We start from the raw sequence: 144,179 nt of genomic DNA, 5'->3' as shown, positions 1-144,179 counted from the left end.
GTAATCCATGGCTTCTGGTTGGGATATGTACGTACGTTCACTGTGGGGACGACATCTTCGATGCTCTGAGGTGGTATACTCCTGAATGCCATTGGATGAATCCCGGAACATATTCCAGTCTGTGCTATCAAAACAGTCCTGTAGCGTAGCGTCCGTGTCATCTGATCAGTTTCTTATTGACCGAGTCACTGGTACCTCCTGATTTAGGTTTTGCTAGTAAGCAGGAATCAAGAGGATAGAATTATGGTCAGATTTTCCAAATGGAGGGCTAGGGAGAGCTTTGTACGTGTCTCCTTGTGTGGAGTAAAGGTGGTCGAGAGATTTTTTTTACTCTGGTTGCACATGTGACATGCTGATAAAAATGTGGAAAAACTGATTTATGTTTGCCTGCATTAACGTCCCCGGCCACTAGGAGCACCGCTTCTGGATGAGCATGTTCTTGTTTGCTTATGGCCTTACAGAGTTGGTTGAGTGCGGTCTTAGTGCCAGCATCGGTCTGTGGTGGTAAATAGACGGCTACGAATAATATAGATGAGAACTCTTTTGGTAGATAGTGTGGTCTACAGCTTATCATAAGGTACTCTACCTCAGGTGAGCAATACCTTGAGACTTCTTTAATTTTAGACATCGCGCACCAGCTGTTATTAACAAAAAGACACACACCCCCACCCCTCGTCTTACCAGACGTAGCTTCTCTGTTCTGCCGGTGCATGGAAAATCCCTCCAGCTCTATATTATCCGTGTCGTCGTTCAGCCACGACTCGGTGAAACATAAGAAATTACAGTTCTTAATGTCCCGTTCCTAGGATAATCGCAATCGTAGGTCATCGATTTTTATTTTCAATGATTGCATGTTAGCAAGTAGAACGGAAGGCAGTGGGAGTTTACCTCGCTCATCTACGGATTCTCAGAAGGCTGATCTTCATCCTCTTTTCCTCTGTCTTTTCTTCACCCAAATAACGGGGATTTGGGCCTGTTCCCGGGAGATATATATATATATCCTTCTAATCGGACACGTAAAAGGAAAAAGCTTCTTCCAGTTCATGGTGAGTAATCGCTGTTCTGATGTCCAGAAGTTATTTTCAGGCATTAGAGACGGTAGCAGCAACATTATGTACAAAATAAGTTTGTAAAAATTACTAAATTTGTCAGGAGCATGTAAAACGTCAGACTTCCTTTTCGGCGCCATCTTACTGTGTGGAAGGCATGTGTTTGACCATGGTTTACTTCTGTGGCTAGTCAGAGCAGAGGGATGCTGGGATGGGTAGTCTAAGAGAAAATATTGTGTAGGCAACTGCAATGTTACTTATCACTTATGGTCCCTGTTAGATAGGACAGAATTTTACTCTGCTTAACACAGAAGTACAAAAAGGTGGATGAACTAATATCACTCGCTACATACTACACACTGACACTCAATATCTGAACTTTGAAAGCAAGCTAGCTAATTAAAACACCATTAACTTTACCTGAACTGTAGTTTGCATGTTTTGATTTTACATTGCAGCATTTTCTGTCACATTGGCTAGCACATTCCCGCTGACAGCTAGCTATGTTTATTGCTGTTTCTATTACATTGGCTAGCACATTCCCTCTGACAGCTAGCTATGTTTATTACTGTTTCTATCATATTGGCTAGTATAGTCCCTCTGACAGCTAGCTATGTTTATTACTGTTTCTATCACATTGGCTAGCATATTCCCTCTGACAGCTAGCTATGTTTATTACTGTTTCTGTCACATTGGCTAGCACATTCCCTCTGACAGCTAGCTATGTTTATTACTGTTTCTGTCACATTGGCTAGCATATTCCCTCTGACAGCTAGCTATGCTTATTACTGTTTCTATCACATTGGCTAGCACATTCCCTCTGACAGCTAGCTATGTTTATTACTCTTTCTATCACATTGGCTAGCACATTCCCTCTGACAGCTAGCTATGTTTATTACTGTTTCTGTCACATTGGCTAGCATATTCCCTCTGACAGCTAGCTATGCTTATTACTGTTTCTATCACATTGGCTAGCACATTCCCTCTGACAGCTAGCTATGTTTATTACTCTTTCTATCACATTGGCTAGCACATTCCCTCTGACAGCTAGCTATGTTTATTACTGTTTCTGTCACATTGGCTAGCATATTCCCTCTGACAGCTAGTTATGTTTATTACTGTTTCTATCACATTGGCTAGCACATTCCCTCTGACAGCTAGCTATGTTTATTACTGTACCTATTTATTACTGTAGAGATGCTTGCAGTTTTGGAGACAAAAGGCGGTGCGGTAGTGTCAGTACCGGTAAAGCAGTGATTTATGTTAACTTATTTATTTCTATTTACTTCACAGCACAGTTAGCTATGCTATCGCTTGCTAGCTAGCCTGCCAAACGTGTATAGTTAGTGACCCACTACTACTTGCTAGCTAGCTACACTCTTGCTGGTACTGTAGCACCACCTTTCATTACCTGTCTCCAAAAACAACGAGGTGTCCGTGCTGTGTTGACATTTCACATGTCCACTTCATCCACTCATCAAAATAATATAGCAATTTTCTTACTCAACGTTTCATCGTCAGCCCATCCAACAGCTCCCAACAGGTCGAAGTAGCAACAGGTTGTAAACAGGAAGTAAGGAGCCCACACGTGTTAGCTCTAACATGTTTGCAGGTGGTTACAAATTAACTTAAACCAGCCCCATAACTGACATATGGTCAGATATAGCTTACACTTAATTTTGTCGGGGAAACACACGGTATTGACGTGGAAATTTCAGAAAGTTCCAAATTCGAATTTCCCACTTCAAGCCCAAATTCATCAAACTTTGACAAAAACAATGACTTATTGACTTAAATCGTTGTGCATGGGTAAACTCTGAGCATAGTCCTTCAGCTGATAAAAAGTGGACATTTGTTGGTGTGGTACTTTAACATTCCAGGCTGTCATTCTTTATGGGCAAAATATTTTCACGACAGCTCGTATCCTATTGTTTTTTTTGTTTGTTTTGTTGCTGCTGGAACAAAGAAGCACAGCAGCCATGATGGAAAAGCAATGAAAATGTCCAGTCAGCCCCATCTGACTTGTTTAATCACTAAGAGTGGTGGGGAAGACAGACTTTGATTTCGACCGTCTCGCCGATCAATAAAGTCCTTGAACTTGCGTAAGTTACTGCCGCCCGGGACATTCTCCGCATCTCAAATGACTCCCTATTTCCTACAGAGGCTAGTTCACTACTTTAGATCAGAGGCCTGTGGGTCGTGGTCAAAAGTAGTGCACTGTAAAAGGAATAGGGTGCATTTTGTGAGTCAGGTGTTTTATTCACGGGGTCTGAGAGAACCATGTAACCCCCCCCCCCCCCCCGGTTACAGGCCAGGCACAGTTACCTGTCTGAGCTGAGTGATGGAAGTCGGAGAAATCTTATAAAGCTGACTTTGTAGCATTTTAAAAATGGCCAATCCTCTTTTCCCCACCTCCCCCCAGTACTGCCACCTCCCCCTGGTACTGCCACCTCCCCCCGGTACTGCCACCTCCCCCCGGTACTGCCACCTCCCCCCAGTACTGCCACCTCCCCCTGGTACTGCCACCTCCCCCCAGTACTGCCACCTTCCCCCGGTACTGCCACCTCCCCCCAGTACTGCCACCTCCCGCCAGTACTGCCACCTCCCCCCAGTACTGCCACCTCCCCCCAGTACTGCCACCTCCCGCCGGTACTGCCACCTCCCCCTGGTACTGCCACCTCCCCCCGGTACTGCCACCTCCCCCTGGTACTGCCACCTCCCCCCGGTACTGCCACCTCCCCCCAGTACTGCCATCCTCCCTGGTACTGCCACCTCCCCCTGGTACTGCCACCTCCCCCTGGTACTGCCACCTCCCCCCGGTACTGCCACCTCCCCCCGGTACTGCCATCCTCCCTGGTACTGCCACCTCCCCCCGGTACTGCCACCTCCCCCCGGTACTGCCACCTCCACCCAGTACTGCCACCTCCCCCCAGTACTGCCACCTCCCCCCAGTACTGCCACCTCCCGCCAGTACTGCCACCTCCCCCTGGTATCTCAGGCAATGTCACGGACAGACTTAACAAATTAACTATTTGTTAATGCAGCTTTCCAATATACATACATCCGCCCACCAAACAATGAAACCACTGCTGGCCTCGACATTGACACTCAGAGGGAGTTTATTTCCCCCTCCATTAGCCATCCTGGTCGCAGTACCGCACTGAGCGAGGGGTAGCATGATGGAGACGGCGGGCTGACACAGAAAGGGTCATGTGGCACTGTTTTAAAAAATCAGTCCTAACTCATATCCCACCACCACCCCCACGTCTCCCCTCAACCCTAGATAAGTGTCTTTAAACAAACCAGAAATTAATTTTATTGATTACATGTATATTGAATGAGCCCCCACAAAGCAATGACATGTCCTGTTTGTGATGGGGGGCTTCTCTCTATCGTGATTTAGTTTAGAACGGCCTGGTAGATTCAATCTGAAGAAAGGCCACTCATGTCCACCAACGCAAGGCTGCGTCTCAAAGGATGCATTCCCTATATTGTGCACTACTTTTGAAGAAGACCCACGCTCTGCTCAAAAGTAGTGCCTTACAGTGCATTCGGAAAGTATTCAGACCCCTTGACTTTTCCCCCATTTGGTTAAGTTACAACCTTATTCTAAAATGGATTAAATAGATTTTGTTCCTCTTCAATCTACACACAATACCCCATAATGACATCACAATACCCCAAAATGACATCACAATACCCCATAATGACATCACAGTACCCCATAATGACATCACAATACCCCATATTGACAAAGTGAGAACAGGTTATTAGAAGAAATAGAAACAGATATACCTTATTTACATAAGTATTCAGACCCTTTGCTATGAGACTCGAAAATTGAGCTCAGGCGCATCCTGTTTCCATTGATCATCCTTGAGATTTTTGTACAACTTCATTGGAGTCCACCTGTGGTAAATTTAAATGATTGGACATGATTTGGAAAGGCGCACACCTCTCTGTATAAAGCCAGAGCAAAAGGCAAGCCATGAGGTCGAGGGAATTGTCCGTAGAGCTCAGAGATAGGATTGTGTCGATGCACAGATCTGGAGAAGGGTACCAAAACGTTTCTGCAGCACTGAAGATCCCCAAGAACACAGTGGCCTCCATCATTCATAAATGGAAGAAGTTTGGACCCACCAGAAGGACAATTATCTCTGCAGCATTCCACCAATCAGGGCTTGATGGTAAAGTGGCCAGATAGAAGAAGCCTCTCAGTAAAAGACACATGACAGCCCACTTGGAGTTTGCCAAAAGGCACCTAAAGGACACACAGACCATGAAAAACAAAATTCTCTGGTCTGATGAAACCAAGATTGAACTATTTGGCTTGAATGCCTAGCGTCACGTCTGGAGGAAACCTGACACCATCCCTACGGTGAAGCATGGTGGTGGCAGCATCATGCTGTGCTGATGTTTTTCAGCGACGGGGACTGGGAGACTAGTCAGGATCGAGGGAAAGATGAACAGAGCAAAGTACAGAGAGATCCTTGATGGAAACCTGCTCCAGAGCACTCAGGACCTTAGACTAGGGTGAAGGTTCACCTTCCAACAGGACAAGGACCCTAAGCACACAGCCAAGACAATGTAGGAGTGGCTTCGAAACAAGTCTCTGAATATCTTTGAGTGGCCCAGCCAGAGCCCGGACTTGAACCTGGTCGGACATCTCTGGAGAGACCTGAAAAATAGCTGTGCAGCGATGCACAATATATTTTTTCTTTCCCCTTTATTTTACCAGGCTCGTTGAGAACACCTTTATTTAACCAGGCTCGTTGAGAACACCTTTATTTAACCAGGCTCGTTGAGAACAAGTTCTCATTTACAACTGCGACCTGGCCAAGATAAAGCAAAGCAGTGCGACACAAACAACAACACAGAGTTACACATGGAATAAACAAACATACAGTCAATAATACAGTAGAAAAATAAGTGGGATAAACAATAAACAAGTCAATGACACAGTGGAAAAAAAGAAAGTATATATACAGTGTGTGCAAATGGCATGAGGAGGTAGGCAATAAATAGGCCTTAGGAGCGAATAATTAGAATTTAGCAGATTAACACGAGTGATAAATGAGCAGATGATGATGTGCAAGTAGAGATACAAAAGAGCAGAAAAGTAAATCAAATAAAAACAGTTTGGTGATGAGGTAGGTAGATTGGGTGGGCTATTTACAGATGGACTATGTACAGCTGCAGCGATCGGTTAGCTGCTCAGATAGTTGATGTTTAAAGTTCGCGAGGGAAATAAAAGTCTCCAACTTCAGCGATTTTTGCAATTCGTTCCAGTCACTCGCAGCAGAGAACTGGAAGGAAAGGCAGCCAAATGAGGTGTTGGCTTTGGGAATGATCAGTGAGATACACCTGCTGGAGCGCGTGCTACGCGGGTGCGCGGGTGTTGTTATGGTGACCAGTGAGCTGAGATAAGGCGGAGCTTTACCTAGCATAGACTTATAGATGACCTGGAGCCAGTGGGTTTGGTGACGAATATGTAGTGAGGGCTAGCCGACTAGAGCATACAGGTCGCAGTGGTGGGTGGTATAAGGTGCTTTAGTAACAAAACGGAAGGCATTGTGATAGACTGCATCCAATTTGCTGAGTAGAGTGTTGGAAGCTATTTTGTAGATGACATCGCCGATGCCGAGGATCGGTAGGATAGTCAGTTTTACTAGGGTAAGTTTGGCGGCGTGAGTGAAGGAGGCTTTGTTGTGAAATAGAAAGCTGATTCTAGATTTGATTTTGGATTGGAGATGTTTCATATGAGTCTGGAAGGAGAGTTTACAGTCTAACCAGACACCTAGGTATTTGTAGTTGTCCACATATTCTCGGTCGGAACCGTCCAGGCTGGTGATGCTAGTCGGGCGGGCGCGTGCAGGCAGCGAACGGTTGAAAAACATGCATTTGGTTTTACTAGCGTTTAAGAGCAGTTGGAGGCCATGGAAGGAGAGTTGTATGGCATTGAAGCTCGTTTGGAGGTTAGTTAGCACAGTGTCTAAGGAAGGGACAGAAGTATACAGAATGGTGTCGTCTGCGTAGAGGTGGATCAGGGAATTACCCGCAGCAAGAGCGACATCATTGATATATACAGAGAAAAGAGTCGGCCCGAGAATTGAACCCTGTGGTACCCCCATATAGACTGCCAGAGGTCCGGACAACATGCCCTCAGATTTGACACACTGAACTCTGTCTGCAAAGTAGTTGGTGAACCAGGCGAGGCAGTCATTAGAAAAACCAAGGCTGTTGAGTCTGCCGATAAGAATACGGTGATTGACAGAGTCGAAAGCCTTGGCCAGGTCGATGAAGACGGCTGCACAGTACTTTTTTTATCGATTGCGGTTATGATATCGTTTAGTACCTTGAGCGTGGCTGAGGTGCACCCGTGACCTGCTCGGAAACAGGATTGCACAGAAGATACGGTGGGATTCGAGATGGTCGGTGAACTGTTTATTAATTTGGCTGTCGAAAACTTTAGATAGGCAGGGTAGGATGGATACAGGTCTATAACAGTTTGGTTCTAGAGTGTCTCCCCCTTTGAAGAGGGTGATGACCGCAGCAGCTTTCCAATCTTTAGGGATCTCAGACGATTCAAAAGAGAGGTTGAACAGGCTGGCAATTGTGGTTGCAACAATGGCGGTGGATAGTTTTAGAAAGAGAGGGTCCAGATTGTCTAGCCCAGCTGATTTGTACAGGTCCAGATTTTGCAGCTCTTTCAGAACATCTGCTATCTGGATTTGGGTGAAGGAGAAGCTGGGGAGGCTTGGGCGAGTAGCTGCGAGGGGTGAGAGACCCCCTGCGGGGGAGAGATCTCTGGAGAGACTGAAAATAGCTGTGCAGCGACGCTCCCCAACATGACAGAGCTTGAAGAGAAGAATGGGAGAAACTCCCCAAATAGAGGTGTGCCAAGCTTGTAGTGTCATACCCCAAGAAGACACGAGGCTGTAGTCAATGCCAAAAGTGCTTCAACAAAGTACTGAGTAAAGGGTCTGAATACTTATGTGAATGTGATATGACAAAATAAATAAAAAAAAACAACTAAAAAACTAAAAATATCACATGTCTAAAAACCTGTATTTTGCTTTGTAGATTAATCCATTTAGAATAAGGCTGTAAAATATTTTGGGGAAAACGTCAAATGGTCTGAATATTTTCCCAATGAGTTCTATATAGGGAAAATAATGCCATTTGGGATACATCCCAAGGCTTTACCCTTTACCCTTTATACTGCAGGTTATGGAGGACTCTGGTCTGATCAACAGAGAAGTTGCAGGTTACCATCAAGTCCTAGCCTGCAGCCTAAATTCCCTCTCTCCCACTCTCTCTCACCCTCTCTCTCAACCCTCTCTCTCACACTCTCTCGCTCCCTCTCTCTCACCCTCTCTCTCAACCCTCTCTCTCACACTCTCTTGCTCCCTCTCTTTTTCTCTCCTCTCTCTCCCCTTCGCTCCCTCTCTTTTTCTCCCCTTTCTCTCTCCCCCTTCTCTCTCCCTCTCTGTTTCTTCCCCTCTCTCTCACCCCCTCTCTCACCCCCTCTCTCTCCCTCACTCTTCCCCTCTTTTTCTCTCATCTCTCTCACCCTCTCTCCCCTCTCTTTTTCTCCCCTCTCTCTCTCCCACTCTCTTCCCCCCTCTTTTTCTCTCCCTCTTTCCCATTATGTTTCTCCTCTCTCTCTTGCTCTCTCCCCCCTCTCTCCCCCCCTCCCCCTCCCTCTCTCTCTCCCTCTCTCACCCCTATCTCTCTTCCCCTCGCTTCCCTGTCTCTCCCCTCTCTTTCTTCTCTCTCATCATGGAAAGGGTTGGAGGAAGACAATGTCCCCTCGGCTAACAAAAAAAGGGTTGTGAATGGAGGGGGAGGGGGGGGGGGGTCGTAGGACAGGAGGGGAGGGGTAATCATTGCATCACACCACCACTGAGGCTATTGTTAAAACTCACCAGTCAGCCAGTCAGTCCATCATAATCCATCTAGTTCAGTGTGAACCAGCAGCTGAGATGAGGGCCATCTCTCTCTCTCTCTCTCTCTCTCTCTCTCTCTCTCTCTCTCTCTCTCTCTCTCTCTCTCTCTCTCTCTCTCTCTCTCTCTCTCTCTCTCTCTCTCTCTCTCTCTCTCTCTCTCTCTCTCTCTCTCTCCTTTCATCTCAGGGATGAAGACAGAAAAGAAAAAAAGAGAAGGAGAAAAATAACGAGAGCCACATCTTAGAGGATGAAGCACCTTGATTGGTTGGCAGGATCAGAGGTTTGTATTTTGTATTTATTATGGATCCCCATTAGACAACTGACAAGGCAGCAGCTACTCTTCCTGGGGTCCAAACAAGATTAAGGCACACTACTACACAATACTACACAATCCTACGCAATACTACACAATACTACACAATGCTACACAATACCACAGCACAATACTACACAACACTACACAATATTACACGCCACTACACGATACCACACAATACCACATAATACTATACAATAATACACAATACTACAACCCACTACACAATACTATGCGATATTACACAATACCACACAATACTACACAATAATACATAATACTACACAATACAACACAATACTACACAATAATAAATAATACTACACAATGCTACACAATACCACAGCACAATACTACACAATACTACACAGTATTACACACCACTACACGATACCACACAATACTACATAATACTATACAATAATACACAATACTACAACCCACTACACAATACTATGCGATACTACACAATACCACACAATACTACACAATAATACATAATACTACACAATACCACACAGTACTACACACTACTACACACTACTCTACCACAACATACTGTATATATAATACTACACACTACTCTACCACAGTATACTGTATCTACAATACTACACACTACACTACCACAACATACTGTATCTACAATACTACACAATACTACACACTACTCTACCACAACATACTGTATCTACAATACTACACACTACTAAACCACAACATACTGTATCTATAATACTACACACTACTACACACTACTCTACCACAACATACTGCATCTACAATACTACACACTACACTACCACAACATACTGTATCTACAATACTACACACTGCTATACCACAACATACTGTATCTACAATACTACACACTACTCTACCACAACATACTGTATCTACAATACTACACACTACTCTACCACAACATACTGTATCTATAATACTACACACTACTCTACCACAACATACTGCATCTACAATGCTACACACTACTACACACTACTCTACCACAACATACTGTATCTACAATACTACACACTACTCTACCACAACATACTGTATCTACAATACTACACACTACTCTACCAAAACATACTGTATCTACAGTACTACACACTACTCTACCACAACATACTGTATCTACAATACTACACAATACTACACACTACTCTACCACACCATACTGTATCTACAATACTACACACTACTACACACTACTCTACCACAACATACTATATCTACAATACTACACAATACTACACACTGCTCTACCACAACATACTGTATCTATAATACTACACACTACTCTACCACAACATATTGTATCTACAATACAACACACTACTCTACCACAACATACTGTATCTACAATACTACACACTACTCTACCACAACATACTGTATCTACAATACTACACACTACTCTACCAAAACATACTGTATCTACAATACTAGACACTACTCTACCACAACATACTGTATCTACAATACTACACACTACTCTACCACAACATACTGTATCTACAATACAACACAATACTACACACTACTCTACCACAACATACCGTATCTATAATACTACACACTACTCTACCACAACATACTGTATCTACAATACTACACAATACTACACACTACTCTACCACAACATACTGTATCTACGATACTACACACTACTCTACCACAACATACTGTATCTACAATACTACACACTACTCTACCACAACATACTGTATCTACAATACTACACACTACTCTACCACAACATACTGTATCTACAATACAACACACTACTCTACCACAACATACTGTATCTACAATGCTACACAATACTACACACTACTCTACCACAACATACTGTATCTATAATACTACACACTACTCTACCACAACATACTGTATCTACAATACTAGACACTACTATACAACAACATACTGTATATATAATACTACACACTACTACACACTACTCTACCACAACATACTGTATCTACAATACTACACACTACTCTACCACAACATACTGTATCTACAATACTACACACTACTCTACCACAACATACTGTATCTATAATACTACACACTACTACACACTACTCTACCACAACATACTATATCTACAATACAACACAATACTACACACTACTCTACCACAACATACTGTATCTATAATACTACACACTACTCTACCACAACATACTGTATCTACAATACTACACAATACTACACACTACTCTACCACAACATACTGTATCTACAATACTACACACTACTCTAACACAACATACTGCATCTACAATACTACACACTACTCTACCACAACATACTGTATCTATAATACTACACACTACTCTACCACAACATACTGTATCTACAATACAACACAATACACTACCACAACATACTGTATCTACAATACTACACAATACTACACACTACTCTACCACAACATACTGTATCTACAATACTACACAATACTACACACTACTCTACCACAACATACTGTATCTACAATACTACACAATACTACACACTACTCTACCACAACATACTGTATCTACAATACTACACACTACTCTACCACAACATACTGTTTCTACAATACTACACACTACTCTACCACAACATACTGTATCTATAATACTACACACTACTCTACCACAACATACTGTATCTACAATACTACATAATACTACACACTACTCTACCACAACATACTGTATCTACAATACTACACAATACTACACACTACTCTACCACAACATACTGTATCTACAATACTACACAATACCACACACTACTCTACCACAACATACTGTATCTATAATACTACACACTACTCTACCACAACATACTGTATCTACAATACTAGACACTACTATACAACAACATACTGTATATATAATACTACACGCTACTACACACTACTCTACCACAACATACTGTATCTACAATACTACACACTACTCTACAACAACATACTGTATCTACAATACTACACACTACTCTACCACAACATACTGTATCTATAATACTACACACTACTCTACCACAACATACTGTATCTATAATACTACACACTTCTACACACTACTCTACCACAACATACTATATCTACAATACAACACAATACTACACACTACTTTACCACAACATACTGTATCTATAATACTACTCACTACTCTACCACAACATACTGTATCTACAATACTACACAATACTACACACTACTCTACCACAACATACTGTATATACAATACTACACACTACTCTACCACAACATACTGCATCTACAATACTACACACTACTCTACCACAACATACTGTATCTATAATACTACACACTACTCTACCACAACATACTGTATCTACAATACTACACAATACTCTACCACAACATACTGTATCTACAATACTACACGCTACTACACACTACTCTACCACAACATACTGTATCTGCAATACTACACACTACTCTACAACAACATACTGTATCTACAATACTACACACTACTCTACCACAACATACTGTATCTATAATACTACACACTACTCTACCACAACATACTGTATCTATAATACTACACACTTCTACACACTACTCTACCACAACATACTATATCTACAATACAACACAATACTACACACTACTCTACCACAACATACTGTATCTATAATACTACACAATACTACACACTACTCTACCACAACATACTGTATATACAATACTACACACTACTCTACCACAACATACTGCATCTACAATACTACACACTACTCTACCACAACATACTGTATCTATAATACTACACACTACTCTACCACAACATACTGTATCTACAATACTACACAATACTCTACCACAACATACTGTATCTACAATACTACACAATACTACACACTACTCTACCACAACATACTGTATCTGCAATACTACACAATACTACACACTACTCTACCACAACATACTGTATCTACAATACTACACACTACTCTACCACAACATACTGTATCTATAATACTACACACTACTCTACCACAACATACTGTATCGACAATACTACACAATACTACACACTACTCTACCACAACATACTGTATCTACAATACTACACACTACTCTACCACAACATACTGCATCTAAAATACTACACACTACTCTACCACAACAAACTGTATCTATAATACTACACACTACTCTACCACAACATACTGTATCTACAATACTACACAATACACTACCACAACATACTGTATCTACAATACTACACACTACTCTACCACAACATACTGTATCTACAATACTACACAATACTACACACTACTCTACCACAACATACTGTATCTACAATACTACACACTACTCTACCAAAACAGACTGCATCTACAATACTACACACTACTCTACCACAACATACTGTATCTATAATACTACACAATACTACACAATACTACACACTACTCTACCACAACATACTGTATCTACAATACTACACACTACTCTACCACAACATACTGTATCTACACTACTACACAATACTACGCACTACTCTACCACAACATAATGTATCTACAATACTACACAATACTAGACACTACTCTACCACAACATACTGTATCTACAATACTACAAACTACTACACACTACTCTACCACAACATACTGTATCTACAATAATACACACTAATCTACCACAACATACTGTATCTACAATACTACACAATACTCTACCACAACACACTGTATCTACAATACAACACACTACTCTACCACAACATACTGTATCTACACTACTACACACTACTCTACCACAACATACTGTATCTACAATACTACACACTACTCTACCACAACATACTGTATCCATAATACTACACAATACTACACACTACTCTACCACAACATACTGTATCTACAATACTACACAATACTACACGCTACTGTACCACAACATACTGTATCCACAATACTACACACTACACTACCACAACATACTGTATCTATAATACTACACAATACTACACACTACTCTACCACAACATACTGTATCTACAATAATACACACTACTCTACCACAACATACTGTATCTACAATACAACACAATACTACACACTACTCTACCACAACATACCGTATCTATAATACTACACACTACTCTACCACAACATACTGTATCTACAATACTACACAATACTACACACTACTCTACCACAACATACTGTATCTACGATACTACACACTACTCTACCACAACATACTGTATCTACAATACTACACACTACTCTACCACAACATACTGTATCTACAATACTACACACTACTCTACCACAACATACTGTATCTACAATACAACACACTACTCTACCACAACATACTGTATCTACAATACTACACAATACTACACACTACTCTACCACAACATACTGTATCTATAATACTACACACTACTCTACCACAACATACTGTATCTACAATACTAGACACTACTATACAACAACATACTGTATATATAATACTACACACTACTACACACTACTCTACCACAACATACTGTATCTACAATACTACACACTACTCTACCACAACATACTGTATCTACAATACTACACACTACTCTACCACAACATACTGTATCTATAATACTACACACTACTACACACTACTCTACCACAACATACTATATCTACAATACAACACAATACTACACACTACTCTACCACAACATACTGTATCTATAATACTACACACTACTCTACCACAACATACTGTATCTACAATACTACACAATACTACACACTACTCTACCACAACATACTGTATCTACAATACTACACACTACTCTAACACAACATACTGCATCTACAATACTACACACTACTCTACCACAACATACTGTATCTATAATACTACACACTACTCTACCACAACATACTGTATCTACAATACAACACAATACACTACCACAACATACTGTATCTACAATACTACACAATACTACACACTACTCTACCACAACATACTGTATCTACAATACTACACAATACTACACACTACTCTACCACAACATACTGTATCTACAATACTACACAATACTACACACTACTCTACCACAACATACTGTATCTACAATACTACACACTACTCTACCACAACATACTGTTTCTACAATACTACACACTACTCTACCACAACATACTGTATCTATAATACTACACACTACTCTACCACAACATACTGTATCTACAATACTACATAATACTACACACTACTCTACCACAACATACTGTATCTACAATACTACACAATACTACACACTACTCTACCACAACATACTGTATCTACAATACTACACAATACCACACACTACTCTACCACAACATACTGTATCTATAATACTACACACTACTCTACCACAACATACTGTATCTACAATACTAGACACTACTATACAACAACATACTGTATATATAATACTACACGCTACTACACACTACTCTACCACAACATTCTGTATCTACAATACTACACACTACTCTACAACAACATACTGTATCTACAATACTACACACTACTCTACCACAACAAACTGTATCTATAATACTACACACTACTCTACCACAACATACTGTATCTATAATACTACACACTTCTACACACTACTCTACCACAACATACTATATCTACAATACAACACAATACTACACACTACTTTACCACAACATACTGTATCTATAATACTACTCACTACTCTACCACAACATACTGTATCTACAATACTACACAATACTACACACTACTCTACCACAACATACTGTATATACAATACTACACACTACTCTACCACAACATACTGCATCTACAATACTACACACTACTCTACCACAACATACTGTATCTATAATACTACACACTACTCTACCACAACATACTGTATCTACAATACTACACAATACTCTACCACAACATACTGTATCTACAATACTACACGCTACTACACACTACTCTACCACAACATACTGTATCTGCAATACTACACACTACTCTACAACAACATACTGTATCTACAATACTACACACTACTCTACCACAACATACTGTATCTATATTACTACACACTACTCTACCACAACATACTGTATCTACAATACTACACAATACTACACACTACTCTACCACAACATACTGTATCTATAATACTACTCACTACTCTACCACAACATACTGTATCTACAATACTACACAATACTACACACTACTCTACCACAACATACTGTATATACAATACTACACACTACTCTACCACAACATACTGCATCTACAATACTACACACTACTCTACCACAACATACTGTATCTATAATACTACACACTACTCTACCACAACATACTGTATCTACAATACTACACAATACTCTACCACAACATACTGTATCTACAATACTACACGCTACTACACACTACTCTACCACAACATACTGTATCTGCAATACTACACACTACTCTACAACAACATACTGTATCTACAATACTACACACTACTCTACCACAACATACTGTATCTATATTACTACACACTACTCTACCACAACATACTATATCTACAATACAACACAATACTACACACTACTCTACCACAACATACTGTATCTATAATACTACACAATACTACACACTACTCTACCACAACATACTGTATATACAATACTACACACTACTCTACCACAACATACTGCATCTACAATACTACACACTACTCTACCACAACATACTGTATCTATAATACTACACACTACTCTACCACAACATACTGTATCTACAATACTACACAATACTCTACCACAACATACTGTATCTACAATACTACACAATACTACACACTACTCTACCACAACATACTGTATCTGCAATACTACACAATACTACACACTACTCTACCACAACATACTGTATCTACAATACTACACACTACTCTACCACAACATACTGTATCTATAATACTACACACTACTCTACCACAACATACTGTATCGACAATACTACACAATACTACACACTACTCTACCACAACATACTGTATCTACAATACTACACACTACTCTACCACAACATACTGCATCTAAAATACTACACACTACTCTACCACAACAAACTGTATCTATAATACTACACACTACTCTACCACAACATACTGTATCTACAATACTACACAATACACTACCACAACATACTGTATCTACAATACTACACACTACTCTACCACAACATACTGTATCTACAATACTACACAATACTACACACTACTCTACCACAACATACTGTATCTACAATACTACACACTACTCTACCAAAACAGACTGCATCTACAATACTACACACTACTCTACCACAACATACTGTATCTATAATACTACACAATACTACACAATACTACACACTACTCTACCACAACATACTGTATCTACAATACTACACACTACTCTACCACAACATACTGTATCTACACTACTACACAATACTACGCACTACTCTACCACAACATAATGTATCTACAATACTACACAATACTAGACACTACTCTACCACAACATACTGTATCTACAATACTACAAACTACTACACACTACTCTACCACAACATACTGTATCTACAATAATACACACTAATCTACCACAACATACTGTATCTACAATACTACACAATACTCTACCACAACACACTGTATCTACAATACAACACACTACTCTACCACAACATACTGTATCTACACTACTACACACTACTCTACCACAACATACTGTATCTACAATACTACACACTACTCTACCACAACATACTGTATCCATAATACTACACAATACTACACACTACTCTACCACAACATACTGTATCTACAATACTACACAATACTACACGCTACTGTACCACAACATACTGTATCCACAATACTACACACTACACTACCACAACATACTGTATCTATAATACTACACAATACTACACACTACTCTACCACAACATACTGTATCTACAATAATACACACTACTCTACCACAACATACTGTATCTACAATACTACACACTACTCTACCACAACATACTGTATCTACAATACTACACACTACTATACCACAACATACTGTATCTACAATACAACACACTACTCTACCACAACATACTGTATCTACACTACTACACACTACTCTACCACAACATACTGTATCTACAATACTACACAATACTACACACTACTCTACCACAACATACTGTATGTACAATACTACACAATACTACACACTACTCTACCACAACATACTGTATCTACAATACTACACAATACTACACACTACTCTACCACAACATACTGCATCTACAATACTACACACTACTCTACCACACCATACTACATCTACAATACTACATACTACTCTACCACAACATACTGCATCTACAATACTACACACTACTCTACCACACCATACTGTATCTACAATACTACACACTACTCTACCACAACATACTGTATCTACAATACTACACACTACTCTACCACACCATACTGTATCTATAATACTACACACTACTCTACCACAACATACTGTATCTACAATACTACACAATACAGTATTCTACCACAACATACTGTATCTACAATACTACACACTACTACACACTACTCTACCATAACATACTGTATATATAATACTACACACTACTCTATCACAACATACTGTATCTACAATACTACACAATACTACACACTACTCTACCACAACATACTGTATATATAATACTACACACTACTATACCACAACATACTGTATCTACAATACTACACACTACTCTACCACAACATACTGTATCCACAATACTACACACTACAACACACTAATCTACCACAACATACTGTATCTGCAATACTAACCACTACTCTACCACAACATACTGTATATATAATGCTACACACTACTCTAACACAACATACTGTATCTACAATAGTAAACACTACTATACCACAACATACTGTATCTACAATACTACACACTACTCTACCACAACATACTGTATCTACAATACTACACACTACTATACCACAACATACTGTATCTACAATACTACACAATACTACACACTACTCTACCACAACATACTGTATCTACAATACTACACACTACTACACACTACTCTACCACAACATACTGTATCTACAATACTACACACTACTACACAATTCTACACACTACTCTACCACAACATACTGTATCTACAATACTACACACTACTACACACTACTCTACCACAACATACTGTATCTACAATACAACACAATACTACACACTACTCTACCACACCATACTGTATCTACAATACTACACACTACTACACAATACTACACACTACTCTACCACAACATACTGTATCTACAATACTACACAATACTACACACTACTCTACCACAACATACTATATCTACAATACTACACAATACTACACACTACTCTACCACAACATACTGTATCTACAATACTACACACTACTACACACTACTCTACCACAACATACTGTATCTACAATACTACACACTACTCTACCACAACATACTGTATCTACAATACTACACACTACTCTACCACAACATACTGTATCTACAATACTACACACTACTCTACCACAACATACTGTATCTACAATACTACACACTACTACACACTACTCTACCACAACATACTGTATCTATAATACTACACACTACTCTACCACAACATACTGTATCTATAATACTACACACTACTACACACTACTCTACCACAACATACTGTATCTACACTACTACACACTACTACACACTACTCTACCACAGTATACTGTATCTATAATACTACACACTACTCTACCACAACATACTGTATCTATAATACTACACACTACTCTACCACAACATACTGTATCTACAATACTACACACTACTCTACCACAACATACTGTATCTACAATACTACACACTACTCTACCACAACATACTGTATCTATAATACTACACACTACTCTACCACAACATACTGTATCTACAATACTACACAATACTACACACTACTCTACCACAACATACTGTATCTACAATAGTACACACTACTACACACTACTCTACCACAACATACTGTATCTATAATACTACACACTACTCTACCACAGTATACTGTATCTATAATACAACAATATTACAATATTCTAATGCTGTTTGTACATGTGTGCATAGATGCATATGTGTGTGGATCTCAACACAGTCCATGCTCTTTCATAAGGTGTATCTTTGTGTTTTATACAGGGGTGCAACTTTCACTGAGGACGGGGGGGGGGCGGGGGGGGACGGGGGATCAACATTCTGAAATTGCATTATTGTCAGTTATATCATGTGACACAAAATGAGGCAACGGTGTGTTTTTAGGTCCATGTGGACGTCTCCGGGAGACTAAAAAAGAATTAGAACCCCACAACTTCTAAAACCAAAGTTTAGTCTTATTCTACTGCTTGCATCCGTTACCTGATGTGGAATAGAGTTTCATGTAGTCATGGCTCTATGTAGCATTGTGCGCCTCCCATAGTCTGTTCTGAATTGTGAAGGGAATTGGGAATTGTGGGAATTGTGGGAATTGTGAAGAGACCTCTGGTGGCATTTCTTGTGTGGTATGCATGGGTGTCTGAGCTGTGTGCTAGTCATTCGGACAGACAGCTTGGTACGTTTAACATGTCAATACCGCTCACAAATACAAGAGGTGATGCAGTCCATCTCTCCTCCGCTGAACCAGGAGAGATTGACATGCATGTTATTGAAGTTAGCTCTCTGTGTACATTTAAGGGCCAGCAGTGCTGCTCTGTTCTGGGGCAACTGTAATGTGCCCATGTCCCTCTTTGTGGCACTTGACCACATGACTGGGCAGTAGTGCAGGTGGGATAAAACTAGGGCCTGTAGGATTTGTTCTGTTGATAGCGATGTCAAGAAATCAGTGCTTTATTATGGACAGACTTCTCCCCATCATAGCTACTGTTATATCAATATGTTTTGACCGTTACAGTTTACAAGCAAAGGTTACACCAGTAAGTTTAGTCTCCTCAAATTGCTCAAGTTCCACATTATTCATTACAAGATTTAGTTGAGGTATAGGGTTTAGTGAGTGACTTGTACCAAATTTGTACCAAATACAATGCCTTAAGTTTTATAAGTATACTGAACACAAATATAAATTCAACATGTAAAGTGTTTAATGATCTGAATAAAAAAATTATACACTATTGTCTCAAAGGTTTTTGTTGTGACACCCTGGGCCCAAACTGTTTTTGTTGTTTACGTCGCTGTTAGTGAGCGTTTCTCCTTTGTCAAAATATTCCATCCACCTGACAGGTGTGGCAAATCAAGAAGCTTATTAAACAGCATGCACATTACACATGTGAACCTTGTGCTGGGGACAATTAAAAGGCTACTCTAAAATGTGCAGTTTTGTCACACAACACAACGCCACAGATGTCTCAAGTACTGAGGAAGTGTGCATTTGGCATGCTGACTGCAGGAATGTTCACCAGCGCTGTTGCCAGAGAATTTGGCAGTAAGTTCAACCGTCCTCACAACCACAGACCACGTGTCATGCGGGCGAGCGGTTTGCAGATGCCAACGTTGTGATCAGAGGCGGTGGGGTTATGATATGGGCATGCATATGCTATGGACAACAAACACAATTGTATTTTATCTATGTCAATTTGAATGCACAGAGATACCGTGACGAGATCCTGAGGTCCATTGTCGTGCCATTCATCTGCCTCCATCACCTCATGTTTCAGCATGATAATATACAACCCCACGTCACAAAGATCTGAACACAATTCCTGAAGGCTGAAAATGTCCCAGTTTTTCCATGGACTGCATACTCACCAGACATGTCACCCATTGAGCATGTTTGGGATGCTCTGGAATGACGTGTACGACAGCGTGTTCCAGTTCCCGCCAATATCCACTAACTTTACGCAAAAAAACCTTATCAACTATACGAAGGAGATGTGTCGCGTGGCATGAGGAAAGTAGTGTTCACACCAGACACTGACTGGTTTTCTGATCCACACCTCTCTAAAGGAAGAAACCTAGAGAGGAACCAGGCTATACCTTTTTTGTTTAAAGTAGTTATGAACAACAGATGCTTCTCTGTTTTCTGTATGTCTTGTCATGAAATCCATAGATTAGGACCTAATTTATTCATTTCAATTGACTGATTTTCTTATATAGGATCTGTTTGTTGTTGCGTTAATTTTTTGTGTATATTCATATATAGTCAGTGTATATTATAATGCTGACTACTAGGATACTACTAGGATACTACTAGGATACTACTAGGATATCAATCAATCAATCAAGTTTATTTTATATAGCCCTTCGTACATCAGCTAATATCTCGAAGTGCTGTAACAGAAACCCAGCCTAAAACCTCCAAACAGCAAGCAATGCAGGTGTAGAAGCACGGTGGCTAGGGAAAAACTCCCTAGAAAGGCCAAAACCTAGGAAGAAACCTAGAGAGGAACCAGGCTATGAGGGGTGGCCAGTCCTCTTCTGGCTGTGCCGGGTGGAGATTAGTAACTATACATGAACACTCCTACAAGGATGTCTGTAGTGAACTACTACCAGCTCAGGTTATGACATAGCCTTGTATTGACCCTGGGTATTGCTGGCCTGAACAGCATTTTGGTTACGCAGCTATGGCAAGGCTTTTAAGTAGGGAACATTCAACACTTCACGCTGGTTGAGAGAATGCCAAGAGCGTGCAAAGCTGTCGTCGAGGCAAAGGGTGGCTACTTTGAAGAATCTAACACTTTTTTTTGGTTACTACATGACTCCATATGTGTTATTTCATAGTTTTGACGTATTCACTATTATTCTACAATGTAGGAAATAGTCAAAATAAAGAAAAACCCTGGAATGAGTAGGTGTGTCCAAACTTTTGACTGGTACTGTGTGTCAGAGAGACTGAGGGGAAAGAGACACGGCAAACTTTGGACTGGTACTGTATGTCAGAGAGAGAGAGATAGACACGGCAGTGTGTGTTGGCAGGGGGATCTGCACGAGATTAAAATATCTCAGCTAAAACATACATATTGTTCCTTCACATTCCTGTCCGTAATTCAGGGCCTGAGGCAGGTGGGTCCCACTTGTTCCTGTGAATAAACCACAAGCGATAGACAAGGGATAGCCTTCAGGAAGCTCCAGTATACAGTATTATTCATGTTTCTTGTTCATGTATTTTTATTGACTGGAGGAAAAGGAACGTCAACACAATGTTTCCAGGGACAACGTTCAGGAGGTGGAAAGCTGCAGAATATATTTGCCAAATACAACCATTACTTCGCCACCATGGCCTATTTATTGCCTTTACCTCCCTTATCTTTCCTCATTTGCACTCCCTGTATATAGACTTTTTGTTTTCTTTGTTCTATTGTGTTACTGACTGTACGTTTGTTTATTCCATGTGTAACTCTGTGTTGTTGTTTCTGTCGCACTGCTATGCTTTATCTTGGCCAGTAAGGGAAAGGGGGATACCTAGTCAGTTGGAAAGGGAAAGGGGGATACCTAGTCAGTTGGAAAGGGAAAGGGGGATACCTAGTCAGTTGGAAAGGGGGGATACCTAGTCAGTTGGAAAGGGGGATACCTAGTCAGTTGGAAAGGGGGGATACCTAGTCAGTTGGAAAGGGGGGGATACCTAGTCAGTTGGAAAGGGGGATACCTAGTCAGTTGGAAAGGGAAAGGGGGATACCTAGTCAGTTGGAAAGGGGGATACCTAGTCAGTTGGAAAGGGAAAGGGGGATACCTAGTCAGTTGGAAAGGGAAAGGGGGATACCTAGTCAGTTGGAAAGGGAAAGGGGGATACCTAGTCAGTTGGAAAGGGGGATACCTAGTCAGTTGGAAAGGGAAAGGGGGATACCTAGTCAGTTGGAAAGGGAAAGGGGGATACCTAGTCAGTTGGAAAGGGGGGATACCTAGTCAGTTGGAAAGGGGGATACCTAGTCAGTTGGAAAGGGGGGATACCTAGTCAGTTGGAAAGGGGGGGATACCTAGTCAGTTGGAAAGGGGGATACCTAGTCAGTTGGAAAGGGAAAGGGGGATACCTAGTCAGTTGGAAAGGGGGATACCTAGTCAGTTGGAAAGGGAAAGGGGGATACCTAGTCAGTTGGAAAGGGAAAGGGGGATACCTAGTCAGTTGGAAAGGGAAAGGGGGATACCTAGTCAGTTGGAAAGGGAAAGGGGGATACCTAGTGAGTTGGAAAGGGGAAAGGGGGATACCTAGTCAGTTGGAAAGGGGGATACCTAGTCAGTTGGAAAGGGAAAGGGGGATACCTAGTCAGTTGTAAAGGGGGATACCTAGTCAGTTGGAAAGGGAAAGGGGGATACCTAGTCAGTTGTAAAGGGGAAAGGGGGATACCTAGTCAGTTGGAAAGGGGGATACCTAGTCAGTTGGAAAGGGAAAGGGGGATACCTAGTCAGTTGTAAAGGGGGATACCTAGTCAGTTGGAAAGGGGGATACCTAGTCAGTTGGAAAGGGAAAGGGGGATACCTAGTCAGTTGGAAAGGGAAAGGGGGATACCTAGTCAGTTGGAAAGGGGGATACCTAGTCAGTTGGAAAGGGGGATACCTAGTCAGTTGTAAAGGGAAAGGGGGGGATACCTAGTCAGTTGGAAAGGGGGATACCTAGTCAGTTGGAAAGGGGGATACCTAGTCAGTTGGAAAGGGGGATACCTAGTCAGTTGGAAAGGGGGATACCTAGTCAGTTGGAAAGGGGGATACCTAGTCAGTTGGAAAGGGGGATACCTAGTCAGTTGGAAAGGGAAAGGGGGGGATACCTAGTCAGTTGGAAAGGGAAAGGGGGATACCTAGTCAGTTGTAAAGGGAAAGGGGGGATACCTAGTCAGTTGGAAAGGGGGATACCTAGTCAGTTGGAAAGGGGGATACCTAGTCAGTTGGAAAGGGAAAGGGGGATACCTAGTCAGTTGGAAAGGGAAAGGGGGGATACCTAGTCAGTTGGAAAGGGGGATACCTAGTCAGTTGGAAAGGGGGATACCTAGTCAGTTGTAAAGGGAAAGGGGGATACCTAGTCAGTTGGAAAGGGAAAGGGGGATACCTAGTCAGTTGGAAAGGGAAAGGGGGGGTTACCTAGTGAGTTGGAAAGGGAAAGGGGGATACCTAGTCAGTTGGAAAGGGAAAGGGGGATACCTAGTCAGTTGGAAAGGGAAAGGGGAATACCTAGTCAGTTGGAAAGGGAAAGGGGGATACCTAGTCAGTTGGAAAGGGAAAGGGGAATACCTAGTCAGTTGGAAAGGGAAAGGGGGATACCTAGTCAGTTGGAAAAGGAAAGGGGGATACATAGTCAGTTGGAAAGGGAAAGGGGGATACCTAGTCAGTTGGAAAGGGAAAGGGGGATACCTAGTCAGTTGGAAAGGGGGGATACCTAGTCAGTTGGAAAGGGAAAGGGGGATACATAGTCAGTTGGAAAGGGAAAGGGGGATACCTAGTCAGTTGGAAAGGGAAAGGGGGTTACATAGTCAGTTGGAAAGGGAAAGGGGGGGATACATAGTCAGTTGGAAAGGGAAAGGGGGATACCTAGTCAGTTGGAAAGGGAAAGGGGGATACCTAGTCAGTTGTAAAGGGGGATACCTAGTCAGTTGGAAAGGGGGATACCTAGTCAGTTGTAAAGGGAAAGGGGGATACCTAGTCAGTTGGAAAGGGAAAGGGGGATACCTAGTCAGTTGGAAAGGGAAAGGGGGGGTACCTAGTCAGTTGTAAAGGGGGATACCTAGTCAGTTGGAAAGGGGGATACCTAGTCAGTTGTAAAGGGGGATACCTAGTCAGTTGTAAAGGGGGATACCTAGTCAGTTGGAAAGGGGGATACCTAGTCAGTTGTAAAGGGGGATACCTAGTCAGTTGGAAAGGGGGATACCTAGTCAGTTGGAAAGGGAAAGGGGGATACCTAGTCAGTTGGAAAGGGGGATACCTAGTCAGTTGGAAAGGGAAAGGGGGATACCTAGTCAGTTGTAAAGGGAAAGGGGGATACCTAGTCAGTTGGAAAGGGAAAGGGGGATACCTAGTCAGTTGGAAAGGGAAAGGGGAATACCTAGTCAGTTGGAAAGGGAAAGGGGGATACCTAGTCAGTTGGAAAGGGAAAGGGGGATACCTAGTCAGTTGGAAAGGGAAAGGGGGGGTACCTAGTCAGTTGGAAAGGGAAAGGGGGATACCTAGTCAGTTGGAAAGGGGGATACCTAGTCAGTTGGAAAGGGAAAGGGGGATACCTAGTCAGTTGGAAAGGGAAAGGGGGATACCTAGTCAGTTGGAAAGGGGGATACCTAGTCAGTTGGAAAGGGAAAGGGGGATACCTAGTCAGTTGGAAAAGGAAAGGGGGATACATAGTCAGTTGGAAAGGGAAAGGGGGTTACATAGTCAGTTGGAAAGGGAAAGGGGGATACCTAGTCAGTTGGAAAGGGAAAGGGGGATACCTAGTCAGTTGGAAAGGGAAAGGGGGATACCTAGTCAGTTGGAAAGGGAAAGGGGGGGATACCTAGTCAGTTGGAAAGGGAAAGGGGGATACCTAGTCAGTTGGAAAGGGAAAGGGGGTTACATAGTCAGTTGGAAAGGGAAAGGGGGGGATACATAGTCAGTTGGAAAGGGAAAGGGGGATACCTAGTCAGTTGGAAAGGGAAAGGGGGATACCTAGTCAGTTGGAAAGGGGGATACCTAGTCAGTTGTAAAGGGAAAGGGGGATACCTAGTCAGTTGGAAAGGGAAAGGGGGATACCTAGTCAGTTGTAAAGGGGGATACCTAGTCAGTTGGAAAGGGGGATACCTAGTCAGTTGTAAAGGGAAAGGGGGATACCTAGTCAGTTGGAAAGGGAAAGGGGGATACCTAGTCAGTTGGAAAGGGAAAGGGGGGGTACCTAGTCAGTTGTAAAGGGGGATACCTAGTCAGTTGGAAAGGGGGATACCTAGTCAGTTGTAAAGGGGGATACCTAGTCAGTTGTAAAGGGGGATACCTAGTCAGTTGGAAAGGGGGATACCTAGTCAGTTGTAAAGGGGGATACCTAGTCAGTTGGAAAGGGGGATACCTAGTCAGTTGGAAAGGGAAAGGGGGATACCTAGTCAGTTGGAAAGGGGGATACCTAGTCAGTTGTAAAGGGAAAGGGGGATACCTAGTCAGTTGGAAAGGGAAAGGGGGATACCTAGTCAGTTGGAAAGGGAAAGGGGGATACCTAGTCAGTTGGAAAGGGAAAGGGGGATACCTAGTGAGTTGGAAAGGGGGATACCTAGTCAGTTGGAAAGGGGGATACCTAGTCAGTTGGAAAGGGGGATACCTAGTCAGTTGTAAAGGGAAAGGGGGATACCTAGTCAGTTGGAAAGGGAAAGGGGGATACCTAGTCAGTTGGAAAGGGAAAGGGGGATACCTAGTCAGTTGGAAAGGGAAAGGGGGATACCTAGTGAGTTGGAAAGGGGGATACCTAGTCAGTTGGAAAGGGGGATACCTAGTCAGTTGGAAAGGGGGATACCTAGTCAGTTGGAAAGGGAAAGGGGGATACCTAGTCAGTTGGAAAGGGGGATACCTAGTCAGTTGGAAAGGGGGATACCTAGTCAGTTGGAAAGGGAAAGGGGGATACCTAGTCAGTTGGAAAGGGAAAGGGGGATACCTAGTCAGTTGGAAAGGGGGATACCTAGTCAGTTGGAAAGGGGGGGATACCTAGTCAGTTGTAAAGGGAAAGGGGGATATCTAGACAGTTGGAAAGGGGGATATCTAGACAGTTGGAAAGGGGGATATCTAGACAGTTGGAAAGGGAAAGGGGGATACCTAGTCAGTTGGAAAGGGGGATACCTAGTCAGTTGGAAAGGGAAACGGGGATACCTAGTCAGTTGGAAAGGGAAAGGGGGATACCTAGTCAGTTGGAAAGGGAAAGGGGGATACCTAGTCAGTTGGATGGGAAAGGGGAATACCTAGTCAGTTGGAAAGGGGGGATACCTAGTCAGTTGGAAAGGGGGGATACCTAGTCAGTTGGAAAGGGGGATACCTAGTCAGTTGGAAAGGGAAAGGGGGATACCTAGTCAGTTGGAAAGGGGGGATACCTAGTCAGTTGGAAAGGGGGGATACCTAGTCAGTTGGAAAGGGAAAGGGGGATACCTAGTCAGTTGGAAAGGGAAAGGGGGATACCTAGTCAGTTGGATGGGAAAGGGGGATATCTAGTCAGTTGTAAAGGGAAAGGGGGATACCTAGTCAGTTGGAAAGGGGGATACCTAGTCAGTTGGAAAGGGAAAGGGGGATACCTAGTCAGTTGTAAAGGGGGGATACCTAGTCAGTTGGAAAGGGGGATACCTAGTCAGTTGGAAAGGGGGATACCTAGTCAGTTGGAAAGGGAAAGGGGGATACCTAGTCAGTTGGAAAGGGGGATACCTAGTCAGTTGGAAAGGGGGGATACCTAGTCAGTTGGAAAGGGGGATACCTAGTCAGTTGGAAAGGGAAAGGGGAATACCTAGTCAGTTGGAAAGGGGGATACCTAGTCAGTTGGAAAGGGGGATACCTAGTCAGTTGGAAAGGGGGATACCTAGTCAGTTGGAAAGGGAAAGGGGAATACCTAGTCAGTTGGAAAGGGAAAGGGGGATACCTAGTCAGTTGGAAAGGGGGATACCTAGTCAGTTGGAAAGGGGGATACCTAGTCAGTTGGAAAGGGGGGGATACCTAGTCAGTTGGAAAGGGAAAGGGGAATACCTAGTCAGTTGGAAAGGGGGGATACCTAGTCAGTTGGAAAGGGAAAGGGGAATACCTAGTCAGTTGGAAAGGGAAAGGGGGATACCTAGTCAGTTGGAAAGGGGGATACCTAGTCAGTTGGAAAGGGGGATACCTAGTCAGTTGGAAAGGGGGATACCTAGTCAGTTGGAAAGGGAAAGGGGGATACCTAGTCAGTTGGAAAGGGAAAGGGGGATACCTAGTCAGTTGGAAAGGGAAAGGGGAATACCTAGTCAGTTGGAAAGGGAAAGGGGAATACCTAGTCAGTTGGAAAGGGAAAGGGGGATACCTAGTCAGTTGGAAAGGGGGATACCTAGTCAGTTGGAAAGGGGGATACCTAGTCAGTTGGAAAGGGAAAGGGGGATACCTAGTCAGTTGGAAAGGGGGATACCTAGTCAGTTGGAAAGGGGGATACCTAGTCAGTTGGAAAGGGAAAGGGGGATACCTAGTCAGTTGGAAAGGGGGATACCTAGTCAGTTGGAAAGGGGGATACCTAGTCAGTTGGAAAGGGGGATACCTAGTCAGTTGGAAAGGGAAAGGGGGATACCTAGTCAGTTGGAAAGGGAAAGGGGGATACCTAGTCAGTTGGAAAGGGAAAGGGGAATACCTAGTCAGTTGGAAAGGGAAAGGGGGATACCTAGTCAGTTGGAAAGGGGGATACCTAGTCAGTTGGAAAGGGGGATACCTAGTCAGTTGGAAAGGGGGATACCTAGTCAGTTGGAAAGGGAAAGGGGGATACCTAGTCAGTTGGAAAGGGAAAGGGGAATACCTAGTCAGTTGGAAAGGGAAAGGGGGATACCTAGTCAGTTGGAAAGGGGGGATACCTAGTCAGTTGGAAAGGGGGATACCTAGTCAGTTGGAAAGGGGGATACCTAGTCAGTTGGAAAGGGAAAGGGGGATACCTAGTCAGTTGGAAAGGGAAAGGGGAATACCTAGTCAGTTGGAAAGGGAAAGGGGGATACCTAGTCAGTTGGAAAGGGAAAGGGGAATATCTAGTCAGTTGGAAAGGGAAAGGGGGATACCTAGTCAGTTGGAAAGGGGGGATACCTAGTCAGTTGGAAAGGGGGATACCTAGTCAGTTGGAAAGGGAAAGGGGGATACCTAGTCAGTTGGAAAGGGGGATACCTAGTCAGTTGGAAAGGGGGGATACCTAGTCAGTTGGAAAGGGAAAGGGGGATACCTAGTCAGTTGGAAAGGGAAAGGGGGATACCTAGTCAGTTGGAAAGGGGGGATACCTAGTCAGTTGGAAAGGGGGATACCTAGTCAGTTGGAAAGGGAAAGGGGGATACCTAGTCAGTTGGAAAGGGAAAGGGGAATACCTAGTCAGTTGGAAAGGGAAAGGGGGATACCTAGTCAGTTGGAAAGGGAAAGGGGGATACCTAGTCAGTTGGAAAGGGAAAGGGGAATACCTAGTCAGTTGGAAAGGGGGGATACCTAGTCAGTTGGAAAGGGGGATACCTAGTCAGTTGGAAAGGGAAAGGGGGATACCTAGTCAGTTGGAAAGGGAAAGGGGAATACCTAGTCAGTTGGAAAGGGAAAGGGGGATACCTAGTCAGTTGGAAAGGGGGATACCTAGTCAGTTGGAAAGGGGGGATACCTAGTCAGTTGGAAAGGGGGATACCTAGTCAGTTGGAAAGGGAAAGGGGGATACCTAGTCAGTTGGAAAGGGAAAGGGGAATACCTAGTCAGTTGGAAAGGGAAAGGGGGATACCTAGTCAGTTGGAAAGGGAAAGGGGGATACCTAGTCAGTTGGAAAGGGAAAGGGGGATACCTAGTCAGTTGGAAAGGGAAAGGGGGATACCTAGTCAGTTGGAAAGGGAAAGGGGGATACCTAGTCAGTTGGAAAGGGAAAGGGGAATACCTAGTCAGTTGGAAAGGGAAAGGGGGATACCTAGTCAGTTGGAAAGGGAAAGGGGGATACCTAGTCAGTTGGAAAGGGGGATACCTAGTCAGTTGGAAAGGGAAAGGGGGATATCTAGTCAGTTGGAAAGGGAAAGGGGAATACCTAGTCAGTTGTAAAGGGAAAGGGGGATACCTAGTCAGTTGTAAAGGGAAAGGGGGATACCTAGTCAGTTGTAAAGGGAAAGGGGGATATCTAGTCAGTTGTAAAGGGAAAGGGGGATATCTAGTCAGTTGTAAAGGGAAAGGGGGATACCTAGTCAGTTGGAAAGGGGGATACCTAGTCAGTTGGAAAGGGAAAGGGGGATACCTAGTCAGTTGGAAAGGGAAAGGGGGATACCTAGTCAGTTGGAAAGGGAAAGGGGGATACCTAGTCAGTTGGAAAGGGAAAGGGGGATACCTAGTCAGTTGGAAAGGGAAAGGGGGATATCTAGTCAGTTGGAAAGGGAAAGGGGGATACCTAGTCAGTTGGAAAGGGAAAGGGGGATACCTAGTCAGTTGGAAAGGGAAAGGGGGATACCTAGTCAGTTGGATGGGAAAGGGGAATACCTAGTCAGTTGGAAAGGGAAAGGGGGGGTACCTAGTCAGTTGGAAAGGGGGGATACCTAGTCAGTTGGAAAGGGAAAGGGGGATACCTAGTCAGTTGGAAAGGGGGGATACCTAGTCAGTTGGAAAGGGAAAGGGGGATACCTAGTCAGTTGGAAAGGGGGGATACCTAGTCAGTTGGAAAGGGAAAGGGGGATACCTAGTCAGTTGGAAAGGGGGGATACCTAGTCAGTTGGAAAGGGAAAGGGGGATACCTAGTCAGTTGGAAAGGGAAAGGGGGGGTACCTAGTCAGTTGGAAAGGGGGGATACCTAGTCAGTTGGAAAGGGGGATACCTAGTCAGTTGGAAAGGGGGATACCTAGTCAGTTGTAAAGGGAAAAGGGGATACCTAGTCAGTTGGAAAGAGAAAGGGGGATACCTAGTCAGTTGGAAAGGGAAAGGGGGATACCTAGTCAGTTGGAAAGGGGGATACCTAGTCAGTTGGAAAGGGGGATACCTAGTCAGTTGGAAAGGGGGATACCTAGTCAGTTGGAAAGGGAAAGGGGGATACCTAGTCAGTTGGAAAGGGAAAGGGGGATACCTAGTCAGTTGTAAAGGGAAAAGGGGATACCTAGTCAGTTGGAAAGGGAAAGGGGGATACCTAGTCAGTTGGAAAGGGAAAGGGGGATACCTAGTCAGTTGGAAAGGGAAAGGGGGATACCTAGTCAGTTGGAAAGGGAAAGGGGGGTACCTAGTCAGTTGGAAAGGGAAAGGGGAATACCTAGTCAGTTGGAAAGGGGGATACCTAGTCAGTTGGAAAGGGAAAGGGGGATACCTAGTCAGTTGGAAAGGGAAAGGGGGTTACATAGTCAGTTGGAAAGGGAAAGGGGGATACCTAGTCAGTTGGAAAGGGGGATACCTAGTCAGTTGGAAAGGGGGATACCTAGTCAGTTGGAAAGGGAAAGGGGGATACCTAGTCAGTTGGAAAGGGAAAGGGGGATACCTAGTCAGTTGGAAAGGGAAAGGGGGATACCTAGTCAGTTGGAAAGGGAAAGGGGGATACCTAGTCAGTTGGAAAGGGAAAGGGGGATACCTAGTCAGTTTTACAGGGAAAGGGGGATACCTAGTCATTTGGAAAGGGAAAGGGGGGGTACCTAGTGAGTTGGAAAGGGAAAGGGGGATACCTAGTCAGTTGGAAAGGGAAAGGGGGATACCTAGTCAGTTGGAAAGGGAAAGGGGGATACCTAGTCAGTTGGAAAGGGGAAGGGGGGTACCTAGTCAGTTGGAAAGGGGGATACCTAGTCAGTTGGAAAGGGAAAGGGGGATACCTAGTCAGTTGGAAAGGGAAAGGGGGATACCTAGTCAGTTGGAAAGGGGGATACCTAGTCAGTTGGAAAGGGGGATACCTAGTCAGTTGGAAAGGGAAAGGGGGATACCTAGTCAGTTGGAAAGGGAAAGGGGGACATCAAGTCAATTGGAAAGGGGGATACCTAGTCAGTTGGAAAGGGAAAGGGGGATACCTAGTCAGTTGGAAAGGGAAAGGGGGATACCTAGTCAGTTGGAAAGGGAAAGGGGGATACCTAGTCAGTTGGAAAGGGAAAGGGGGATACCTAGTCAGTTGGAAAGGGAAAGGGGGATACCTAGTCAGTTGGAAAGGGGGATACCTAGTCAGTTGGAAAGGGGGATACCTAGTCAGTTGGAAAGGGAAAGGGGGATACCTAGTCAGTTGGAAAGGGAAAGGGGGACATCAAGTCAATTGGAAAGGGGGATACCTAGTCAGTTGTAAAGGGAAAGGGGGATACCAAGTCAGTTGTAAAGGGAAAGGGGGGGTACCTAGTGAGTTGGAAAGGGAAAGGGGGATACCTAGTCAGTTGGAAAGGGAAAGGGGGGTACCTAGTCAGTTGGAAAGGGAAAGGGGGATACCTAGTCAGTTGGAAAGGGGGGTAACTAGTCAGTTGGAAAGGGAAAGGGGGGGATACCTAGTCAGTTGGAAAGGTAAAGGGGGGCACCTAGTCAGTTGGAAAGGGAAAGGGGGATACCTAGTCAGTTGGAAAGGGAAAGGGGGATACCTAGTCAGTTGGAAAGGGGGGTAACTAGTCAGTTGGAAAGGGAAAGGGGGGGATACCTAGTCAGTTGGAAAGGGGGATACCTAGTCAGTTGGAAAGGGGGATACCTAGTCAGTTGGAAAGGGGGATACCTAGTCAGTTGGAAAGGGGATACCTAGTCAGTTGTAAAGGGAAAGGGGGATACCTAGTCAGTTGGAAAGGGGGGATACCTAGTCATTTGGAAAGGGAGGGGGATACCTAGTCAGTTGGAAAGGGGATACCTAGTCAGTTGTAAAGGGAAAGGGGGATACCTAGTCAGTTGTAAAGGGAAAGGGGGATACCTAGTCAGTTGTAAGGGGGGATACCTAGTCAGTTGGATGGGAAAGGGGGATACCTAGTCAGTTGGAAAGGGAAAGGGGGATACCTAGTCAGTTGGATGGGAAAGGGGGATACCTAGTCAGTTGGAAAGGGAAAGGGGGATACCTAGTCAGTTGGATGGGAAAGGGGGATACCTAGTCAGTTGGAAAGGGAAAGGGGAATACCTAGTCAGTTGGATGGGAAAGGGGGATACCTAGTCAGTTGTAAAGGGAAAGGGGGATACCTAGTCAGTTGGAAAGGGGAATACCTAGTCAGTTGGAAAGGGGAATACCTAGTCAGTTGGAAAGGGAAAGGGGGATACCTAGTCAGTTGGAAAGGGGGATACCTAGTCAGTTGGAAAGGGAAAGGGGGATACCTAGTCAGTTGGAAAGGGGGATACCTAGTCAGTTGGAAAGGGGGATACCTAGTCAGTTGGAAAGGGAAAGGGGGATACCTAGTCAGTTGGAAAGGGGGATACCTAGTCAGTTGGAAAGGGAAAGGGGGGGGATACCTAGTCAGTTGGAAAGGGAAAGGGGGGGGTACCTAGTCAGTTGGAAAGGGAAAGGGGGATACCTAGTCAGTTGGAAAGGGGGATACCTAGTCAGTTGGAAAGGGAAAGGGGGATACCTAGTCAGTTGGAAAGGGGGATACCTAGTCAGTTGGAAAGGGAAAGGGGGGGATACCTAGTCAGTTGGAAAGGGGGATACCTAGTCAGTTGGAAAGGGAAAGGGGGGGATACCTAGTCAGTTGGAAAGGGGGATACCTAGTCAGTTGGAAAGGGGGATACCTAGTCAGTTGGAAAGGGAAAGGGGGATACCAAGTCAATTGGAAAGGGGGAATACCTAGTCAGTTGGAAAGGGGGATACCTAGTCAGTTGGAAAGGGAAAGGGGGGGATACCTAGTCAGTTGGAAAGGGGGATACCTAGTCAGTTGGAAAGGGAAAGGGGGATACCAAGTCAATTGGAAAGGGGGATACCTAGTCAGTTGGAAAGGGGGATACCTAGTCAGTTGGAAAGGGAAAGGGGGATACCAAGTCAATTGGAAAGGGGGATACCTAGTCAGTTGGAAAGGGGGATACCTAGTCAGTTGGAAAGGGAAAGGGGGGGATACCTAGTCAGTTGTAAAGGGGGATACCTAGTCAGTTGGAAAGGGGGATACCAAGTCAATTGGAAAGGGGGATACCTAGTCAGTTGGAAAGGGGGATACCTAGTCAGTTGGAAAGGGAAAGGGGGATACCTAGTCAGTTGGAAAGGGAAAGGGGGTTACATAGTCAGTTGGAAAGGGAAAGGGGGATACCTAGTCAGTTGGAAAGGGAAAGGGGGATACCTAGTCAGTTGGAAAGGGAAAGGGGGTTACATAGTCAGTTGGAAAGGGAAAGGGGGATACCTAGTCAGTTGGAAAGGGAAAGGGGGATACCTAGTCAGTTGTAAAGGGAAAGGGGGGTACCTAGTCAGTTGGAAAAGGGGATACCTAGTCAGTTGTAAAGGGGGGGATACCTAGTCAGTTGGAAAGAGAAAGGGGGGGTACCTAGTCAGTTGGAAAGGGAAAGGGGGGTACCTAGTCAGTTGGAAAGGGAAAGGGGGGTACCTAGTCAGTTGGAAAGGGAAAGGGGGGTACCTAGTCAGTTGGAAAGGGAAAGGGGGATACCTAGTCAGTTGGAAAGGGAAAGGGGGGTACCTAGTCAGTTGGAAAGGGAAAGGGGGATACCTAGTCAGTTGGAAAGGGAAAGGGGGGTACCTAGTCAGTTGGAAAAGGGGATACCTAGTCAGTTGTAAAGGGGGGGATACCTAGTCAGTTGGAAAGAGAAAGGGGGGGTACCTAGTCAGTTGGAAAGGGGGATACCTAGTCAGTTGGAAAGGGAAAGGGGGATACCTAGTCAGTTGGAAAGGGGGATACCTAGTCAGTTGGAAAGGGGGATACCTAGTCAGTTGGAAAGGGGGATACCTAGTCAGTTGGAAAGGGAAAGGGGGATACCTAGTCAGTTGGAAAGGGAAAGGGGGATACCTAGTCAGTTGGAAAGGGGGATATCTAGTCAGTTGGAAAGGGAAAGGGGGATACCTAGTCAGTTGGAAAGGGAAAGGGGGGGGTACCTAGTCAGTTGGAAAGGGAAAGGGAGATACCTAGTCAGTTGGAAAGGGAAAGGGGGGATACCTAGTCAGTTGGACAACTGAATGCCTTCAACTGAAATGTGTCTTCCACATTTAACCCAAGCCCTCTGAATCAGAGAGGTGCGGGGGAAGGGGGGGGGGTGGGGGGGGCTGCCTTAATCAACATCCACATATTCAGCACCCGGGAAACAATGGGTTAACTGCCTTGCTTAGGGGCAGAACGACAGATTTTTACCTTGTCAGCTCGGGGATTCGATCCTGCGACCTTTACAGCGAGGTAAAGCTAAACTAGCTTTGCTATGGAGAGAAATTTTAAAGTTGAGGACTTCCTCCCTTTCCTGAAGCTGACCTTGTGTTTAGCCAAGCTGACAGAAGCCAGCTAGCTAACATAGCTTGGGGGATAGCTGCAGCTGGCTAGCCTATCTAGCTGATATTTCTGTCAAATCAGTTATGGCAGCATAGCAAGAGTTAGTGTCTGTAATGTGTTTCATGAGACATTCGGTACAAAAGTAGCTTGCAACTTGGTTTCAAAGTTTCATCACGTCAGGTAAATACATTTTACCATGGAGAAAAGGTATAAACTGTGAGTCCTAACGCCTTACGTTCAACTCAATATTCTATAACTGACTAGTTTTGTCTCGTCTCTCCTTATGTTCGCTGTTAGCGCTGTCCCGGGAGAGATATACCATGACTAAGGGCTGTTCTTAAGCACGACGCAACGCAGAGTGCCTGGATACAGCTTTTCGCCCTGGTAAATTGGCCATAAACCACAAACCCCCGAGGTGCCTTTATTGATATTATAAACTGGTTACCAACGTAATTAGAGCAGTAAAAATAAATGTTTTGTCATACCCGTGGTACACGGTCTGATATACCACGGCTGTCAGCCAATCAGCATTGAGGGCTTGAACCGCCCAGATTATGAATGTGGACATCGCACAAGCTCCGCCCAGCTTGAGTGGAGATACATTTATCAACAACGAATCGATGGGGGTGTGTTCGTGTTACAAAAGACAAAACATGTTCTGCTATAAATATCATTAGGCGAAACAAACATATTTTCATGATTTCAGTTATAACCAAAGATACCAAAGTCAATAAATCATCAAATCAAATCAAATCAAATGTATTTACATAGCCCCTTCTTACATCAGCTGATGTCTCAAAGTGCTGGTCAGAAACCCAGCCTAAAACCCCAAACAGCAAGCGATGCAGGTGTAGAAGTGAATCAAATCATGTTTTTCGACTCATTCAGTAGTTGTTTACGTGATTAAGTAGAATCCTGTTGAAAATGAATGTTAAAAGTATATTTTACATTCCTAAAACATAAATGATACTGTTGCTGTTTTCTGTGGTGATCGATTTTTGATTTATAACCCAGTGTCAAAACCGGTTTTAAATGTCCAAATTCATAATCAATATGCTGAAATAGGTTGTGACACTTGTACTCAAATGACTTATATATTGCTAAATTTGTACCTACATTTGCACACACACACCAACATTTGACAAGCGGCCGCTCTAAACTGTAATTGATTAGCTTGTTCTACTGTAATCAATAAGCGCACGCAAATGAATCGCTCACATCGATATTGTATAGAAATCAATTGAACTGGGACGATAACCGTGGCGACGTACCGTTGGAACTCTTCTATAAAAACCTTACCACAATGAACATATATATAATATAATATACACTATATATCTGTCAATAGATGTATAAAAACCTTACCACAATGAACATATATATAATATAATATACACTATATATCTGTCAATAGATGTATAAAAACCTTACCACAATGAACATATATATAATATAATATACACTATATATCTGTCAATAGATGTATAAAAACCTTACCACATTGAACATATATATAATATAATATACACTATATATCTGTCAATAGATGTATAAAAACCTTACCACATTGAACATATATATAAAATAATATACACTATATATCTGTCAATAGATGTATAAAAACCTTACCACAATGAACATATATATAATATAATATACACTATATATCTGTCAATAGATGTATAAAAACCTTACCACAATGAACATATATATAATATAATATACACTATATATCTGTCAATAGATGTATAAAAACCTTACCACAATGAACATATATATAATATAATATACACTATATATCTGTCAATAGATGTATAAAAACCTTACCACAATGAACATATATATAATATAATATACACTATATAGCTGTCAATAGATGACAACCTGTCGAAGCCATTTATCAACTCATCTCCTTGTGTCACAGTGTTTTAAGGTAGGTGGCCAATACGAAAAGGGAAAAAAATATCTATATATTTTACCTTTATTTAACTAGGCAAGTCACCTTCTTATTTTCAGTGACGGCCTGGGAACCGGCTTCTTTGACAGGATCGTTTCTACCAATCATAACGTCACAGGTAGTGACTATGTTTGTATTTCATTTCATTCGGGGGGTTGTCTTTCAGTGATAGTTTAACTGTCAAATCTGTTTATTTGATTGTGGCTTGTGACTTTTTTTTTTTATACAGAGAGTGCGCCAAATTATAATTTCAGTTTGAAAATGCGTTCTATAGTCCTGCGATGGACAGGCGGGGTATGATAAATGCAACGATACCAAACCAAACATATTAATCTGTTTAAAGCAATCGATTTGTATTTATCTTGATGAATATAAACTTGTGTTTAAAGATTTATATTAAATATGACCTTTAATTACTTACAATATTAGTGAAATTGTTTTCTTTGCAAATAATGGTAATTAAGTATGTGAAAAAGCAGGTTTTCTGCGTTTGAATGGTGTGGGCGTATCCCAACAACAGAATGGTGTGGGCGTATCCCAACAACAGAATGATGTGGGCGTATCCCAACAACAGAATGATGTGGGCGTAAACCGTTCATAAACAATATTCATGATTATAGAACGGGTGGTATTCCACAAGTTACCACAGGCAAAATGTATGATGTTAAAATGGCTATTTACTCTGTTCCATCTGACTGCTGCAATCCACTGTCTCATCAGCCCAGCCAGGCAATTTATAAACTTGATCTCGACTAATAAAAGCATATAGACTTTACTATATCTTGTGGTAGCAACACTAGAGTTGTGTCAGGACTATATCTTGTGGTAGCGACACTAGAGTTGTGTCGGGACTATATCTTGTGGTAGCAACACTAGAGTTGTGTCAGGACTATATCTTGTGGTAGCAACACTAGAGTTGTGTCAGGACTATATCTTGTGGTAGCAACACTAGAGTTGTGTCAGGACTATATCTTGTGGTAGCAACACTAGAGTTGTGTCAGGACTATATCTTGTGGTAGCAGCACTAGAGTTGTGTCAGGACTATATCTTGTGGTAGCAACACTAGAGTTGTGTCGGGACTATATCTTGTGGTAGCAACACTAGAGTTGTGTCAGGACTATATCTTGTGGTAGCAACACTAGAGTTGTGTCAGGACTATATCTTGTGGTAGCAACACTAGAGTTGTGTCAGGTCTATATCTTGTGGTAGCAACACTAGAGTTGTGTCAGGACTATATCTTGTGGTAGCAACACTAGAGTTGTGTCAGGACTATATCTTGTGGTAGCGAAACTAGAGTTGTGTCGGGACTATATCTTCTGGTAGCAACACTAGAGTTGTGTCAGGACTATATCTTGTGGTAGCAACACTAGAGTTGTGTCAGGACTATATCTTGTGGTAGCAACACTAGAGTTGTGTCGGGACTATATCTTGTGGTAGCAACACTAGAGTTGTGTCGGGACTATATCTTGTGGTAGCAACACTAGAGTTGTGTCAGGTCTATATCTTGTGGTAGCAACACTAGAGTTGTGTCAGGACTATATCTTGTGGTAGCAACACTAGAGTTGTGTCAGGACTATATCTTGTGGTAGCAACACTAGAGTTGTGTCAGGACTATATCTTGTGGTAGCAACACTAGATTAGTGTCAGGACTATATCTTGTGGTAGCAACACTAGAGTTGTGTCAGGACTATATCTTGTGGTAGCGACACTAGATTAGTGTCAGGACTATATCTTGTGGTAGCAACACTAGAGTTGTGTCGGGACTATATCTTGTGGTAGCGACACTAGAGTTGTGTCAGGACTATGTCTTGTGGTAGCAACACTAGAGTTGTGTCAGGACTATATCTTGTGGTAGCAACACTAGAGTTGTGTCAGGACTATATCTTGTGGTAGCGACACTAGAGTTGTGTCAGGACTATATCTTGTGGTAGCAACACTAGAGTTGTGTCGGGACTATATCTTGTGGTAGCAACACTAGAGTTGTGTCAGGACTTTATCTTGTGGTAGCAGCACTAGAGTTGTGTCGGGACTATATCTTGTGGTAGCAACACTAGAGTTGTGTCAGGACTATATCTTGAGGACGGATTAAATAGTATGAATACATTCAACAAAATAAAGTTTTTAATGAAAATATGTCAATCATTATTTGAATATGTTGTTAATCCGTTGTATTAAAGTGATAATGCCCTCGAAGCCGGTTTTTGGATGATATTTTGGCACAACCACCTATGAGTAGACTGCTGATATGACATCATACTCTGTGATGAAATTGAAAAAGTATTTTTGAAACGGTCTGTTTGAGAGATAAGTTTGAGGTGGGGTGTTTGAAGTGGGGTTTTTTTCTACTTCAAATGTTTGCTTTGGCCACAAATACCCGTATAGGGTGAGCCAAGAACGTTATTTTGGTAGCCCCTGTCATCCCGGATACGAGTTGATAATGACACATTTTGTTATTGATAAGCTCCTAAAGAGTATCAACGTTATTTTTGATCCACAGTTACAAGGTTTGACATGGCATCATTGTCCTGAACAGAATGAGTTTTTCATATTGTGAAGAAAATTTGCCGCGGAAAAAAGCACTTGAATCCCTTCTATGGACACTGAAATTACAATCTGTTTCTCTAAAGTGTGTTTTGAAAGACTAACATGGTAAATTCGTATTTTATAATTTAGCTAGTCATGTTGGCAATAGAATGAGCTTTTCAAATGATGCCCACTTGACCCATATTACATAAAGAAACGTTTTTGGATTGCTTTTAAACAACAACAGTAATTCTGTGATGGTGGGGACGCAGGGCTGTGTTCCAAAACTAAAAACTACAAGTGTGCTTGCTTCAGTTCCTCAATATCACAGCTAGGAGAGTCCATAAAAGCACCTAATAGTTTGAAGGCTATTTCCTTGATTCATAAAAAATAATTGAAATGACTTAAAAACTGTGCAGACATTGGAGAGGTTTGTCCAATTGGAGACCACCAGTTAGTCCTCTCACTCAAACCCTTGTAATCATTGTTTCTTATCTTGCACCTACTCCAACATGTCAATGAATATTCTCCTTATGTTACTGAATGTATCTAGATTATTATCAGATTTCATTATTGACAAAATGATGTAAGAAAGTACAGTAAATGTAAAATGCACATAAAATCAACAGTGTATAATGTTTTGGATTCAGTCTTGTGTCAGGTGAACTGTTGCGCACTAACCTTTTGGTCTGATCATTTCCTATAATCTCTAAACATGTTCTCTTTCAGTTGCTACCATGGTTACGCTTTTTTTTATAGTTCTTCTGCTAGAAACATTTACATTTGGTCCAATTCATGTAGGCCAATTTCCACAAGGGTAAGAGGTTAACAGAATATTAACTTTTAAAATGTGATATTTTCACTGGGCAGTTACTTTAACATCACCAATCCGGGGTTAAAAGGATGTGTAATGCAACTCAATTCATGTGATGAAAATGCAAGCTTGTGTAAGGTAGTACCAGAACCTGTCCACATTAGGACCATATATCAAATAAATGTCAAACAGCTAAATAATTCACCATGTCAATTTAGGATGATGGTATATGTTGCCCCCAATTACATATATTTCTCACTCATTTTAACCATTTAGTGAGTAAAAAAAAGAAGCTTTTAAACACAATTTAACCAGGCGCTCTAGATTAGAGCCTCTGTAGTGTCTGTACAACTGCCTGAACATTCGATGTCGCTATGCGATGTCCCCGCTAATTCTCCCTAGTAAGTGGTTCCTTCCATGGGGTTCTATGGCAGCAGGGTTGGGGGTTGTATGGTGGTGGGGTTGGGGGTTGTATGATAGTGGGGGGGTTATATGGTGGTGGGGTTGGGGTGGTGGGGTTCTGGGTTCTACGGCAGCAGGGTTGGGGGTTGTATGGTGGTGGGGTTGGGGGTTGTATGGTGGTGGGGTTGGGGGTTGTATGGTGGTGGGGTTGGGGGTTGTATGGTGGTGGGGTTGGGGTTGGGGTTGGGGGTTGTATGGTGGTGGGGTTGGGGGTTAAATGGTGGTGGGGTTGGGGGTTCTATGGTGGTGGGGTTGGGGGTTGTATGGTGGTGGGGTTGGGGGGTTATGTGGTGGTGGGGTTGGAGGTTCTATGGCAGCAGGGTTGGGGGTTGTATGGTGGTGGGGTTGGGGGTTATATGTTGGTGGGGTTGGGGGTTGTATGGTGGTGGGGTTGGGGGCTGTATGGTGGAGGGGTTTGGGGTTAAATGGTGGAGGGGTTGGAGGTTCTATGGCAGCAGGGTTGGGGGTTGTATGGTGGTGGGGTTGGGGGTTGTATGGTGGAGGGGTTGGGGGCTGTATGGTGGAGGGGTTGGGGGTTGTATGGTGGAGGGGTTGGGGGTTGTATGGTGTACCACAGAGCAAATATATACTCGGCAGGACATTAAATACTCTAGTATTTGCCAACAGTATCGTCAGTGGAGGAGAGAGAGTGCAGAGTTGATTAGATTTTAGCTGCCAGTGATGGTGAGGACTCACAGGAGGTAATGTTTGTCAATTCATTTGATCAAGCTGTGTAGCCTATTGATTCCTTCTTGATGAATAAATACAACTTAATGGGGGGTAGAATGGGGGGTAGACCATGGGGGGGGGTAGAGCATGGGGGGTAGACATGGGGGGTAGAGCATGGGGGGGTAGAGAATGGGGGTAGAGAATGGGGGTAGAGCATGGGGGGTAGAGCATGGGGGGTAGAGAATGGAGGTAGAGCGTGGGGGTTTGAGCATTGGAGTTAGATCATGGGGGTTAGAGCATGGGGGTAGAGCATGGGGGTAGAGCATGGGGGGTAGAACATGGGGGGAAGAGATTGGAGGTAGAGAATTGGGGGGTTGAGAATGGGGGGGAGTAGAGAATTGTGGTTAGATCTTGTATTTCCTTTGTGAAAGCGTGGCATGATATTATATTGTTCTATTTTAAACCAATACGACACCACGATATATTAGTGCTGAGTACATTCAGATCGTAGTGCAATGTTGCCCTTTTACCTATTCACATTGAAATAATTAGCATCATTTTAAAATAAACTATGTTTTTAAATGTACTTCTTTTGCCACTGATCAGTCATACAGAGCCACTGGACAGTAAAGTATAGCATAGTAGTCAATGGCAACACAAATAAACCAGTCGAAACCTCCCTCCTTGCTCTGAGGGAAAACACTCACGGATAAAAGAAGAATGAACCAGAAGTGTTTTGGATAACAGTGAAGTTTACCCACAGCTCTATTCTTGTCTCTGAGAGGAAGTGTCCGTCACCATTCATTGGTCAGCTTGTCAATCGAGCCCCCAGCACCTGACAAAGACACTATGACAACAGCGTGGGACAGCAAAGAAAAGGCACGTTTGTTCATCCTCAGACAGGATATGACCAAACATGGGCCCCACCCTCGACGCCCTGCCGCGTCCTTCGTCCCGATGACTGAAGAGGAAGGAGTCATGACGGAGAGGAAGTCAGCGGAGGGACAGGAGGAATTTGGTCTCCATCTGACAAGCAGGCCAGGCATGCTGTCTCCTGAACCACCTAGGATCCCCGTGAGAGGTATCCAGTAACCAGACCACACGGGGATGTCCATGCCGATAAGGACTAGGAGACGGCTGTGGAAGACGTTCAAATTAATAGAAGATACGGGGTGTTTTGTATTTAGTTGGCAGGTATTACGGTACGTACTCGTGGATGTAAATGTATGATCTCATCTTTACAATTCCAAACAGGGCCCTCGTCTATCAACGTTGTACTACAGTACTGATGTTTGTCCACTTCACACACTAGGGTTAAATATTTTCTACAGTATTTTACAAATAATGAATCACCTTTCTCCCGGAAACTTGGTAAAACGGGAAGTGTCATTCTAAAGCATATAAAACATAAATATGTCTGGATTTGATTAGAGCTTTGATCAGTACGATGCTACCTGATGAGCTCTACATTATATACACCTGATGAGCCCTACATTATATACACCTGATGAGCCCTACATTAAATACACCTGATGAGCCCTACATTAAATACACCTGATGAGCTCTACATTATATACACCTGATGAGCCCTACATTAAATACACCTGATGAGCCCTACATTAAATACACCTGATGAGCCCTACATTATATACACCTGATGAGCCCTACATTAAATACACCTGATGAGCTCTACATTATATACACCTGATGAGCCCTACATTATATACACCTGATGAGCCCTACATTATATACACCTGATGAGCCCTACATTATATACACCTGATGAGCCCTACATTATATACACCTGATGAGCCCTACATTATATACACCTGATGAGCCCTACATTACATACACCTGATGAGCCCTACATTATATACACCTGATGAGCCCTACATTATATACACCTGATGAGCCCTACATTATATACACCTGATGAGCCCTACATTAAATACATCTGATGAGCCCTACATTATATACACCTGATGAGCCCTACATTATATACACCTGATGAGCCCTACATTATATACACCTGATGAGCCCTACATTATATACATCTGATGAGCCCTACATTATATACACCTGATGAGCCCTACATTATATACACCTGATGAGCCCTACATTATATACACCTGATGAGCCCTACATTATATACATCTGATGAGCCCTACATTATATACACCTGATGAGCCCTACATTATATACACCTGATGAGCCCTACATTATATACACCTGATGAGCCCTACATTAAATACATCTGATGAGCCCTACATTATATACACCTGATGAGCCCTACATTATATACATCTGATGAGCCCTACATTATATACACCTGATGAGCCCTACATTATATACACCTGATGAGCCCTACATGATATACACCTGATGAGCCCTACATGATATACACCTGATGAGCCCTACATTATATACGTCCTACGTTAAAGGGCTCTGATAATAACCTAACGAAATTAGCATCGAATTTTAACGTGAAGATAACGGTCAACACGACGAAGGGAAGAATTTCGACTTTACCAGCCAGAATATAGCATGAGCTTAAAAGTATGGCAACTTGGTATGAACTTTGAACTCTTATTCAGTAAAGAAGTGATACCCTCTCTGCCCGCTAAACGTGGGCTAGGAGAGGACGGACAGAGTATCCATTCTACCACGCTCCAGTTCACCACTAGACATTCTTCAGAGGACCAGAGATCCATGCTGGACCACCCCGCCTTCTATCTAAGAACAATCTACCGAAGCGCAGCTCAGAGTAAATATTTATTGCATTTTCCTTTTTCAAATGGCCGGTTATTTAGAATGCATAAGATACTGTATTCACGATAGCATAGCTGGCTACGGCCCAATGGAGACACAAAACCTTTTTGCTCCTCAGTCTTCCCGCTCTTTCACTCAAACCCAAACACCTTTCGTTGTGTAACCAGCTGTCATATCTGTTCCGTCCGCTAGGGACGTTTTCCTTTATGACATAATTTGTAATCAACGTATGATACATTGTGTGTATATGTAATTCTGTGTGATAATTTAGGTATTTAGTAAATAAATAATTAAACCAAAATTTGTATTGCTGATTCAACTTGTTAGCCAGGGTTCGTGAAGATAACCAAGAATTTATCACTTTCAGATGAGACTAAATAGGTGATGATTAAATATTGACTGCTACTTTGTAAAAGATTACTAGGTCTTTAAGAGTTTATTCGGAAGATAACAGCTCTATAAACATTATTTTGTCGTGCCCCGGTATTCTAGTTAATTACATTTACATGATTAGCTTAGTCAGGTAATATTAATTACAGAGAAATTATTTTATAGAATAGGATGTCATATCACTTAATCTGGCATAGCCAAAGACACGACAACACCATGCAACCACGCAGCCGTCATACCGCTCAGGAAGGAGAAGTGTTCTGTCTCCTAGAGATGAACGTACATTGGTGCTAAAAGTGCAAATCAATCCCAGAACAACAGCAAAGGACCTTGTGAAGATGCTGGACGAAACAGGTACAAAAGTATCTATATCCACAGTAAAACGAGTCCTATGTCGACTTAACCTGAAAGGCAGATCAGAAAGGAAGAAGCCACTGATCCAAAACCGCCATAAAAAAGCCAGACTTCGGTTTGCAACTGCACATGGGGACAAAGAATGTACTTTTTGGAGAAATGTCCTCTGGTCTGATGAAACAAAAATAGAACTGTTTGGCCATAATGACCATCGTTATGTTTGGAGGATAAAGGGGGAGGCTTGCAAGCCGAAGAACACCATCCCAACAATGAAGCACGGGGGTGGCAGCATCATGTTGTGGGGGTGCTTTGCTGCAGGAGGGACTGGTGTACTTCACAAAATAGATGGCGTCATGAGGAAGGAAAATTATGTGGATATATTGAAGCAACATCTCAAAACATCAGTCAGGAAGTTAAAGCTTGGTCGCAAATGGGTCTTCCAAATGGACAATGACCCCAAGCACACTTCCAAAGTCGTGGCAAAATGGCTTAAGGACAACAAATTCAAGGTATTGGAGTGGCCATCACATTGCCCTGACCTCAATGCTATAGAAAATGTGTGGGAAGAACTGAAAAAGCGTGTGCGAGCAAGGAGGCCTACAAACCTGACTCAGTTACACCAGTTCTGTCAGGAGGAATGGGTCAAAATTCACCCAACTTATTGTGTGAAGCTTTTGGAAGGCTTCCCGAAACGTTTGACCCAAGTTAATCTATTTAAATGCAATGCTACCAAATACTAATTGAGTGCATGTAAACTTCTGACCCACTGGGAATGTGATGAAAGAAGTAAAAGCTGAAATAAATCATTCTCTCTACTATTATTCTGACATTTCACATTCTTAAAATAAAGTGGAGATCCTCACTGACCTAAAAGAGGGAATTTTAACTAGGATAAAATGTCAGGAATTGAGAAAAACTGAGTTTAAATGTATTTGGCTAAGGTGTATGTAAACTTCCGACTTCATCTGTACATGTGTTTAGCAGATGTTATTGCGGGTGTGATTCTAGCTCTGACAGTGCAGTAATATTTAACAGTAAACACAATCTTAAGAAAATAAATTGAATTAAGAATATACAGTTGAATTCGGAAGTACATTTATAAATACATTTAAACTCAGTTTCACAATTCCTGACATTTAATCCCAGTAAAATGTCCCTCTCTTAGGTCATTTAGGATCATACCACTAGTCCAACGCTCTAACCACTAGGCTACCTTGTGACTACCTAGTGACTACCTGGTGACTACCTGGTGACTACCTAGTGACTACCTGGTGACTACCTGGTGACTACCTGGTGACTACCTGGTGACTACCTGGTGACTACCTAGTGACTACCTAGTGACTACCTGGTGACTACCTAGTGACTACCTAGTGACTACCTGGTGACTACCTAGTGACTACCTGGTGACTACCTAGTGACTACCTGGTGACTACCTGGTGACTACCTAGTGACTACCTGGTGACTAACTGGTGACTACCTAGTGACTACCTGGTGACTACCTAGTGACTACCTGGTGACTACCTGGTGACTACCTGGTGACTACCTAGTGACTACCTGGTGACTACCTAGTGACTACCTGGTGACTACCTGGTGACTACCTAGTGACTACCTGGTGACTACCTAGTGACTACCTGGTGACTACCTGGTGACTACCTGGTGACTACCTAGTGACTAGCTGGTGACTACCTAGTGACTACCTGGTGACTACCTAGTGACTACCTGGTGACTACCTGGTGACTACCTGGTGACTACCTAGTGACTACCTGGTGACTACCTAGTGACTACCTGGTGACTACCTGGTGACTACCTAGTGACTACCTAGTGACTACCTGGTGACTACCTGGTGACTACCTAGTGACTACCTGGTGACTACCTGGTGACTACCTGGTGACTACCTGGTGACTACCTAGTGACTACCTAGTGACTACCTGGTGACTACCTGGTGACTACCTAGTGACTACCTAGTGACTACCTGGTGACTACCTAGTGACTACCTGGTGACTACCTAGTGACTACCTGGTGACTACCTGGTGACTACCTAGTGACTACCTGGTGACTACCTAGTGACTACCTGGTGACTACCTAGTGACTACCTAGTGGCTACCTGGTGACTACCTGGTGACTACCTGGTGACTACCTAGTGACTACCTAGTGACTACCTGGTGACTACCTGGTGACTACCTAGTGACTACCTAGTGACTACCTGGTGACTACCTAGTGACTACCTGGTGACTACCTAGTGACTACCTGGTGACTACCTGGTGACTACCTGGTGACTACCTAGTGACTACCTGGTGACTATCTAGTGACTACCTAGTGACTACCTGGTGACTACCTAGTGACTACCTAGTGACTAGTGTTCCATTATCAACGTATGCAGTGATTGCAAGTCTATCTCTGTAGGGCAGCAGCCTCTAATGTGCTAGTGATGGCTATTTAAGAATGTGTTCTTAACTGACGTGCCTAGTTAAATTTAGCCAAAAAAGATATAAACAGTCTGATGGCCTTGAGATAGAGGCTGTTTTTCAGTCTCTCCGTCCCAGCTCTGATGCACCTGTACTGACCTCGCCTTCTGGATGATAGCGGGGTGAACAGGCAGTGGCTCGGGTGGTTCTTGTCCTTGATGATCTTTATGGCCTTCCTGTGACATCGGGTGGTGTAGGTGTCCTGGAGGGCAGGTAGTTTGCCCCCGGTGATGCGTTCTGCAGACCTCACTACCCTCTGGAGAGCCTTACGGTTGTTGGTGGTGCAGTTGCCGTACCAGGCGGTGATACAGCCCGACAGGATGCTCTCAATTGTTCATTTCTAAAAGTTTGTGATAGTGTTCGGTGACAAGCCACATTTCTTCAGTCTCCTGAGGTTGAAGAGGCGCTGTTGCGCCTTCACCACACTGTCTGTGTGGGTGGACCGTTTCAGTTTGTCAGTGATGTTTGTTGGGGGACAACCTGAGGATGAGGGTCAGAGAATACAGACCTGGAATAAACATAGTTCACAATAAGACCAACACCAGGTAAACTCTCACAGACTGGAATAAAACAATGAGACCAACACCAGGTGAACTGACTGGAATAAAACAATGAGACCAACACCAGGTGAACTGTCACAGACTGGAATAAAACAATGAGACCAACACCAGGTGAACTCTCACAGACTGGAATAAAACAATGAGACTAACACCAGGTGAACTCTCACAGACTGGAATAAAACAATGAGACCAACACCAGGTGAACTCTCACAGACTGGAATAAAACAATGAGACCAACACCAGGTGAACTGTCAAAGACTGGAATAAAACAATGAGACTAACACCAGGTAAACTCTCACAGACTGGAATAGAACAATGAGACCAACACCAGGTGAACTGACTGGAATAGAACAATGAGACCAACACCAGGTGAACTGTCACAGACTGGAATAAAACAATGAGACCAACACCAGGTGAACTCTCACAGACTGGAATAAAACAATGAGACTAACACCAGGTGAACTCTCACAGACTGGAATAAAACAATGAGACCAACACCAGGTGAACTCTCACAGACTGGAATTAAACAATGAGACCAACACCAGGTGAACTGTCAAAGACTGGAATAAAACAATGAGACTAACACCAGGTAAACTCTCACAGACTGGAATAGAACAATGAGACCAACACCAGGTGAACTGACTGGAATAGAACAATGAGACTAACACCAGGTGAACTGACTGGAATAAAACAATGAGACCAACACCAGGTGAACTGACTGGAATAAAACAATGAGACTAACACCAGGTGAACTGACTGGAATAGAACAATGAGACCAACACCAGGTGAACTGACTGGAAGAAAACAATGAGACCAACACCAGGTGAACTCTCACAGACTGGAATTAAACAATGAGACCAACACCAGGTGAACTGACTGGAATAAAACAATGAGACCAACACCAGGTGAACTGACTGGAATAAAACAATGAGACCAACACCAGGTGAACTGACTGGAATAAAACAATGAGACCAACACCAGGTGAACTCTCACAGACTGGAATAAAACAATGAGACTAACACCAGGTGAACTGACTGGAATAAAACAATGAGACCAACACCAGGTGAACTCTCACAGACTGGAATAAAACAATGAGACCAACACCAGGTGAACTGACTGGAATAAAACAATGAGACCAACACCAGGTGAACTCTCACAGACTGGAATAAAACAATGAGACCAACACCAGGTGAACTCTCACAGACTGGAATAAAACAATGAGACTAACACCAGGTGAACTCTCACAGACTGGAATAAAACAATGAGACCAACACCAGGTGAACTCTCACAGACTGGAATAAAACAATGAGACCAACACCAGGTGAACCGACTGGAATAAAACAATGAGACCAACACCAGGTGAACTGTCACTGACTTGAATAGAACGGATAGTGGCCAAAGACTCTAGCTAGTGGGTCACTAACACGATATAAATCAATAAGATTCACCCCCCTCTCGTGAGATTGTGCACCTGTGATTCGGGGTAAATATTTTACTTATATCAAAAAAGGAAGATTGACAATTTTGAAATAACACATTCAGTGTGTCCTCCCAAACCAGGACATGACCACAATAACATGGCTGTGCATATATAGTCATTCATATAACATAAAGATTTATGGATAATATATTATTTAAATTATATTTTGTTATAGGGATCGCTATTTCATAAAGATATATTCAGGCGTGTATTATAAATGTTTCCTCTATATTAAGTTTATGGCTGTCAAACTGTAAGCATAGTTGGTTCTCTTCTTATGTACATAGTGAAAGTGTATACTGTTTCTCCACGTTAACTTTTTTAACAAGGGTGTGTAGAACCCGCGTGTTGTTCCTGGAACAATGGACGTATTAGGCTGCCAGCTGTCCTTTATGACATCAGCTGTGACATCAGACCTGATGCTCATTCTGTTGGAGGTGTAAATAGCTGATTCCTTTTTTATAGGCTGTTAGGTAATGAAGTCATTTGATGTGACCCTCTCCGTCCTATAGATATGCTTATTGGGGAGCAGGTCTCTGAGTGTTTGTGTGTGTGCATCGTGCATGCTTGCGTTTTAAGACCCCCTGTTTCCTATAGATATGTAAAATAGCATCAGAAACTTTTAGAAACGGAGAGAACCACAACATAACAAGCCTACTCATCAGATGGAATGGCTTGTAATTAGTTATTTAAAGGCCACTCTGTGGCAGTTAAGCTGCTGATGATTGCTCTACGTAGTAGAGAGAGACAGGGAAAATACGACCTGAAGTGTGTCTTCAATTTAGAGAAGTGGTGTGTGGTTGTGGAACGTTTGTTGGACTGTACTTCCACAATTGGAAACAAGAAAACAACAGAAATGTGACAGCTGGATCGTAAGACACAGAAACAATTCCTTCGAGTTTTATTTTCATTAGAAAAGTGTTCTGAGAATGTCACCGTAAATACATAGTCACCAATCGACATGCCTTGTTTAACTATTGAGTTGCTATTTGTTGTTACTGACTTTGTGTTGGATAAAGACCCATTTAAAATGTGTAATTGAATTAAACATGTGTGTCTGCCCAATGGTTGGTTATCAGATATCATTTATGAAGTTCCGTTTTTTCCAATTATTTTATGTAATATTAAAAATGTTCATATTTTCCCAATTGAAATGTTATTAAATCAGACATGGAAGTTTTAAACCACAGAATGTTCATCAGGTATTTAGCTCCAGGAACCACAGAATGTTCATCAGGTATTTAGCTCCAGGAACCACAGAATGTTCATCAGGTATTTAGCTCCAGGAACCACAGAATGTTCATCAGGTAATTTAGCTCCAGGAACCACAGAATGTTCATCATGTATTTAGCTCCAGGAACCACAGAATGTTCATCAGGTATTTAGCTCCAGGAACCACAGAATGTTCATCATGTATTTAGCTCCAGGAACCACAGAATGTTCATCAGGTATTTAGCTCCAGGAACCACAGAATGTTCATCAGGTATTTAGCTCCAGGAACCACAGAATGTTCATCAGGTATTTAGCTCCAGGAACCACAGAATGTTCATCAGGTAATTTAGCTCCAGGAACCACAGAATGTTCATCATGTATTTAGCTCCAGGAACCACAGAATGTTCATCAGGTATTTAGCTCCAGGAACCACAGAATGTTCATCATGTATTTAGCTCCAGGAACCACAGAATGTTCATCAGGTATTTAGCTCCAGGAACCACAGAATGTTCATCAGGTATTTAGCTCCAGGAACCACAGAATGTTCATCAGGTATTTAGCTCCAGGAACCACAGAATGTTCATCAGGTAATTTAGCTCCAGGAACCACAGAATGTTCATCATGTATTTAGCTCCAGGAACCACAGAATGTTCATCAGGTATTTAGCTCCAGGAACCACAGAATGTTCATCATGTATTTAGCTCCAGGAACCACAGAATGTTCATCAGGTATTTAACTCCAGGAACCACAGAATGTTCATCAGGTATTTAGCTCCAGGAACCACAGAATGTTCATCAGGTATTTAGCTCCAGGAACCACAGAATGTTCATCAGGTATTTAGCTCCAGGAACCACAGAATGTTCATCATGTATTTAGCTCCAGGAACCACAGAATGTTCATCATGTATTTAGCTCCAGGAACCACAGAATGTTCATCAGGTAATTTAGCTCCAGGAACCACAGAATGTTCATCATGTATTTAGCTCCAGGAACCACAGAATGTTCATCATGTATTTAGCTCCAGGAACCACAGAATGTTCATCATGTATTTAGCTCCAGGAACCACAGAATGTTCATCAGGTATTTAGCTCCAGGAACCACAGAATGTTCATCATGTATTTAGCTCCAGGAACCACAGAATGTTCATCAGGTATTTAGCTCCAGGAACCACAGAATGTTCATCATGTATTTAGCTCCAGGAACCACAGAATGTTCATCAGGTATTTAGCTCCAGGAACCACAGAATGTTCATCATGTATTTAGCTCCAGGAACCACAGAATGTTCATCATGTATTTAACTCCAGGGACTAAGGTCAAACGATAGCATCACATTCAGTGTAATTCAGTGGAACTCGTCATTATGCCTGTGTTACAATGGGAAGATGGGAAAAGCCAATGATTGGTTATCTTAGAACGGTCAGGTATGTCAGAAGGGATGTTACAATGATTGGAGGAAAGCACGGTCGATTTACATTTTGCCATTTAAATTTTCATTGGCTTGTGCATACTAAACTATCCCTAGCGTGACTCCAAAAGGAGACTCTATTCCCTATTTAGAGAACTACGTTTGACCGAAGACATTTGGAATGTCGACATAAATCCTTCTATAGATTATCATGGAGGAATTGATTGACATGCCAATGACCTCTGCCTATTTAGACATTATTTGAATAATTTTATTCCTCTTTTCAAAAAACAATTTCAAACATTATGCAGATGAGCGGCAGAGTGAACTTTAGTGTATAAAGTAATTCAGTAGAACCATTAGAGCAGGTTAATGAAACGCTGAATATATGAGGTGTAGTTAAACATGTAGCATTGTAAATTGTGTTTTTGTCCTTTTTATTTATTTTAATATTAATTTTGAATATTGTTTGATTTGATATTTTCAACTTAAACTGGTTTACACTGACTTGAAGTTCTGAATCATTAACACATTTACACTATATTAAAACATCCTGTATGTGGCATGTGAAAATATCAGTGTAGTCAGTTAAGAACAAATTCTTATTTTACAACGATGGCCTACCCCTGCCAAACCCTCCCCTAACCCGGACAACGCTGGGCGCCGCCCTACAGGACTCCCGATCACGGGCCGGTTGTGATACTGCCCGGGATCAAACCAGGGTCTGTATTGACACCTCTAGCATTGAGATGCAGTGCCTTAGACCGCTGCGCCACTCAGGATACACACATACAGTATATATATATATATATATGTTTAATATTTATTATTAGTTATCATTTATTTATTTAATAGTTTTGTTATATATATTTATATAACAAAAATATTAAATGAAATATATGCATAAATTGCATATAGTTTGGTGCCTGAAATGATTGGATACCTTGATAAAGATTAGCAAAAAAAAAAAACTGTTTAAAATAAAATAAGAAAAATACATAAGAGATAATCAGAGGGGCAATGCATTCTGGGTAAAATAATGAAAGACACTCATAGAGCCTCAAGTGAATTATCCCTTTTAAACCATGGCTATAATTGAACACATTTTTAATTTGCAGGTAGCAAAGTGGTCAACATCCGCTGTAGTAGATTGCAAGTAGATAAGCTACTAGTAGTTGCCTTGGTAACCAAACAAACAGACTTGCTAGTTTAGCAAACCATACTGTCATCCTAACTTGATTTTTATGAAAATCGAAATCAACAATGCCAATAATGTTTTCAATTCGACTTTTGCCTTCAAAGCAGCTCAAAAATGTAACGGAAAATCAACCAGGGTCTATACATTCTCTGGAAAATAATGAATGACGTGTGTTCATTGACGCGCTGACAGAGTGGAACTAACCGTCCACGGAGTTGCAATGTTTTTATGTGTGTTTTTTTCCCCATAGTTTGATATATACGGTATCAGTCAAAAGTTTGAACACACCTGCTCATTCAAGGTTTTTTCTATATTTTTCTATTTTCTACATTGTAGAATAATAGTGAAGACATTAAAACGATGAAATAACACATATGGAATCAAGTAGTAACCAATAAGTGTTAAACAAATCAAAAGATATATTTTATATTTCAGATTTTTCAAAGTAGCCACCCTTTGCCTTGATGACAGCTTTGCACACTCTGGGCATTCTCTCAAGCAGCTTCATGAGGAATGTTTTTCCAAAAGTCTTGAAGGAGTTCCCACATATGCTGAGCACTTGTTGGTTGCTTTTCCTTCACTCTGCGGTCCAACTCATCCGCGGAGGCCTGGTCATATGATGAAGCACTCCATCACTCTCCTTCTTGATCAAATAGCCCTTACACAGCCTGTAGGTGTGTTGGGTCATTGTCCTGTTGAAAAACAAATGATCATCCCACTAAGCACAAACCAGATGGGAAGGCGAATGACTGCAGAATGATGTGGTAGCCATGCTGGTTAAGTGTTCCTTGAATTCTGAAGCACCCCCACACCATCACACCTCCTCCTCACAGTGGGAACCACACATACCTACTCTGCGTCTCACAAAGATCCACAATCTAAAATTTAGGCTCATCAGACCAAAGGACAGATTTTCACCGGTCTAATGTCCATTGCTCATGTTTCTTGGCCCAAGCAAGTCTCTTCTTCGTATTGGTGTCCTTTAGTAGTGGTTTATTTGCAGTAATTCGGCCATGAAGGCCTGATTCACACAGTCTCCTCTGAACAGTTGATGTTGAGATGTGTCTGTTACTTGAACTCTGTGAAGCATTTATTTGGGCTGTAATCTGAGGCTGGTAACTCTAATGAACGTATCCTCTGCAGTAGAGGTAACTCTGGGTCTTCCTGCAGCAGAGGTAACTCTGGGTCTTCCTGCAGCAGAGGTATCTCTGGGTCTTCCTGCAGCAGAGGTAACTCTGGGTCTTCCTGCAGCAGAGGTAACTCTGGGTCTTCCTGCAGCAGAGGTATCTCTGTGTCTTTCCTGCAGCAGAGTTATCTCTGGGTCTTCCTGCAGCAGAGGTAACTCTGGGTCTTCCTGCAGCAGAGGTAACTCTGGGTCTTCCTGCAGCAGAGGTAACTCTGGGTCTTCCTGCAGCAGAGGTAACTCTGGGTCTTCCTGCAGCAGAGGTATCTCTGGGTCTTCCTGCAGCAGAGGTAACTCAGGGTATTCCTGCAGCAGAGGTATCTCTGGGTCTTCCTGCAGCAGAGGTAACTCTGGGTCTTCCTGCAGCAGAGGTATCTCTGGGTCTTTCCTGCAGCAGAGGTAACTCTGGGTCTTCCTGCAGCAGAGGTATCTCTGGGTCTTCCTGCAGCAGAGGTAACTCAGGGTCTTCCTGCAGCAGAGGTATCTCTGGGTCTTCCTGCAGCAGAGGTAACTCTGGGTCTTCCTGCAGCAGAGGTATCTCTGGGTCTTTCCTGCAGCAGAGTTATCTCTGGGTCTTCCTGCAGCAGAGGTAACTCTGGGTCTTCCTGCAGCAGAGGTAACTCTGGGTCTTCCTGCAGCAGAGGTAACTCTGGGTCTTCCTTTCGTGTGGCGGTCCTCATGAGAGCCAGTTTCATCACAGCGAATTTGATTGGAGTAAACAACAACACTTAGGTTTCTACTATATACATTTTACGGACACAGTACAGTATATTTTACAATAGTTATCTTTTGTTTGTTTTTTAATCCCATCCTTCAGATCCACTCAACCCCTTCCATCTATCTCTGAACACCATCTAGTTTTGATTTCAATTTGCCATACATGTTTCAGCTGTGCTGTGATCTTTCACAAAAGTTCTGAACCTTTCCTGTCCAATCTACATAATTATTATTTAAAGACTTTTTTTTAAATTGCTAAGAGTATTATTATATTATTGATTGATTGACTATGACTTTTTAAATCACCCAGCAGTGCTATTTGCAGAGTTAGTTTCAGGTAAATGAGTTGGGAAGATTGCATCCCCCATATAGATAACATTCTATTGTTTGCAAGAATTTTGTAAAGTAATTTAAATTTAAAAAACTCTTGTGCTAGAAATGTGTTAATTTTCAGGCAGTGTTTTACTTGGAGTGAAATAGCTTCTGGGCCACATTTTGGATGCTAGTACTGTTTTATATTTAGCTGCAGGAGCTCCACAATACTGTTGAGATAATATTCTATAACAGAAACAGCAGCAGTAGAACATATGAGGTGCTGGACCTCTGCTCCGGTGAGCTCCTGCCCAAGTCGAGCAGTGTTTGCTGGTTGAAATGTGGTCAACATATGAGGTGCTGGACCTCTCCTCCGGTGAGCTCCTGCCCAAGTCCAGCAGGCCAGGGAGGAGTTATTGTGACAGGGTAGGAACCAGTGTTCGCTGAAGTAGCTCACAAGTTTACTAGATAAGCTACAGTAGTTGCCTGGGTAAACAAACAAGCATACCCTGCTAGTTTAGCAAAGTAAACCCATGGCTTGCTATTCACTTTGTCAAAAGTGAATCTTCCAACAATACAATAACCCCCCCCCCCCAAAAAAAATATATAATTTACCACAAAATCAACCTTTTGCAATGGCCAATGGCCATTCATACTTGAACTCCATTGAAACAATGTGGCTTGAATTGAAGAGGGCATTGCATAAGGACCAATGTGTTCTAGAATCTCATAAAACATTCTAGAATAAGGCTCAGTGTTGTTATCCTGGCAAGGGGAGGGTTAGGGTTTATTGAAAACAGGGATGCCAAAACAACCAAAAAATGTTTTATTGCTTGTTGAAACAAATCTCTTTCTATGAGCAACTGTATCAGTATTAAATAATATCTTAAAAAAAAACAACATAGCTCAGTATTTGTATAATTTATTTTGTACAGTCATTCCAGATCCCACTGTACATTGGTATGAAGGGCATCAGATGGCCTTGAGCTTAGAGTGTTGGGCCAGTAATCAAAACCCATTTTTTTTATTTATATCTATCGCTGTACCCTTGAGCAAGGCACTTAGTCCTAATTCCTCCAGGGACGCTGTACAACGGTGACCCCTCACCCTGTGGGTGTCTCAGGGAGAGTTGGGATATACCCCAAAAACACATGTACACACTGTGTGTAACAGGACAAATATAAACACCCCCCAAAATAATAATTATTCTAATGCAAATAATTTGGAAAAACTGTCATGTTTTATTCCTATGGAATGTCTTAATTAACATTTTAAATTCCCATGAAAAAATTCCAATCAAGCGACCGGATGATCAGAATAAAGAAAAACATTTTTCTATTAAATCACGCGTTTAATTTCCAACTGTAATTATAACAGAGATAGTGGGATGGTGATGCCAGTTTTTGATTTGCCTGGGTCAGGAGAAAAAGGGAGCGCTTTTAATCGTGACCGATTTCTGTTGTTATTTGTTCCCTTTTATCATTCTCTTCGCACATTAATTCTGATTTTAATTTAATCTGTGAATGGGCATTTTGATGATATTGAGCTGTAGCAATTCTGGTCCTTTCTCATGTAACCAATCAACCAATTCAGAAATATACAGTGTTATAATGATGTGGAAATAGTTCAAAGTACACAAGTAGTAAAAAATAAATAAATATTAAATAATAGCTTCATTTGCAATAGCATTTCAAACATATTATTTAAAAGTCAAATTTGATATAGATCATACAGGTGGCTAAGAGATGTAACTATTACTTATAAAATAACTTTAGAATGGATATTTATGTATTGTTGAGGATTAAACTCTCCCTTTATGGTTGTGAATTTCCTCTAACACAGAGTGCTTCATTAAGAGACAAGTAAGGCGAGAAAACACACATTTCAGTATGTCACCAAAGTAAAGCCCCTGAAACAAAAGACTTCTAATGACCGCACTCTCCCTCGTGTTGTCATTTCCAACATAACAATAAGAATGATCCATTCAAAACAGCCTAATCCCATCAAATCCTATTCAATCTGCAAGATCAGGAATTCCGCTCGGAATGAGGCGAGGGGGGGGGGGGGGGGAATAAAAGATACATCTGCCACTAGGGACTGGGGGGGGGGGTAGAGAGGCTGGAGAAAGGGACAGCTATTTAAACAAGGTTCATATGGTGAGGACGCATGTCATTCTGAGAGGGACAATGAGCCCCCAGTGGCCCATATCCAGACCTCTGTCATGTGGCACTGGAAAGAGGGAATTACGCTCCACCTCTTTATCCTCTTTCTATTTATCTCACTCCTTTATCTTTCTCTCTCCCTCTCTTTCTCTCTCCCTCTCTTTCTCTCTCCCTCTCTCCCTCTCTCTCTCCCTCTCTTTCTCTCTCCCTCTCTTTCTTTCTCCCTCTCTTTCTCTTTCATTTTCAATTCAGGGGGTTTATTGGCATGGGAAACATATGTTTACATTGCCAAAGCAAGTGAAATAAACAATGTAAAAAATGACCAGTACTTTTTACACTCTCAAAAGTTCCTAAAATTAAAAAAATACATTTAAAAATGTCATATTATGTCTATATACAATCTTTCGCTTTCTCTCTCCCTCTCTCTCTCTCTCTCCACTCTACCCACTCCTTCTCGGCCCTCTCCCCTCCCCCTCTCTCAGCAGTGTATTGTTAGCTCCCAGTCGGGTACTAGCCTGACTTTGTGACCTCCTCCATGGAGGTAAAGTCCTTATTAGCATCACTAAGCCTACGTCCTAAATGGCACCCTATACCCTATATAATGCACTACCTTTGACAGGAGCCCCATTGGCCGTGGTCAAAATTAGTGCACTATATAGAGAATAGGCTTCCGTTTGGGACGCAGACTAACCCTTCAGGGGTCCATGTCCCAGGGAGAGGGCCCTGCCGACCCCTGTAATGCTCAGCAGATGGACACACTTTAATCAGATTGGATCAAGGAGTCTCTAAGGGGAAATTGTTGCATTTTGTCAGCCTGCTGGCCAAGTCTGTAATCTCTATCCCACCGTTCACTGACTGTGGCGTGAAGTGACGAAGGGAAGAACCGGTCCCCACGACAACACCGGTCCCCACGACAACACCGGTCCCCACGACAACACCGGTCCCCACGGCAGCTTTGCAAGTCTATTGTAAAAAATAATATTGTATGTGCTGTTGCCTTCTCAAGACGAGGACTCTGAAATCAGTTTGATAATCCTTGAGACCGATGAAATGACACATATAAAGGCCTGTCATATAAAGGCCTGTCATATAAAGGCCTGTCATATAAAGGCCTGTCAATCTGAAAATGGATAGGATAGAGTGGATTGACGAGTAAAGTAGAGTTGTTTTATCATGTAGGTTCAAGGGCACAGATTAAAGGGAAACTTCGCCGCTTCTCTCATTCACTTTATACCGTAAGGTTATTAACATGTCATATGTGTCATAAAATAGATAATTTCCTCACTACAAGCGAATACAAGTGCTTCCGCATTGAAACGGGCCAGCTACATTTCCTGCTTGTAAGAAAAACCACAATATCCAGAATTCATAACTATTTCAGGACGCCGTGGAGTTTGTATCCTGTCTGTGTCTGTAGCTCTGTAGCGCTTTCAGCCGGAGGGTTTCGAAACAGAACTGATGTCTCAACTGATGGGGTTGCCATGACGTCAAATTGTCAAAGTGACGATAGTCCATCCATTTGTCCCCTTTCTCTTCAAAGAGGAAAGCTGAGGTAAGGTAACTAACGTTACCTAGCTTAATAGCTAACTATATTTGTTTATCTAAACCAAAATCTAGCTAGCTTTCATAATACACCGGCTAGACATTCCCGAAGCATATCAGTGTAGTTAGCCAGCTGCTATCTGGCGATATGATTTGTATCTTTGCAAGCTAACATTTCGCTTTGTCAGTTAGCTGTGAAGCGGGGATGGTGTGGGTATTGTGAGGAGGGGATGGTGTGGGTGTTGTGAGGGGATGGTGTTGTGAGGAGGGGATGGTGTTGTGAGGAGGGGATGGTGTTGTGAGGAGGGGGTGGTGTTGTGAGGAGGGGGTGGTGTGGGTGTTGTGAGGAGGGGATGGTGTGGGTGTTGTGAGGAGGGGGTGGTGTGGGTGTTGTGAGGAGGGGATGGTGTGGGTGTTGTGAGGAGGGGATGGTGTTGTGAGGAGGGGATGGTGTGGGTGTTGTGAGGAGGGGATGGTGTGGGTGTTGTGAGGAGGGGGTGGTGTTGTGAGGAGGGGATGGTGTGGGTGTTGTGAGGAGGGGATGGTGTCGGTGTTGTGAGGAGGGGATGGTGTTGTGAGGAGGGGATGGTGTTGTGAGGAGGGGATGGTGTGGGTGTTGTGAGGAGGGGATGGTGTTGTGAGGAGGGGATGGTGTGGGTGTTGTGAGGAGGGGGTGGTGTTGTGAGGAGGGGATGGTGTGGGTGTTGTGAGGAGGGGATGGTGTGGGTGTTGTGAGGAGGGGATGTTGTGGGTGTTGTGAGGAGGGGATGGTGTGGGTGTTGTGAGGAGGGGATGGTGTGGGTGTTGTGAGGAGGGGATGGTGTTGTGTGGAGGGGATGGTGTGGGTGTTGTGAGGAGGGGGTGGTGTGGGTGTTGTGAGGAGGGGATGGTGTGGGTGTTGTGAGGAGGGGATGGTGTTGTGAGGAGGGGATGGTGTGGGTGTTGTGAGGAGGGGATGGTGTTGTGAGGAGGGGATGGTGTGGGTGTTGTGAGGAGGGGGTGGTGTTGTGAGGAGGGGATGGTGTTGTGAGGAGGGGATGGTGTTGTGAGGAGGGGATGGTGTGGGTGTTGTGAGGAGGGGATGGTGTTGTGAGGAGGGGATGGTGTGGGTGTTGTGAGGAGGGGATGGTGTTGTGAGGAGGGGGTGGTGTGGGTGTTGTGAGGAGGGGGTGGTGTGGGTGTTGTGAGGAGGGGATGGTGTTGTGAGGAGGGGATGGTGTGGGTGTTGTGAGGAGGGGATGGTGTTGTGAGGAGGGGATGGTGTGGGTGTTGTGAGGAGGGGATGGTGTTGTGAGGAGGGGATGGTGTTGTGAGGAGGGGATGGTGTTGTGAGGAGGGGGTGGTGTGGGTGTTGTGAGGAGGGGATGGTGTTGTGAGGAGGGGATGGTGTTGTGAGGAGGGGATGGTGTTGTGAGGAGGGGGTGGTGTTGTGAGGAGGGGATGGTGTGGGTGTTGTGAGGAGGGGATGGTGTTGTGAGGAGGGGGTGGTGTGGGTGTTGTGAGGAGGGGATGGTGTGGGTGTTGTGAGGAGGGGGTGGTGTGGGTGTTGTGAGGAGGGGGTGGTGTGGGTGTTGTGAGGAGGGGATGGTGTTGTGAGGAGGGGATGGTGTGGGTGTTGTGAGGAGGGGATGGTGTTGTGAGGAGGGGGTGGTGTGGGTGTTGTGAGGAGGGGGTGGTGTGGGTGTTGTGAGGAGGGGATGGTGTTGTGAGGAGGGGATGGTGTGGGTGTTGTGAGGAGGGGGTGGTGTGGGTATTGTGAGGAGGGGGTGGTGTGGGTGTTGTGAGGAGGGGATGGTGTGGGTGTTGTGAGGAGGGGATGGTGTGGGTGTTGTGATGGGATGGTGTGGGTGTTGTGATGGGATGGTGTGGGTGTTGTGAGGAGGGGATGGTGTGGGTGTTGTGATGGGATGGTGTGGGTGTTGTGAGGAGGGGATGGTGTGAGTATTGTGAGGAGGGGATGGTGTGGGTGTTGTGAGGGGATGGTGTTGTGAGGAGGGGATGGTGTGGGTGTTGTGAGGAAGGGATGGTGTGGGTGTTGTGAGGAGGGGATGGTGTGGGTGACTAGTGTCTGTTGGGTGGGTATTGTGAGGAGGGGGTGGTGTGGGTGACTAGTGTCTGTTGGGTGGGTATTGAGGAGGGGATGGTGTGGGTGACTGGTGTCTGTTGGGTGGGTATTGTAAGGAGGGGATGGTGTGGGTGACTGGTGTCTGTCGGGGGTAGGTATTGTGTTTTGAAGCTTACTATGTGTGTGTGATCTATTCACATGCCATAGAACAAAAAATCACCGATACACCAAACTGTCTACAAGACAAGTGTTCTTCAAACTTTTCACACCCTTGCAGTCAGTTCGTTGGCATGTAGGAGAGGAGCTGTTAGCCTGTTTTGGCTGCAGCCCGACGTCGGTACACTTATGACAACATCCAGCTCAAGTGCAGGGCGCGAAAATCAAAAGATATATTTTTTAAATGTTTAACTTTCACACATTAACAAGTCCAAGACACCAGATGAAAGGTACACATCTTGTGAATCAAGCCAACATGTCTGATTTTTAAAATGTTTTACAGGGAAGACACAATATGTAAATCTATTAGCTAACCACGTTAGCAAAAGACACCAGTTTTCTTACTCCATCAGTTTTTTACTCCATCAGTAGCTATCACAAATTCGACCAAATAAAGATATAAATAGCCACAAACCAAGAAACAACTTCATCAGATGACAGTCTGATAACATATTTATTGTATAGCATATGTTTTGTTAGAAAAATGTGCATATTTCAGGTATAAATCATAGTTTACATTGCAGCTACAGTCAGAAATTGCATCGAAAGCTGACAGAAAAATTACAGACACCAACGCCAAATAAATAAATACTCATCATAAAACATTTCTGAAAAATACATAGTGTACAGCAATTGAAAGACAGGCATCTTGTGATTCCAAACAATATTTCCGATTTATCAAGTGTTTTACAGCGAAAACACAATATAGCGTTATATTAGCGTAGCCACAATAGCCAGAAACACTTGGGCGCCGACGACCAGTTCACATGCACGACAGATATTAGAAATAGCATCATAAAATGTTTCTTACTTTTGGTGATCTTCCGTCAGAATGTTGGACAAGGTGCCCTTTGTCCAGAACAGTCGTTGTTTGGATCTGGAACTGCAAATTTCCCTCTTGATTTAGCACGCGCACTAGCCAAGTGGCACGGATCAATCCAACGTCAACAAAGTCAGAGAACGGAACAAGGCAAAACTCCCGAAAAAATTTCAATAATCTGATTAAACTATATTGAAAAAACATACTTTATGATGATATGGTCACATGTATCAAATAAAACCTAAGACGGAGATGTTAGTCGTCCATAACGACAGCTAAACAGAAGGCAAATCCATGTCCCCTTTCGCGCACTCCAGAAACAGGAAATGGACGGTCACGTCATACAAAGAGCTTTAATTCCACCTCAGACCAAGATAAACACGAAATTTCTTCTCTCACCGCCTCTTGACAACCAGGGAAGGCCTATGAAGTGTACGCAGACTCTTACGTTTTATGCCCATGTATAGGCAGGAAGTTGAACAGAGCATTGATTTCAGACATTCCACTTCCTGGTCAGGAAATGTGCTGCAGAATGAGTTCTGTTTCACTCAGAGAAATAATTCAAACGGTTTTAGAAACTAGAGAGTGTTTTCTATCCAATAGTAATAATAATATGCATATTGTACGAGCAAGAATTGAGTACGAGGCCGTTTGAAATGGGCACGATTTAACTGGCTACTCAATACTGCCCCTTGCAGCCATAAGACGTTTTAATTTACCCTCCTAGTCTATTCACTCTGTAATTGGCAGTGCTTGTCTACTCAACAGCAAAGATACAAGTCAAGCCCCCCTTCAAACTTGTCACATCTTTGATTACAGTCCATGTCTCAGTGCTCCATTAGTGAGTCTTGAGAGAAACAAAACACATACCAGTCTACCGTATCTTTACTGATTTACTGTTACACATCCTCATGATCAGTCTTCATGTTTTACACATCCTCATGATCCGTCTTCATGTCTTTCCAGGAGACTTGCGGTACAAACAAATCTTCAGCTAGAGGTTGAAGCAGTGGGTGGTGAAGAAAGTGTACAAGAGGCTTGTCCACCTGGCTGTGGAGTGCAGAAAGGACCAGACAGTTGTCCACCTGGCTGTGGAGTACAGAAAGGACCAGACAGTTGTCCACCTGGCTGTGGAGTGCAGAAAGGACCAGACAGTTGTCTAGCTGGCTGTGGAGTGCAGAAAGGACCAGACAGTTGTCCTCCTGGCTGTGGAGTGCAGAAAGGACCAGACAGTTGTCCTCCTGGCTGTGGAGTGCAGAAAGGACCAGACAGTTGTCCTCCTGGCTGTGGAGTGCAGAAAGGACCAGACACTTTTCCACTTGACTGTGGTTCTGTGAGTATAGAGATGTGTATTAGAGTAGAGCTGTGTGTATTAGTGTAGGGTTCTGTGTATTAGTGTAGAGCTGTGTGTATTAGTGTAGGGTTCTGTGTATTAGTGTAGAGCTGTGTAGAGCTGTGTGTATTAGTGTAGGGTTCTGTGTATTAGTGTAGAGCTGTGTGTATTAGTGTAGGGTTCTGTGTATTAGTGTAGAGCTGTGTGTATTAGTGTAGGGTTCTGTGTATTAGTGTAGAGCTGTGTGTATTAGTGTAGGGTTCTGTGTATTAGTGTAGAGCTGTGTAGAGCTGTGTGTATTAGTGTAGGGTTCTGTGTATTAGTGTAGAGCTGTGTGTATGAGTGTACTGCTGTGTGGTCTCTAGGTCTCCTTACACTACAGGGGTCACTCTGCAGATCTCAGCAGCAACACACACTACAGGGGTCTCGTTTTCACTGCAAAAAAAATCTAATATAACAATCTAGTGTTCAGCAAAAATAACAAAACATTGTCAAATACAGGTAGCCTAGTCAAATAGTTAACATGCAATCACATTAACCGTTATTCTCTTCCGGAAATTCCACTAACAGTCCGTATGTAACCAAACGTATCTGCTGCTCATTCCGTTTGCTTTAGTTTGCAACTGCACACGTACTTTTTGGAGAAATGTCCTCTGGTCTGATGAAACAAAAATAGAACTGTTTGGCCATAATGACCATCGTTATGTTTGGAGGAAAAAGGGGGAGGCTTGCAAGCCGAAGAACATCATCCCAACCGTGAAGCACGTGGGTGGCAGCCTCATGTTGTGGGGGTGCTTTGCTGCAGCAAGGACTGGTGCACTTCACAAAATAGATGGCATCATGAGGGAGGAAAATTATGTGGATATATTGGAGCAACATCTCAAGACATCAGTCAGGAAGTTAAAGCTTGGTCGCAAATGGACAATGACCTAGAGCATACTTCCAAAGTTGTGGCAAAATGGCTTAAGGACAACAAAGTCAAAGTATTGGAGTGGCCATCACATTGCCCTGACCTCAATCCTAGAGAAAATTTGTGGGAAGAACTGAAAAAGCGTGTGCGAGCTAGGAGGCCTACAAACCTGACTCAGTTACACCAACTCTGTCAGGAGGAATGGGCCAAAATTCACCCGACTTATTGTGGGAAGCGTGTGGAAGACTACCCAAAACGTTTGACCCAAGTTAATCAATTTGAATGCAATGTTACCAAATACTAATTGAGTGTATGTACACTTCTGAACCAATGGGAATGTGATGAAAGAAATAAAAGCTGAAATAAATCATTCTCTCAGCTATTATTCCTATAAGAGCTCTTTGTCATTTCCCACGAGCCGGGTTGTGACAAAAACTCACACTCATTCTTATGTTTAATAAATGTATCATATCGTGTGTGTGTGTGGCAGGCTTTAAAATGATGGCAAAAAAACAACATTTGAGAGTGCGCTGACCCTGGTGCTAGAGGGGGTACAGCTGGAGTCTGCTGACCCTGGTGCTAGAAGGGGTACAGCTGGAGTCTGCTGACCCTGGTGCTAGAAGGGGTACAGCTGGAGTCTGCTGACCCTGGTGCTAGAAGGGGGTACAGCTGGAGTCTGCTGACCCTGGTGCTAGAAGGGGGTACAGCTGGAGTCTGCTGACCCTGGTGCTAGAAGGGGTACAGCTGGAGTCTGCTGACCCTGGTGCTAGAAGGGGTACAGCTGGAGTCTGCTGACCCTGGTGCTAGAAGGGGGTACAGCTGGAGTCTGCTGACCCTGGTGCTAGAGGGGGTACAGCTGGAGTCTGCTGACCCTGGTGCTAGAGGGGGTACAGCTGGAGTCTGCTGACCCTGGTGCTAGAAGGGGTACAGCTGGAGTCTGCTGACCCTGGTGCTAGAAGGGGTACAGCTGGAGTCTGCTGACCCTGGTGCTAGAGGGGGTACAGCTGGAGTCTGCTGACCCTGGTGCTAGAAGGGGTACAGCTGGAGTCTGCTGACCCTGGTGCTAGAAGGGGTACAGCTGGAGTCTGCTGACCCTGGTGCTAGAGGGGGTACAGCTGGAGTCTGCTGACCCTGGTGCTAGAAGGGGTACAGCTGGAGTCTGCTGACCCTGGTGCTAGAAGGGGTACAGCTGGAGTCTGCTGACCCTGGTGCTAGAGGGGGTACAGCTGGAGTCTGCTGACCCTGGTGCTAGAAGGGGTACAGCTGGAGTCTGCTGACCCTGGTGCTAGAAGGGGTACAGCTGGAGTCTGCTGACCCTGGTGCTAGAGGGGGTACAGCTGGAGTCTGCTGACCCTGGTGCAAGAAGGGGTACAGCTGGAGTCTGCTGACCCTGGTGCTAGAAGGGGTACAGCTGGAGTCTGCTGACCCTGGTGCTAGAGGGGGTACAGCTGGAGTCTGCTGACCCTGGTGCTAGAGGGGGTACAGCTGGAGTCTGCTGACCCTGGTGCTAGAAGGGGTACAGCTGGAGTCTGCTGACCCTGGTGCTAGAGGGGGTACAGCTGGAGTCTGCTGACCATGGTGCTAGAAGGGGTACAGCTGGAGTCTGCTGACCCTGGTGCTAGAGGAGGTACAGCTGGAGTCTGCTGACCCTGGTGCTAGAGGGGGTACAGCTGGAGTCTGCTGACCCTGGTGCTAGAGGGGGTACAGCTGGAGTCTGCTGACCCTGGTGCTAGAGGAGGTACGGCAGCTGGAGGCTGAACTGTTTGAAGGGGTACGGGACTATAAAAAGTCTGGGAACCAATGTTGTAGAGTGACACACACAGCCGGTGATGGACAAGAGTCACAGGAGATGTGTTTGTAAATACACGTTTTAGCACTAAGAAGGCATTTCAGGCTATCAATTAAGTTTGAGTAGCTAGCTTGTCTAACTCTGTTTGCTGGAAGACCTTTTTAGAAAAGCAAGAAATTACTAAATGTACTGAATTTGACTCAAAAGAAAATGTACGCAGGTTTTAGCAGAGATACAGGGAAGCATATTTACTTTCTGACATGTCTTTCTAACCACCAGGATTTCAATAAAAGGAGAAGCAGTAGGGAAGCACCATATGGTCGGGATATTACTGGCTCTGACCAGATCCCCCCTGGATATTACTGGTTCTGATCAGATCCACCCCCCTGGATATTACTGGCTCTGATCAGATCCCCCCTGGATATTACTGGCTCTGATCAGATCCCCCCTGGATATTACTGGCTCTGATCAGATCCCCCCGGGATATTACTGGCTCTGATCAGATCCCCCCTGGATATTACTGGCTCTGATCAGATCCCCCCTGGATATTACTGGCTCTGATCAGATCCCCCCTGGATATTACTGGCTCTGATCAGATCCCCCCTGGATATTACTGGCTCTGATCAGATCCCCCCTGGATATTACTGGCTCTGATCAGATCCCCCCTGGATATTATTGGCTCTGATCAGATCCCCCCGGGATATTACTGGCTCTGATCAGATCCCCCCTGGATATTATTGGCTCTGATCAGATCCCCCCTGGATATTATTGGTTCTGATCAGATCCCCCCTGGATATTACTGGCTCTGATCAGATCCCCCCTGGATATTATTGGCTCTGATCAGATCCCCCCTGGATATTATTGGCTCTGATCAGACCCCCCCCCCCCCCCGGATATTATTGAAACTGATCAGATCCCCCCTGGATATTATTGGCTATGATCAGCCCCCCCCCCCCCCCAATCAACAGTCAGCTGATCATAATGTTATTGTTTCACAGTAGTGGCAAGCAGGGACTTTAAATTAAAGACAGACAGCAGCTTCAAGACAGATGCATAGAGCTCAAATCTTATTAGTGTGTGAGAAAGCTGACAGAAGGGCCTGCTGTCACTGTGACAGTGTGTGTGTGTGTGTGTGTGTGTGTGTGTGTGTGTGTGTGTGTGTGTGTGTGTGTGTGTGTGTGTGTGTGTGTGTGTGTGTGTGTGTGTGTGTGTGTGTGTGTGTGTGTGTGTGTGTGTGTGTGTGTGTGTGTGTGTCTCTGTGTGTGTGTGTGTGTGTCTCTGTGTGTCTCTGTGTCTCTGTGTGTGTGTGTGTGTGTCTCTGTGTGTGTGTGTGTGTGTGTGTGTGTGTGTGTGTGTGTGTGTGTGTGTGTGTGTGTGTGTCTCTGTGTGTGTGTGTGTGTCTCTGTGTGTGTGTGTGTGTGTGTGTGTGTGTGTGTGTGTCTCTGTGTGTCTCTGTGTCTCTGTGTGTGTGTGTGTGTGTCTCTGTGTGTGTGTGTGTGTGTGTGTGTGTGTGTGTGTGTGTGTGTGTGTGTGTGTGTGTGTGTGTCTCTGTGTGTGTGTGTGTGTCTCTGTGTGTGTGTGTGTGTGTGTGTGTCTGTGTGTCTCTGTGTGTGTCTCTGTGTGTGTGTGTGTGTGTGTGTGTGTGTGTGTGTGTCTCTGTGTGTGTGTGTGTCTCTGTGTGTGTCTGTTTCCTGACACTGCTTAACCTTTCGATTGTCTGGGTTTAAGACCAATTGACCCTTGGAGGAGTAGCAACAGGGTGGCACCCAGGCAACCGGTCCGGTCAATAGCGGCGCCAATAGTCCTCATTTTATTCTCTGGTTCATCAAAGGGCAGCGGCCCCACCTCACCAATCTCGCTCTCGGAGACGGTTATGTATCGATGTGTTCACATCCAACAACAGACGACAGAATAGAGCAGATCTACAGAGTTTCATTATGAATGTCCATTGGGGCCTAGTTAGAGGGGTCTCATCAACTTTAATCAAACTAATTGTCCCATCTGGGCTGTATGGCTGAGCACGGCCGAGAACGGCTGAGCACGGCCGAGAACGGCTGAGCACGGCTGAGAACGGCCGAGCACGGCTGAGCATGGCTGAGAACGGCTGAGAACGGCCGAGCACGGCTGAGAACGGCTGAGCACGGCTGAGCACGGCCGAGCACGGCTGAGAACGGCCGAGCACGGCTGAGCACGGCTGAGAACGGCTGAGCACGGCCGAGAACGGCTGAGCACGGCTGAGCACGGCTGAGCACGGCTGAGAACGGCTGAGCACGGCTGAGCACGGCCGAGCACGGCTGAGCATGGCTGAGAACGGCCGAGCACTGTGTGGATACAGCAGCGTTGATATTGTAGTCTTCCCTATATAGCCGTAGATATCACTTCAAGATGAAAGGGACCAATGCAGTCAAATACTACATTTTCTCGTGTTTTATATATACTGTATATATTTCCACAATATGAGTTTAGAATAATACTGGGAAATTGTTGAAATGATGAAAATGCTCTTTTAGTGTAAGAGCTGTTTGAAAAGACCACCTGAAATGTCAGCCTATTTTTATGGGGTTTTGACCTTCCATGGTGACATCACCATGCGGTAAATTAGTTAACCTGATGAGGACAGGGGGCGCTGTTGTGGGAGGAGTTCCGCTGGCGGAACGCCTGAGTCAGACAGGTTAATAGACCAATTAAAAAAAGAGAGTTCCAAACTTTTTTTTTGCTTTGGGAAGGTTTGTGTGTTATTTTTTATTTTTTTAATTGGGCACAGGGGAAGTGTGATTTATTCCCTGGTTTCCATTCGCGTCCATTTGACAGGTTTTTAATATAACATTTCTATTATCTTAGCCACATTTCCTGATATGCTTGAATGCCCCTCCCCTATATCAATTTGTTTTAGTACTTTCCTTATGCACCACGTTCTATACACCATTCATAGTGACAATATAGTCTACCAGTCTGTCTATCCACCATTCATAGTGACAATATAGTCTACCAGTCTGTCTATCCACCATTCATAGTGATAATATAGTCTACCAGTCTGTCCTCTATACACCATTCATAGTGATAATATAGTCTACCAGTCTGTCCTCTATACACCATTCATAGTGATAATATAGACTACCAGTCTGTCCTCTATACACCATTCATAGTGATAATATAGACTACCAGTCTGTCCTCTATACACCATTCATAGTGATAATATAGACTACCAGTCTGTCCTCTATCCACCATTCATAGTGACAATATAGTCTACCAGTCTGTCCTCTATCCACTGTTCATAGTGATAATATAGACTACCAGTCTGTCTATACACCATTCATAGTGATAATATAGACTACCAGTCTGTCCTCTATACACCATTCATAGTGACAATATAGTCTACCAGTCTGTCTATCCACCATTCATAGTGACAATAAGGTCTACCAGTCTGTCCTCTATACACCATTCATAGTGATAATATAGACTACCAGTCTGTCCTCTATCCACCATTCATAGTGACAATAAGGTCTACCAGTCTGTCCTCTATCCACCATTCATAGTGACAATAAAGTCTACCAGTCTGTCCTCTATACACCAATCATAGTTTACCAGTCTGTCCTCTATCCACCGTTCATAGTGACAATATAGTTGACCAGTCTGTCTATCCTGCCCTCTATCCACCAATAGTGGGTAGGTGGATCGTTTGTCCAGATCTGCAATAGGCTAACGAGCAGTCATACCACATAAAAACATTCAAAGCTGCGTACATGTTCCATATTAATCCACAAGAACCAATCGGAAAGGCTGATAGACAGCAGAGAGGTGCATCATTGAGAATGAAAGAACACTGAAGACATAAGACACGTGGCTCAAGAAGCTCCCCTAGTCATCTTGTTTAGGGACAATACATGTATACTACCTAGACTAGCCTACAACACTACAATGCAATTAATAATTTCATTATTGTTTTCAAGTGAGTACAAAATTCAACTGTAGAATGCAGTGAAAATGTCCTTTGAATAACAGTGATAACAGCCCTGAGTTTTGAATGTTTCGTTCCATTTGGATCCGTTCTGGGTCTACTCTGGACAGTTGATACGGATCAGTAGTGGGTCTACTCTGGACAGTTGATAAGGATCAGTAGTGGGTCTATCTGGACAGTTGATAAGGATCAGTAGTGGGTCTACTCTGGACAGTTGATAAGGATCAGTAGTGGGTCTACTCTGGACAGTTGATAAGGATCAGTAGTGGGTCTACTCTGGACAGTTGATAAGGATCAGTAGTGGGTCTACTCTGGACAGTTTATAAGGATCAGTAGTGGGTCTACTCTGGACAGTTGATAAGGATCAGTAGTGGGTCTACTCTGGACAGTTGAAACGGATCAGTAGTGGGTCTACTCTGGACAGTTGATAAGGATCAGTAGTGGGTCTACTCTGGACAGTTGATAAGGATCAGTAGTGGGTCTACTCTGGACAGTTGATAAGGATCAGTAGTGGGTCTACTCTGGACAGTTGATAAGGATCAGTAGTGGGTCTACTCTGGACAGTTGATAAGGATCAGTAGTGGGTCTACTCTGGACAGTTTATAAGGATCAGTAGTGGGTCTACTCTGGACAGTTGATAAGGATCAGTAGTGGGTCTACTCTGGACAGTTGAAACGGATCAGTAGTGGGTCTACTCTGGACAGTTGATAAGGATCAGTAGTGGGTCTACTCTGGACAGTTGATAAGGATCAGTAGTGGGTCTACTCTGGACAGTTGATAAGGATCAGTAGTGGGTCTACTCTGGACAGTTGATAAGGATCAGTAGTGGGTCTACTCTGGACAGTTGATAAGGATCAGTAGTGGGTCTACTCTCTACAGATGATAAGGATCAGTAGTGGGTCTACTCTGGACAGGCAGGTGTATGCAAGAAGCCAGGAGGCAGGCTTATACAAGAAGTAGCCAATTACATTTTAAACATATGAATTTTTTATTTATTTATTTTACCGTTATTTTACCAGGTAAGTTGACTGAGAACACGTTCTCATTTGCAGCAACGACCTGGGGAATAGTTACAGGGGAGAGGAGGGGGATGAATGAGCCAATTGTAAACTGGGGATTATTAGGTGACCATGATGGTTTGAGGGCCAGATTGGGAATTTAGCCAGGACACCGGGGTTAACACCACTACTCTTACGATAAGTGCCATGGGATCTTTAATGACACCAGAGAGTCAGGACACCCGTTTAACGTCCCATCCGAAAGACGGCACCCTACACAGGGCAGTGTCCCCAATCACTGCCCTGGGGCATTGGGATATTTTTTAGACCAGAGGAAAGAGTGCCTCCTACTGGCCCTCCAACACCACTTCCAGCAGCATCTGGTCTCCCATCCAGGGACTGACCAGGACCAACCCTGCTTAGCTTCAGAAGCAAGCCAGCAGTGGTATGCAATTAACTTAATATATACCATCACATAAATAGTCCATTGATTGTGTTTAGGGAGGTATTAAGAAACATTAGGAATAGTAAAACGTTCGGCAGAATAGCATATTCTTAATAGCATAAAACGGAATAGCATATTTGTAGTTCAATGTAGCCTATTTTGAAATGGCATAGCCTTGTTTGGTAAATTTAGTAGACAATACAGTATATTCCCTACCAGTCTGTATTTTATAAAAAGAATATAATACGATACAATTTTAAATAATCATTTTTCTAAATCAAAAAAGTAGCCAGTCCAACATGAGATGCTGTAAAGGTTAACCTTTCAATAATACACTGCTCAAAAAAATAAAAGGGAACACTTAAACAGCACAATGTAACTCCAAGTCAATCACACTTCTGTAAAATCAAACTGTCCACTTAGGAAGCAACACTGATTGACAATAAATGTCACATGCTGTTGTGCAAATGGAATAGACAACAGGTGGGAATTATAGGCAATTAGCAAGACACCCCCAATAAAGGAGTGGTTCTGCAGGTGGTGACCACAGACCACTTCTCAGTTCCTATGCTTCCTGGCTGATGTTTTGGTCACTTTTGAATGCTGGCGGTGCTTTCACTCTAGTGGTAGCATGAGACGGAGTCTACAACCCACACAAGTGGCTCAGGTAGTGCAGCTCATCCAGGATGGCACATCAATGCGAGCTGTGGCAAGAAGGTTTGCTGTGTCTGTCAGCGTAGTGTCCAGAGCATGGAGGCGCTACCAGGAGACAGGCCAGTACATCAGGAGACGTGGAGGAGGCCGTAGGAGGGCAACAACCCAGCAGCAGGACCGCTACCTCCGCCTTTGTGCAAGGAGGAGCACTGCCAGAGCCCTGCAAAATGACCTCCAGCAGGCCACAAATGTGCATGTGTCTGCTCAAACGGTCAGAAACAGACTCCATGAGGGTGGTATGAGGGCCCGACGTCCACAGGTGGGGGTTGTGCTTACAGCCCAACACCGTGCAGGACGTTTGGCATTTGCCAGAGAACACCAAGATTGGCAAATTCGCCACTGGCGCCCTGTGCTCTTCACAGATGAAAGCAGGTTCACACTGAGCACATGAGCACATGTGACAGACGTGCCAGAGTCTGGAGATGCCGTGGAGAACGTTCTGCTGCCTGCAACATCCTCCAGCATGACCGGTTTGGCGATGGGTCAGTCATGGTGTGGGGTGGCATTTCTTTGGGGGGCCGCACAGCCCTCCATGTGCTCACCAGAGGTAGCCTGACTGCCATTAGGTACCGAGATGAGATCCTCAGACCCCTTGTGAGACCATATGCTGGTGCGGTTGGCCCTGGGTTCCTCCTAATGCAAGACAATGCTAGACCTCATGTGGCTGGATTGTGTCAGCAGTTCCTGCAAGAGGAAGGCATTGATGCTATGGACTGGCCTGTCTGTTCCCCAGACCTGAATCCAATTGAGCACATCTGGGACATCATGTCTCGCTCCATCCACCAACGCCACGTTGCACCACAGACTGTCCAGGAGTTGGCGGATGCTTTAGTCCAGGTCTGGGAGGAGATCCCTCAGGACACCATCCGCCACCTCATCAGGAGCATGCCCAGGCGTTGTAGGGAGGTCATACAGGCACGTGGAGGCCACACACACTACTGAGCCTCATTTTGACTTGTTTTAAGGACATTACATCAAAGTTGGATCAGCCTGTAGTGTGGTTTTCCACTTTAATTTTGAGCGTGACTCCAAATCCAGACCTCCATGGGTTGATAAATTTGATTTCCATTGATAATTTTTGTGTGATTTTGTTGTCAGCACATTCAACTATGTAAAGAAAAAAGTATTTAATAAGAATATTTCATTCATTCAGATCTAGGATGTGTTATTTTAGTGTTCCCTTTATTTTTTTGAGCAGTGTATATAAACACATTCTGATGAGTTTCTGCCTGTTATATTTTAAATGGATTTAAAATTCCACAATCGATGCACATTTAATTACTTTTGACCCACACTAAAGGATACACCTGTCTCTTCTGGAGACTGAATGTGTGCTAGAGCCTAACAGACCAACGGGATTCAGCTCCTCGTGCTTGACTACAGAAAGCAATATCAAATGGATGTGAATGTGTCAGCTACTTGTGTTGCAGGTCTAGACTCCTGATTTATGTTTATTTACTCCTCTAAAGAACAAGGTGTAGCTGAGGTCACATTACATTTCCATGATTCTGACTGTACCTGCTCGTTGTGCCTTTTATAAATCTGTGCACGCGATAATCCAGGACAGGTATAGCCTTCTTATTTGGCTCCCGAGTGCAAGTGGTGTCACTACAGTCCCTGGTTCGAATCCAGGCTGTATCACACCTGGCTGTGATTGGGAGTCCCGTACAGCGGCGCCCAACTGGCCCAGGGTCGTCCGGGTTTGGCCCGGGGTATGCCGTCATTGTAAATAAGAATTTGTTCTTAACTGACTTGCCTAGTTAAGTAAAGGTTAAATGACGATTGACGACAATCATTCAAGCATGAATACATTTTTGACACCAGCAACTTTTGAGGTTATTAGCTCTGATTCTATATTTTAAAACAATATTTAGTAATATAATATTTAATATTTATTTGGGGTCCCCTCAAATGTCCCCTCCCAACCCCCGGCAATACCCCTAGCTCCTAGCTCCTAGCCCCTAGCCCCTCGCCCCTCGCCCCTCGCCCCTAGCCCCTCGCCTGATCCTAACCTCAATACACCAGATGCTGAAAATGAAAATCCAACTACGTATAGCCCAGCTCTCCGTTGTCATTGTTAACTTGTCCGGGGGGGGGGGGGGGGGGGGGGGGGGAGTGGGCTTGTGCCTTGGTGGTGTGGCTCGCCCACATTGTCTACTTTTTTGTTTTGAGATCCGCCTGACACTTTGATAGATTGATGATTGACCCCGAGGTCAAAGCAAATAAAAAAAAAGTGGTACAATCTAATTAACCAGTACAAATTATAAAGGGGAAAGAAGGGGAGCCATGTCCTGGCAGATTAAAAAAACGGTGAAAAGTGGCAGAAATGATAGGAAGAGTAGACACACACAGATTGGAGGAGAGAAGTAATGGAACGATGGCCCAGAGGTGAAGGACAAATGAAAGGGGGAAAATAGAGGTAATGGAACAATGACCCAGAGGTGAAGGACAAATGAAAGGGGGAAAAAAGAGAGAAGTAATGGAACGATGACCCAGAAGTGAAGGACAAATGAAAGCGGAAAAAGAGAGGTAATCCTAAATCAGGTGTCTCATAGCTTTACATCAATATTCATATTAGACTTTAAAAATCCCACAACTATCCGCTGGTGACACAGAGGGTTTTAATGATCTGGCAGAAGATTTGAAGATTGCAGGGGTTTTTTGTTGGCTCAGATTTATAAATCCAGTCAGAAATTCATAATTTAGACTGTAAAAAGTCAAAAGTGTTGTCAAAATGTACTGTTCAGCTGCCAATATAATTCCTGAGTGGTCCTCCCCCGTCTTATTTTTCATGATCTGTAAAGCAAAAGTGATCCTAAATCAAATTTAATTGTATTAGTCACATGCTTACTTGCAACCTCTTAACCAACAATGCTTTAAGAATTTTAAGAAAAATAAGTGTTAAGTAAAAAAAAATTGAAAATAAAAGTAACAAATAATTAAACGGCAGCAGTAAAATAATAATAGCCAGGCTATGTACCGGTAGAGATTAATTGAGGTTATATGTAGATGTAGGTAGAGTCTTGGATACCTTGTAAATATGGGCCCAGAAGTATGCAGCATGTAAGGAGGATGGGTGAAGTGATGGTGAATCACCCAGTTACCTGTATTTCCCTGGGTTAGTTACATCTAAGACAGTTAGAAAGGAAGCATGGAATTCCTGCCCAGACTGCCAAGGCTACAGTGGGGCAGAACAGTATTTAGTCAGCCACCAATTGTGCAAGTTCTACCACTTAAAAAGGAGAGGCCTGTAATTTTCATCATAGGTACATTTCAACTATGACAGACAAAATGAGAAAAGAAAATCCAGAAAATCACATTTTAATGAATTTATTTGCAAATTATGGTGGAAAATAAGTATTTGGTCAATAAGAATAATAATAAGGAATAAGGGAATAATAATAATACATTAAATATTTTAATTAAATTTAAATTAAAATCTTAAATTACATTTAATAAAAATGTCTGTGTTTCTAAACCCCCTCTGACTTTGACCTCTGACCTCTCTCAGGGAGAGCCAGGTAGAGATAGCGCTACCTCACAGGGTTGTGTAGCTCACTCACTGCTGGTGGGAACAGTCTGGTGGGAACAGTCTGGTGGGAACAGTCTGGTGGGAACAGTCTGGTGGGAACAGTCTGGTGGGAACAGTCTGGTGGGAACAGTCTGTTGGGAACAGTCTGGTAGGAACAGTCTGGTGGGAACAGTCTGTTGGGAACAGTCTGGTGGGAACAGTCTGGTGGGAACAGTCTGGTGGGAACAGTCTGGTGGGAACATTCTGGTGGGAACAGTCTGGTGGGAACAGTCTGGTGGGAACAGTCTGGTGGGAACATTCTGGTGGGAACAGTCTGGTGGGAACAGTCTGGTGGGAACAGTCTGGTGGGAACAGTCTGGTGGGAACAGTCCGGTGGGAACAGTCCGGTGGGAACAGTCCGGTGGGAACAGTCCGGTGGGAACAGTCTGGTGGGAACATTCTGGTGGGAACAGTCTGGTGGGAACAGTCTGGTGGGAACAGTCTGGTGGGAACAGTCTGGTGGGAACAGTCTGGTGGGAACAGTCTGTGGACATTACAAACAAAAAAATGTCCAGTTGTGTGGATGACTATGCAATGTTTATTTTAAGGCATAACACAACAACCTGATGTTACAAGAACATTCCCAGAATATAGGATTTATGTTGCTTTTAAAGTCCCTAAAATATTTATTTTGGTTGTGGGAACAATGTGGGGTTGTGTTAGGCTCCCAAAACAAAAAACCATCCATTCAGATAATGTTTGTATCAGGGTGCAGAAAACATTCCATTTATGTTGCAACAAAGTTAAAAAGAACAGCCTATGTAACGTCCTGACCAGAGTTCTTATGTGTTTTGCTTGTTTAGTGTTGGTCAGGACGTGAGCTGGGTGGGAATTCTATGTTGTGTGTCTAGTTCGTCTGTTTCTATGTTCAGCCTGATATGGTTCTCAATCAGAGACAGCTGTCAATCGTTGTCCCTGATTAAGAATCATATATAGGTGGCTTGTTTTGTGTTGGGATTGTGGGTGGTTGTTTCCTGTCTCTGTGTTTGTGTTCTGCACCAGATGGGACTGGGACGGTATGTTCTTTTGTATAGTGTTTTTGTTTTGTCTATTAAATACGTTATGTCAAATTACCACGCTGCACATTGGTCCTCTGATCCTTTTCGCCTCTCCTCGTCTGAGGAGGAGGACGAAGTAGACTGCCGTTACAGCCTATCATAATTCATTAAAGGTTCCCAGAATATATTTAATTAGGTTTGGGAACAGTGTGGCTAAATTACAAGGGATAGGTTCCCAAAACACATACAAATGTTTAAGTTGCACAAGACATTCCATTAATGTTGTTAAATGTTTACTGAACACCTGGTCTAAGTTCTTTATCGCTTCAGGTGATAATCATCAGAATGACTGGATTTCTTTTAAAAATTCTTTAGAGGTGATAATAATACCTTTATTAGCAGATCTCTGCCCGTATGGGGGCTTAAAAATAATTGTCTATAAGAAATTATTCATTTTCAAAAGGAGGAAAATAGCTAAATAAAAATATACAAGTTTCTCTCTGTCTATAAACTTTTTAAATATTATTATTATTTTTTTATTTAATATTTGAAACATATAATATACTTGCTGTGAAGCCGCTCTATAAGTACATCATACCAGTCATCCAACAGATTCCCATTCAAAGCGACACACAGAAGCATCCAGGGTCAATGCCCTGCTCAAGGGCATGTTGACCGATCTCCCACCAGGCCAAAAAACGTGAACCAGAACCCTCCAAGATCCCCCCCCACAGTTCCCCAATAGCTGTCCCTCAACCATTCGAGAATCCTCCCACAGTCCCCCCCAAGAAGAAAAAAAAAATACAATGAATTCCATTCCCCCAGAACCCCCCAATGCACCAACAACCAGGAGAACTAAAGAGAAAAAAGGAAAAGACAGAAGAAAACAGCAAACAATGCAAAAATAAATGTAACAAAAATAATACATTTAAAATAAAGGACATCAAGGACAACTAAGATCATAACAGCAATGCCAACTGTATGTGTTTGTGTGCATGTCTGGTACTGTTACATGTATGTGTGTGTTCTTGTATGTGTTTATTTGAATGCGAGTGTGTGTATATGCATGTGTACAAACACCTGCACGGCATCAGCCTCAGGCAAACCGTCATTAGTTGTAATAACACTGCCACTTAGTGTCATTCAAATTTACTTTTTTAATGTTGCATTTTCAGCCATTCCTGAACCTGAGACCAGAAACAGGCTACCTGAGGGCAATACCAAAATAAATGGTCTATTGATTCTGTCTTCCTCCCAACAAAATCTGCAGAGGTTCGATGATTTTATGCCCCAAATATTCAACATTTTGTTGGTGGCAAGAATTTTATATAATCATTTTATCTGAAAAGCACGAAGTCTTGAATCTTGCGTTGTCTTGTATATCAACTCATACACCCTGTACCATGGAATCAGTACATAAAAAATCTCTTCCCAACTATTTTGCAATCTGTATGGCACAGTTGTCAACATCCTGGTCCTCAAATGAAACTGGTATACTTTCCTATTTACGCTATTTTTAAATCCTCCACAAGTTTTGATTCTTTATATTGGGCAGACAGACCAGTTCCCTACCTCCTCCCGCTGCCACCCACCTCCTGCTGTAATCAATTGGTTGTACTCTTGGATTGAGCAGACCTTCCTGTACAATTCAACTCCATGAAGGACAAAACTCTACCATTCCAATTTACAATATCATTTTAAGAACAAAATACAATTTTCAAACATCTTTCCCTTAAAACTTCTTATGGCTGCAAGGCAAAGTGTTGAGTAGCCAGAGAAATCGTGCCCATTTCAAACGGCCTCCTACTCAAATCTTGCTCGTACAATATGAATATTATTATTCTTTTTGGATAGAAAACACTTTCTAGTTTCTAAAAGAGTTGGAATTATTTCTCTGAGTGAAACAGAAGTCCTTCTGCAGCACTTTTCCTGACCAGGAAGTAAAATGTCAGAAATCGATGCTCTTTTCAATTTGATGCCTATACATGGTCTTAACACTTAGGAGTCTGCTGACAATCTATACGCCTTCCTATTGGTGTAAAGAGGATGTCAGAGAATACATTTTTCTGCTCATCTTGTTCTGTGGTGGGAAAAAAACGATTTCTTTGTCCTGACCATCCACTTCCGGTACTCTGGAGGAAGTGGGATGGACTTTTGTTTTGCCTTGGTAACGAACGGCTAACGTCTCCAGCTCGAATTTTTTTTGCTACATGTGACCATATCATCGTAGGTTAAATACAGGTATTTTATCAACCAGAACATTTGGGTTCAGCCATAAAATTTGTTGTAATATTTGTCCTATCTTTCAGGGGGATGAAATTGAAATTGTAGCTCTGCAATGCTTGTTTGAAGAAGAGAGATACTGTGAAAAAAGTATCATTTTCAATTAATCAAAAATGAGACATGGCAATCTGCACATAGTCAAAAAGGCAATTTTCGAACAATTGATGAGCTTTTCTTTGTAATCTACTTGAGACCCATTTAAGGTTCAAATAAAACATTTGAATGAGTGAAGCTTTTAGAGAGAGGTTTAGTGCTTTTATATTTAATAATCTCAACCCACCCAATTCATATTCATTATATAGATAGGCACGTTTTATTTTGTCTGGTTTAGCGCCCCAGATAAAGGGAAATATTCTTTGCTCATATGATTTGAAAAACAAATCATCAGGAGTAGGCTGCGCCATAAGTGAGTAAACTGAGATATGACTAAGGAGTTAAACATGGCCTTTTTTTCCATAAATAGACAGGTATTTACCTCTCCATGGTTGCAGGATCTTGTCTATTTTTACAAGTTTTACATTTAAATTAATTGTGGAGAGCTTATTTTCTATATTTTGTGTTATGAATACAGAGTATGCCTACTTCACCATCAGTCCATTTTATAGGTAAACTGCAGGGTAGTATGAAAGTTGTATTTTTTTAAAGATCCAAAACGTAATATTGTACATGTATCATAATTAGGTTTAAGTCCAGAGAGTACAGAAACGTTATCTAGAACCTCTAATGTTGTTATTTGATGTGATTTTAATAGCTACCATTTTGATGGCCAAATTAAATAGATATGGTGACAGTGGACACCCCTGTTTAACTTAACTATTTTACACCTAGGGTTGCTATACATTATTTTTACCCATTTTATAAGAGAATTACCGAAATTGAAAAAAATCCAGGCATTTATAAATAAAATCCAGTCTTACTTTATCAAATGCCTTTTCAAAATTGGCTATAAATATCATTCCTGGCTTCTTATATGTTTCATAATGTTCTATTATTTCTAGTAGTTGTCGTATATTATCTCCAATGTATCGCCCATGTAAAAAACCTATCTGATCAGGATGAACAATACCTGGTAAAATGCTTTTAAACCTGAGTGCTATGCATTTTGCTAGTATTTTTGTATCACAACTTTGAAGTATAAGGGGCCTCCAGTTTTTTAGATAGACTGGGTCTTTATATTTGCCATCTGGGTCTTGTTTTAATAATAGAGAAATCAGACCTTTCTGCTGAGTACCTGACAGACTACCATTTCTATAGGAGTAGTTAAAACAATCTAACAATGGATCTTTTAGTATATCAAAAAATACTTGATAAACCTCTACCGGTACCTCTACCGGTGCCATCAAGCCTGGGGGGTTTTCCAGACTGAAATGATTTAATAGCCTCAAAAGGTTATTCCTCTGTAATTTGGCCTTCACACTGATCTATCTGTACATTTGTTAATTTTCATTATTTTTATTATTTTGGAAAAACTTCCTTACCATAATATTCATTCAGTGGGAAAGGATGAGACGGAAAAGAGAACATCTGCCTAAAATAATTAGCTTCCTCTTTTAAAATATAATTTGGAGAATCACAGATGACTCCGTCTTCAGTAACGAGTTTCTGCAAATTCTTTTTGTTAGCGTTCGTTCCCTCATTAAAATGCAAATCAATTTATAACATTTTTGACATGCGTTTTTCTGGATTTTTGTTGTTGTTATTCTCTTTCACTGTTCAAATAAACCTACCATTAAAATTATAGACTGATCGTTTCTTTGTCAGTGGGCAAACGTACAAAATCGGCAGGGGATCATACTTTTTTCCCCTCACTGTATATCTCACTAGGTCGGGGATTTTTAAATATATATATATCCAAATATCCACCATTTCTAATGTGTCCATAATATGTGATTTCCTTAAGGGCATGGTGATGATAGTTTGTAGCGTGATTACCTTTACGGTGCATTGAGGTATTTAACGTTGTTATAGTCTCCTATCATAATGATTAGATCATTTGTTGCCTGTAAATTCAATGAATTGGTATAAATATTTTTGAAGTAGTGTGGCTCATTCTGATTTGGACCATATAGATTAATGAGCCAAATCTCTTTTTCGTCCACTTTCATATTCAAAAGGATCCATCTTACTTGCGAATCATTCTATTCTATCATTCCTGACTCTTTGCACATTCAGATCGAAATCTTTGTTAATTAATATCACACCCCTTTGAGATCCTTTGTAAAATTATTTCACCACTTTTTCCATGCAACTTCATCTAAGGATATAGAGTGAGTTTGCTGTAAACAGTATGTTATATTCCTTTTCGCCATGTAAAGACAGATCTTTTTTTATAATCTGCTAAACCGTTTCAATTATAACTGGCTATACTTATTTCACCCCTTACCATAACTAGATACTATTCTCAGTTTAAATTGACCATAATTAGTGCTTGTACAGTTACTGCCATCAGAGGTATTACGAAGGTCAAAAATAGAGCTTTCAAATGTCTGATATTTAGAATTCAAGAAATAGGTTATAGCAATATGTGTTTTATTCCCTTGCCTGTTGATGTGTATGAAATTGGATGTGATATAATGACTGTGTGTGATGTCTGTATAAGAGTAAGACTATAATGTGTGATGTCCAAATAAATAATAACTGCCAATTTGCATGGTTGAGTGTCTATGTGTGTAACATGTAGTGCGTATAGCCTTAATATTCATGATGATAATTGTAATCCATATCGTATCACCATCATAGTTGCATCGTAATTACCTTTAACATAATTGAAAAAAACATTCCAGCATTTCCATAGCAATTGACGTTGCACGTGATCACGAAAGAGACCTTGCATTACTCTAGAGACGGCTTCACTACAGTACAAATGTATTCCATACAATACGTTTGTTACGCATGCCTCTAGGAAGAGGGAACGCAACACCCTGCTACAAGTCAACACCCTGCTACAACTCAACTCTCCATGGTGTGAAAGAGGTATGGGACTCTAGGTGTGAGTAAGGATGACAAAAGACAGAGAATTACCGTTTACAAGGAATGTATTCCCTTATACGTTAATTTGGGGGGAAAGGGGCTGGACGGAACAAAAGCAAAGAAAGTAAATAACAAAACCCTCTCTCCTACCTGCCTACCTAACTAGCAACACCTGGTGCGCTAACCAAAATACAGGGGGTGGTCCGCCCAGGTCTTACCTAGTGTGCCTAGACAGTGAATATACTGCGGGTATATGTATGCCCACGGGCTTCTTGCCTAAGCACTCCCTAGGTGCCTTCCCTTCCCCCCTGGGAACCAATGAAACACAATAATACAAACTATTTCACAAAAAACTATCTGAGAAACACAGGACATCAAATAAGCTCTGTGTGACTGAGCAACCTCTCAGCAATCATCTAACACAGTACATACCAACTCTGTTAACAACAACCAACATGATATAACCCTCAGCCATCAGCCTCCTCTCTCAGAAATCATCTGGTCCTCTTCTGAGCAACAGAACACTGGCTTATATTGCTTCAGAAGGAATCTAATTGAAGACAGCTGCATCCTGACGAGGGGGCGGGGTCAGGTCTCCAATCATCAATGGGGCAGACCAATCAGCTGCTTGGGGAGAATTTCCGTAAGCCGTTTCCTGAAACACACACTCACAAATACACAAACTACAACATAGAAACTGGGGAACGTAACAATGTTATTATTATCCAATGCCCCTATTCTGATATCTTCCCCTTGCTGATTGTGAACATATATAAACTTCTAGACAAATACATTAAAAAGATAGACATACAAAAAACACATTAAATTGTAAAACAACAGTTCTCGACAATAGAGAGAGAAGAGAAAGAGAGAGTGAGAGAAGAGAACGAGATCAGGTGTGTGTATGTATAAGTCCGTATGTGTAAGCGAGCATGTAATTGAGTAAATGTGTGTTCATATCCACTTCATAATGTTCCAATATTGTTACAGTTCCCATACCTTCTTTTTCTCGTAACCTGAAGTCCCTGTTTAATACAGCCACGGTGTTATGGAGCTGTCTCGGAATAGCTGTCCATCTATAAAGAGTTGGTCCATAATGATAAAGGCACGCCTACCATTCCCCCTTTGTTGTCTTTGTACCAGATACAGTCTCTTACGACGTTCGTTTATCTCCCTTGGAAATTGGTCATTGAGACCAAATTTGGTCCCTTTATGCTCCCGTCCTCTGCTTTTGATCAGCTCCTTTTCTTGGTAATGTTCAAATTTTGCGATGATCAGTCGGGGACCTTTGGTCTTGTCGCTCCGAGCTCCAAGTCTGTGTACTCGGTGGAAAGCCACCTTGTTTAGAGTCTCTATAGGAAGTTTCAAGGCGGATTGCATGAATTCTCTGATCGCACCCTCTGGATTATTGGATGTGTCCTCAGGAATCCCAGAAAAAAAGGGATTTTCACGCATGCTATGACTTTGTATGTCTAGTAGCGACTCCTTCATCGACTTGTTTTCCATGTTGGAATCGGGGATTTTTACCTTGGCTTTGAGTGTCTTGCTTTCTCTTTGGAGCGTGAGAATGTCACTCTGGCTAAACTCCAAACTCCCCCCTCAGCCCTGCTACCTCCTCACACAACTTTTCCAGTGTTGCATGGATTCCAGCCAGAGCACTAGCCTCTACCTCAATGGTAAGTAAATCAGCCGTGTCTGTAGATTAATCTGTTTTTCTTTTTTTTGTTGGGTTAATGTTATTTTGTGGTCGGATCTTTCCATGAAGGATTATGTTGTTCCTCCATAGCGTAAAGCTGTTGGTACTCGTCGATTTCCCTCAGGATCTCCTTAGTGTCCAGGTTGGCTCTTTACTGCAACCAGTTGTGTTACGAAAAGATAACAATGAGTCTTTCCCACAACGACGACAGGTGTCTGTAGTACAGCCAGCTAGCACTCGCGGAATCCATGCAAAAAAAGGAACACAAACTTGCAGTCCCGGCCGTAAAGACTAACCGCGTCGTGGAATCCTTAGCAACAAAACTTTAGTTCGGATTAAAATCGATTTAATGTAAATGTTTTAATGTAAACAACAAACCGAGTGTAGACAGTGCAATGTCCTGTTGCCTGGATTGTTTTTGTGCTATGACAACATTTGCCGCAACCTAACGAATGTTCTGGGCAATTTCACAGAACAAATTTTGGTTTGTTGTGAAAACAATACAGGTAAATAATAACATGACATGGAAAACTTATGATAATTTTGGGGGGGAACGTTCTGTGGTGGTTGTTACAGCTGTGCATTTTAGGAGAAACTTACAAACAAATGTCGTATCAAAAAAAAATATATATACACTACCGTTCAAAAGTTTGGGGTCACCATGAAATGTACTTGTTTTTGCCAAAAAAAAATGAAAAAAATCCATTAAAATAACATCAAATTGATCAGAAATACAGTGTAGGACATTGTTAATGTTGTAAATGACTGTTATAGCTGGAAACGGCTGAGTTTCTATGGAATATCTACATAGGCGAACAGAGGCCAATTATCAGCAACCATCACTCCTGTGTTCCAATGGGACGTTGTGTTAGTTGACCCAAGTTTATCCTTTTAAAAGGCAAATTGATCATTAGAAAACCCTTTTTCCAGTTATGTTAGCACAGCTGAAAACGTCTGTTTCTGAATAAAGAAGCAATAAAACTGGCCTTCTTTAGAGTAGTTGAGTACCTGGAGCATCAGCATTTGTGATTTCGATTACAGGCTCAAAATGACCAGAATCAAAGACCTTCCTTCTGAAACTCATCAGTCTATTCTTGTTCTGAGAAATGAAGGCTATTCCATGTGAGAAATTGCAAAGAAGCTGAAGATCTCGTACAACGCTGTGTACTACTCCCTTCACAGAACAACGCAAACTGGCCGTAACCAGAATAGAAAGAGGAGTGGGAGGCCCCGGTGCACAACTGAGCAAGAGGACAAGTACATTAGAGTGTCTAGTTTGAGAAACTGATGCCTCACAAATCCTCAACTGGCAGCTTCATTAAATAGTACCCGCAAAACACCAGTCTCAACATCAACAGTGAAAAGGCGACTCCGGAATGTTGGCCTTCTAGGCAGAGTTCCTCTGTCCAGTGTCTGTGTTCTTTTGCCCAGCTTAATCTTTTCTTTTCATTGTCCAGTCAGAGATATGGCTTTTTCTTTGCAACTCTGCCTAGAAGGCCAGCATCCCGGAGTTGCCTGAATAGTTGACATTGAGACAGGGCCTCTGTACGCCTATGTAGATATTTTAATCTGAATCAGCCGTTTCCAGCTACAATAGTCATTTACAACATTAACAATGTCTACACTGTATTTCTGATCTATTTGATGTTATTTTAACGGTCAAAACATTTGCTTTTCTTTCAAAAACAAGGACATTTCTAAGTGACCTCAAACATTTGAATGGTAGAGTATGTAAAAAAGGTTCTTAGCAAAAACATTTAAATAGTTTTGGTATATTATCATCCTATTGTTAGATAAAACTAATAGAACTAATGAGAATCTTAGCAAATATTCTGGGAATGTTCCGGGAGTATTAAAGACTAGACATTGTGATATGGTAACAGTATTAGATACAGTATGAAAAGGGTGACAGTAATATATATATATATATATATATATATATATATATATATATATATATATATATATATATAGTGTGATAGGGTGACAGTATTATAGACTAGACAGTGTGATAGGGTGACGGTATTAGAGACTAGACAGTGTGATATGGTTACAGTATTATAGACAGTGTGATAGGGTGACAGTATTAGAGACAGGGTGATAGGGTGACAGTATAAGAGACTAGACAGTGTGATAGGGTGACAGTATTAGAGACTAGACAGTGTGATAGGGTAACAGTATTAGAGACAGTGTGATAGGGTAACAGTATTAGAGACTAGACAGTGTGATAGGGTAACAGTATTAGAGACTAGACAGTGTGATAGGGTGACAGTATTAGAGACTAGACAGTGTGATAGGGTAACAGTATTAGAGACTAGACAGTGTGATAGGGTGACAGTATTAGAGACTAGACAGTGTGATAGGGTGACAGTATTAGAGACTAGACAGTGTGATAGGGTGACAGTATTAGAGACGAGACAGTGTGATAGGGTGACAGTATTAGAGACTAGACAGTGTGATCGGGTAACAGTATTAGAGACTAGACAGTGTGATAGGGTAACAGTATTAGAGACTAGACAGTGTGATAGGGTAACAGTATTAGAGACTAGACAGTGTGATAGGGTAACAGTATTAGAGACTAGACAGTGTGATAGGGTAACAGTATTAGAGACTAGACAGTGTGATAGGGTAACAGTATTAGAGACAGTGTGATAGGGTGACAGTATTAGAGACTAAACAGTGTGATAGGGTAGCAGTATTAGAGACAGTGTGATAGGGGGACAGTATTAGAGACTAGACAGTGTGATAGGGTAACAGTATTAGAGACAGTGTGATAGGGGGACAGTATTAGAGACTAGACAGTGTGATAGGGTAACAGTATTAGAGACAGTGTGATAGGGTAACAGTATTAGAGACAGTGTGATAGGGGGACAGTATTAGAGACTAGACAGTGTGATAGGGTAACAGTATTAGAGACAGTGTGATAGGGTAACAGTATTAGAGACAGTGTGATAGGGTGACAGTATTAGAGACAAGACAGTGTGATAGGGTGACAGTATTAGAGATAGTGTGATAGGGTGACAGTATTAGAGATAGTGTGATAGGGTGACAGTATTAGAGATAGTGTGATAGGGTGACAGTAATAGAGACTAGACAGTGTGATAGGGTGACAGTATTAGAGACTAGACAGTGTGATAGGGTGACAGTATTAGAGACTAGACAGTGTGATAGGTTAACAGTATTAGAGACTAGACAGTGTGATAGGGTGACAGTATTAGAGACAGTGTGATAGGGTGACAGTATTAGAGACAGTGTGATAGGGTAACAGTATTAGAGACAGTGTGATAGGTTGACAGTATTAGAGACAGTGTGATAGGGTAACAGTATTAGAGACTAGACAGTGTGATAGGGTGACAGTATTAGAGACAGTGTGATAGGGTGACAGTATTAGAGACTAGACAGTGTGATAGGGTGACAGTATTAGAGACAGTGTGATAGAGTAACAGTATTAGAGACAGTGTGATCGGGTGACAGTATTAGAGACAGTGTGATAGGGTGACAGTTTTAGAGACAGTGTGATAGGGTAACAGTATTATAGACAGTGTGATAGGGTAACAATATTAGAGACTAGACAGTGTGATAGGGTGACAGTATTAGAGACTAGACAGTGTGATAGGGTGACAGTATTAGAGACTAGACAGTGTGATAGTGTGACAGTATTAGAGACTAGACAGTGTGATAGGGTGACAGTATTAGAGACTAGACAGTGTGATAGGGTGACAGTATTAGAGACAGTGTGATAGGGTGACAGTATTAGAGACAGTGTGATAGGTTGACAGTATTAGAGACAGTGTGATAGGGTAACAGTATTAGAGACAGTGTGATAGGGTGACAGTATTAGAGACACTGCGATAGGTTGACAGTATTAGAGATAGTGTGATAGGGTAACAGTATTAGAGACTAGACAGTGTGATTGGTGACAGTATTAGAGACTAGACAGTGTGATAGGGTGACAGTATTAGAGACAGTGTGATAGGGTGACAGTATTAGAGACAGTGTGATAGGGTGACAGTATTAGAGACAGTGTGATAGGGTAACAGTATTATAGACAGTGTGATAGGGTGACAGTATTAGAGACTAGACAGTGTGATAGGGTGACAGTATTAGAGACAGTGTGATAGGGTGACAGTATTAGAGACAGTGTGATAGGGTAACAGTATTAGAGACAGTGTGATAGGGTGACAGTATTAGAGACTAGACAGTGTGATAGGGTGACAGTATTAGAGACTAGACAGTGTGATAGGGTAACAGTATTAGAGACAGTGTGATAGGGTGACAGTATTAGAGACAGTGTGATAGGGTAACAGTATTATAGACAGTGTGATAGGGTAACAGTATTAGAGACTAGACAGTGTGATAGGGTGACAGTATTAGAGACAGTGTGATAGGGTGACAGTACTATAGACAGTGTGATAAGGTAACAGTATTAGAGACTAGACAGTGTGATAGGGTAACAGTATTAGAGACAGTGTGATAGGGTGATAGTATTAGAGACTAGACAGTGTGATAGGGTGACAGTATTAGAGACAGTGTGATAGGGTGACAGTATTAGAGACAGTGTGATAGGGTGATAGTATTAGAGACTAGACAGTGTGATAGGGTGACAGTATTAGAGACAGTGTGATAGGGTGACAGTATTAGAGACAGTGTGATAGGGTGACAGTACTATAGACAGTGTGATAAGGTAACAGTTTTAGAGACTAGACAGTGTGATAGGGTAACAGTATTAGAGACAGTGTGATAGGGTGATAGTATTAGAGACTAGACAGTGTGATAGGGTGACAGTATTAGAGACAGTGTGATAGGGTGACAGTATTAGAGACAGTGTGATAGGGTGACAGTATTAGAGACAGTATGATAGGGTGACAGTATTAGAGATAGTGTGATAGGGTAACAGTATTAGAGACAGTGTGATAGGGTAACAGTATTAGAGACTAGACAGTGTGATAGGGTGACAGTGTTATAGACAGTGTGATAGGGTGACAGTATTAGAGACTAGACAGTGTGATAGGGTGACAGTATTAGAGACTAGACAGTGTGATAGGGTGACAGTATTAGAGACAGTGTGATAGGGTGACAGTATTAGAGACAGTGTGATAGGGTAACAGTATTATAGACAGTGTGATAGGGTGACAGTATTAGAGACAGTGTGATAGGGTAACAGTATTAGAGACTAGAGAGTGTGATAGGGTGACAGTATTAGAGACAGTGTGATAGGGTGACAGTATTAGAGACAGTGTGATAGGGTGACAGTACTATAGACAGTGTGATAAGGTAACAGTATTAGAGACTAGACAGTGTGATAGGGTAACAGTATTAGAGACAGTGTGACAGGGTGACAGTATTAGAGACAAGACCGTGTGATAGGGTGACAGTATTAGAGACTAGACAGTGTGATAGGGTAACAGTATTAGAGACTAGACAGTGTGATAGGGTGACAGTATTAGAGACAGTGTGATAGGGTAACAGTATTATAGACAGTGTGATAGGGTGACAGTATTAGAGACAGTGTGATAGGGTAACAGTATTAGAGACAGTGTGATAGGGTAACAGTATTAGAGACTAAACAGTGTGATAGGGTGACAGTATTAGAGACAGTGTGATAGGGGGACAGTATTAGAGACTAGACAGTGTGATAGGGTAACAGTATTAGAGACAGTGTGATAGGGTAACAGTATTAGAGACAGTGTGATAGGGGGACAGTATTAGAGACTAGACAGTGTGATAGGGTAACAGTATTAGAGACAGTGTGATAGGGGGACAGTATTAGAGACTAGACAGTGTGATAGGGTAACAGTATTAGAGACAGTGTGATAGGGGGACAGTATTAGAGACTAGACAGTGTGATAGGGTAACAGTATTAGAGACAGTGTGATAGGGGGACAGTATTAGAGACTAGACAGTGTGATAGGGTAACAGTATTAGAGACAGTGTGATAGGGTAACAGTATTAGAGACAGTGTGATAGGGGGACAGTATTAGAGACTAGACAGTGTGATAGGGTAACAGTATTAGAGACAGTGTGATAGGGGGACAGTATTAGAGACTAGACAGTGTGATAGGGTAACAGTATTAGAGACAGTGTGACAGGGTAACAGTATTAGAGACAGTGTGATAGGGTAACAGTATTAGAGACAGTGTGATAGGGGGACAGTATTAGAGACTAGACAGTGTGATAGGGTAACAGTATTAGAGACAGTGTGATAGGGTAACAGTATTAGAGACAGTGTGATAGGGTGACAGTATTAGAGACAAGACAGTGTGATAGGGTGACAGTATTAGAGATAGTGTGATAGGGTGACAGTATTAGAGATAGTGTGATAGGGTGACAGTATTAGAGATAGTGTGATAGGGTGACAGTAATAGAGACTAGACAGTGTGATAGGGTGACAGTATTAGAGACTAGACAGTGTGATAGGGTGACAGTATTAGAGACTAGACAGTGTGATAGGTTAACAGTATTAGAGACTAGACAGTGTGATAGGGTGACAGTATTAGAGACAGTGTGATAGGGTGACAGTATTAGAGACAGTGTGATAGGGTAACAGTATTAGAGACAGTGTGATAGGTTGACAGTATTAGAGACAGTGTGATAGGGTAACAGTATTAGAGACTAGACAGTGTGATAGGGTGACAGTATTAGAGACAGTGTGATAGGGTGACAGTATTAGAGACTAGACAGTGTGATAGGGTGACAGTATTAGAGACAGTGTGATAGAGTAACAGTATTAGAGACAGTGTGATCGGGTGACAGTATTAGAGACAGTGTGATAGGGTGACAGTTTTAGAGACAGTGTGATAGGGTAACAGTATTATAGACAGTGTGATAGGGTAACAATATTAGAGACTAGACAGTGTGATAGGGTGACAGTATTAGAAACTAGACAGTGTGATAGGGTGACAGTATTAGAGACTAGACAGTGTGATAGTGTGACAGTATTAGAGACTAGACAGTGTGATAGGGTGACAGTATTAGAGACTAGACAGTGTGATAGGGTGACAGTATTAGAGACAGTGTGATAGGGTGACAGTATTAGAGACAGTGTGATAGGTTGACAGTATTAGAGACAGTGTGATAGGGTAACAGTATTAGAGACAGTGTGATAGGGTGACAGTATTAGAGACACTGTGATAGGTTGACAGTATTAGAGACAGTGTGATAGGGTAACAGTATTAGAGACTAGACAGTGTGATAGGGTGACAGTATTAGAGACAGTGTGATAGGGTGACAGTATTAGAGACAGTGTGATAGGGTGACAGTATTAGAGACAGTGTGATAGGGTGACAGTATTAGAGACTAGACAGTGTGATAGGGTAACAGTATTAGAGACAGTGTGATAGGGTGACATGTTTAGAGACAGTGTGATAGGGTGACAGTATTAGAGACAGTGTGATAGGGTGACAGTATTAGAGACTAGACAGTGTGATAGGGTGACAGTATTAGAGACAGTGTGATAGGGTGACAGTATTAGAGACTAGACAGTGTGATAGGGTGACAGTATTAGAGACAGTGTGATAGGGTGACAGTATTAGAGACAGTGTGATAGGGTAACAGTATTAGAGACAGTGTGATAGGGTGACAGTATTAGAGACTAGACAGTGTGATAGGGTGACAGTATTAGAGACTAGACAGTGTGATAGGGAACAGTATTAGAGACAGTGTGATAGGGTGACAGTATTAGAGACAGTGTGATAGGGTAACAGTATTATAGACAGTGTGATAGGGTAACAGTATTAGAGACTAGACAGTGTGATAGGGTGACAGTATTAGAGACAGTGTGATAGGGTGACAGTACTATAGACAGTGTGATAAGGTAACAGTATTAGAGACTAGACAGTGTGATAGGGTAACAGTATTAGAGACAGTGTGATAGGGTGATAGTATTAGAGACTAGACAGTGTGATAGGGTGACAGTATTAGAGACAGTGTGATAGGGTGACAGTATTAGAGACAGTGTGATAGGGTGATAGTATTAGAGACTAGACAGTGTGATAGGGTGACAGTATTAGAGACAGTGTGATAGGGTGACAGTATTAGAGACAGTGTGATAGGGTGACAGTACTATAGACAGTGTGATAAGGTAACAGTATTAGAGACTAGACAGTGTGATAGGGTAACAGTATTAGAGACAGTGTGATAGGGTGATAGTATTAGAGACTAGACAGTGTGATAGGGTGACAGTATTAGAGACAGTGTGATAGGGTGACAGTATTAGAGACAGTGTGATAGGGTGACAGTATTAGAGACAGTATGATAGGGTGAAAGTATTAGAGATAGTGTGATAGGGTAACAGTATTAGAGACAGTGTGATAGGGTAACAGTATTAGAGACTAGACAGTGTGATAGGGTGACAGTGTTATAGACAGTGTGATAGGGTGACAGTATTAGAGACTAGACAGTGTGATAGGGTGACAGTATTAGAGACTAGACAGTGTGATAGGGTGACAGTATTAGAGACAGTGTGATAGGGTGACAGTATTAGAGACAGTGTGATAGGGTAACAGTATTATAGACAGTGTGATAGGGTGACAGTATTACAGACAGTGTGATAGGGTAACAGTATTAGAGACTAGAGAGTGTGATAGGGTGACAGTATTAGAGACAGTGTGATAGGGTGACAGTATTAGAGACAGTGTGATAGGGTGACAGTACTATAGACAGTGTGATAAGGTAACAGTATTAGAGACTAGACAGTGTGATAGGGTAACAGTATTAGAGACAGTGTGATAGGGTGACAGTATTAGAATCTAGACAGTGTGATAGGGTGACAGTATTAGAGACTAGACAGGGTGATAGGGTAACAGTATTAGAGACAGTGTGACAGGGTGACAGTATTAGAGACAAGACCGTGTGATAGGGTGACAGTATTAGAGACTAGACAGTGTGATAGGGTAACAGTCTTAGAGACTAGACAGTGTGATAGGGTGACAGTATTAGAGACAGTGTGATAGGGTAACAGTATTATAGACAGTGTGATAGGGTGACAGTATTAGAGACAGTGTGATAGGGTAACAGTATTAGAGACAGTGTGATAGGGTAACAGTATTAGAGACTAAACAGTGTGATAGGGTGACAGTATTAGAGACAGTGTTATAGGGTGACAGTATTAGAGACTAGACAGTGTGATAGGGTAACAGTATTAGAGACAGTGTGATAGGGTAACAGTATTAGAGACAGTGTGATAGGGTAACAGTATTAGAGACAGTGTGATAGGGTGACAGTATTAGAGACTAGACAGTGTGATAGGGTAACAGTATTAGAGACAGTGTGATAGGGTAACAGTATTAGAGACTAGACAGTGTGATAGGGTGACAGTATTATAGACAGTGTGATAGGGTGACAGTATTAGAGACAGTGTGATAGGGTGACAGTATTATAGACAGTGTGATAGGGTGACAGTATTAGAGACAGTTTGATAGGGTGACAGTATTAGAGACTAGACAGTGTGATAGGGTGACAGTATTAGAGACAGTGTGATAGGGGGACAGTATTATAGACAGTGTGATAGGGTGACAGTATTAGAGACTAGACAGTGTGATAGGGTAACAGTATTAGAGACTAGACAGTGTGATAGGGTGACAGTATTAGAGACTAGACAGTGTGATAGGGTGACAGTATTAGAGACAGTGTGATAGGGTGACAGTATTAGAGACAGTGTGATAGGGTGACAGTATTAGAGACAGTGTGATAGTGTGACAGTATTAGAGACAGTGTGATAGGGTAACAGTATTAGAGACAGTGTGATAGGGTAACAGTATTAGAGACTAGACAGTGTGATAGGGTGACAGTATTAGAGACTAGACAGTGTGATAGGGTTACAGTATTAGAGACAGTGTGATAGGGTGACATTATTAGAGACTAGACAGTGTGATAGGGTAACAGTATTAGAGACAGTGTGATAGGGTGACAGTATTAGAGACTTGACAGTGTGATATGGAGACAGTATTAGAGACAGTGTGATAGGGTGACAGTATTATAGACAGTGTGATAGGGTGACAGTATTAGAGACTAGACAGTGTGATAGGGTAACAGTATTAGAGACAGTGTGATAGGGTGACAGTATTAGAGACTAGACAGTGTGATAGGGTAACAGTATTAGAGACAGTGTGATAGGGTAACAGTATTAGAGACTAGACAGTGTGATAGGGTAACAGTATTAGAGACTAGACAGTGTGATAGGGTAACAGTATTAGATACTAGACAGTGTGCTAGGGTGACAGTATTAGAGACAGTGTGATAGGGGGACAGTATTATAGACTAGACAGTGTGATAGGGTAACAGTATTAGAGACTATACAGTGTGATAGGGTAACAGTATTAGAGACAGTGTGATAGGGTAACAGTATCAGAGACAGTGTGATAAGGTAACAGTATTAGAGACTATACAGTGTGATAGGGTGACAGTATTAGAGAGAGTGTGATAGGGTAACAGTATTAGAGACAGTGTGATAAGGTAACAGTATTAGAGACTAGACAGTGTGATAGGGTGACAGTATTAGAGACTAGACAGTGTGATAGGGTGACAGTATTAGAGACTAGACAGTGTGATAGGGTGACAGTATTAGAGACTAGACAGTGTGATAGGGTGACAGTATTAGAGACGGTGTGATAGGGTAACAGTATTAGAGACAGTGTGATAGGGTAACAGTATTAGAGACTATACAGTGTGATAGGGTAACAGTATTAGAGACTATACAGTGTGATAGGGTAACAGTATTATAGACAGTGTGATAGGGTAACAGTATTAGAGACTAGACAGTGTGATAGGGTGACAGTATTAGAGACAGTGTGATAGGGTAACAGTATTAGAGACTAGACAGTGTGATAGGGTGACAGTATTAGAGACAGATAGGGTAACAGTATTAGAGACAGTGTGATAATGTAACAGTATTAGAGACTAGACAGTGTGATAGGGTAACAGTATGATAGACTAGACAGTGTGATAGGGTGACAGTATTAGAGACTAGACAGTGTGATAGGGTGACAGTATTAGAGACTAGACAGTGTGATAGGGTGACAGTATTAGAGACAGTGTGATAGGGTAACACTATTAGAGACAGTGTGATAGGGAAACAGTATTAGAGACTATACAGTGTGATAGGGTAACAGTATTAGAGACTATACAGTGTGATAGGGTAACAGTATTATAGACAGTGTGATAGGGTAACAGTATTAGAGACTAGACAGTGTGATAGGGTAACAGTATTATAGACTAGACAGTGTGATAGGGTGACAGTATTAGAGACTAGACAGTGTGATAGGGTGACAGTATTAGAGACTAGACAGTTTGATAGGGTGACAGTATTAGAGACAGTGTGATAGGGTAACAGTATTAGAGACAGTGTGATAGGGTAACAGTATTAGAGACTAGACAGTGTGATAGGGTGACAGTATTAGAGACTAGACAGTGTGATAGGGTGACAGTATTAGAGACTAGACAGTGTGATAGGGTGACAGTATTAGAGACTAGACAGTGTGATAGGGTGACAGTATTAGAGACAGTGTGATAGGGTAACAGTATTAGAGACAGTGTGATAGGGTAACAGTATTAGAGACTAGACAGTGTGATAGGGTGACAGTATTAGAGACTAGACAGTGTGATAGGGTGACAGTATTAGAGACATTGTGATAGGGTGACAGTATTAGAGACTAGACAGTGTGATAGGGTGACAGTATTAGAGACAGTATGACAGGGTGACAGTATTAGAGACTATACAGTATGATAGGGTGACAGTATTAGAGACAGTGTGATAGGGTGACAGTATTATAGACAGTGTGATAGGGTGACAGTATTAGAGACAGTGTGATAGGGTGACAGTATTAGAGACAGTGTGATAGGGTGACAGTATTATAGACAGTGTGATAGGGTGACAGTATTAGAGACAGTGTGATAAGGTGACAGTATTAGAGACTAGACAGTGTGATAGGGTAACAGTATTAGGTACTAGACAGTGTGATAGGGTAACAGTATTAGGTACTAGACAGTGTGATAGGGTAACAGTATTAGGTACTAGACAGTGTGATAGGGTAACAGTATTAGAGGCTAGACAGTGTGATAGGGTAACAGTATTAGAGACTAGACAGTGTGATAGGGTAACAGTATTTATCGACCGTGTGATAGGATGACAGTATCAGAGACAGTGTGATAGGGTAACAGTATTAGAGACAGTGTGATAGGGTGACAGTATTAGAGACTAGATAGTGTGACAGGGTGACAGTATTAGAGACTAGACAGTGTGATAGGGTGACAGTATTAGAGACTAGACAGTGTGATAGGGTAACAGTATTAGACACTAGACAGTGTGATAGGGTAACAGTATTAGAGACTAGACAGTGTGATAGGGTAACAGTATTAGAGACAGTGTGATAGGGTAACAGTATTAGAGACAGTGTGATGGGGTGACAGTATTAGAGACTAGACAGTGTGATAGGGTGACAGTATTAGAGACAGTGTGATAGGGTAACAGTATTAGAGACTCGACAGTGTGATAGGGTGAAAGTATTAGAGACAGTGTGATAGGGTAACAGTATTAGAGACAGTGTGATAGGGTGACAGTATTAGAGACTAGACAGTGTGATAGGGTAACAGTATTAGAGACAGTGTGATAGGGTGACAGTATTAGAGACAGTGTGATAGGGTGACAGTATTAGAGACAGTGTGATAGGGTAACAGTATTAGAGACAGTGTGATAGGGTGACAGTATTATAGACAGTGTGATATGGTGACAGTATTAGAGACTAGACAGTGTGATAGGGTAACAGTATTAGAGACTAGACAGTGTGATAGGGTAACAGTATTAGAGACAGTGTGATAGGGTGACAGTATCAGAGACAGTGTGATAGGGTAACAGTATTAGAGACAGTGTGATAGGGTAACAGTATCAGAGACAGTGTGATAGGGTAACAGTATTAGAGACAGTGTGATAGGGTGACAGTATTAGAGACTAGATAGTGTGATAGGGTGACAGTATTAGAGACTAGACAGTGTGATAGGGTGACAGTATTAGAGACTAGACAGTGTGATAGGGTAACAGAATTAGAGACTAGACAGTGTGATAGGGTAACAGTATTAGAGACTAGACAGTGTGATAGGGTAACAGTATTAGAGACAGTGTGATAGGGTGACAGTATTAGAGACAGTGTGATGGGGTGACAGTATTAGAGACAGTGTGATAGGGTGACAGTATTAGAGACAGTGTGATAGGGTGACAGTATCAGAGACAGTGTGATAGGGTAACAGTATTAGAGACAGTGTGATAGGGTGACAGTATTAGAGACTAGATAGTGTGATAGGGTGACAGTATTAGAGACTAGACAGTGTGATAGGGTGACAGTATTAGAGACTAGACAGTGTGATAGGGTAACAGTATTAGAGACTAGACAGTGTGATAGGGTAACAGTATTAGAGACTAGACAGTGTGATAGGGTAACAGTATTAGAGACAGTGTGATAGGGTGACAGTATTAGAGACAGTGTGATGGGGTGACAGTATTAGAGACAGTGTGATAGGGTGACAGTATTAGAGACAGTGTGATAGGGTGACAGTATTATAGACCGTGTGATAGGGTGACAGTACTATAGACAGTGTGATAGGGTAACAGTATTAGAGACAGTGTGATAGGGTGACAGTATTAGAGACAGTGTGATAGGGTAACAGTATTAGAGACAGTGTGATAGGGTGACAGTATTATAGACCGTGTGATAGGGTGACAGTACTATAGACAGTGTGATAGGGTAACAGTATTAGAGACAGTGTGATAGGGTGACAGTATTAGAGACAGTGTGATAGGGTGACAGTATTAGAGACAGTGTGATGGGGTGACAGTATTATAGACAGTGTGATAGGGTAACAGTATTAGAGACAGTGTGACAGGGTGACAGTATTAGAGACAGTGTGATAGGGTAACAGTATTAGAGACAGTGTGATAGGGTGACAGTATTAGAGACTAGACAGTGTGATAGGGTAACAGTATTAGAGACAGTGTGATAGGGGGACAGTATTAGAGACAGTGTGATAGGGTGACATTATTAGAGACTAGACAGTGTGATAGGGTGACAGTATTATAGACAGTGTGATAGGGTGACAGTATTAGAGACTAGACAGTGTGATAGGGTAACAGTATTAGAGACAGTGTGATAGGGGGACAGTACTAGAGACTAGAGAGTGTGATAGGGTGACAGTATTAGAGACAGTGTGATAGGGTGACAGTATTAGAGACAGTGTGACAGGGTAACAGTATTAGAGACTAGACAGTGTGATAGGGTAACAGTATTAGAGACAGTGTGATAGGGTGACAGTACTAGAGACTAGACAGTGTGATAGGGTGACAGTATTAGAGATAGTGTGATAGGGTGACAGTATTAGAGACAGTGTGACAGGGTAACAGTATTAGAGACTAGACAGTGTGATAGGGTGACAGTATTAGAGATAGTGTGATAGGGTGACAGTATTAGAGACAGTGTGATAGGGTAACAGTATTAGAGACAGTGTGACAGGGTAACAGTATTAGAGACAGTGTGATAGGGTGACAGTATTAGAGACTAAACAGTGTGATAGGGTTACAGTATTAGAGACAGTGTGATAGGGTGACAGTATTAGAGACAGTGTGATAGGGTGACAGTATTAGAGACTAGACAGTGTGATAGGGTTGCAGTATTAGAGACAGTGTGATAGGGTAACAGTATTAGAGACAGTGTGATAGGGTGACAGTGTTAGAGACAGTGTGATAGGGTGACAGTATTAGAGACTATACAGTGTGATAGGGTGACAGTATTAGAGACTATACAGTGTGATAGGGTGACAGTATTAGAGACAGTGTGATAGGGTAACAGTATTATAGACAGTGTGATAGGGTGACAGTATTAGAGACTAGACAGTGTGATAGGGTGACAGTATTAGAGACAGTGTGACAGGGTAACAGTATTAGAGACAGTGTGATAGGGTAACAGTATTATAGACAGTGTGATAGGGTAACAGTATTAGAGACTAGACAGTGTGATAGGGTGACAGTATTAGAGACAGTGTGATAGGGTAACAGTATTAGAGACAGTGTGACAGGGTAACAGTATTAGAGACAGTGTGATAGGGTAACAGTATTATAGACAGTGTGATAGGGTAACAGTATTAGAAACTAGACAGTGTGATAGGGTGACAGTATTATAGACAGTGTGATAGGGTAACAGTATTAGAGACTAGACAGTGTGATAGGGTGACAGTATTAGAGACTAGACAGTGTGATAGGGTGACAGTATTAGAGACAGTGTGATAGGGTAACAGTATTAGAGACTAGACAGTGTGATAGGGTGACAGTATTAGAGACTAGAAAGTGTGATAGGGTAACAGTATTAGAGACAGTGTGATAGGGTAACAGTATTAGAGACAGTGTGATAGGGGGACAGTATTAGAGACTAGACAGTGTGATAGGGTAACAGTATTAGAGACTAGACAGTGTGATAGGGTGACAGTATTAGAGACAGTGTGATAGGGCAACAGTATTAGAGACACTGTGATAGGGTGACAGTATTAGAGACTAGACAGTGTGATAGGGTAACAGTATTAGAGACAGTGTGATAGGGTGACAGTATTAGAGACTAGACAGTGTGATAGGGTAACAGTATTAGAGACAGTGCGATAGGGTGACAGTATTAGAGACAGTGTGATAGGGTAACAGTATTAGAGACAGTGTGATAGGGTGACAGTATTAGAGACAGTGTGATAGGGTGACAGTATTAGAGACTAGACAGTGTGATAGGGTAACAGTATTAGAGACAGTGTGATAGGGTGACAGTATTAGAGACAGTGTGATAGGGTGACAGTATTAGAGACAGTGTGATAGGGTGACAGTATTAGAGACTAGACAGTGTGATAGGGTAACAGTATTAGAGACAGTATGATAGGGTGACAGTATTAGAGACAGTGTGATAGGGTAACAGTATTAGAGACAGTGTGATAGGGTGACAGTATTAGAGACTAGACAGTGTGATAGGGTAACAGTATTAGAGACAGTGTGATAGGGTAACAGTATTAGAGACAGTGTGATAGGGTGACAGCATTAGAGACTAGACAGTGTGATAGGGTAACAGTATTAGAGCCAGTGTGATAGGGTAACAGTATTAGAGACTAAACAGTATGATAGGTTGACAGTATTAGAGACTAGACAGTGTGATAGGGTGACAGTATTAGAGAAAGTGTGATAGGGTGACAGTATTAGAGACAGTGCGATAGGGGGACAGTATTAGAGACAGTGTGATAGGGTGACAGTATTAGAGACTAGACAGTGTGATAAGTTGACAGTATTATAGACAGTGTGATAGGGTTACAGTATTAGAGACTAGACAGTGTGATAGGGTAACAGTATTAGAGACAGTGTGATAGGGTGACAGTACTAGAGACTAGATAGTGTGATAGGTTGACAGTACTAGAGACTAGACAGTGTGATAGGGTGACAGTATTAGAGACAGTGTGATAGGGTGACAGTATTAGAGACAGTGTGATAGGGTGACAGTATTAGAGACTAGACAGTGTGATAGGGTGACAGTATTAGAGACTAGACAGTGTGATAGGGTGACAGTATTAGAGACTAGACAGTGTGATAGGGTAACAGTATTAGAGACAGTGTGATAGGGTGACAGTATTAGAGATAGTGTGACAGGGTAACAGTATTAGAGACAGTGTGATAGGGTGACAGTATTAGAGACAGTGTGATAGGGTGACAGTATTAGAGACTAGACAGTGTGATAGGGTAACAGTATTAGAGACTAGACAGTGTGATAGGGTGACAGTATTAGAGACAGTGTGATAGGGTAAAGGTACTAGAGAATAGACAGTGTGATATGGTGACAGTATTATAGACAGTGTGAATGGGTGACAGTATTAGAGACTATACAGTGTGATAGTGTGACAGTATTATAGACAGTGTGATAGGGTGACAGTATTAGAGACTAGACAGTGTGATAGGGTGACAGTATTAGAGACAGTGTGATAGGGTGACAGTATTAGAGACTAGACAGTGTGATAGGGTAACAGTATTATAGACAGTGTGATAGGGTGACAGTATTAGAGACTAGACAGTGTGATAGGGTGACATTCTTAGAGACTAGACAGTGTAATAGGGTGACAGTATTAGAGACTAGACAGTCTTATAGGGTGACAGTATTAGAGACAGTGTGATAGGGTGACAGTATTAGAGACAGTGTGATAGGGTAACAGTATTAGAGACAGTGTGACAGGGTGACAGTATTAGAGACTAGACAGTGTGATAGGGTGACATTATTAGAGACTAGACAGTGTGATAGGGTGACAGTATTAGAGACTAGACAGTCTGATTGGGTGACAGTATTAGAGACATTGTGATAGAGTGACAGTATTAGAGACAGTGTGACAGGGTGACAGTATTAGAGACAGTGTGATAGTGTGACAGTATTAGAGACAGTGTGATAGGGTGACAGTATTAGAGACAGTGTGATAGGGTGACAGTATTATAGACAGTGTGATAGGGTGACAGTATTAGAGACTAGACAGTGTGATAGGGTGACATTATTAGAGACTAGACAGTGTGATAGGGTGACAGTATTAGAGACTAGACAGTCTGATAGGGTGACAGTATTAGAGACAGTGTGATAGGGTGAGAGTATTAGAGACAGTGTGATAGGGTAACAGTATTAGAGACAGTGTGACAGGGTGACAGTATTAGAGACAGTGTGATAGGGTGACAGTATTAGAGACAGTGTGATAGGGTGACAGTATTATAGACAGTGTGATAGGGTGACAGTATTAGAGACTAGACATGTGATAGGGTGACAGTATTAGAGACTAGACAGTGTGATAGGGTAACAGTATTATAGAGAGTGTGATAGGGTGACAGTATTAGAGACTAGACAGTGTGATAGGGTGACAGTATTAGAGACTAGACAGTGTGATAGGGTGACAGTATTAGAGACAGTGTGATAGGGTGACAGTATTAGAGACAGTGTGATAGGGTAACAATATTAGAGATAGTTTGATAGGGTGACAGTATTAGAGACAGTGTGATAGGGTAACAGCATTATAGACTAGACAGTGTGATAGGGTGACAGTATTAGAGACAGTGTGATAGGGTAACAGTATTAGAGACAGTGTGATAGGGTGACAGTATTAGAGACTAGACAGTGTGATAGGGTAACAGTATTAGAGACAGTGTGATAGGGTAACAGTATTATAGACTAGACAGTGTGATAGGGTGACAGTATTAGAGACAGTGTGATAGGGTAACAGTATTAGAGACAGTGTGATAGGGTAACAGTATTATAGACTAGACTGTGTGATAGGGTAACAGTATTAGAGACAGTGTGATAGGGTAACAGTATTAGAGACTAGACAGTGTGATAGGGTGACAGTATTAGAGACAGTGTGATAGGGTAACAGTATTAGAGACAGTGTGATAGGGTAACAGTATTAGAGATAGTGTGATATGGTGACAGTATTAGAGACAGTGTGATAGGGTGACAATATTAGAGACTAGACAGTGTGATAGGGTGACAGTATTAGAGACTAGACAGTGTGATAGGGTAACAGTATTAGAGACAGTGTGATAGGGTGACAGTATTAGAGACTAGACCGTGTGATAGGGTAACAGTATTAGAGACTAGACAGTGTGTAAGGGTAACAGTATTAGAGACAGTGTGATAGGGTAACAGTATTAGAGACAGTGTGATAGGGTGACAGTATTAGAGACTAGACAGTGTGATAGGGTAACAGTATTAGAGACAGTGTGATAGGGTAACAGTATTAGAGACAGTGTGATAGGGTGACAGCATTAGAGACTAGACAGTGTGATAGGGTAACAGTATTAGAGACAGTGTGATAGGGTAACAGTATTAGAGACTAAACAGTATGATAGGTTGACAGTATTAGAGACTAGACAGTGTGATAGGGTGACAGTATTAGAGAAAGTGTGATAGGGTGACAGTATTAGAGACAGTGCGATAGGGGGACAGTATTAGAGACAGTGTGATAGGGTGACAGTATTAGAGACTAGACAGTGTGATAAGTTGACAGTATTATAGACAGTGTGATAGGGTTACAGTATTAGAGACTAGACAGTGTGATAGGGTAACAGTATTAGAGACAGTGTGATAGGGTGACAGTACTAGAGACTAGATAGTGTGATAGGTTGACAGTACTAGAGACTAGACAGTGTGATAGGGTGACAGTATTAGAGACAGTGTGATAGGGTGACAGTATTAGAGACAGTGTGATAGGGTGACAGTATTAGAGACTAGACAGTGTGATAGGGTGACAGTATTAGAGACTAGACAGTGTGATAGGGTGACAGTATTAGAGACTAGACAGTGTGATAGGGTAACAGTATTAGAGACAGTGTGATAGGGTGACAGTATTAGAGATAGTGTGACAGGGTAACAGTATTAGAGACAGTGTGATAGGGTGACAGTATTAGAGACAGTGTGATAGGGTGACAGTATTAGAGACTAGACAGTGTGATAGGGTAACAGTATTAGAGACTAGACAGTGTGATAGGGTGACAGTATTAGAGACAGTGTGATAGGGTAAAGGTACTAGAGAATAGACAGTGTGATATGGTGACAGTATTATAGACAGTGTGAATGGGTGACAGTATTAGAGACTATACAGTGTGATAGTGTGACAGTATTATAGACAGTGTGATAGGGTGACAGTATTAGAGACTAGACAGTGTGATAGGGTGACAGTATTAGAGACAGTGTGATAGGGTGACAGTATTAGAGACTAGACAGTGTGATAGGGTAACAGTATTATAGACAGTGTGATAGGGTGACAGTATTAGAGACTAGACAGTGTGATAGGGTGACATTCTTAGAGACTAGACAGTGTGATAGGGTGACAGTATTAGAGACTAGACAGTCTTATAGGGTGACAGTATTAGAGACAGTGTGATAGGGTGACAGTATTAGAGACAGTGTGATAGGGTAACAGTATTAGAGACAGTGTGACAGGGTGACAGTATTAGAGACTAGACAGTGTGATAGGGTGACATTATTAGAGACTAGACAGTGTGATAGGGTGACAGTATTAGAGACTAGACAGTCTGATTGGGTGACAGTATTAGAGACATTGTGATAGAGTGACAGTATTAGAGACAGTGTGACAGGGTGACAGTATTAGAGACAGTGTGATAGTGTGACAGTATTAGAGACAGTGTGATAGGGTGACAGTATTAGAGACAGTGTGATAGGGTGACAGTATTATAGACAGTGTGATAGGGTGACAGTATTAGAGACTAGACAGTGTGATAGGGTGACATTATTAGAGACTAGACAGTGTGATAGGGTGACAGTATTAGAGACTAGACAGTCTGATAGGGTGACAGTATTAGAGACAGTGTGATAGGGTGAGAGTATTAGAGACAGTGTGATAGGGTAACAGTATTAGAGACAGTGTGACAGGGTGACAGTATTAGAGACAGTGTGATAGGGTGACAGTATTAGAGACAGTGTGATAGGGTGACAGTATTATAGACAGTGTGATAGGGTGACAGTATTAGAGACTAGACATGTGATAGGGTGACAGTATTAGAGACTAGACAGTGTGATAGGGTAACAGTATTATAGAGAGTGTGATAGGGTGACAGTATTAGAGACTAGACAGTGTGATAGGGTGACAGTATTAGAGACTAGACAGTGTGATAGGGTGACAGTATTAGAGACAGTGTGATAGGGTGACAGTATTAGAGACAGTGTGATAGGGTAACAATATTAGAGATAGTTTGATAGGGTGACAGTATTAGAGACAGTGTGATAGGGTAACAGCATTATAGACTAGACAGTGTGATAGGGTGACAGTATTAGAGACAGTGTGATAGGGTAACAGTATTAGAGACAGTGTGATAGGGTGACAGTATTAGAGACTAGACAGTGTGATAGGGTAACAGTATTAGAGACAGTGTGATAGGGTAACAGTATTATAGACTAGACAGTGTGATAGGGTGACAGTATTAGAGACAGTGTGATAGGGTAACAGTATTAGAGACAGTGTGATAGGGTAACAGTATTATAGACTAGACTGTGTGATAGGGTAACAGTATTAGAGACAGTGTGATAGGGTAACAGTATTAGAGACTAGACAGTGTGATAGGGTGACAGTATTAGAGACAGTGTGATAGGGTAACAGTATTAGAGACAGTGTGATAGGGTAACAGTATTAGAGATAGTGTGATATGGTGACAGTATTAGAGACATTGTGATAGGGTGACAATATTAGAGACTAGACAGTGTGATAGGGTGACAGTATTAGAGACTAGACAGTGTGATAGGGTAACAGTATTAGAGACAGTGTGATAGGGTGACAGTATTAGAGACTAGACCGTGTGATAGGGTAACAGTATTAGAGACTAGACAGTGTGTAAGGGTAACAGTATTAGAGACAGTGTGATAGGGTAACAGTATTAGAGACAGTGTGATAGGGTGACAGCATTAGAGACTAGACAGTGTGATAGGGTAACAGTATTAGAGACAGTGTGATAGGGTGACAGTATTAGAGACTAGACAGTATGATAGGGTAACAGTATTAGAGACAGTGTGATAGGGTAACAGTATTAGAGACTAAACAGTATGATAGGGTGACAGTATTAGAGACTAGACAGTGTGATAGGGTCACAGTATTAGAGACAGTGTGATAGGGTGACAGTATTAGAGACTAGACAGTGTGATAGGGTAACACTATTATAGACAGTGTGATAGGGTGACAGTATTAGAGACTAGACAGTGTGATAGGGTGACAGTATTAGAGACTAGACAGTGTGATAGGGTAACAGTATTAGAGACAGTGTGATAGGGTGACAGTATTAGAGACTAGACAGTGTGATAGGGTGACAGTATTATAGACAGTGTGATACGGTGACAGTATTAGAGACTAGACAATGTGATAGGGTGACAGTATAAGAGACTAGACAGTGTGATAGGGTAACAGTATTATAGACAGTGTGATAGGGTGACAGTATTAGAGACTAGACAGTGTGATAGGGTGACGGTATTAGAGACTAGACAGTGTGATAGGGTGACAGTATTAGAGACAGTGTGATAGGGTGACATTATTAGAGACAGTGTGATAGGGTAACAATATTAGAGACAGTGTGATAGGGTAACAGTATTATAGACTAGACAGTGTGATAGGGTGACAGTATTAGAGACTAGACAGTGTGATAGGGTGACAGTATTAGAGACAGTGTGATAGGGTAACAGTATTATAGACTAGACTGTGTGATATTGTAACAGTATTAGAGACAGTGTGATAGGGTAACAGTATTAGAGACTAGACAGTGTGATAGGGTGACAGTATTAGAGACTAGACAGTGTGATAGGGTGACAGTATTAGAGACAGTGTGATAGGGTGACAGTATTAGAGACAGTGTGATAGGGTAACAATATTAGAGATAGTTTGATAGGGTGACAGTATTAGAGACAGTGTGATAGGGTAACAGCATTATAGACTAGACAGTGTGATAGGGTGACAGTATTAGAGACAGTGTGATAGGGTAACAGTATTAGAGACAGTGTGATAGGGTGACAGTATTAGAGACTAGACAGTGTGATAGGGTAACAGTATTAGAGACAGTGTGATAGGGTAACAGTATTATAGACTAGACAGTGTGATAGGGTGACAGTATTAGAGACAGTGTGATAGGGTAACAGTATTAGAGACAGTGTGATAGGGTAACAGTATTATAGACTAGACTGTGTGATAGGGTAACAGTATTAGAGACAGTGTGATAGGGTAACAGTATTAGAGACTAGACAGTGTGATAGGGCGACAGTATTAGAGACAGTGTGATAGGGTAACAGTATTAGAGACAGTGTGATAGGGTAACAGTATTAGAGATAGTGTGATATGGTGACAGTATTAGAGACAGTGTGATAGGGTGACAGTATTAGAGACTAGACAGTGTGATAGGGTGACAGTATTAGAGACTAGACAGTGTGATAGGGTAACAGTATTAGAGACAGTGTGATAGGGTGACAGTATTAGAGACTAGACCGTGTGATAGGGTGACAGTATTAGAGACAGTGTGATAGGGTAACAGTATTATAGACTAGACTGTGTGATATTGTAACAGTATTAGAGACAGTGTGATAGGGTAACAGTATTAGAGACTAGACAATGTGATAGGGTGACAGTATTAGAGACTAGACAGTGTGATAGGGTGACAGTATTAGAGACAGTGTGATAGGGTGACAGTATTAGAGACAGTGTGATAGGGTAACAATATTAGAGATAGTTTGATAGGGTGACAGTATTAGAGACAGTGTGATAGGGTAACAGCATTATAGACTAGACAGTGTGATAGGGTGACAGTATTAGAGACAGTGTGATAGGGTAACAGTATTAGAGACAGTGTGATAGGGTGACAGTATTAGAGACTAGACAGTGTGATAGGGTAACAGTATTAGAGACAGTGTGATAGGGTAACAGTATTATAGACTAGACAGTGTGATAGGGTGACAGTATTAGAGACAGTGTGATAGGGTAACAGTATTAGAGACAGTGTGATAGGGTAACAGTATTATAGACTAGACTGTGTGATAGGGTAACAGTATTAGAGACAGTGTGATAGGGTAACAGTATTAGAGACTAGACAGTGTGATAGGGTGACAGTATTAGAGACAGTGTGATAGGGTAACAGTATTAGAGACAGTGTGATAGGCTAACAGTATTAGAGATAGTGTGATATGGTGACAGTATTAGAGACAGTGTGATAGGGTGACAGTATTAGAGACTAGACAGTGTGATAGGGTGACAGTATTAGAGACTAGACAGTGTGATAGGGTAACAGTATTAGAGACAGTGTGATAGGGTGACAGTATTAGAGACTAGACCGTGTGATAGGGTAACAGTATTAGAGACTAGACAGTGTGTAAGGGTAACAGTATTAGAGACAGTGTGATAGGGTAACAGTATTAGAGACAGTGTGATAGGGTGACAGCATTAGAGACTAGACAGTGTGATAGGGTAACAGTATTAGAGACAGTGTGATAGGGTGACAGTATTAGAGACTAGACAGTATGATAGGGTAACAGTATTAGAGACAGTGTGATAGGGTAACAGTATTAGAGACTAAACAGTATGATAGGGTGACAGTATTAGAGACTAGACAGTGTGATAGGGTCACAGTATTAGAGACAGTGTGATAGGGTGACAGTATTAGAGACTAGACAGTGTGATAGGGTAACACTATTATAGACAGTGTGATAGGGTGACAGTATTAGAGACTAGACAGTGTGATAGGGTGACAGTATTAGAGACTAGACAGTGTGATAGGGTAACAGTATTAGAGACAGTGTGATAGGGTGACAGTATTAGAGACTAGACAGTGTGATAGGGTGACAGTATTATAGACAGTGTGATACGGTGACAGTATTAGAGACTAGACAATGTGATAGGGTGACAGTATTAGAGACTAGACAGTGTGATAGGGTAACAGTATTATAGACAGTGTGATAGGGTGACAGTATTAGAGACTAGACAGTGTGATAGGGTGACGGTATTAGAGACTAGACAGTGTGATAGGGTGACAGTATTAGAGACAGTGTGATAGGGTGACATTATTAGAGACAGTGTGATAGGGTAACAATATTAGAGACAGTGTGATAGGGTAACAGTATTATAGACTAGACAGTGTGATAGGGTGACAGTATTAGAGACTAGACAGTGTGATAGGGTGACAGTATTAGAGACAGTGTGATAGGGTAACAGTATTATAGACTAGACTGTGTGATATTGTAACAGTATTAGAGACAGTGTGATAGGGTAACAGTATTAGAGACTAGACAGTGTGATAGGGTGACAGTATTAGAGACAGTGTGATAGGGTGACAGTATTATAGACTAGACTGTGTGATAGGGTAACAGTATTAGAGACAGTGTGATAGGGTGACAGTATTAGAGACAGTGTGATAGGGTGACAGTATTAGAGACAGTGTGATAGGGTAACAGTATTAGAGACTAGACAGTGTGATAGGGTGACAGTATTAGAGACAGTGTGATAGGGTGACAGTATTAGAGACAGTGTGATAGGGTGACAGTATTAGAGACTAGACAGTGTGATAGGGTGACAGTATTAGAGACAGTGTGATAGGGTGACAGTATTAGAGACAGTGTGATAGGGTGACAGTATTAGAGACTAGACAGTGTGATAGGGTAACAGTATTAGAGACAGTGTGATAGGGTGACAGTATTAGAGACTAGACAGTGTGATAGGGTAACAGTATTAGAGACTAGACAGTGTGTAGGGGTAACAGTATTAGAGACAGTGTGATAGGGTACAAGTATTAGAGACAGTGTGATAGGGTGACAGCAGTAGAGACTAGACAGTGTGATAGGGTAACAGTATTAGAGACAGTGTGATAGGGTGACAGTATTAGAGACTAGACAGTATGATAGGGTAACAGTATTAGAGACAGTGCGATAGGGTAACAGTATTAGAGACTAAACAGTATGATAGGGTGACAGTATTAGAGACTAGACAGTGTGATAGGGTGACAGTATTAGAGACAGTGTGATAGGGTGACAGTATTAGAGACAGTGTGATAAGGGGACAGTATTAGAGACAGTGTGATAGGGTGACAGTATTAGAGACTAGACAGTGTGATAGGTTGACAGTATTATAGACAGTGTGATAGGGTGACAGTATTAGAGACTAGACAGTGTGATAGGGTAACAGTATTAGAGACAGTGTGATAGGGTGACAGTATTAGAGACAGTGTGATAGGGTGACAGTATTAGAGACTAGACAGTGTGATAGGTTGACAGTATTATAGACAGTGTGATAGGGTGACAGTACTAGAGACTAGACAGTGTGATAGGGTGACAGTACTAGAGACTAGACAGTGTCATAGGGTGACAGTATTAGAGACAGTGTGATAGGGTAAAGGTACTAGAGACTAGACAGTGTGATAGGGTGACAGTATTATAGACAGTGTGAATGGGTGACAGTATTAGAGACTATACAGTGTGATAGTGTGACAGTATTATAGACAGTGTGATAGGGTGACAGTATTAGAGACTAGACAGTGTGATAGGGTGACAGTATTAGAGACTAGAAAGTGTGATAGGGTAACAGTATTATAGACAGTGTGATAGGGTGACAGTATTAGAGACAGTGTGATAGGGTGACAGTATTAGAGACAGTGTGATAGGGTAACAGTATTAGAGACTAGAGAGTGTGATAGGGTGACAGTATTAGAGACAGTGTGATAGGGTGACAGTATTAGAGACAGTGTGATAGGGTGACAGTATTAGAGACAGTGTGATAGGGTGACAGTATTAGAGACAGTGTGACAGGGTAACAATATTAGAGACAGTGTGATAGGGTGACAGTATTATAGACAGTGTGATAGGGTAACAGTATTAGAGACTAGACAGTGTGATAGGGTAACAGTATTAGAGACAGTGTGATAGGGTGACAGTATTAGAGACAGTGTGATAGGGTGACAGTATTAGAGACTAGACAGTGTGATAGGGTGACAGTATTAGAGACTAGACAGTGTGATAGGGTAACAGTATTATAGACAGTGTGATAGGGTGACAGTATTAGAGACTAGACAGTGTGATAGGGTGACAGTATTAGAGACTAGACAGTGTGATAGGGTGACAGTATTAGAGACAGTGTGATAGGGTGACAGTATTAGAGACTAGACAGTATGATAGGGTAACAGTATTAGAGACTAGACAGTGTGATAGGGTGACAGTATTAGAGACAGTGTGATAGGGTGACAGGATTAGAGACAGTGTGATAAGGGGACAGTATTAGAGACAGTGTGATAGGGTGACAGTATTAGAGACTAGACAGTGTGATAGGTTGACAGTATTATAGACAGTGTGATAGGGTGACAGTATTAGAGACTAGACAGTGTGATAGGGTAACAGTATTAGAGACAGTGTGATAGGGTGACAGTACTAGAGACTAGACAGTGTGATAGGGTGACAGTACTAGAGACTAGACAGTGTCATAGGGTGACAGTATTAGAGACAGTGTGATAGGGTAAAGGTACTAGAGACTAGACAGTGTGATAGGGTGACAGTATTATAGACAGTGTGAATGGGTGACAGTATTAGAGACTATACAGTGTGCTAGTGTGACAGTATTATAGACAGTGTGATAGGGTGACAGTATTAGAGACTAGACAGTGTGATAGGGTGACAGTATTAGAGACTAGAAAGTGTGATAGGGTAACAGTATTATAGACAGTGTGATAGGGTGACAGTATTAGAGACAGTGTGATAGGGTGACAGTATTAGAGACAGTGTGATAGGGTAACAGTATTAGAGACTAGAGAGTGTGATAGGGTGACAGTATTAGAGACAGTGTGATAGGGTGACAGTATTAGAGACAGTGTGATAGGGTGACAGTATTAGAGACAGTGTGATAGGGTGACAGTATTAGAGACAGTGTGACAGGGTAACAATATTAGAGACAGTGTGATAGGGTGACAGTATTATAGACAGTGTGATAGGGTAACAGTATTAGAGACTAGACAGTGTGATAGGGTAACAGTATTAGAGACAGTGTGATAGGGTGACAGTATTAGAGACAGTGTGATAGGGTGACAGTATTAGAGACTAGACAGTGTGATAGGGTGACAGTATTAGAGACTAGACAGTGTGATAGGGTAACAGTATTATAGACAGTGTGATAGGGTGACAGTATTAGAGACTAGACAGTGTGATAGGGTGACAGTATTAGAGACTAGACAGTGTGATAGGGTGACAGTATTAGAGACAGTGTGATAGGGTAACAATATTAGAGACAGTGTGATAGGGTAACAGTATTATAGACTAGACAGTGTGATAGGGTGACAGTATTAGAGACAGTGTGATAGGGTAACAGTATTAGAGACAGTGTGATAGGGTGACATTATTAGAGACAGTGTGATAGGGTAACAATATTAGAGACAGTGTGATAGGGTAACAGTATTATAGACTAGACAGTGTGATAGGGTGACAGTATTAGAGAATAGACAGTGTGATAGGGTGACAGTATTAGAGACAGTGTGATAGGGTAACAGTATTATAGACTAGACTGTGTGATATTGTAACAGTATTAGAGACAGTGTGATAGGGTAACAGTATTAGAGACTAGACAGTGTGATAGGGTGACAGTATTAGAGACAGTGTGATAGGGTGACAGTATTATAGACTAGACTGTGTGATAGGGTAACAGTATTAGAGACAGTGTGATAGGGTGACAGTATTAGAGACAGTGTGATAGGGTGACAGTATTAGAGACAGTGTGATAGGGTAACAGTATTAGAGACTAGACAGTGTGATAGGGTGACAGTATTAGAGACAGTGTGATAGGGTGACAGTATTAGAGACAGTGTGATAGGGTGACAGTATTAGAGACTAGACAGTGTGATAGGGTGACAGTATTAGAGACAGTGTGATAGGGTGACAGTATTAGAGACAGTGTGATAGGGTGACAGTATTAGAGACTAGACAGTGTGATAGGGTAACAGTATTAGAGACAGTGTGATAGGGTGACAGTATTAGAGACTAGACAGTGTGATAGGGTAACAGTATTAGAGACTAGACAGTGTGTAGGGGTAACAGTATTAGAGACAGTGTGATAGGGTACAAGTATTAGAGACAGTGTGATAGGGTGACAGCAGTAGAGACTAGACAGTGTGATAGGGTAACAGTATTAGAGACAGTGTGATAGGGTGACAGTATTAGAGACTAGACAGTATGATAGGGTAACAGTATTAGAGACAGTGTGATAGGGTAACAGTATTAGAGACTAAACAGTATGATAGGGTGACAGTATTAGAGACTAGACAGTGTGATAGGGTGACAGTATTAGAGACAGTGTGATAGGGTGACAGTATTAGAGACAGTGTGATAAGGGGACAGTATTAGAGACAGTGTGATAGGGTGACAGTATTAGAGACTAGACAGTGTGATAGGTTGACAGTATTATAGACAGTGTGATAGGGTGACAGTATTAGAGACTAGACAGTGTGATAGGGTAACAGTATTAGAGACAGTGTGATAGGGTGACAGTACTAGAGACTAGACAGTGTGATAGGGTGACAGTACTAGAGACTAGACAGTGTCATAGGGTGACAGTATTAGAGACAGTGTGATAGGGTAAAGGTACTAGAGACTAGACAGTGTGATAGGGTGACAGTATTATAGACAGTGTGAATGGGTGACAGTATTAGAGACTATACAGTGTGATAGTGTGACAGTATTATAGACAGTGTGATAGGGTGACAGTATTAGAGACTAGACAGTGTGATAGGGTGACAGTATTAGAGACTAGAAAGTGTGATAGGGTAACAGTATTATAGACAGTGTGATAGGGTGACAGTATTAGAGACAGTGTGATAGGGTGACAGTATTAGAGACAGTGTGATAGGGTAACAGTATTAGAGACTAGAGAGTGTGATAGGGTGACAGTATTAGAGACAGTGTGATAGGGTGACAGTATTAGAGACAGTGTGATAGGGTGACAGTATTAGAGACAGTGTGATAGGGTGACAGTATTAGAGACAGTGTGACAGGGTAACAATATTAGAGACAGTGTGATAGGGTGACAGTATTATAGACAGTGTGATAGGGTAACAGTATTAGAGACTAGACAGTGTGATAGGGTAACAGTATTAGAGACAGTGTGATAGGGTGACAGTATTAGAGACAGTGTGATAGGGTGACAGTATTAGAGACTAGACAGTGTGATAGGGTGACAGTATTAGAGACTAGACAGTGTGATAGGGTAACAGTATTATAGACAGTGTGATAGGGTGACAGTATTAGAGACTAGACAGTGTGATAGGGTGACAGTATTAGAGACTAGACAGTGTGATAGGGTGACAGTATTAGAGACAGTGTGATAGGGTGACAGTATTAGAGACTAGACAGTATGATAGGGTAACAGTATTAGAGACTAGACAGTGTGATAGGGTGACAGTATTAGAGACAGTGTGATAGGGTGACAGGATTAGAGACAGTGTGATAAGGGGACAGTATTAGAGACAGTGTGATAGGGTGACAGTATTAGAGACTAGACAGTGTGATAGGTTGACAGTATTATAGACAGTGTGATAGGGTGACAGTATTAGAGACTAGACAGTGTGATAGGGTAACAGTATTAGAGACAGTGTGATAGGGTGACAGTACTAGAGACTAGACAGTGTGATAGGGTGACAGTACTAGAGACTAGACAGTGTCATAGGGTGACAGTATTAGAGACAGTGTGATAGGGTAAAGGTACTAGAGACTAGACAGTGTGATAGGGTGACAGTATTATAGACAGTGTGAATGGGTGACAGTATTAGAGACTATACAGTGTGATAGTGTGACAGTATTATAGACAGTGTGATAGGGTGACAGTATTAGAGACTAGACAGTGTGATAGGGTGACAGTATTAGAGACTAGAAAGTGTGATAGGGTAACAGTATTATAGACAGTGTGATAGGGTGACAGTATTAGAGACAGTGTGATAGGGTGACAGTATTAGAGACAGTGTGATAGGGTAACAGTATTAGAGACTAGAGAGTGTGATAGGGTGACAGTATTAGAGACAGTGTGATAGGGTGACAGTATTAGAGACAGTGTGATAGGGTGACAGTATTAGAGACAGTGTGATAGGGTGACAGTATTAGAGACAGTGTGACAGGGTAACAATATTAGAGACAGTGTGATAGGGTGACAGTATTATAGACAGTGTGATAGGGTAACAGTATTAGAGACTAGACAGTGTGATAGGGTAACAGTATTAGAGACAGTGTGATAGGGTGACAGTATTAGAGACAGTGTGATAGGGTGACAGTATTAGAGACTAGACAGTGTGATAGGGTGACAGTATTAGAGACTAGACAGTGTGATAGGGTAACAGTATTATAGACAGTGTGATAGGGTGACAGTATTAGAGACTAGACAGTGTGATAGGGTGACAGTATTAGAGACTAGACAGTGTGATAGGATGACAGTATTAGAGACAGTGTGATAGGGTAACAATATTAGAGACAGTGTGATAGGGTAACAGTATTATAGACTAGACAGTGTGATAGGGTGACAGTATTAGAGACAGTGTGATAGGGTAACAGTATTAGAGACAGTGTGATAGGGTAACAGTATTAGAGACTAGACAGTGTGATAGGGTGACAGAATTAGAGACAGTGTGATAGGGTAACAGTATTATAGACAGTGTGATAGGGTGACAGTATTATAGACTAGACAGTGTGATAGGGTGACAATATTAGAGACAGTGTGATAGGGTGACAGTATTATAGACTAGACAGTGTGATAGGGTAACAGTATTATAGACAGTGTGATAGGGTGACAGTATTAGAGACTAGACAGTGTGATAGGGTGACAGTATTAGAGACAGTGTGATAGGGTGACAGTATTAGAGACTAGACAGTGTGATAGGGTGACAGTATTAGAGACAGTGTGATAGGGTGACAGTATTAGAGACTAGACAGTGTGATAGGGTGACAGTATTAGAGACTAGACAGTGTGATAGGGTAACAGTATTATAGACAGTGTGATAGGGTGACAGTATTAGAGACTAGACAGTGTGATAGGGTGACAGTATTAGAGACTAGACAGTGTGATAGGATGACAGTATTAGAGACAGTGTGATAGGGTAACAATATTAGAGACAGTGTGATAGGGTAACAGTATTATAGACTAGACAGTGTGATAGGGTGACAGTATTAGAGACAGTGTGATAGGGTGACAGTATTAGAGACTAGACAGTGTGATAGGGTAACAGTATTAGAGACAGTGTGATAGGGTGACAGTATTAGAGACTAGACAGTGTGATAGGGTGACAGTATTAGAGACTAGACAGTGTGATAGGATAACAGTATTAGAGACAGTGTGATAGGGGGACAGTATTATAGACAGTGTGATAGGGTGACAGTATTAGAGACTAGACAGTGTGATAGGGTAACAGTATTATAGACAGTGTGATAGGGTGACAGTATTAGAGACTAGACAGTGTGATAGGGTGACAGTATTAGAGACTAGACAGTGTGATAGGGTGACAGTATTAGAGACAGTGTGATAGGGTGACAGTATTAGAGACAGTGTGATAGGGTAACAATATTAGAGACAGTGTGATAGGGTAACAGCATTATAGACTAGACAGTGTGATAGGGTGACAGTATTAGAGACAGTGTGATAGGGTAACAGTATTAGAGACAGTGTGATAGGGTAACAGTATTATAGACTAGACTGTGTGATAGGGTAACAGTATTAGAGACAGTGTGATAGGGTAACAGTATTAGAGATAGTGTGATAGGGTGACAGTATTAGAGACAGTGTGATAGGGTGACAGTATTAGAGACAGTGTGATATGGTAACAGTATTAGAGACTAGACAGTGTGATAGGGTGACAGTATTAGAGACAGTGTGATAGGGTAACAGTATTAGAGACAGTGTGATAGGGTGACAGTATTAGAGACAGTGTGATAGGGTAACAGTATTAGAGACAGTGTGATAGGGTAACAATATTAGAGACAGTGTGATAGGGTGACAGTATTAGAGACAGTGTGATAGGGTGACAGTATTAGAGACTAGACAGTGTGATAGGGTAACAGTATTAGAGACAGTGTGATAGGGTGACAGTATTAGAGACTAGACAGTGTGATAGGGTAACAGTATTAGAGACTAGACAGTGTGATAGGGTGACAATATTAGAGACAGTGTGATAGGGTGACAGTATTACAGACTAGACAGTGTGATAGGGTGACAATATTAGAGACAGTGTGATAGGGTGACAGTATTATAGACTAGACAGTGTGATAGGGTGACAGTATTAGAGACAGTGTGATAGGGTGACAGTATTAGAGACTAGACAGTGTGATAGGGTAACAGTATTAGAGACAGTGTGATAGGGTGACAGTATTAGAGACTAGACAGTGTGATAGGGTGACAGTATTAGAGACTAGACAGTGTGATAGTATAACAGTATTAGAGACAGTGTGATAGGGGGACAGTATTATAGACAGTGTGATAGGGTGACAGTATTAGAGACTAGACAGTGTGATAGGGTAACAGTATTATAGACAGTGTGATAGGGTGACAGTATTAGAGACTAGACAGTGTGATAGGGTGACAGTATTAGAGACTAGACAGTGTGATAGGGTGACAGTATTAGAGACAGTGTGATAGGGTGACAGTATTAGAGACAGTGTGATAGGGTAACAATATTAGAGAAAGTGTGATAGGGTAACAGCATTATAGACTAGACAGTGTGATAGGGTGACAGTATTAGAGACAGTGTGATAGGGTAACAGTATTAGAGACAGTGTGATAGGGTAACAGTATTATAGACTAGACTGTGTGATAGGGTAACAGTATTAGAGACAGTGTGATAGGGTAACAGTATTAGAGATAGTGTGATAGGGTGACAGTATTAGAGACAGTGTGATAGGGTGACAGTATTAGAGACAGTGTGATATGGTAACAGTATTAGAGACTAGACAGTGTGATAGGGTGACAGTATTAGAGACAGTGTGATAGGGTAACAGTATTAGAGACAGTGTGATAGGGTGACAGTATTAGAGACAGTGTGATAGGGTAACAGTATTAGAGACAGTGTGATAGCGTAACAATATTAGAGACAGTGTGATAGGGTGACAGTATTAGAGACTAGACAGTGTGATAGGGTGACAGTATTAGAGACAGTGTGATAGGGTGACAGTATTAGAGACAGTGTGATAGGGTGACAGTATTAGAGACTAGACAGTGTGATAGGGTAACAGTATTAGAGACAGTGTGATAGGGTAACAGTATTAGAGACAGTGTGATAGGGTAACAGTATTATAGACTAGACTGTGTGATAGGGTAACAGTATTAGAGACAGTGTGATAGGGTAACAGTATTAGAGATAGTGTGATAGGGTGACAGTATTAGAGACAGTGTGATAGGGTGACAGTATTAGAGACAGTGTGATATGGTAACAGTATTAGAGACTAGACAGTGTGATAGGGTGACAGTATTAGAGACAGTGTGATAGGGTAACAGTATTAGAGACAGTGTGATAGGGTGACAGTATTAGAGACAGTGTGATAGGGTAACAGTATTAGAGACAGTGTGATAGGGTAACAATATTAGAGACAGTGTGATAGGGTGACAGTATTAGAGACTAGACAGTGTGATAGGGTGACAGTATTAGAGACAGTGTGATAGGGTGACAGTATTAGAGACAGTGTGATAGGGTGACAGTATTAGAGACTAGACAGTGTGATAGGGTAACAGTATTAGAGACAGTGTGATAGGGTGACAGTATTAGAGACTAGACAGTGTGATAGGGTAACAGTATTAGAGACTAGACAGTGTGTAGGGGTAACAGTATTAGAGACAGTGTGATAGGGTAAAAGTATTAGAGACAGTGTGATAGGGTGACAGCAGTAGAGACTAGACAGTGTGATAGGGTAACAGTATTAGAGACAGTGTGATAGGGTGACAGTATTAGAGACTAGACAGTGTGTAGGGGTAACAGTATTAGAGACAGTGTGATAGGGTAAAAGTATTAGAGACAGTGTGATAGGGTGACAGCAGTAGAGACTAGACAGTGTGATAGGGTAACAGTATTAGAGACAGTGTGATAGGGTGACAGTATTAGAGACTAGACAGTGTGATAGGGTGACAGTATTAGAGACAGTGTGATAGGGTGACAGTATTAGAGACTAGACAGTGTGATAGGGTGACAGTATTAGAGACTAGACAGTGTGATAGGGTGACAGTATTAGAGACTAGACAGTGTGATAGGGTGAAAGTATTAGAGACAGTGTGATAGGGTGACAGTATTAGAGACTAGACAGTGTGATAGGGTGACAGTATTAGAGACAGTGTGATAGGGTGACAGTATTAGAGACTAGACAGTGTGATAGAGTGACAGTATTATAGACAGTGTGATAGGGTAAAGGTACTAGAGACTAGACAGTGTGATAGGGTGACAGTATTAGAGACAGTGTGATACGGTGACAGTACTAGAGACTAGACAGTGTGATAGGGTGACAGTACTAGAGACTAGACAGTGTGATAGAGTGACAGTATGAGAGACAGTGTGATAGGGTAAAGGTACTAGAGACTAGACAGTGTGATAGTGTGACAGTATTATAGACAGTGTGATAGGGTGACAGTATTAGAGACTAGACAGTGTGATAGGGTAACAGTATTAGAGACAGTGTGATAGGGTGACAGTATTAGAGACAGTGTGATAGGGTGACAGTATTAGAGACTAGACAGTGTGATAGGGTAGCAGTATTAGAGACATTGTGATAGGGTGACAGTATTAGAGACAGTGTGATAGGGTGACAGTATTAGAGACAGTGTGATAGGGTAACAGTATTAGAGACAGTGTGATAGGGTGACAGTATTAGAGACAGTGTGATAGGGTGACAGTATTAGAGACAGTGTGATAGGGTGACAGTATTAGAGACAGTGTGATAGGGTGACAGTATTAGAGACTAGACAGTTTGACAGGGTGACAGTATTAGAGACAGTGTGATAGGGTAACAGTATTAGAGACTAGACAGTGTGATAGGGTGACAGTATTAGAGACAGTGTGATAGTGTGACAGTATTAGAGACTAGACATTGTGATAGGGTGACAGTATTAGAGACTAGACAGTGTGATAGGGTAACAGTATTAGAGACAGTGTGATAGGGTGACAGTATTAGAGACAGTGTGATAGGGTGACAGTATTAGAGACAGTGTGATAGCGGGACAGTATTATAGACAGTGTGATAGGGTAACAGTATTAGAGACAGTGTGATAGGGGGACAGTATTATAGACAGTGTGATAGGGTGACAGTATTAGAGACTAGACAGTGTGATAGGGTGACAGTATTAGAGACTAGACAGTGTGATAGGGTGACAGTATTAGAGACAGTGTGATAGGGTGACAGTATTAGAGACAGTATGATAGGGTGACAGTATTAGAGACAGTGTGATAGGGTAACAGTATTAGAGACAGTGTGATAGGGTGACAGTATTAGAGACTAGACAGTGTGATAGGGTGACAGTATTAGAGACAGTGTGATAGGGTAACAATATTAGAGACAGTGTGATAGGGTAACAGTATTATAGACTAGACAGTGTGATAGGGTGACAGTATTAGAGACAGTGTGATAGGGTAACAGTATTAGAGACAGTGTGATAGGGTAACAGTATTAGAGACTAGACAGTGTGATAGGGTGACAGAATTAGAGACAGTGTGATAGGGTAACAGTATTATAGACAGTGTGATAGGGTGAAAGTATTATAGACTAGACAGTGTGATAGGGTGACAATATTAGAGACAGTGTGATAGGGTGACAGTATTATAGACTAGACAGTGTGATAGGGTGACAGTATTAGAGACAGTGTGATAGGGTGACAGTATTAGAGACTAGACAGTGTGATAGGGTAACAGTATTAGAGACAGTGTGATAGGGTGACAGTATTAGAGACTAGACAGTGTGATAGGGTGACAGTATTAGAGACTAGACAGTGTGATAGGATAACAGTATTAGAGACAGTGTGATAGGGGGACAGTATTATAGACAGTGTGATAGGGTGACAGTATTAGAGACTAGACAGTGTGATAGGGTAACAGTATTATAGACAGTGTGATAGGGTGACAGTATTAGAGACTAGACAGTGTGATAGGGTGACAGTATTAGAGACAGTGTGATAGGGTGACAGTTTTAGAGACAGTGTGATAGGGTAACAATATTAGAGACAGTGTGATAGGGTAACAGCATTATAGACTAGACAGTGTGATAGGGTGACAGTATTAGAGACAGTGTGATAGGGTAACAGTATTAGAGACAGTGTGATAGGGTAACAGTATTATAGACTAGACTGTGTGATAGGGTAACAGTATTAGAGACAGTGTGATAGGGTAACAGTATTAGAGATAGTGTGATAGGGTGACAGTATTAGAGACAGTGTGATAGGGTGACAGTATTAGAGACAGTGTGATATGGTAACAGTATTAGAGACTAGACAGTGTGATAGGGTGACAGTATTAGAGACAGTGTGATAGGGTAACAGTATTAGAGACAGTGTGATAGGGTGACAGTATTAGAGACAGTGTGATAGGGTAACAGTATTAGAGACAGTGTGATAGGGTAACAATATTAGAGACAGTGTGATAGGGTGACAGTATTAGAGACTAGACAGTGTGATAGGGTGACAGTATTAGAGACAGTGTGATAGGGTGACAGTATTAGAGACAGTGTGATAGGGTGACAGTATTAGAGACTAGACAGTGTGATAGGGTAACAGTATTAGAGACAGTGTGATAGGGTGACAGTATTAGAGACTAGACAGTGTGATAGGGTAACAGTATTAGAGACTAGACAGTGTGTAGGGGTAACAGTATTAGAGACAGTGTGATAGGGTAAAAGTATTAGAGACAGTGTGATAGGGTGACAGCAGTAGAGACTAGACAGTGTGATAGGGTAACAGTATTAGAGACAGTGTGATAGGGTGACAGTATTAGAGACTAGACAGTGTGTAGGGGTAACAGTATTAGAGACAGTGTGATAGGGTAAAAGTATTAGAGACAGTGTGATAGGGTGACAGCAGTAGAGACTAGACAGTGTGATAGGGTAACAGTATTAGAGACAGTGTGATAGGGTGACAGTATTAGAGACTAGACAGTGTGATAGGGTGACAGTATTAGAGACAGTGTGATAGGGTGACAGTATTAGAGACTAGACAGTGTGATAGGGTGACAGTATTAGAGACTAGACAGTGTGATAGGGTGACAGTATTAGAGACTAGACAGTGTGATAGGGTGAAAGTATTAGAGACAGTGTGATAGGGTGACAGTATTAGAGACTAGACAGTGTGATAGGGTGACAGTATTAGAGACAGTGTGATAGGGTGACAGTATTAGAGACTAGACAGTGTGATAGAGTGACAGTATTATAGACAGTGTGATAGGGTAAAGGTACTAGAGACTAGACAGTGTGATAGGGTGACAGTATTAGAGACAGTGTGATAGGGTGACAGTACTAGAGACTAGACAGTGTGCTAGGGTGACAGTACTAGAGACTAGACAGTGTGATAGAGTGACAGTATGAGAGACAGTGTGATAGGGTAAAGGTACTAGAGACTAGACAGTGTGATAGTGTGACAGTATTCTAGACAGTGTGATAGGGTGACAGTATTAGAGACAGTGTGATAGGGTTACAGTATTAGAGACTAGACAGTGTGATAGGGTAACAGTATTAGAGACAGTGTGATAGGGTGACAGTATTAGAGACAGTGTGATAGGGTGACAGTATTAGAGACTAGACAGTGTGATAGGGTAGCAGTATTAGAGACATTGTGATAGGGTGACAGTATTAGAGACAGTGTGATAGGGTGACAGTATTAGAGACAGTGTGATAGGGTAACAGTATTAGAGACAGTGTGATAGGGTGACAGTATTAGAGACAGTGTGATAGGGTGACAGTATTAGAGACAGTGTGATAGGGTGACAGTATTAGAGACAGTGTGATAGGGTGACAGTATTAGAGACTAGACAGTGTGACATGGTGACAGTATTAGAGACAGTGTGATAGGGTAACAGTATTAGAGACTAGACAGTGTGATAGGGTGACAGTATTAGAGACAGTGTGATAGTGTGACAGTATTAGAGACTAGATATTGTGATAGGGTGACAGTATTAGAGACTAGACAGTGTGATAGGGTAACAGTATTAGAGACAGTGTGATAGGGTGACAGTATTAGAGGCAGTGTGATAGGGTGACAGTATTAGAGACTAGACAGTGTGATAGGGTAACAGTATCAGAGACAGTGTGATAGGGTGACAGTATTAGAGACAGTGTGATAGCGGGACAGTATTATAGACAGTGTGATAGGGTAACAGTATTAGAGACAGTGTGATAGGGGGACAGTATTATAGACAGTGTGATAGGGTGACAGTATTAGAGACTAGACAGTGTGATAGGGTAACAGTATTAGAGACTAGACAGTGTGATAGGGTGACAGTATTAGAGACTAGACAGTGTGATAGGGTAACAGTATTAGAGACAGTGTGATAGGGTGACAGTATTAGAGACAGTGTGATAGGGTGACAGTATTAGAGACAGTGTGATAGTGTGACAGTATTAGAGACAGTGTGATAGGTTGACAGTATTAGAGACAGTGTCATAGGGTGACAGTATTAGAGACAGTGTGATAGGGTGACAGTATTAGAGACAGTATGATAGGGTGACAGTATTAGAGACAGTGTGATAGGGTAACAGTATTAGAGACAGTGTGATAGGGTAACAGTATTAGAGACTAGACAGTGTGATAGGGTGACAGTATTAGAGACTAGACAGTGTTATAGGGTGACAGTATTAGAGACAGTGTGATAGGGTGACATTATTAGAGACTAGACAGTGTGATAGGGTAACAGTATTAGATACAGTGTGATAGGGTGACAGTATTAGAGACTAGACAGTGTGATAGGGTGACAGTATTAGAGACAGTGTGATAGGGTGACAGTATTAGAGACAGTGTGATAGGGTGACAGTATTAGAGACTAGACAGTGTGATAGGGTAACAGTATTAGAGACAGTGTGATAGGGTAACAGTATTAGAGACAGTGTGATAGGGTAACAGTATTAGAGACTAGACAGTGTGATAGGGTGACAGTATTAGAGACTAGACAGTGTGATAGGGTGACAGTATTAGAGACTAGACAGTGTGATAGGGTAACAGTATTAGAGAGAGTGTGATAGGGTGACAGTATTAGAGACTAGACAGTGTGATAGGGTAACAGTATTAGAGACGGTGTGATAGGGTAACAGTATTAGAGACTAGACAGTGTGATAGGGTAACAGTATTAGAGACTAGACAGTGTGATAGGGTGACAGTATTAGAGACTAGACAGTGTGATAGGGTGACAGTATTAGAGACAGTGTGATAGGGTGACAGTATTAGAGACTAGACATTGTGATAGGGTGACAGTATTAGAGACTAGACAGTGTGATAGGGTGAGAGTATTAGAGACTAGACAGTGTGATAGGGTGAAAGTATTAGAGACAGTGTGATAGGGTGACAGTATTAGAGACTAGACAGTGTGATAGGGTGACAGTATTAGAGACAGTGTGATAGGGTGACAGTATTAGAGACTAGACAGTGTGATAGAGTGACAGTATTATAGACAGTGTGATAGGGTAAAGGTACTAGAGACTAGACAGTGTGATAGGGTGACAGTATTAGAGACAGTGTGATAGGGTGACAGTACTAGAGACTAGACAGTGTGATAGGGTGACAGTACTAGAGACTAGACAGTGTGATAGAGTGACAGTATGAGAGACAGTGTGATAGGGTAAAGGTACTAGAGACTAGACAGTGTGATAGTGTGACAGTATTATAGACAGTGTGATAGGGTGACAGTATTAGAGACAGTGTGATAGGGTGACAGTATTAGAGACTAGACAGTGTGATAGAGTGACAGTATTATAGACAGTGTGATAGGGTAAAGGTACTAGAGACTAGACAGTGTGATAGGGTGACAGTATTAGAGACAGTGTGATAGGGTGACAGTACTAGAGACTAGACAGTGTGATAGGGTGACAGTACTAGAGACTAGACAGTGTGATAGAGTGACAGTATGAGAGACAGTGTGATAGGGTAAAGGTACTAGAGACTAGACAGTGTGATAGTGTGACAGTATTCTAGACAATTTGATAGGGTGATAGTATTAGAGACAGTGTGATAGGGTGACAGTATTAGAGACTAGACAGTGTGATAGGGTAACAGTATTAGAGACAGTGTGATAGGGTGACAGTATTAGAGACAGTGTGATAGGGTGACAGTATTAGAGACTAGACAGTGTGATAGGGTAGCAGTATTAGAGACATTGTGATAGGGTGACAGTATTAGAGACAGTGTGATAGGGTGACAGTATTAGAGACAGTGTGATAGGGTAACAGTATTAGAGACAGTGTGATAGGGTGACAGTATTAGAGACAGTGTGATAGGGTGACAGTATTAGAGACAGTGTGATAGGGTGACAGTATTAGAGACAGTGTGATAGGGTGACAGTATTAGAGACTAGACAGTGTGACATGGTGACAGTATTAGAGACAGTGTGATAGGGTAACAGTATTAGAGACTAGACAGTGTGATAGGGTGACAGTATTAGAGACAGTGTGATAGTGTGACAGTATTAGAGACTAGACATTGTGATAGGGTGACAGTATTAGAGACTAGACAGTGTGATAGGGTAACAGTATTAGAGACAGTGTGATAGGGTGACAGTATTAGAGACAGTGTGATAGGGTGACAGTATTAGAGACAGTGTGATAGCGGGACAGTATTATAGACAGTGTGATAGGGTAACAGTATTAGAGACAGTGTGATAGGGGGACAGTATTATAGACAGTGTGATAGGGTGACAGTATTAGAGACTAGACAGTGTGATAGGGTAACAGTATTAGAGACTAGACAGTGTGATAGGGTGACAGTATTAGAGACTAGACAGTGTGATAGGGTAACAGTATTAGAGACAGTGTGATAGGGTGACAGTATTAGAGACAGTGTGATAGGGTGACAGTATTAGAGACAGTGTGATAGTGTGACAGTATTAGAGACAGTGTGATAGGTTGACAGTATTAGAGACAGTGTGATAGGGTGACAGTATTAGAGACAGTGTGATAGGGTGACAGTATTAGAGACAGTATGATAGGGTGACAGTATTAGAGACAGTGTGATAGGGTAACAGTATTAGAGACAGTGTGATAGGGTAACAGTATTAGAGACTAGACAGTGTGATAGGGTGACAGTATTAGAGACTAGACAGTGTTATAGGGTGACAGTATTAGAGACAGTGTGATAGGGTGACATTATTAGAGACAGTGTGATAGGGTGACAGTATTAGAGACAGTGTGATAGGGTGACAGTATTAGAGACTAGACAGTGTGACATGGTGACAGTATTAGAGACAGTGTGATAGGGTAACAGTATTAGAGACTAGACAGTGTGATAGGGTGACAGTATTAGAGACAGTGTGATAGTGTGACAGTATTAGAGACTAGACATTGTGATAGGGTGACAGTATTAGAGACTAGACAGTGTGATAGGGTAACAGTATTAGAGACAGTGTGATAGGGTGACAGTATTAGAGACAGTGTGATAGGGTGACAGTATTAGAGACAGTGTGATAGCGGGACAGTATTATAGACAGTGTGATAGGGTAACAGTATTAGAGACAGTGTGATAGGGGGACAGTATTATAGACAGTGTGATAGGGTGACAGTATTAGAGACTAGACAGTGTGATAGGGTAACAGTATTAGAGACTAGACAGTGTGATAGGGTGACAGTATTAGAGACTAGACAGTGTGATAGGGTAACAGTATTAGAGACAGTGTGATAGGGTGACAGTATTAGAGACAGTGTGATAGGGTGACAGTATTAGAGACAGTGTGATAGTGTGACAGTATTAGAGACAGTGTGATAGGTTGACAGTATTAGAGACAGTGTGATAGGGTGACAGTATTAGAGACAGTGTGATAGGGTGACAGTATTAGAGACAGTATGATAGGGTGACAGTATTAGAGACAGTGTGATAGGGTAACAGTATTAGAGACAGTGTGATAGGGTAACAGTATTAGAGACTAGACAGTGTGATAGGGTGACAGTATTAGAGACTAGACAGTGTTATAGGGTGACAGTATTAGAGACAGTGTGATAGGGTGACATTATTAGAGACTAGACAGTGTGATAGGGTAACAGTATTAGATACAGTGTGATAGGGTGACAGTATTAGAGACTAGACAGTTTGATAGGGTGACAGTATTAGAGACAGTGTGATAGGGTGACAGTATTAGAGACAGTGTGATAGGGTGACAGTATTAGAGACTAGACAGTGTGATAGGGTAACAGTATTAGAGACAGTGTGATAGGGTAACAGTATTAGAGACAGTGTGATAGGGTAACAGTATTAGAGACTAGACAGTGTGATAGGGTGACAGTATTAGAGACTAGACAGTGTGATAGGGTGACAGTATTAGAGACTAGACAGTGTGATAGGGTAACAGTATTAGAGAGAGTGTGATAGGGTGACAGTATTAGAGACTAGACAGTGTGATAGGGTAACAGTATTAGAGACGGTGTGATAGGGTAACAGTATTAGAGACTAGACAGTGTGATAGGGTAACAGTATTAGAGACTAGACAGTGTGATAGGGTGACAGTATTAGAGACTAGACAGTGTGATAGGGTGACAGTATTAGAGACAGTGTGATAGGGTGACAGTATTAGAGACTAGACAGTGTGATAGGGTGACAGTATTAGAGACTAGACAGTGTGATAGGGTGAGAGTATTAGAGACTAGACAGTGTGATAGGGTGAAAGTATTAGAGACAGTGTGATAGGGTGACAGTATTAGAGACTAGACAGTGTGATAGGGTGACAGTATTAGAGACAGTGTGATAGGGTGACAGTATTAGAGACTAGACAGTGTGATAGAGTGACAGTATTATAGACAGTGTGATAGGGTAAAGGTACTAGAGACTAGACAGTGTGATAGGGTGACAGTATTAGAGTCAGTGTGATAGGGTGACAGTACTAGAGACTAGACAGTGTGATAGGGTGACAGTACTAGAGACTAGACAGTGTGATAGAGTGACAGTATGAGAGACAGTGTGATAGGGTAAAGGTACTAGAGACTAGACAGTGTGATAGTGTGACAGTATTATAGACAGTGTGATAGGGTGACAGTATTAGAGACTAGACAGTGTGATAGGGTAACAGTATTAGACACAGTGTGATAGGGTGACAGTATTAGAGACAGTGTGATAGGGTGACAGTATTAGAGACTAGACAGTGTGATAGGGTAGCAGTATTAGAGACATTGTGATAGGGTGACAGTATTAGAGACAGTGTGATAGGGTGACAGTATTAGAGACAGTGTGATAGGGTAACAGTATTAGAGACAGTGTGATAGGGTGACAGTATTAGAGACAGTGTGATAGGGTGACAGTATTAGAGACAGTGTGATAGGGTGACAGTATTAGAGACAGTGTGATAGGGTGACAGTATTAGAGACTAGACAGTGTGACAGGGTGACAGTATTAGAGACAGTGTGATAGGGTAACAGTATTAGAGACTAGACAGTGTGATAGGGTGACAGTATTAGAGACAGTGTGATAGTGTGACAGTATTAGGGACTAGACATTGTGATAGGGTGACAGTATTAGAGACTAGACAGTGTGATAGGGTAACAGTATTAGAGACAGTGTGATAGGGTGACAGTATTAGAGACAGTGTGATAGGGTGACAGTATTAGAGACTAGACAGTGTGATAGGGTGACAGTATTAGAGACAGTGTGATAGGGTGACAGTATTAGAGACTGGACAGTGTGATAGGGTAACAGTATTAGAGACAGTGTGATAGGGTGACAGTATTAGAGACTAGACAGTGTGATAGGGTGACAGTATTAGAGACAGTGTGATAGGGTAACAGTATTAGAGACTAGACAGTGTGATAGGGTGACAGTATTAGAGACTAGACAGTGTGATAGGGTAACAGTATTAGAGACTGTTTGATAGGGTGACAGTATTAGAGACTAGACAGTGTGATAGGGTGACAGTATTAGAGACTAGACAGTGTGATAGGGTAACAGTATTAGAGACAGTGTGATAAGGTGACAGTATTAGAGACTAGACAGTGTGATAGGGTAACAGTATTAGAGACTAGACAGTGTGATAGGGTAACAGTATTAGAGACAGTGTGATAGGGTGACAGTATTAGAGACTAGACAGTGTGATAGGGTAACAGTATTAGAGACAGTGTGATAGGGTGACAGTATTAGAGACTAGACAGTGTGATAGGGTGACAGTATTAGAGACTAGACAGTGTGATAGGGTAACAGTATTAGAGACAGTGTGATATGGTGACAGTATTAGAGACTAGACAGTGTGATAGGGTGACAGTATTAGAGACAGTGTGATAGGGTAACAGTATTAGAGACTAGACAGTGTGCTAGGGTGACAGTATTAGAGACTAGACAGTGTGATAGGGTAACAGTATTAGAGACTGTGTGATAGGGTGACAGTATTAGAGACTAGACAGTGTGATAGGGTGACAGTATTAGAGACTAGACAGTGTGATAGGGTGACAGTATTAGAGACAGTGTGATAGGCTGACAGTATTAGAAACAGTGTGATAGGGTAACAGTATTAGAGACTAGACAGTGTGATAGGGTAACAGTATTATAGACAGTGTGATAGGGTAACAGTATTAGAGACAGTGTGATAGGGTAACAGTATTAGAGACAGTGTGATAGGGTGACAGTATTAGAGACAGTGTGATAGGGTGACAGTATTAGAGACAGTGTGATAGGGTGACAGTATTAGAGACAGTGTGATAGGGTGACAGTATTAGAGACTAGACAGTGTGACAGGGTGACAGTATTAGAGACAGTGTGATAGGGTAACAGTATTAGAGACTAGACAGTGTGATAGGGTGACAGTATTAGAGACAGTGTGATAGTGTGACAGTATTAGAGACTAGACATTGTGATAGGGTGACAGTATTAGAGACTAGACAGTGTGATAGGGTAACAGTATTAGAGACAGTGTGATAGGGTGACAGTATTAGAGACAGTGTGATAGGGTGACAGTATTAGAGACTAGACAGTGTGATAGGGTGACAGTATTAGAGACAGTGTGATAGGGTGACAGTATTAGAGACTGGACAGTGTGATAGGGTAACAGTATTAGAGACAGTGTGATAGGGTGACAGTATTAGAGACTAGACAGTGTGATAGGGTGACAGTATTAGAGACAGTGTGATAGGGTAACAGTATTAGAGACTAGACAGTGTGATAGGGTGACAGTATTAGAGACTAGACAGTGTGATAGGGTAACAGTATTAGAGACTGTTTGATAGGGTGACAGTATTAGAGACTAGACAGTGTGATAGGGTGACAGTATTAGAGACTAGACAGTGTGATAGGGTAACAGTATTAGAGACAGTGTGATAAGGTGACAGTATTAGAGACTAGACAGTGTGATAGGGTAACAGTATTAGAGACTAGACAGTGTGATAGGGTAACAGTATTAGAGACAGTGTGATAGGGTGACAGTATTAGAGACTAGACAGTGTGATAGGGTAACAGTATTAGAGACAGTGTGATAGGGTGACAGTATTAGAGACTAGACAGTGTGATAGGGTGACAGTATTAGAGACTAGACAGTGTGATAGGGTAACAGTATTAGAGACAGTGTGATATGGTGACAGTATTAGAGACTAGACAGTGTGATAGGGTGACAGTATTAGAGACAGTGTGATAGGGTAACAGTATTAGAGACTAGACAGTGTGCTAGGGTGACAGTATTAGAGACTAGACAGTGTGATAGGGTAACAGTATTAGAGACTGTGTGATAGGGTGACAGTATTAGAGACTAGACAGTGTGATAGGGTGACAGTATTAGAGACTAGACAGTGTGATAGGGTGACAGTATTAGAGACAGTGTGATAGGCTGACAGTATTAGAAACAGTGTGATAGGGTAACAGTATTAGAGACTAGACAGTGTGATAGGGTAACAGTATTATAGACAGTGTGATAGGGTAACAGTATTAGAGACAGTGTGATAGGGTAACAGTATTAGAGACAGTGTGATAGGGTGACAGTATTAGAGACTAGACAGTGTGATAGGGTGACATTATTAGAGAATAGACAGTGTGATAGGGTAACAGTATTAGAGACTAGACAGTGTGATAGGGTGACAGTATTAGAGACAGTGTGATAGGGTAACAGTATTAGAGACTAGACAGTGTGATAGGGTAACAGTATTAGAGACTAGACAGTGTGATAGGGTGACAGTATTAGAGACTAGACAGTGTGATAGGGTGACAGTATTAGAGACTAGACAGTGTGATAGGGTGACAGTATTAGAGACTAGACAATGTTATAGGGTGACAGTATTAGAGACTAGACAGTGTGATAGGGTAACAGTATTATAGACAGTGTGATAGGGTAACAGTATTAGAGACAGTGTGATAGGGTAACAGTATTAGAGACAGTGTGATAGGGTGACAGTATTAGAGACTAGACAGTGTGATAGGGTGACATTATTAGAGAATAGACAGTGTGATAGGGTAACAGAATTAGAGACTAGACAGTGTGATAGGGTGACAGTATTAGAGACAGTGTGATAGGGTAACAGTATTAGAGACTAGACAGTGTGATAGGGTAACAGTATTAGAGACTAGACAGTGTGATAGGGTGACAGTATTAGAGACAGTGTGATAGGGTGACAGTATTAGAGACTAGACAGTGTGATAGGGTAACAGTATTAGAGACAGTGTGATAGGGTGACAGTATTAGAGACAGTGTGATAGGGTGACAGTATTAGAGACAGTGTGATAGGGTGACAGTATTAGAGACAGTGTGATAGTGTGACAGTATTAGAGACTAGAAAGTGTGATAGGGCGACAGTATTAGAGACTAGACAGTGTGATAGGGTAACAGTATTAGAGACAGTGTGATAGGGTGACAGTATTAGAGACTAGACAGTGTGATAGGGTAACAGTATTAGAGACAGTGTGATAGGGTGACAGTATTAGAGACTAGACAGTGTGATAGGGTGACAGTATTAGAGACTAGACAGTGTGATAGGGTAACAGTATTAGAGACTGTGTGATAGGGTGACATTATTAGAGACTAGACAGTGTGATAGGGTGACAGTATTAGAGACAAGACAGTGTGATAGGGTAACAGTATTAGAGACAGTGTGATAGGGTGACAGTATTAGAGACTAGACAGTGTGATAGGGTAACAGTATTATAGACAGTGTGATAGGGTGACAGTATTAGAGACAGTGTGATAGGCTGACAGTATTAGAAACAGTGTGATAGGGTGACAGTATTAGAGACATTGTGATAGGGTAACAGTATTATAGACAGTGTGATAGGGTGACAGTATTAGAGACATTGTGATAGGGTAACAGTATTAGAGACAGTGTGATAGGGTAACAGTATTAGAGACAGTGTGATAGGGTGACAGTATTAGAGACAGTGTGATAGGGTAACAGTATTAGAGACTGGACAGTGTGATAGGGTGACAGTATTAGAGACACTGTGATAGGGTAACAGTATTAGAGACAGTGTGATAGGGTAAGAGTATTAGAGACTAGACAGTGTGATAGGGTGACAGTATTAGAGACAGTGTGATAGGGTAACAGTATTAGAGACTGGACAGTGTGATAGGGTGACAGAATTAGAGACAGTGTGATAGGGTAACAGTATTAGAGACTGTGTGATAGGGTGACAGTATTAGAGACTAGACAGTGTGATAGGGTGACAGTATTAGAGACTAGACAGTGTGATAGGGTAACAGTATTAGAGACAGTGTGATAGGGTGACAGTATTAGAGACAGTGTGATAGGGTGACAGTATTAGAGACTAGACAGTGTGATAGGGTGACAGTATTAGAGACAGTGTGATAGGGTGACAGTATTAGAGACTGGACAGTGTGATAGGGTAACAGTATTAGAGACAGTGTGATAGGGTGACAGTATTAGAGACTAGACAGTGTGATAGGGTGACAGTATTAGAGACAGTGTGATAGGGTAACAGTATTAGAGACTAGACAGTGTGATAGGGTGACAGTATTAGAGACTAGACAGTGTGATAGGGTAACAGTATTAGAGACTGCTTGATAGGGTGACAGTATTAGAGACTAGACAGTGTGATAGGGTGACAGTATTAGAGACTAGACAGTGTGATAGGGTAACAGTATTAGAGACAGTGTGATAGGGTGACAGTATTAGAGACTAGACAGTGTGATAGGGTAACAGTATTAGAGACTAGACAGTGTGATAGGGTAACAGTATTAGAGACAGTGTGATAGGGTGACAGTATTAGAGACTAGACAGTGTGATAGGGTGACAGTATTAGAGACTAGACAGTGTGATAGGGTGACAGTATTAGAGACTAGACAGTGTGATAGGGTGACATTATTAGAGACTAGACAGTGTGATAGGGTGACAGTATTAGAGACTAGACAGTGTGATAGGGTGACAGTATTAGAGACTAGACAGTGTGATAGGGTGACAGTATTAGAGACAAGACAGTGTGATAGGGTGACAGTATTAGAGACTAGACAGTGTGATAGGGTGACAGTATTAGAGACTAGACAGTGTGATAGGGTGACAGTATTAGAGACAGTGTGATAGGGTGACAGTATTAGAGACAGTGTGATAGGGTGACAGTATTAGAGACTAGACAGTGTGATAGGGTGACAGTATTAGAGACTAGACAGTGTGATAGGGTAACACTATTAGAGACAGTGTGATAGGGTGACAGTATTAGAGACAGTGTGATAGGGTGACAGTATTAGAGACTAGACAGTGTGATAGGGTAACAGTATTAGAGACAGTGTGATAGGGTGACAGTATTAGAGACAGTGTGATAGGGTAACAGTATTAGAGACAGTGTGATAGGGTGACAGTATTAGAGACAGTGTGATAGTGTGACAGTATTAGAGACTAGACAGTGTGATATGGTGACAGTATTAGAGACTAGACAGTGTGATAGGGTAACAGTATTAGAGACAGTGTGATAGGGTGACAGTATTAGAGACTAGACAGTGTGATAGGGTAACAGTATTAGAGACAGTGTGATAGGGTGACAGTATTAGAGACTAGACAGTGTGATAGGGTGACAGTATTAGAGACTAGACAGTGTGATAGGGTAACAGTATTAGAGACAGTGTGATATGGTGACAGTATTAGAGACTAGACAGTGTGATAGGGTGACAGTATTAGAGACAGTGTGATAGGGTAACAGTATTAGAGACTAGACAGTGTGCTAGGGTGACAGTATTAGAGACTAGACAGTGTGATAGGGTAACAGTATTAGAGACTGTGTGATAGGGTGACAGTATTAGAGACTAGACAGTGTGATAGGGTGACAGTATTAGAGACTAGACAGTGTGATAGGGTGACAGTATTAGAGACAGTGTGATAGGCTGACAGTATTAGAAACAGTGTGATAGGGTAACAGTATTAGAGACTAGACAGTGTGATAGGGTAACAGTATTATAGACAGTGTGATAGGGTAACAGTATTAGAGACAGTGTGATAGGGTAACAGTATTAGAGACAGTGTGATAGGGTGACAGTATTAGAGACTAGACAGTGTGATAGGGTGACAGTATTAGAGAATAGACAGTGTGATAGGGTAACAGTATTAGAGACAGTGTGATAGGGTGACAGTATTAGAGACAGTGTGATATGGTAACAGTATTAGAGACTAGACAGTGTAATAGGGTGACAGTATTAGAGACTAGACAGTGTGATAGGGTGACAGTATTAGAGACTAGACAGTGTGATAGGGTGACAGTATTAGAGACTAGACAGTGTGATAGGGTAACAGTATTAGAGACAGTGTGATAGGGTGACAGTATTAGAGACTAGACAGTGTGATAGGGTGACAGTATTAGAGACTAGACAGTGTGATAGGGTGACATTATTAGAGACTAGACAGTGTGATAGGGTGACAGTATTAGAGACTAGACAGTGTGATAGGGTGACAGTATTAGAGACTAGACAGTGTGATAGGGTGACAGTATTAGAGACAAGACAGTGTGATAGGGTGACAGTATTAGAGACTAGACAGTGTGATAGGGTGACAGTATTAGAGACTAGACAGTGTGATAGGGTGACAGTATTAGAGACTAGACAGTGTGATAGGGTAACAGTATTAGAGACAGTGTGATAGGGTGACAGTATTAGAGACAGTGTGATAGGGTGACAGTATTAGAGACTAGACAGTGTGATAGGGTAACAGTATTAGAGACAGTGTGATAGGGTGACAGTATTAGAGACAGTGTGATAGGGTAACAGTATTAGAGACAGTGTGATAGGGTGACAGTATTAGAGACAGTGTGATAGTGTGACAGTATTAGAGACTAGACAGTGTGATATGGTGACAGTATTAGAGACTAGAGAGTGTGATAGGGTAACAGTATTAGAGACAGTGTGATAGGGTGACAGTATTAGAGACTAGACAGTGTGATAGGGTAACAGTATTAGAGACAGTGTGATAGGGTGACAGTATTAGAGACTAGACAGTGTGATAGGGTGACAGTATTAGAGACTAGACAGTGTGATAGGGTAACAGTATTAGAGACAGTGTGATATGGTGACAGTATTAGAGACTAGACAGTGTGATAGGGTGACAGTATTAGAGACAGTGTGATAGGGTAACAGTATTAGAGACTAGACAGTGTGCTAGGGTAACAGTATTAGAGACTGTGTGATAGGGTGACAGTATTAGAGACTAGACAGTGTGATAGGGTGACAGTATTAGAGACTAGACAGTGTGATAGGGTGACAGTATTAGAGACAGTGTGATAGGCTGACAATATTAGAAACAGTGTGATAGGGTAACAGTATTAGAGACTAGACAGTGTGATAGGGTAACAGTATTATAGACAGTGTGATAGGGTAACAGTATTAGAGACAGTGTGATAGGGTAACAGTATTAGAGACAGTGTGATAGGGTGACAGTATTAGAGACTAGACAGTGTGATAGGGTGACAGTATTAGAGAATAGACAGTGTGATAGGGTAACAGTATTAGAGACAGTGTGATAGGGTGACAGTATTAGAGACAGTGTGATATGGTAACAGTATTAGAGACTAGACAGTGTGATAGGGTAACAGTATTAGAGACTAGACAGTGTAATAGGGTGACAGTATTAGAGACTAGACAGTGTGATAGGGTGACAGTATTAGAGACTAGACAGTGTGATAGGGTGACAGTATTAGAGACTAGACAGTGTTATAGGGTGACAGTATTAGAGACTAGACAGTGTGTCAGGGTAACAGTATTAGAGACTAGACAGTGTGATAGGGTGACAGTATTAGAGACTAGACAGTGTGATAGGGTAACAGTATTAGAGACAGTGTGATAGGGTGACAGTATTAGAGACAGTGTGATAGGGTGACAGTATTAGAGACAGTTTGATAGGGTAACAGTATTAGAGACAGTGTGATAGTGTGACAGTATTAGAGACTAGAAAGTGTGATAGGGTGACAGTATTAGAGACTAGACAGTGTGATAGTGTAACAGTATTAGAGACAGTGTGATAGGGTGACAGTATTAGAGACTAGACAGTGTGATAGGGTAACAGTATTAGAGACAGTGTGATAGGGTGACAGTATTAGAGACTAGACAGTGTGATAGGGTGACAGTATTAGAGACAGTGTGATAGGGTGACAGTATTAGAGACTAGACAGTGTGATAGGGTAACAGTATTAGAGACAGTGTGATAGGGTGACAGTATTAGAGACAGTGTGATAGGGTGACAGTATTAGAGACTAGACAGTGTGATAGGGTAACAGTATTAGAGACAGTGTGATAGGGTGACAGTATTAGAGACAGTGTGATAGGCTGACAGTATTAGAAACAGTGTGATAGGGTGACAGTATTAGAGACATTGTGATAGGGTAACAGTATTAGAGACAGTGTGATAGGGTAACAGTATTAGAGACAGTGTGATAGGGTGACAGTATTAGAGACACTGTGATAGGGTAACAGTATTAGAGACAGTGTGATAGGGTAAGAGTATTAGAGACTAGACAGTGTGATAGGGTGACAGTATTAGAGACAGTGTGATAGGGTAACAGTATTAGAGACTGGACAGTGTGATAGGGTGACAGTATTAGAGACAGTGTGATAGGGTGACAGTATTAGAGACACTGTGATAGGGTAACAGTATTAGAGACTAGACAGTGTGATAGGGTGACAGTATTAGAGACTAGACAGTGTGATAGGGTGACAGTATTAGAGACAAGCCAGTGTGATAGGGTAACAGTATTAGAGACTATACAGTGTGATAGGGTAACAGTATTAGAGACAGTGTGATAGGGTGACAGTATTAGAGACAGTGTGATAGGGTAACAGTATTAGAGACTAGACAGTGTGATAGGGTAACAGTATTAGAGACTAGACAGTGTGATAGGGTAACAGTATTAGAGACTATACAGTGTGATAGGGTAACAGTATTAGAGACTAGACAGTGTGATAGGGTAACAGTATTAGAGACTAGACAGTGTGATAGGGTAACAGTATTAGAGACTAGACAGTGTGATAGGGTGACAGTATTAGAGACTAGACAGTGTGATAGGGTAACAGTATTAGAGACTAGACAGTGTGATAGGGTAACAGTATTAGAGACTAGACAGTGTGATAGGGTAACAGTATTAGAGACTAGACAGTGTGATAGGGTAACAGTATTAGAGACAGTGTGATAGGGTGACAGTATTAGAGACTAAACAGTGTGATAGGGTGACAGTATTAGAGACAATGTGATAGGGTGACAGTATTAGAGACAGTGTGATAGGGTGACAGTATTAGAGACAGTATGATAGGGTGACAGTATTAGAGACAGTGTGATAGGGTAACAGTATTAGAGACAGTGTGATAGGGTAACAGTATTATAGACTAGACAGTGTGATAGGGTGACAGTATTAGAGACTAGACAGTGTGATAGGGTGACAGTATTAGAGACAGTGTGATAGGGTGACAGTATTAGAGACTAGACAGTGTGATAGGGTAGCAGTATTAGAGTATTATACTGTCACCCTATCACACTGTCTCTAATACTGTTACCCTATCAAACTGTCTCTAATACTGTCACCCTATCACACTGTCTAGTACCTAATACTGTCACCCTATCACACTGTCTCTAATACTGTCACCCTATCACACTGTCTAGTACCTAATACTGTTACCCTATCACACTGTCTCTAATACTGTCACCCTATCACACTGTCTCTAATACTGTCACCCTATCACACTGTCTCTAATACTGTTACCCTATCACACTGTCTCTAATACTGTCACCCTATCACACTGTCTCTAATACTGTCACCCTATCACACTGTCTCTAATACTGTTACCCTATCACCCTGTCTAGTCTCTAACACTGTCACCCTATCACACTGTCTCTAATACTGTTACCCTATCACACTGTCTCTAATACTGTCACCCTATCACACTGTCTAGTACCTAATACTGTCACCCTATCACACTGTCTCTAATACTGTTACCCTATCACACTGTCTCTAATACTGTCACCCTATCACACTGTCTAGTCTCTAATACTGTCACCCTATCACACTGTCTCTAATACTGTCACCCTATCACACTGTCTCTAATACTGTTACAATATCAAACTGTCTCTAATACTGTCACCCTATCACACTGTCTAGTACCTAATACTGTCACCCTATCACACTGTCTCTAATACTGTCACCCTATCACACTGTCTAGTACCTAATACTGTTACCCTATCACACTGTCTCTAATACTGTTACCCTATCACACTGTCTCTAATACTGTCACCCTATCACACTGTCTCTAATACTGTCACCCAATCACACTGTCTAGTCTCTAATACTGTCACCCTATCACACTGTCTCTAATACTGTCACCCTATCACACTGTCTCTAATACTGTCACCCTATCACACTGTCTAGTCTCTAATACTGTTACCCTATCACACTGTCTCTAATACTGTCACCCTATCACACTGTCTAGTCTCTAATACTGTTACCCTATCACACTGTCTCTAATACTGTCACCCTTTCACACTGTCTCTAATACTGTTACCCTATCACACTGTCTCTAATACTGTCACCCTATCACACTGTCTCTAATACTGTCACCCTATCACACTGTCTAGTCTCTAATACTGTTACCCTATCACACTGTCTCTAATACTGTCACCCTATCACACTGTCTCTAATACTGTCACTCTATCACACTGTCTATATACTGTCACCCTATCACACTGTCTCTAATACTGTTACCCTATCACACTGTCTCTAATACTGTTACCCTATCACACTGTCTCTAATACTGTCACCCTATCACACTGTCTAGTCTCTAATACTGTCACCCTATCACACTGTCTCTAATACTGTCACCCTATCACACTGTCTATATACTGTCACCCTATCACACTGTCTCTAATACTGTTACCCTATCACACTGTCTCTAATACTGTCACCCTATCACACTGTCTCTAATACTGTTACCCTATCACCCTGTCTAGTCTCTAATACTGTCACCCTATCACACTGTCTCTAATACTGTTACCCTATCACACTGTCTCTAATACTGTCACCCTATCACACTGTCTAGTACCTAATACTGTCACCCTATCACACTGTCTCTAATACTGTTACCCTATCACACTGTCTCTAATACTGTTACCCTATCACACTGTCTCTAATACTGTCACCCTATCACACTGTCTAGTACCTAATACTGTTACCCTATCACACTGTCTCTAATACTGTTACCCTATCACACTGTCTCTAATACTGTCACCCTATCACACTGTCTCTAATACTGTCACCCAATCACACTGTCTAGTCTCTAATACTGTCACCCTATCACACTGTCTCTAATACTGTCACCCTATCACACTGTCTCTAATACTGTCACCCTATCACACTGTCTAGTCTCTAATACTGTTACCCTATCACACTGTCTCTAATACTGTCACCCTATCACACTGTCTAGTCTCTAATACTGTTACCCTATCACACTGTCTCTAATACTGTCACCCTTTCACACTGTCTCTAATACTGTTACCCTATCACACTGTCTCTAATACTGTCACCCTATCACACTGTCTCTAATACTGTCACCCTATCACACTGTCTAGTCTCTAATACTGTTACCCTATCACACTGTCTCTAATACTGTCACCCTATCACACTGTCTCTAATACTGTCACTCTATCACACTGTCTATATACTGTCACCCTATCACACTGTCTCTAATACTGTTACCCTATCACACTGTCTCTAATACTGTTACCCTATCACACTGTCTCTAATACTGTCACCCTATCACACTGTCTAGTCTCTAATACTGTCACCCTATCACACTGTCTATATACTGTCACCCTATCACACTGTCTCTAATACTGTTACCCTATCACACTGTCTCTAATACTGTCACCCTATCACACTGTCTCTAATACTGTTACCCTATCACCCTGTCTAGTCTCTAATACTGTCACCCTATCACACTGTCTCTAATACTGTTACCCTATCACACTGTCTCTAATACTGTCACCCTATCACACTGTCTAGTACCTAATACTGTCACCCTATCACACTGTCTCTAATACTGTTACCCTATCACACTGTCTCTAATACTGTCACCCTATCACACTGTCTAGTCTCTAATACTGTCACCCTATCACACTGTCTCTAATACTGTCACCCTATCACACTGTCTCTAATACTGTCACCCTATCACACTGTCTAGTACCTAATACTGTCACCCTATCACACTGTCTCTAATACTGTCACCCTATCACACTGTCTAGTACCTAATACTGTTACCCTATCACACTGTCTCTAATACTGTTACCCTATCACACTGTCTCTAATACTGTCACCCTATCACACTGTCTCTAATACTGTCACCCTATCACACTGTCTAGTCTCTAATACTGTCACCCTATCACACTGTCTCTAATACTGTCACCCTATCACACTGTCTCTAATACTGTCACCCTATCACACTGTCTAGTCTCTAATACTGTTACCCTATCACACTGTCTCTAATACTGTCACCCTATCACACTGTCTAGTCTCTAATACTGTTACCCTATCACACTGTCTCTAATACTGTCACCCTTTCACACTGTCTCTAATACTGTTACCCTATCACACTGTCTCTAATACTGTCACCCTATCACACTGTCTCTAATACTGTCACCTTATCACACTGTCTAGTCTCTAATACTGTTACCCTATCACACTGTCTCTAATACTGTCACCCTATCACACTGTCTCTAATACTGTTACCCTATCAAACTGTCTCTAATACTGTTACCCTGTCACACTGTCTCTAATACTGTCACCCTATCACACTGTCTCTAATACTGTCACCCTATCACACTGTCTAGTCTCTAATACTGTCACCCTATCAAAATGTCTCTAATACTGTCACCCTATCACACTGTCTAGTCTCTAATACTGTCCCCCTATCACACTGTCTATAATACTGTCACCCTATTACACTGTCTAGTCTCTAATACTGTCAGCCTATCACACTGTCTCTAATACTGTCACCCTATCACACTGTCTAGTCTCTAATACTGTTACCCTATCACACTGTCTCTAATACTGTCACCCTATCACACTGTCTATAATACTGTCACCCTATCACACTGTCTAGTCTCTAATACTGTTACCCTATCACACTGTCTATAATGCTGTCACCCTATCACACTGTCTAGTCTCTAATACTGTTACCCTATCACACTGTCTCTAATACTGTCACTCTATCACACTGTCTAGTCTCTAATACTGTCACCCTATCACACTGTCTATAATAGTGTCCTACATGTACAAATTACCTTAGAATCAAACCTGTGACGTCACTTCCTGTTGAATCTGCAGACGTGTTGCTGTGCGTTTTGTTGCTGTGCGATTTGCTGCGAACTTTACTTTACTTTGCTAGCTGACAACTTTACGTTTTTTGTTTTGTTTCTGTTTTTAATTACCGTTTATATTTTTAGTTTTTCCATCGCAACTTTTTTCCCTCATTCAACCTTTTCACTCCGGACGCTTTATCTGGACATGGTTCGTCAACACCTTCAACAACCGAAGCTAAGTAGTAACATTAACATGATGTCTTCTAATTGCAGTCGCTGTACTCATAATATACAGGAGAACGATCGCCTTACGGCGAAAATAGCTGTGCTGCAAGCCCAGCTTCAGACGCAATCGTTAGGCAAGGGTATTTTCAGTGTAGGAAAGGAAGAAACAGCGTCTGTGCCACCAGTAAGTACAGATAGTAACGTTAGTATAAATCCCCCCGCACAGTCCCCGCAGCCGGACAACTTTCTCATGGCTTCTGGAGGGAAATGCTGTTGGAATGCTCAACCGGTGTCGCTCATTCAGCCGACAGAAACTTTCAACCGGTTTTCCCCATTATGTAGCGAGTCGGAGTCTGAGTCTGAGTCTTCTCTTGTCCCTACTCCTCCCGTTACGGGGTCTGAGACGCCGAAGGCTCCCACCGTTAGCTCTGACAAATTGAAAACCCTAGTCATTGGCGACTCCATTACCCGCAGTATTAGACTTAAAACGAATCACCCAGCGATCATACACTGTTTACCAGGGGGCAGGGCTACCGACGTTAAGGCTAATCTTAAGATGGTGCTGGCTAAAGCTAAATCTGGCGAGTGTAGAGAGTATAGAGATATTGTTATCCACGTCGGCACCAACGATGTTAGGATGAAACAGTCAGAGGTCACCAAGTGCAACATAGCTTCAGCGTGTAAATCAGCTAGAAAGATGTGTCGGCATCGAGTAATTGTCTCTGGCCCCCTCCCAGTTAGGGGGAGTGACGAGCTCTACAGCAGAGTCTCAGCACTCAATCGCTGGTTGAAAACTGTTTTCTGCCCCTCCCAAAAGATAGAATTTGTAGATAATTGGCCCTCTTTCTGGGACTCACCCACAAACAGGACCAAGCCTGACCTGCTAAGGAGTGACGGACTCCATCCTACCTGGAGGGGTGCTCTCATCTTATCTACCAACATAGATAGGGCTCTAACTCCTTTAGCCCCACAATGAAATAGGGTGCAGGCCAGGCAGCAGGCTGTTAGCCAACCTGCCAGCTTAGTGGAGTCTGCCAATAGCACAGTCAGTGTAGTCAGCTCAGCCATACCCATTGAGACTGTGTCTGTGCCTCGACCTAGGTTGGGCAAAACTAAACATGGCGGTGTTCGCCTTAGCAATCTTATTAGGATAAAGACCTCCTCCATTCCTGCCATTATTGAAAGAGATCGTGATACCTCACATCTCAAAAT

The sequence above is a fragment of the Salvelinus fontinalis genome, chromosome 4 (assembly GCF_029448725.1).
Source record: "Salvelinus fontinalis isolate EN_2023a chromosome 4, ASM2944872v1, whole genome shotgun sequence".
NCBI classification, from domain to species: domain Eukaryota; kingdom Metazoa; phylum Chordata; class Actinopteri; order Salmoniformes; family Salmonidae; genus Salvelinus; species Salvelinus fontinalis.
Note: the sequence above shows the minus strand (reverse complement) of the source record.